General features: G+C 38.8%; 3 protein-coding genes across 4 annotated transcripts; 2 read left to right on the top strand and 1 right to left on the bottom strand.

Moving 5' to 3' along the window:
- Nucleotides 1–36,490: 36,490 nt before the first annotated feature.
- jakmip2.L (janus kinase and microtubule interacting protein 2 L homeolog) lies at nucleotides 36,491–106,621 on the bottom strand. Of its 2 annotated transcripts, XM_018252184.2 has the most exons (23): nucleotides 105,971–106,621; nucleotides 70,617–70,666; nucleotides 69,272–69,519; nucleotides 66,857–67,354; nucleotides 65,876–66,085; nucleotides 64,413–64,511; nucleotides 63,687–63,833; nucleotides 63,103–63,243; nucleotides 62,098–62,154; nucleotides 61,030–61,149; nucleotides 60,129–60,257; nucleotides 59,352–59,435; nucleotides 58,777–58,839; nucleotides 58,332–58,430; nucleotides 50,049–50,147; nucleotides 46,230–46,283; nucleotides 45,242–45,307; nucleotides 41,772–41,840; nucleotides 41,435–41,512; nucleotides 41,092–41,295; nucleotides 39,947–40,012; nucleotides 38,395–38,462; nucleotides 36,491–36,966 (listed from the first exon to the last, which is right to left on the bottom strand). In XM_018252184.2, the coding sequence occupies exons 3-22, from the start codon at nucleotides 69,398–69,400 to the stop codon at nucleotides 38,412–38,414; spliced, it is 2,463 nt and encodes an 820-aa protein (XP_018107673.1). In that variant the 5' UTR covers nucleotides 69,401–69,519; nucleotides 70,617–70,666; nucleotides 105,971–106,621; the 3' UTR covers nucleotides 36,491–36,966; nucleotides 38,395–38,411. The 2 variants fall into 2 exon arrangements, with proteins under 2 accessions (XP_018107673.1, XP_018107674.1); XM_018252185.2 differs by lacking the exon at nucleotides 38,395–38,462.
- Nucleotides 106,622–113,896: 7,275 nt separating this feature from the next.
- rpl26.L (ribosomal protein L26 L homeolog) lies at nucleotides 113,897–121,046 on the top strand. The gene is made up of 4 exons (XM_018252183.2): nucleotides 113,897–114,002; nucleotides 115,553–115,725; nucleotides 116,975–117,115; nucleotides 120,885–121,046. The coding sequence occupies exons 2-4, from the start codon at nucleotides 115,558–115,560 to the stop codon at nucleotides 121,011–121,013; spliced, it is 438 nt and encodes a 145-aa protein (XP_018107672.1). The 5' UTR covers nucleotides 113,897–114,002; nucleotides 115,553–115,557; the 3' UTR covers nucleotides 121,014–121,046.
- A 5,525-nt stretch (nucleotides 121,047–126,571) lies between these two features.
- Nucleotides 126,572–137,016, top strand: atp6v0e1.L (ATPase, H+ transporting, lysosomal 9kDa, V0 subunit e1 L homeolog). The gene is given in 4 exon segments (NM_001093517.1): nucleotides 126,572–126,690; nucleotides 128,816–128,863; nucleotides 134,814–134,942; nucleotides 136,471–137,016. Coding segments are annotated over 3 exon segments (246 nt in total). The 5' UTR covers nucleotides 126,572–126,586; the 3' UTR covers nucleotides 134,908–134,942; nucleotides 136,471–137,016.
- Nucleotides 137,017–141,980: the final 4,964 nt, after the last annotated feature.

Here is a 141,980-nt window from a genome sequence, read left to right as displayed (position 1 = left end):
TGTCATACTTTGCCTACTGGCAGGGGATTTGAGAAAAGCCACTGGTGCAGGTCTCAGGCAGAATTTTGGAATAGGTCAAGCCTTTTGCAGTGAATTAAGAGAAGTATACCCACCTTACAATTGCATATAAGCATAGCACTGCAAATGGAACCTACCAGCAAGATATTGTCCACTTGCATATAATCATTTTACTGCATATGAAATGCACCAGCCAGACACCTTTACATTATTTTTGCTGGTGGAATGCAATGTGGCTTCCCTTGTTTTCACTAGTAAGGTGTCATTAACACAGCTTCTAATTATATGTTCTTTTGTTGAATAGCATTGATGAAAGAAATATACGCTGGGGCAGCTAGTTAGCGAAAGTAAACTTTAATCATACTTGCAAATTACCGAAATGCCATCAACATTTCCATATTAGTGATGTTATTATTAAAGATATAATTTATATTTGAGCACAGAAATTTGGGAAGAACAGTGAGACCAGGAAGCAACAGATTATCAGACTGTCACACAGCAGGAAATGAGCCTGTGGGAATAAATACATATTAGTAGGTAACGTGCATAATAACCGCTTGACTTTCCATTGTATTGTGCTAGTTGTAGACGATATCATGTTTTAATTTCTAAGGCTTATAAAAGGCAATTACATGTAGAGGTCATGGTGTAAAAGTCCATTGTCTCCATTTAGCCTTGTTCCTCCAGTTAACTGCCCAGGCTGTCTGGTAGGCAGGTGGGTTCCACTGGGATGTTACAAGCAATATATATACATAACAGACAATGGTTTGTTGCTCCATGAGCAAGTATTCACACATACACCAGCTTTCCTCAAAATATGCCCAAGACTTATTTGTTAAGGGAGTGCAAGAGATTTAAAGAACAGTCTAGATGTCACATGTTCTCTGTTCATGTGGATAAGAGGTGACAGTTTTGGGTAATAACAGCTAAAATACACCCCACATTCATCAGGCTCGGAGTATACAAAAATGAAGCTTTTGATCAAAGATATAATTTACTAATACTGTCAGGATCTAATACTTTACTAAGTACCGTTATGAGACCTGTTATCCAGAATGCTTGGGACCTGGGGTTTTCTGGAAAAGGGGTCTTCGCATCTCAAGTCTCCTAAGAAATAATTTAAACATTAATTAAATCTAATAGAATTGTTTTGCCTCTAATGAAATGTAATTACATCTTAGCTGGGATCAAATACAAGGTACTGATTTATTATTACAGAGAAGAAGGAAATCATTTTTTAAACTGGAATTATTGGATTAAAATGGAGTCTTTGGGAGATGGCCTTCCTGTAAATTCAAAACTTTATGGATAATCAGTTTCCACTCCAGATAACAGAACCCATACCCATAATATATATTTTTCTTTAGACAAACTATTCTATGCAAGTAAATTAAAATGATGTTGAACTATAAGTCATAATACTGCATCCCTCAACCTGTTGAAAACCAGCATTGCTTAAGTTCATTCAACTACAGAACTATGATTAGAGTCAAACGTTGTTGTTACCGTCCCTACCTTTTTAAAATGCTTTTTGCAAGAATAAAAACCACTTCTCTTATTATGAGGCCTCATTAGGTGGTTAAGCGTTGGATGAATTAAACTGCTACTATGGACTTACTGAAGGCAGGACCTTATGTCCTTGACAAATGCTTAGAAACATGTGCAGACAGCTTTGTTGAAAATGTTTCTTCTGCTCTAAATATTTTTTCGTTTGCCTGATCCATAAGTTTTTTAATAACTGACCTCAGATAACAAGGTTTTTGAATTGTTTTATACAATGTATTTTAAAATATGTTGTTATAGCTGCTTCTGATGATCTTATTACATTGTCTTGAATAATAGGATGACTTGGAGGCAGCTTGGGAGTGGATGCACCCTGAAAAAGTAAGTGGTGTGCTGAAGAAAACATTGTTTTTTGCACTTTATCTAATTATACTGGAACTACATATAAAGCTTTTTTTCCTTTATAGGGGTTGTTCACCTTCAAACAACTAGTTGTTTTCAGATAGATCACCAGAAATAATGACTTTTTCCAATTAATTTCTATATGAAAAGTGTAATTTTTCACCTTCTAAAGCAGCTCTGGGAGGGGGGGGTCGTTGACCCTGTAAACTGTTCTAAATCGATACATTTAGTTGATACATTTCTTGTCTTTGTCCCTGCCGAGCAGAATCCCTGAGTTTCAAAAAAGGCAGCTGTTAGAATTGATACAATAGTTGCTAATACTCCAGAGATGCTGCTGAGAAATGTATCAACTACATGTGGCAAAACTAGAACAATTTAGAATCTGCACCTGAATTACTGAGCTGCCAGACTGAAACAACAGAGGCAGGAACATTCAACTTTAAACTTAGATTTTTGGAAAAACAATAAAAAATAAATAATGGAAAGTAATCGAAGGAAGTCTTTATTTCTGGGGAACAATCTGAAAACAGCTGAACTGAAAAAAAGTGTTTGGAAGGCGAACAACCCCATTAAAAGGATCAATTTCCCATTTAATATTTCATTTATAGGTGTGTTTTATGACTATATAACTATCCTTGTGATATAGTTTAAGAGATTGCTTTACACTGGGTAATGTTATTATATTTATTATACTTATACTTTATCATACTGCTGTCCCAAGTACTTTCTTTATGTTCTGGCTATGTTAGTGTCACTAATCTTTCATTAGATTCTGTGCAAAGGCCCAAAACTGATATTCATTTAGTTCTACCAAACAAAATGAAGTAATTCCAAAACTTGTTTCTTATACCCCCTTCTTCTTTAGATTATAATCTTTATGAGCAGGTCTTATTTCCATTTAATTTGTATGTTTTAGGCATACATCCTTCTGTAGTTGGTGATTTATCATATATGTGAATAATAATTTGTCCTCATTTTTTTAGATATAATGGGATTAAACACATTGCTTCTGGAAGTTATTGAGACAACTCTCTTGTCCTGGTATCTCTTTAAAACTATCATATAACTTCACCAAATTATCTCTCCCCCTATCTTAAAATAAAAATAATCAGTATTTTAGCTGAAACAGATTATAATTATCATTTGGTCAAACAGACATATTAATTACATTATAACTGCTCTGAACCTGATCTGTTTCCTAAATAATGGATTGAATTTAGAACAAGGGGACAAGTGCTAATAAATGTCAGTGCAGAGAGATGGCCGCTGATCCATTGGATTAGAAGGGAATGGACAGAAAAATAAGACTCAAGCCTGAATAACATTAAATAACAGACATACCACTGAACACAGAGTACATTGCCATTTGTGACTATTGGAAAATGGCTTTAAATTTTGATTACCTAACAGTATTACTTTCATGGCACGCAGGGGAAACAGAATCTGACATTTTGATAGGTATAGCTAGCTCAAATTAGGTGTCCTATTTGGCCTACTGTAAATAAATATTTAGCTTGTTTGAACTCCTACGGCTGATCCCACTCTTATGAAGAAACACCAAATTGACAGATAATGAATTTGAAACAGATTTGTTTTTAATAATGTAACTTTTTGTTCAGCAGCTCTCTAGTTTGGAATTTTCAGCCGCTCTCTGGGTGCTTGGGGTCCACTTTACCCTAGTTACTAGGAATTGCAGACTGGATGATGAATAGGAGAGGGGTTTAATAGTTAATTTATATCATAATATTTGACCTATTAAGGAATATTACCAAATTGGCATATACATATGCGTAACCATTGCCCATTTATGTGTTTTATCTTGAGTCACCATTATGTGATCTTTTGTATGTTGATCATGTAAATAATGCATATTTATTTCTGTTACAGTAAAAAACACAGTTCTATCCATTCATTAGCTAATTTAATTTAGCAAGTGTGTATGCCCTTGGTTTGTGTGTGAGCATATGAGAGTTGGACTAGCAGTCTTTTGTATGGGATTATTGAATGGCACATTCTACTATTAAAGTATATTTCCAAGAAAATACTTTATTTATATGAAACAGTGTTTTACATATGTGATGTATTTTTATATAAAAACGGTGTATGTGGATTGCCCATGGGGATAAAGCCCTGACATTTAGGGCTGTACTATTCTGTTGCATAGTGAGAAATCTTGGTCAAACAGTGCATTGCAGTATTAAATCACCCTTGTTTTACACCAAGGAAACACAGAAAGAGGGGCTTTTGCCAGAAGCATTTCCCCCAACCTTTCAATTAAATTTTAGGATGTGGCCACAAGACCCCATGAACACAAGTCAGATCTTTAACAAAGGGACCTATTGCCCTTTAAAGGGGTTGTTCACTTTCCAACACTTTTTTTCAGTTCAGTTGGTTTCAGATATTTTACCAAAAATAAAGACTTCTTCCAATTACTTTCTATTTTCTATGTGTGACTGTTTTTCTAATATTAAAGTGTAAAGTTTCCTTTTTCCCCTTCTAAAGCTGCTCTGGGAAGGGGGGGGGGTCGCCAACCCTATAAACTGTTCTAAATGGATACATTTAGTTGATATATTTCTTATCTTTGTCCCTGCTGAGCAAAATCTCTGAGTTTCATTAAAGGCAGCTGTTAGAATTAATACAATAGTTAATAATACTCCAAAGATGCTGCTGAGAAAGCAACTAAAATGTTGCAAAATTTAACATTTTAGAGTCTGCTCCTGAATTACTGAGCTGCCAGACTCAAACACCAGAGACAGGGACATTCGACTTTAAACTTAGATTTTGGAAAACCGGTAAAAAAATAAAAAATGGAAATTAAATTGAAAAATTCTTTATTTCTGGTGAGCTATCTGAAAACAATTGAACTGAAAAAGGTGTTGGAAGATGAACAACTCCTGTAATGAAAACTACTCTAGTAGAAGGTGGGGGTTGTTCAATGAACATTCCTCACTCCCCTGTTTTATTAGTAATTTAGTATTTGTGCAAGTGCAAATATTTTTAAAAACAGACATTTTCAATAACAAAGGTAGGATCATAAAGTTGCCAAGCTCCATACCACATCAAGGTATATGTTCCATAGGCTCCTCCCCGCATGGTTGCATCTCTTTGGAAAAGTGTCTGCTGCCCAAAAGCATTTGTTTAACTAGGATCTGGGGTGAGTAACAGGTAGAGAGAACCTGAATTTGTGTTGGATTCACAGTTTTTCCAGTTCTCATAATACTATGATGAAGCACAAAAGAGCAACAGATCTAACAGTAATTGCAGTGTTTGTTTTGTCATTTTCCTGAATGTTCCCATATAGGAAAGCCTAGTGCATGTTAATAATAGACCTGAGGAAGCTTCATGGTATTGTTCTTTCAGCACCTTGATCCACCTTTGCAGAGAGAATAGTTGATGAATGTAAGCTCATACTGAGGCTGAAAGATGAGCTCTCAGTCAGCACCATCCTATCAAACTCACCTTTATTCAAGAGTTGACTAATCTGTACACAGCCGGTTGGTTTTATATGTGCAAATAACACGAAAATGCTTCATCATGTACCTTTTAAATGTACTGTAAGTTTCTGATCATTTGGTGAGAATTTAGCTTAGGTTTATAAATAAATAAAGGTCATAGCAAGCTTTCTGGTTTAGTGACCAAATGACTCATTAATTAACTAGTAGAATATCAAGTGATACATCTCGTGAAGTAATGAATAGTGAATGTACCATGTACACCAGTGATGTCAAACATCCGACACTAGTTATTGTTACTGCTGCGGTATAATAGGTTGGCATTGCCTTCCAACAGTTGGTGGGACGCAAATTTGACATTATAGGGGCCATTTACAATGCCCCACACAGTGTGCAAAGTGAAAAAAAATAAAAGACCACAATGTACCATCTTTTTGCTCTCTGCACCTACAGACTGCTGGTTAAATCTAGTGCGGCCTGTGTTAGACATCGCTATATTCAAAATGGGGAGAAGAAGGAGGCGCAGCCCACGGCCCTTCATACAGAAAGCAGCAACCCTGGGGATGCAAGTCCTCTTAAAGGAGAACTAAACTCTAAAAATGAATGTGGTTATTAATGCCATATTTTATATACTGAACTTATTGCACCAGCCTAAAGTTTCAGCTTCTCAATAGCAGCAATGATCCAGGACTTCAAACTTGTCACAGGGGGTCACCATCTTGGAAAGTGTCAGTGACACTCACATGCTCAGTGGGCTCTGAGCAGCTGTTGAGAAGCTAAGCTTAGGAGTCTAATTATCTAGCAGAATTAAGCAGAAAATGAGGTTGGTAATATAAGCTGATGCTACAGGGCTGATTATTAAATTCTGATGCTAATTGCTGTTCAGCCTTATACTGTGACATTTATATTCTATGTGTACTTTATATTGGGACTTGGTCCCTAAGTAAGTAAGTGACAGCAGCACAGAGCATGTGCAGTGAATCAGCAGAAAAGATGATGGGGAGCTACTGGGGCATCGTTGAAAGCACAGATCTCCCCTGCTAAAGGGCTGCAGTTGCTGATACACAAGCCCAAAATATAATGTACAACATTTCTAGCCTACTTCTTTAGTTAGGCTTTAGTTCTACTTTAAATGTACACTAAGGGGTGCATTCCTAGGGTCTCAATGGGGTACACAGGGCCTCCAGGCCCCCACCCCTGCCACAAGGGTTTTTCTGGGCCCTCCCCACCTGCAACCCCCCACCAAAACCCCTCCCCCTGCACATGCCTTTTTCTAGCCTCAACCGGGGCTGGAAAGGGAGGTTGGGGACAGTGACGGAAGTGAAGAAAGCAGGTCTGGGCCAGATGGTTTTTTTCCTGGTGAAAGAGCTTACTTGTATTGCAGACTTGTCAACATTACTTTAAGGGAACCTTTGAAATGGTCAATTGCTTGCAGTGGAGCATAACATTTGTATAATTAGTGAGATTAAACAGGATATAACAAAGTGTGGCCTTTGGCTATATCTGGCCATATCCATAATCAGGGCCAACCAGATAGATTTTAGTTGCCAAAAAACATTTTGTTGCAGGAGAGCCAGAATCCTAATGAATGTGTCTGGTTTTCATCATAGCTGATGGAGATCAGGATATACCAGTGTTAGCGTGCTTAATGCATGTTTGATCTATAATGTGATTAGCAAAATTAAAAATGTATTCTTTTATGATGTTTTCCAGATGGACAATGAATGTCATGATGCATGACTTTCTGCTGCATTAATACGATTTATAACTGTCCAGTGGTAAAATACTATCTGTTCTAGGAAACACATCTAAGGTATGATATTACAAAAGAACAATAAAACAAAATATGATGAAATTCCCATATGGACCTATATCTGTAATACACTTTTTAAAAAAAAAAAAAAAAAAATTGGTTTTGATTTTAGGCTACAAATCAAAGGCTAGATGGAGTACAGGTATAGAATCTATTATCCGGAAACCCATTATCCAGAAAGTTCAGAATTAAGGGAAGCCATCGCCCATAGACTTATCTTATTTTTAAATAATAATAATTTAATAATAAAACAGTACCTTGTAGTTGATGGTAACTAAGCTGCATGAATCCGCATTGAAGGCAAAACATTCCTACTGGGGTTTTTTTCATGTTTAAATGGTATTTAGCAGACTTGATAAGGTATGGAGAACCAAATTAGGGAAAGATCCCTTAAAACCACAGGTCCCAAGCATTCCAGATAATAGATCCTATACTGTTTTCAGTGGCATAACTACAGAGGAAGCAGATACCACAGTCGCAGGGGGGCCGGGTTTGTGGGATCGGTTTCCTCTATTGCTAATAAGCCGCTCTCTTACTGGTGAGACAGGGGACGCAAGTCGGGGCGGGATGTGGGCAGAGTCGGGACTGGACGTGGGCAGGAAGTGAGTGGGAGGATGGAGAACAGAATGTTTTGGGAAACTCTGAAGGTTTTTTTGCAAGGGGGCCCGACGCATTTTAGTTACACCACTGATTGTTTTTATTTAACAACATAGCAAAACCACGCCTTTGTGCATGGGAGGGGACTCATTCCTGTCTTAACATGGTTGGTTGTTTAAGTCTTCTTCTTCATCTGATTCACTGTATGGCCCAGTCCAGCAGCAACAAATATTTTTAAATCAGTTTGCAATGGAAATAAAAACAATAGAGGTCACTTACATACCAAAGTACAGTGTGCAATTTAGGATGCTTCACTGTGTCCAGTTGGCAAAATGACACCTGTGCCTGTTTCATTGGGTGTATTATGGTAATTATGATACCAAGGTACTGATCAACTGTTCAAAGACAGTACTAGGTGCTGATTGTTTTTATTTACATGCACCAACTGGAACCCCCACTGCTCTGCACTAGGTTGAGTAGGACGTCCCATGTACTCCTTTTAAGAGCATCGGCAGTTAAATAATTCTTCCCAACATGCAGTCACTAAGGGGCATATTTATTACAGCGGGATAATACACCACACATCGCCAGGCTTCAACTTGTAAATAGCGGTGTAAATTATTTACATGTTTTTTCATAGAGTGACTTCTGACGGAAGCAATGTAAAATAAGGGCAATAAATCTGGCGTTCGCATTGTATAGCTCTTTACACCGTTTTTTTGCCGAAGTTCATTTTACACAGCATAATAAATATGCCCCTAAGTGTTTAAATAAGTGTTTATTTGAATGGGCAATGATATACTGTACCTAGGGCAGGTTTTGGTGTTGGAGGAAAATCACTTGGATATGGTCACTGTCGGGTGAGAAGTGGTGGCAGAAAGAGGGCACTTAGAGCACCATTGTTCTCTGAGAGAAGTCAAAGGTAGCTGGAAAAGGGTGATCAAAGCTCTGCCCTCTCTAGTATCTTTATTTAGTTACATATGTGCTGAGAATCATGGCAGAGATTTCCTTTACCCGATAACTTGCATGTTACTTTTGCTATCATAAATATTTAGCCTTCTAATAAAATGAAATATCTCAAATTCTGTTAATGAATGTAATTAATTGTATATATTTGTCAATTTTAACAGAATCTTGTTTAGGGACTTATGCTTTTGCTGAAGTTCTCCAGTAATTCTACACTGTTGCTTTTTTGTGGTCAGAAGGCTCAGTCTATGGATGGCTGGCTTAAGGTTATGGGTGACAGAGGTCAATAACCCAAACAACAAGGCAAAGGATGAACAGACTAACCTCTGATCCATCCAGCTTGGTGGTTGGTAGCCTCACTTAAGGTGGCTATACATGGATAGATCCGCTCGTTTGGCGATGTCGATCTCCCTCCAATAATGCCCACCTTGAGGTGGGCAATATCGGGCTGATCCGATCGTGGGCCCTAGGGCCCAACGATTGGATCCTAGCGCTTGCAAACGCTCGATCTCGATCAGAGAAGCCCGTCGGGGGCCCCCATACACGGGCTAATAAGCTAATAAGCTGCCGACTCGGTCTGTCGGCAGCTTTTATCGGCCCGTGTATGGCCACCTTTACCATGGCAATCAGATTGGATCACATTGCATTTCTAAATGGGGACTTCCACCAACAGTTATCTTTTGCCTAATGAAAGACAATGTAATTGCAAACATATTTCATATGTCAGTTAATTAAAAACGTACAATGCTTTTAAAGTTATTTTCGATGGAATTACTACTGAATTCATTTTTCGTGTGGTTGTTTATAGTCTTTGCACTCCAGGCTCTGACTAGTGATGGGCGAATTTGCGCCGTTTCGCTTCGCCGAAAAATTCGCGAATTTCGCGCGAAATTCGCGAAACGGCGAAAAATTCGCGAAACGGCGCCGGCGTCTCGTTTTTGACGCCGGCGCCCGTTTTTGACGCCGGCGCCCGTTTTTCCGACGCCGGCGCCCATTTTTGACGCCGGCGACTTTTTCCGAAAAAAATTTTTTTTTGACGCCGGCGAATTTTTACCGCGAATTTTCGCGGGCGTTTCGCGAATTTATTCGCTCGGCGCGAATCGCGCAAATTCGCCGCGAATTCGCGCATGGCGAATAAATTCGCCCATCACTAGCTCTGACTCCTCAAACAATGTAGCAGAAGCAGCTGATCAACAGACCTGGCAGAGGCCTGACTTTACTATATTGTTTCAAGAGCCAGAACCAGAGAGCTGAGAAGGATAAACAAATACTGCTTTTAATTGCAAATTATATTTACAAAAAACATTTTTAAAAAATTAACTGAAAGGTGAATTTAACCTTGAAGAGTTTTCACTGAGAAATATCAACGACACTTTGAGATGGGCACTAAGCCAAAAGTTCACCTAAAGTGTTAAACATCTACAAACAGAGGACTCAAAAACAAGGCACAGCTTATTGTTTACAGGGCTACTACACTTAAAAACACACTTTCCTGCTAGTTTCCCCATAAAGTGCCCAACTTCAAACACCATACCATTTTGCCATCAAATTTATAGTTTCTCTGATGTTTTTTTTTGAGTCTGTATCTCATGCAGCTTCAATCTCTCAGAAACATAAGGCAGCCAGATTATTGGCAGTATAAGAGTTCTCTTTTCAAAAGGAAGTTTTTATTATTCTTAAAGAATTTGTTTGTTTTCTGTACAAAATGCGATGGCACTAAGCAATAGCTGAGCTGTTAAAGACAGAGAGAAAGAGCTTAAAATGGACCAGTACTTGGGGAAACATGCTTTTATTATGGAAACATTAATTAAATGTTCCTGCATTGGGGGCAGGGTAATTAGGTTGCATACTCCAAACCCCCTGCAAGGCATATTTTTGTCTCCCTACACCACCCTATGTACAGCCTGTGATACCACCACTGTTCCCTTACACCCGTGGGCTATATACATGGTATTTCTGGGCCCTGGCCCCAGTGGGCCCTCCTGCAGTTGCCGGCTCTGCCATACTTACAACTCTGTGTTAGGGAAAAGTGTAGTTCCCTGGACTCCCAATGCATAGTTCTTTAGAAAAAAATATACAGTAGCACATTATTCAGTAAAAAAAATACAAAATTCCTATTTTTTCCAAAAACAAAGTGCTGTAGTTCAAGAACATGCCATAGGATTGCACTTGGTAAGCAAGTGTTGCCTAGACAACATTCTAAGGTTTTACTTCCCTAGAGAGAACAGACCTTTCCCAGGGCAGGGGCTGTACTTAAAGGGATACTGTCATGGGAAAAACAATTTTTTTCAAAATGAATCGGTTAATAGTGCTGCTCCAGCAGAATTTTGCACTGAAATCCATTTCTCAAAAGAGCAAACAGATTTTTTTATATTCAATTTTGAAATCTGACATGGGGCTAGACATATTGTCAATTTCCCAGCTGCCCCAAGTCATGTGACAGCACTCATTACTGCTGTACTGCAAGTTAAGGTGGCCATACACGGGCCGATAAAAGCTGCCGACAGACCGAGTTGGCAGCTTATTGGCCCGTGTATGGGGGCCCCCGACGGGCTTCCCCGATCGAGATCTGGCCGAAAGTCGGCCAGATCTCGATCAGATGGGACTAAAAATCCCATCGGATCGTCGCAGCATCTGTCCGTTTGCGTTCGCTAGGATCCGATCGTTGGGCCCTAGGGCCCACGATCGGATCAGCCCGATATTGCCCACCTCAAGGTCAAGGCCAAACGAGCGGATCTCTCCATGTATGGCCACCTTTAGAGTGATATCACCCCCCTCCCTTTCCCCCTCAGCAGCCAACAAAAGAACAATGAGAAGGTAACCAGATAACAGCTCCCTAACACAAGATAACAGCTGCCTGGTAGATCTAAGAACAACACTCATTAGTAAAAACCCATGTCTCACTGAGACACATTCAGTTACATTGAGAAGGAAAAACAGCAGCCTGCCAGAAAGCATTTCTCTCCTAAAGTGCACTGAAATCCATTTCTCAAAAGAGCAAACAGATATTTTTATATTCAATTTTGAAATCTGACATGGGGCTAGACATATTGTCAATTTCCCAGCTGCCCCAAGTCATGTGACTTGTGCTCTGATGAACTTCAATCACTCTTTACTGCTGTACTGCAAGTTGGAGTGATATCACCTTTCCCCCCCAGCAGCCAAACAAAAGAACAATGGGAAGGTAACCAGATAGCAGCTCCCTAACACAAGATAACAGCTGTCTGTAGATCTAAGAATAACACTCAATAGTAAAAACCCATGTCCCACTGAGACACATTCAGTTACATTGAGAAGGAAAAACAGCAGCCTGCCAGAAAGCATTTCTCTCCTAAAGTGCAGGCACAAGTCACATGACCTGGGGCAGCTGGGAAATTGACAAAATGTCTAGCCCCATGTCAGATTTCAAAATTGAATATAAAAAAATCTGTTTGCTCTTTTGAGAAATGGATTTCAGTGCAGAATTCTGCTGGAGTAGCACTATTAACTGATGCGTTTTGAAAAAAACATGTTTTCCGATGACAGGATCCCTTTAATGTCAGCCTTGAGGAGGCAAATATACTGGCCTGCTATGTTGTGTCTGTTTTACAAATAAAGAGCACGAATGTTGACACCCTTGGGCTGCCCATGAGCATTTCCATTACATGATGTGTGCAGGTCGCAACTGCCAACCTTCTATTCACCTTTAATGCCACCCTAGGCAATTCTCGAGATGATGCCCCTCACCACTCACTAGCACAATGACACATGATTTAATTACATTTACTCCAAAACACGTAGCTGCCAGTTCATACATAAAAGCATCACAAATGAAGAATTTATTTTGTTTTCTTTAAAGGGGTATCCTAAAATATTCTCTGTAGTTAAAATACCTAAGGGCCGTGTAGTAGTACAAATTGTTATTGGATGTGCAATGCAATGTATTTTTTTTTTGAGCTTATTAAATATAGCTTTTTGCGAATCATATAAAAGCATTTAGTCAACGGTTCACTTATCAATAAATAAAGGGACTACTACTTGACAAAAATATTCTCCAAAATGGGACTAGTGCCCCAAGGACAGTACTTTATGCCTATGTAGTCATTTCATGCTTTCATGTAAATCGACTGTCAAATGTTTGTAGGTCACAAGTGAAACAGATCATTCAGATGTTCATTAGAAACACTTTAATGCTGTTGCCATGGAATAATCTGCGTATGTAAACACAGCCAGACAATCACTTTAGGAGCCAGTTCTACTTTATAGCATGTGGCAAGTGGCCAGAAAACGTCTGTGATTACATCACTTTGTGGAACAGAGAGATGCAAAAAAGAAGTAAAATTAAAAAGTGCAGGAGACCGGACAGCCGACACGTCTAATTTGTTATCCAAGAACTGGTATACGTCCTTCATATGGCCTATACTACTGAAATATATTGTACTGGGTAACAGCCTGGATTAATTGGCACAGGCTTAGGGGCATAGTTAGGATTGCTGTCTTAAAGGGGACCCGTCACCCAAACAAAATTATCCAAAACTTATTTTATCATGTTGGTCAAGCAAAATTAACTTTAATTACACTGTATAAATTATTTGAATCTTGTTTCCATCAGTCTGGGAATTCATAATTATAACAAGCAGGCAGGAGCCATTTTGTGGACACTGGTATTAAGGCAAGTCTTGTATCATCTCAGAATCTTGTTTGTGCACCAGGGAACAGGGACCTAATGTCTATCCCCATGCCCTGGTTACACAAGTAAATCGTTAAGAGAGCTGGGGGAATGTAGGGAGAGCGGTGACATCTAGGAAGTGCTGAATGGAAAGTGAAAGTAATTGCTTGCCCCACCTCTATGCCTAGGCATAGAGGCGGGGTAGGCAATATTTGATTGACAGCTTATATTTTTAAACGAGTTTACAACAGCTATGAATGCTTTAATAAAAAAAAGAAATTGGATTTCATATTTAATTTAAGAAGGACTTTTATTATACAGATTTTTATGTCTGGGTGACAGGTCCACTTTAATGAGACACAGAAATACATGCAGTATATTGCTTTGTAATTCATTGTAAATCCCTAGGATGCTCTTGAGTTTAAATTACCCCATAAGAAATGACTTTGGTGGATATTTGATAAACATCAAAAATACATTATTGAGCTGTCCTCAATAATTTGTTATGCTATGATAAAAGAAAATATTTTTTTTTTTACATAATAAAAAAATTAATCCTAACGTCTGGCTGAAATGTTTTCATTCTTAAGGGGTTTTCCAAATGTAAAGTTCAGTTGTAGGGCTAAGCCGCACACACAGATAACAGTTGCCCTTTTGTCCTTAGTGTATCTACCAGGGCTAGGATTAAAATAATATTTAGCCCCCATGGCGAAACTGATAAGGGAAACATTTTATCTCAAATTCTTATGTCTCATAACATCCTGATGAGTGAGCACTTCTCAAAACTATGAATGTATTGAAAACAATATACTGTAGAACACTAATTCAGATGATTTATTATAAGTGGGAAGGGGTGGGGTGGCAATGTAGTCATTGTAGAAATTAAACACACAAATGCTTTAGAATGTGCCCAACCCTGAATCAGAATGAATGCATTATAATCTAATAGAAAAAAACGTTACTTTGTACAGGCCCATTTGCAAATGCAAGATCATTAAGGGGTGCAACATTGTGCCATTTAAAGCTCACTTACCCAGAACAAGCCCATGTTCTACTTATGTGCTGCACCCTGCCCATCCCTCATGAATACAGAGGTGCTGAATGCAGGCAATGGTGCTAACTGTGGGGTAGGGTCAGAGCCGTAACTAGAGGGGGGCGGGCCCTGGCGCGGGACGTGCAGCCCCCCTCCGTACGGCCAAAATCGGCCGCATTAGAACAGTGGCGCGAGCTGCCGGGGGGCCCTGAGTGGGTGCGGGCCCTGACCCAATCACACCCCCTGCTCCCCCGGTAGTTACGCCACTGGGTAGGGTGTAAAGGTGCAACCATTGTAGTTTGTGCCTGTTTTTTTACACCTTGCTCCCTACACTTATAGGGCTTCCCTTGTGTGTCGATAGTGAGTCCGTGAGGCAACTTTGGGCGACTATGGAAAACGCATCGACATGTGTGCATTAGTGCAGGCGACTCTTCATTATAGCCTGTGGTAAAACACGCTGAGGCAGTTCGGGGAGATTTTCGCTCAAAGGACGAGTCGATTAGTCGCTAGACGACAAAATCTCCCCGAATCTCCTTGTGTGAACTAACCCATAAAAATGTGAATTTCACCTTAAAAGATAGAGAAAAGATAGAAAGATCTGAAAGATACCTTACCAAAATGTATATCTTTAACCTCTTGTCTAGCACATAGGCATTCATTCAGATGCCAGGATGTGGCATCCTTGCAACATGATCTTGACAAACTGGCAATCTGGGCAGCTAAGTGGCAAATGAGATTCAATGTTGATAAATGTAAAGTCATGCACCTGGGATGTAAAAATATCCAAGCCACTTATACCCTTAATGGGACTGCACTAGGCAAATCCATTATGGAAAAGGACCTTGGAGTCCTTGTAGATGATAAACTTGGCTGTAGCAAGCAATGCCAGTCAGCAGCATCAAGGGCAAATAAGGTTTTGAGCTGTATTAAAAGGGGCATAGAGTCAAGGGAGGAGGGGGTCATTCTTCCACTGTATAGAGCACTTGTAAGGCCCCATCTAGAATATGCCGTACAGTTTTGTTCTCCATCACTCAAACAGGATATTATTGTATTAGAGAGGGTACAGAGAAGGGCAACTAAGCTGGGAAAATGTGGAATTCTCTCCCTGAATCAATTGTACAGGCTGATACATTAGATAGCTTTAAGAAGGGGTTGGATGGCTTTTTAGCAAGTAAGGGAATACAGGGTTATGGGAAATAGCTCATAGTCCAAGTTGATCCAGGGACTAGTCCGATTGCCATTTTGGAGTCAGGAAGGAATTTTTCCCCCTCTAAGGCAAATTGGAGAGGCTTCAGATGGGTTTTTTGCCTTCCTCTGGATCAACTGGCAGATAGGTAGTTAATTAAAAAAAAAAAAAAAAGGTTGTACTCGATGGACATGTGTCATTTTTCAACCTTACTTACTATGTTACTATGTAGATTGAAATTGGGCTCATGTTTATGCAGCAAATGAGCAACAGAGAGAGATGGATGAGTGAGTTCCTAGTCTGAAGAAGCTATCAGAGATTCAGATCAGAATGTCCAACCAGAATGACTGCCTACATTTTTTGTGTCAGTACCCCACATGCAAATTGACTAAATTGTGGACCTCTGGTTATTAAACTTCTGGCCCCTTAATCCATGAGAAGAGATTGGCTACAGTGTTCATCAGTATAGATAAACTGGAAGGCAGTGCAACTAAATGAATGCACCCAGAGCTCTTTCTGTTTGTAAGACACAAACAGTTGGATCAGTGTCTGAAATAAAAATACAGATCAAATGTTATTAAATGAAAAGATATTAGAAATTCCATGGCCTTCTATAGACATATAACTCCAAGGTAGCTTTTAATTTTTTGGAGGCAAGCATTTTTACTTTTTTCAATTTTCTACTGTATGGGTTCAAGGGCAGTTCTATAAAGAATTGGTGGAGAAGAACTAGGGGCCTGCTCTGTCCAGTAAATATAGCTGAGCTAATCTCCATATATGAAAACAAAACGGACTCCTATGAAGTAGTTTGTGATCTATATATATATGTGTATGCATATTTCTGTTCACTGACCGCTGTTTAGGTTTAATGAAAAACCGGAGGCATACACTTTTGAACATTTCCTGCTGGATGCACTGTCTTTTATTTGGGGATAAAGAATAAGTCACAAAAATGTGTGTCCAATGAAAAACACATGAGGAGGATCTCTACACACACCAGTATGTCTGCAAGCCAGAAACAACAGAACAAATAATACACGTCTGTACTTGTAGATGACCTCCATAAAGAGCAATGTGCCCCATTTTTCTTGAAATACAGTGAGTTAGAATGATGCTAGTGTGCAAATCAGTCCCATGCTACCTAGCCATCAAATATGAACAGTTCCTCAGCCGACAACAAATGCAGCCATGGAACAGTAAAGGGATAATGATGCTTTTGGGATCAATGGGGCCTGAGCTTGGTTGGACTTTAGCTGGGAAGTGTCCAAAGTAGCTTCTTTAGATTTACTGTAGCAAAAGAGCAAATACTGAAGGACCTAATATACTATAGGTGCTAATTTTGCACAAGTGCAGTTGGGAATAGCAACAAATCAGGCTACTACAAGTTTAAAAGTGAAAGCAATGCTCCTGTTGGTTGCTACTGCACCGTTCTTTGTAATTCACCCCCAGAGTAATGCGGCGTATTAATCACACAAGCAAAATGTTGTACTGAACATAAAATTCTATTCTACAGGACACGACTGCAATGAATCTGCTGTGGAAAAATGTATTTTGATAAGCATGACTCCTACACAATGGCTGGAGGGGCCTATCTGTCTGTCCCACTCACAGGAATGTCTGGCAGACCCTAGGGCCTGAGGTGAGTCAAAAGAAAGATTTCACAGTACGAGAACTTTCCAATATGTCTATAACATCTTGCTCCAGTTAACTTCAAACATTTATCACTAATAGATAAAGGAATCCAAAACACAAACCCTTGACTTTTTTCGTTCATGTAATCATTCCCTTTGGCACATGATAGTTTTCATAGCAACCAGCAGTGCAATCTCAGCACATAGACCAGGACAGGCAGAATCATATGCAAGTGCTTCATTGTATACACAGTTGGATAAGGTTTCAGGCATCTGAATATCTCCTTATAGAGAGAGTTTCTGTCAAAGAAGATGGATTGTTCCACAGTAACAGAGACCACAGTAGCATTTGACTCAATTGTCTTAGGGTGAAGACAACACACAATCATTTTACTATAAGTTATGCTTTTATCAGCATTTTGATTGTAAAGTAAGCATTCTATAAAGGTCACACCTACAGTATCTATAGATTGAACGCTCCAATGAATAGAGTAAATATCTAAAAAACCACAAAGATGTTGTCTTCTTTCATAAGCATGAAGCTTGTCAAGTGAAATGGGAGAGATACAACTGGTACCACTGAGACCTGGTAGGATGAACATGGGCTGTGAATTTAGATGGTTATACCCTTTTTAGTAGGGATAGGGGCATTAAAAAGGTGGAGTAGGGTGCATTTATGTAAAACCAAAATTAAAGCCATGCACTTAAGATATTACTAAGGATAGCCCTGATTGGGTGGTGTGGGGGGATGGGTAGGGTTGCCACCTGGCCGGTATTTTACCTGCCTGGCCGGTAAAAATGATGGTTGATCCCAATGTTATTAATAGGGGAAAAAAGATAAATATATAGGAAGGCCGGTATTTTTTTCCAGAAAAGGTGGCAATCCTAGAGGTGGAAAATATGGGTAGACAATTTAGATGGTTACTAAGAAATGTATCATTGGTGTATGCTACAAACAACCCACTACAAATCTGGCCATACCCCTGAACATTGCCAAACTAGTGGATCTCTTCCCTACATGGCAACCTATGTGTTGGGCCATATTGAGTTCACAGGTCAATACAGGCCCTTTGGGAAAGGACTGCATTGACCAAAGTGGTGGGAAAGTCAGACAGGCCAATTACATGGGCCAATTAGCCGCCAACATGGTCCAGCCACCTTAAGTGAGGAGAATGAAGCTCAGCTACAGAAAATGCTTCATTGCATTTGGTCAAGTTATTATTATGGGTGACATCAGTAATCCAGCCATTGATTGCAGTTACAGGGTAGCAAGTCAGAAAGAGCTAATAGGTTTGTAAATATGCTAAACAACTTCTTTATTTCAGGAACTAACTAGGAAAGATGCTCTTTTGGATATGGTAATAATTAATCATAATAATAATAATATTTCTACAGGCATGGGATCCATTATCCGGAAACCCATTATCAGGGTCGGATTTACATAGCAGCCGCCCCTAGGCTAGCTGCCATTCATCAGCCCTGTCCCCTCATCTTCCTTTGTGCACATGCACAAATTTTCAGCATAGGGTTCGGAGTACTGGGGATTGGTGCACAGGGAATTTTAAAAACTATTGTGAAAAACCTGCAAATCCCCTGTGCTTCTGAACCAATGCGGGTGTGTTGGGAGGCATGCCACCCCCCAAAAATTCTGGCCCGGGGCCTTTGTGGCCTTTCCACAAATCCGGGCCTGCCCGTTATCCAGAAAGTGCCAAATTAAGGTAAGGCCCTCTCTCATAGGCTCCATTTTATCCAAAATAATCCAAATATTTAAAAATTATTTCCCTTTTCTCTGTAATAAGAGCAGTACCTTGTACTTGATCCAAACTGAGATATAATTAATCCTTATTGGAGGCAACCCCAGCCTACTTGGTTTATTTAATGTTTACATGATTTTCTAGCAGACTTAAGCTTAAGGGAAAGGGCATGGCACACGCGGCGCTTTGTATTCCGAAGACGCCCAAAGTGCAACTTCAGGCGACTTTGGAATACAAGTGCTACATGTGCCATGCTGCAGGCGACTTTTCATTAAAGCCGGCGCAAGACAGAGGGAAGGCGTTCGGGGAGATTAGTCGCCCTAAAGAAGAGGCATTTAGTCGCCAGGCGACTAAATCTCCCAGAATCGCCAGTTGTTTCCTTACCCTAAGGAATAAAGAAAGATATATTATCCGGAAAGCCCCAGGTCCTGAGCATTCTGCATAGCAGGTTCCATACCTGTATTTAGAAAGATAACTGGCTGAAGGTCAAATTACAAAGAGTGGGTTTTTCTAATTGAGTAGCATACGGCTGGGGTCTGTCCTTGGTCCTTTGCTTTTTTTATTTGTTTATTAATGGCCTTGAAGAGGGCAAGTACTGTCTCTGTGTTTGCTGATAATACTAAATTGTGATTTAAAAATCTTCAGAATCTTGCGTGGTTTCTTCAATACTGTATGTAAAAGGAAGTCTACGATGCTATTGAGTGGGGGGGGGCATATAAATCCCTTGGATATGTACTGCATTTAGATCTAATATATATATGTGTATATTCTACTGTATGCTATTGTTCCATATACATATACAGTATATACAGTATAGGGTGTAAAAACACATCTAGATAATACAGATAATATTGATGTAAAGTTATAGTATGTGGTAGTTTTTATCTGGCATATTTTAAGCAGTCATTTCATGTTTTCAAGCCCTTTTTTGTTTTTATATCCTAATGAAATAGTTCTCTTACAATCATGATTTAGGAGACTGTAATGGGTTAAACATAAAATCTCAGATTATATCTGATGGATACGTGGGCACAAAGGAGCACACCTGCAGTTTAGATACCTACAGAAAACATCTCCCACAGCATGTGTAACCAGGTATCACATTAACATTCGGTCCATTATCTGATGCTGTTGATTTACTTTGGGATTCACTGGCCTGATATCCACAACACACTTTCCCTACGTGTAAACCAATCCTATCTTTCCAGCTTAGCTCTGTGTATTCCTCTTTGCAGACATAATAATATCTTGGATTATTGTTATCAGACTAGAAGCAATTGAGAAATCTGTTTCTGCTGAGCGTAGAGAATTACATCTTTGCATTGCAATGTAGTTTGGTGCACTTCCTGCCTTTAATCTCGTTAGGTTAATTTGGGCTTCATATCCTGAGAGGTCATGAAATATGGAGCAGGTTTCCAGCAGCTAATATACTGTAGCCCATCCTGACAGATCAACGTTTTACACACACTACAGCCCACTGCATTCAAATCGTTTCTATGGGAATAATGTCAATACTTAGAACATACTCAGAAATAATGGTAATTTAGTTCATTTTTGAAAGTGCCACTAAAGAAGGATCTGTAGTTGAGGTTTGGCATAATGTCATCTTGTTATCATTTTTACAATCCCATGTACCATTTTTTTACAGCTATTGAAAGGCCAATTATGGCAAAACAAAAATCCTTATGTATGGCTTTTCTTGCAGCCATCATGGTGCATCCATGTACAAAGGATAGGTTTATCCGGGGATATTGTTCAATAAATGCAAGCAAGTGCCCTAGCTTTTTTATTACTATTTTACCTTTAAAAGATTTTGTTCTATCGGAGTGTATAGATTTGTGATTTTAATGTTAGATCTTTTGTATAACAATCAGACAGATCAGTAGTTATTTTAAGATGAACAATAGATAACCACCAGCACTGTAAATATGGTCTCATATTTGTCTAATTGGATTTCATTTAATTAAAGAGATTTGGCATTTATCTGGAAACCGAGAAGGCCTTTCGCATCCATATTTTTTTTACAATTCTTTCCTTTTTCTCTGTAATAATAAAACAGTATCTAGTACTTGATGTTAACTAAGCTGAATGAATCCGTATTGGTGGCAAAGCAATTCTGTTGGGTTTTTTTAATGTTTAAATAATTTTTTTAGCAGACTTAAGGTGGCCATACACTATTAGATCTGCGATTTGGCGAGGTCACCAAACGAGTGGATCTTAACCCAATATGCCAACTAACGGCTGGGCGATATCGGGTGAATCCAAAATCAAACTTGACCGATTTTTGGCCTGGGATTGATTGGGAGGACCAGTCAGGAGCCCCCTCATATGGGCTAATAAGCTGCCAAATCTCTCTAAAGAACCAATTTAATTTTAATAATTTAGTAGTGCTGCACCTGCCACTGAGACCTGTCTCTTCTGATATTTTCATATAGATTAATCACAATGGGGAATGCCACTGTGCCATGGAGACATGGTTATATGATTAGCGTATCACAAGTTTATGGATGGTGAAGTGATGGACAGCTTTCCTAGGAAACCAAAGGAAAACTCGTTGCTCTGTTGCTATATAATAAAAGCAAATCTAATAGAAATGACCCTAGCAACCTGTCACGCTACTTACCTGGGTCCTCGGCGGGCTGTGCGGCGCAGGCGTCAGGAGGTGCGCGACGCGCGGCTTCACGCCGGGCGGGCGCGCACGTCTTGTCGCACGGGGTTGCGCGCGTTGTGACGCAGGCGCGTTCGCGCGTGCGTTTTTGACGTGCGACAGCCTTGGCGCATGCGCAATGCCTATTTATGGACGCCAGCGTTTATCCTCCTTGCTAATTGTTCTTGTTAGCTTCTGGACTTAGCATTTCTACTGATCCTGAATTCCTGGTTTCTGATCCCTGCTTGTTCCTGGACCTCGCTGTTTTCTGCCTGCCTCTGACCTCGGACCTGTTTCCTTGTTTTGAACCTTATTCTGGCTTCCTTGACCTCGGCCTGTCTGACCATTCTTCCGGATTTTCCTCGGCACTCCTGCCTATTTGCACATCACCTCTCCTGTTCCCATTCCAGGGGTAGGCGCTGTGAAATCTGAAGGTGCTGTCAAAATCGTCTGATCGATCCTACTGACGAGATCCTTAAAGTAACAATTAGCCACAATGGATTCCGGTCAGGATGATGCACCTATTACCTCGCTGTCGCAGCAAATTTCCGCCTTAACCCAAGCGGTCCAAGAATTGCAAAGTGGTTACCAGCAGCTCCAAGCCAGTGTTCTGAATCCGCCTGTGGAAGATCCTGCTGCCTCTTCATCCGCTGCTGCTTCGGGGTCCGTTCTTTCTACTTCCTCTGCCGCACTGGAACCCAAAGTCTGCATGCCTGATTTTTTCTCTGGAGACAGATCCATGTTTCGCTCCTTTATGAACTCTTGCCAGTTATTGTTCACTCTGAAGCCTCGTACTTATTCCTCTGACCAAATGAAAGTAGGGGTGGTGATTTCGTTATTACGCGGCGAACCTCAAGCTTGGGCCCATCGTCTGATGGAAAGACAAAATCCAATTTTACACAACCTGTCTATGTTCTTTCAAGCAATGGCCTCCTTATACGATGATCCTAGACGTGCCTGCACTGCTGAAGCTGCTATTACTGCTCTACGCCAAGGTCGTCGCCCAGTGGAAGATTACGTTGCCGAGTTTAGGCATTGGGCTATGGAGACAGAATGGAATGATAAAGCTCTCCGATACCAATTTCGTTTGGGGTTATCTGAGGCCCTTAGAGACGAACTGGCTCGGGTAGGGGTTCCTGAGTCTTTACAAGAACTGTTCACACTCGTGATTCAGATGGATCGCAGATTACGTGAACGACGCTCTGAGAAATCGGCATCTCCATATTGGGCTACACCTAAAGCATCCCTGCTTCCAGAATCCCCTGTGTCAGTAGGCTCCTCTGAACCCATGCAGATTGGGGTTCTCCGTCCTTCTATTTCCCCTGAAGAAAGAGCAAGAAGAAGACAATTGAATTTGTGCCTGTATTGTGGCAATTCTGGTCATCTCCTCAGATCGTGTCCAATACGTCCTGAGGGTAGGTCCCGTGATTTTGTGGTGTTGGGCCCTTACTCCCAAAAATTTGACTCTCATTTTTCTATTCCTCTGTCCCTTCAGTTCCACGAAAGAAGGATTGAGGTTTCCGCTATCATTGACTCCGGAGCTGGTGGGTGTTTCGTGGATAGGGAATTCTCAAGAGTTCAAGGTCTTCCAATCAGGGACAAGGACACTCCCTTGGGGCTTCGATTAGCGGATGGAATGTCTCCGGCTTCAGGACCTATCACTTCTGAGACTCTGCCTTTAAAGATGTCCTGTTTTGATGTTCATGAAGAAATTATGATTTTTGATGTTGTCCCTTCACCTATGTTCCCTGTTATTTTGGGTATGCCCTGGTTAATTAAACACAACCCATCCATCAATTGGGTGACTAAAGAAATTTTGTTTCCTTCCACCTTTTGTCTCAAACAATGTCTAAAGGACTCTGCTTCTACCAGGTTGGTTATTCCTTTTGTCTTAATAAAGGAGAATTCCTTGCTTCCATCCGTCTATCAGGAATTTTCCGATGTTTTCGATGAAAAAGGCATTGATGTCCTACCTCCTCACAGGACTTACGACTGTCCCATTGAACTCTTTCCAGGGGCCCCGATTCCTTTTGGTAGAATTTATCCGCTCTCTCAACCTGAGTTAAAGGTTTTGAAGGATTATTTGGATGAAAACCTTGAGAAAGGATTTATCCGTCATTCTACCTCTCCTGCTGGCGCAGGAATATTCTTTGTGGAAAAGAAAGATAAGACTTTAAGACCCTGCATTGATTATAGAGACTTAAACAAAGTCACAATTAAGAATCGGTATCCTCTGCCGTTAATCCCGGAACTCTTCCAAAATCTCCGCTCTGCTGTAGTTTTTTCGAAATTGGACCTGAGAGGAGCATACAACTTAATTCGGATTCGTAAGGGAGACGAGTGGAAAACTGCATTCAGGACAAGATATGGACATTTCGAATACCTTGTTATGCCGTTCGGCCTTTGTAATGCTCCCGCTACATTTCAGCACTTTCTCAATGACATCTTTCGGGATTTTCTTGACGTTTTTGTTATTGTTTATTTGGATGACATTTTAGTCTTCTCTGAATCCCTTGCGGAACATCGCATTCATATGGAGAAAGTGCTGTCTCGTCTACGTTTGCACAAACTTTTTGCTAAACTGGAAAAGTGTGAATTTGAGAAAGAAGAGATTGAATTTTTGGGATTCCGAATATCCGGCGGGGGAATTTTGATGGACTCTAAGAAAGTGGAGGTTATCAAGAATTGGCCTGTTCCTTCCACTCGTAAGGAGGTCCAGCGATTTGTGGGATTTGCTAACTTCTACCGGAAATTTATTAAGAACTTTTCTGCTGTTGTCCGTCCCATTACCGATTTGACGTCTGTTAAAAAGGAGTTTGAATGGTCCTCAGAAGCTCAAATTGCTTTTGAACATTTGAAGAATCTTTTTACTTCTGCACCAATCCTTCTTCACCCGGATCCATCTCTGCCTTTTATCCTAGAGGTTGATGCTTCTGATTTTGCTGTGGGTGCGGTGTTATCCCAAAGACCATGCTTCAAGGAGAGTCTTCATCCTATTGCCTATTTTTCTAAAAAACTTTCCGTTTCTGAAAGAAATTACTCAGTTGGGGATAAGGAATTATTTGCAATTAAGCTTGCACTCGAAGAGTGGAGACATTTTCTGGAAGGGACTCTTCATCCAATACTGATATTTACGGACCACAAAAACCTTGAATATCTGCGTTCAGCCAAGAGACTCAATCCAAGACAAGCCCGGTGGGCTCTTTTCTTTTCCCGTTTTGATTTTTTAATTTCTTTTCGTCCTGGATCCAAGAATGGTAAAGCCGACGCTTTATCCCGTTTATGCTCCACTGAGTTGGCTCCACTTCCCAGTCCTGAAGACACCATTCTTCCCTCTAAGAACTTTTTGCTCCTCCAGACGGATTTTGTGAGTCAACTTAAAGTATGTAAAGAACAAGTTATCAGCGAACTCCCCCGCAACGTAGTGTTTTCCTGTAAAGACGATTTCGTTTTAACTAATGGAAGAATTTGTGTCCCTAAGAATCTTCAATATGAAGCCTTAAGACTAGTACATGATTCTCCCCTGGCTGGTCACTTGGGAATTTCGAAAACCTTACGTTTGGCGCAAAGACTCTTCTATTGGTCAGGTATCTCCAAAGACTGCAAGGCATATGTATTGTCATGTGAGGTGTGTGCTCGTGCCAAAAACCCTCGTTTACGCCCTCTAGGGTTGCTCCATCCTCTATCCATTCCCAGCGGTCCTTGGCGTTCTATCTCTTTGGATTTCATTGTGGAACTTCCGCTATCTTCTGGCTGTAATACTATTTTTGTAGTAGTGGACAGACTAACCAAAATGGCTCACTTCATTGCTCTTCCCTGCCTTCCTTCTGCTGCTCAAACTGCTGATGTGTTTATTAAAGAAATTGTTAGGCTACACGGTCTTCCCCAGGAGATTGTGTCAGATCGGGGAACCCAGTTTACATCCAAATTCTGGAGAACTCTGTGCGCCAGCCTGAATATCAAAACGTCTTTCACCTCTGCTTTTCATCCGCAGTCCAACGGACAGACGGAACGCACCAATCAAACTCTGGAACAATACCTCAGATGTTTTTCCACTTTCCTTCAAGATAATTGGGTTTCATTACTTCCACTGGCTGAATTTTCATACAATAATTCTCATCATACCTCCTCAGATCAAACTCCGTTTTTTGCTAACTTTGGTTTTCATCCCACTCTTCTGCCCGATTTTCCTTCTGATCTGCTATTACCTTCAGTTGAAGACCGGCTGAAGTTTTTGAAGGATAATATTCCGATTCTCCAACAGTCCATAAGCAAGGCCCAGAAAAACTTCAAGTTTTATGCTGATAAGCATCGTAGACCTGATCCTGAGTTTAAAGTGGGGGATTTTGTCTGGCTTTCGACTAAGCATCTTAAGTTGCAGTGTCCTACCAAGAAGCTGGGAGCCCGCTTTTTAGGTCCGTTTCCTGTGGTCCAGAAAGTCAATGACGTGGCTTTTAAACTGAAGTTGCCGGCCACTTTCAAGGTGTATCCTGTGTTTCATTCCGCATTGTTGAAGCCTGTCCACCGTAATCCGTTCCCTGAACGTAGATCTACCCCTCCTGATCCCGTTCTGGTTGATGGGGAGTCGGAATTTGAGGTCGAGGATATTCTGGATTCTCGCGTTCGACGTTCTTCACTTCAGTATTTGGTTCGTTGGAAAGGCTATGGTCCCGAAGAGGATTCCTGGGAACCTGCTTCTCATCTTCATGCTCCTAGGATTGTTCGACGTTTCCATTTACGTCATCCGGAGAAGCCTGCTGCAGGTGTCGTCCAGAGGCCGACCATGGGGAGGGGGCAATGTCACGCTACTTACCTGGGTCCTCGGCGGGCTGTGCGGCGCAGGCGTCAGGAGGTGCGCGACGCGCGGTTTCACGCCGGGCGGGCGCGCACGTCTTGTCGCACGGGGTTGCGCGCGTTGTGACGCAGGCGCGTTCGCGCGTGCGTTTTTGACGTGCGACAGCCTTGGCGCATGCGCAATGCCTATTTATGGACGCCAGCGTTTATCCTCCTTGCTAATTGTTCTTGTTAGCTTCTGGACTTAGCATTTCTACTGATCCTGAATTCCTGGTTTCTGATCCCTGCTTGTTCCTGGACCTCGCTGTTTTCTGCCTGCCTCTGACCTCGGACCTGTTTCCTCGTTTTGAACCTTATTCTGGCTTCCTTGACCTCGGCCTGTCTGACCATTCTTCCGGATTTTCCTCGGCACTCCTGCCTATTTGCACATCACCTCTCCTGTTCCCATTCCAGGGGTAGGCGCTGTGAAATCTGAAGGTGCTGTCAAAATCGTCTGATCGATCCTACTGACGAGATCCTTAAACAACCATGCACTGATTGGAATAAGAAACGGATACTGTATATGGATAGGAGAGGCCTCGATAGAAAGACGGGTAATAAAAACTAGCAATAAAAATACATTTGTAGCCTTATGGCATTTGTTTTAAGGTGAGGTCAATGAAAGTCATTTGAAACATGGAAAGGGTCAGAAAAAGGAAAAAAATTAAAAAAACTATAAAAAAAGAAAAAATTAAGACACATTGAAAAGTTGCTTAGTATTAACCATTCTATAACATAATAAAATGTAACTTAAAGGTGAACCACCTACTGTCTGTCTGTTGTGTGATATTTTGGGGCTTTCACACCTGTTTTTGGGTCGGTATTTGCTATAGAGAATACAGATGGGAGAGAACAATTGTAACAAATATCTCTTGTTTCTGTGCTGTCCATTATATTGCCATATCAGTGCACAGGCCTGTACAGTATCAAAAGCAGAAATGCTTGAATAGAACGTCATGATTCTGCTCACAACCTGGAGCTGCTCTATCAGGCATCAGCCCAATAAACATGGTGCAGCTTTTGTTTAGCACAATCTTCAATTGTGTGTCCTGTTTCCCACAATAAATGGTTTTCCTGTATGAAGGCCAATCAAATGAATTATGCTCTAATTATTACGTCACCTAGAAGCCTAGGCCTCGGCCATTTGGTTGTGTAAGTTAGCAAAGGGACAGGACACTTTTCAGCAAACTCTCTGGTGTTCAACCCAACTGGCTAGCTAGTTATAAATTGGCAGTTCACCATACAATGAACTTTTAATATCATGAAGATTTCAAAGATAGTTTGCATCTTTCCTTCATATCTTTATTTTGCTGCATTATACAAAAATTACAGAAAGGCCGTCTCCTATAGACTTCATTTTATCCAAATAATCCAAATCTTTAAAAATGGTTTCCTTTTTTCTCTGTAATAATAAAACAGTACCTTGTACTTGATCCCAAAATGAATCCTTATTGGAAGCAAAACCAGCCTATTGGGTTTATTTAATGTTTACATGATTTTCTAGTAGACTTAAGGCATGAAGGTCCAAATCATGGAAAGATTCATTATCCGGGAAACACCAGGGGGCAAATTCACTAAGTGCTGAAGCGCCTAACGCTAGCGTGAATTCGTTAGCGTTGGGCATTTGCGTTACTTCGCAAATTCACTAACGGACGCTGGCGTAACTTCGCTAGTGTAACTTCGCACCCTTATGCCTGGCGAATTTGCGCAATGGACATAACTACGCAAATTCACTAACGCGCGCATTGTTCTGAACGCTACCTTTTACGCCAGACTTCCTTCGCCACCTCAGTCCAGGCGAAGCGCAATAGAGTAGATAGGGATTGCTTCAAAAAAATTTAAAAAATTTTCTAAGTCCCAAAAAACGCTGGCGTTTTTTCTTTATTATGGGTGGTAGGCTGAAAAAGATCAAAAAATGTTTTGGGGCTCCCCTCCTTCCCCCCTACATTTCCTAACTCATGACAACTTAACTATACAGTGGGCACATGTGTAGGGCAAAATAAAAATTTTATTTGATGTTTTGAAGGTTTCCCAGGCTTGTGTAGGGCTGCTACAAATACTTCCATTGAAATAGAAATTTGGGCCGTATGCAAATTAACCATCGCTAGCGTAACTTCGCTTTGCTTGGCGAATCAACGCTAGCGCAACTTCGCAACCTTACGCTACCCCTGAGCGCAACTTCAGATTTTAGTGAATTTGCGGAGCGCTGGCAAAAATACGCCTGGCGAAGTGCAGCGAAGCGCAACTACGATTCTTAGTGAATGTCCCACCAGGTCCCAAGCATTCTGCATAACAGGTCCCGTACCTGTGCAATGTATGGGGGGGAATGGGCACAACCAATGGTGTAACTAGATATTACTGGGCCCCACAGCACAGCAAATTTTTCAGGCCCCCCAAATGTCTACAGGTTGACTTGTTTTACCAAAGTTATATTACCATATTGAAATTGATTATATTAATTTTTAACTTTTGTTATTTTTTTTTATTTCAAATTATTGAGACATGGCACAACCGCTCTGCTATGCAGCTGTAACCAGTATTTTCCTTATCTCATTTTTCATCTAAATTAGCACAAAGCAGGTAGATTGGATTAGAAGAAGGAAGCCTGCAGACTCATCTACTGGTCGAGACACAAAGATAATTGAATAAATATCATATTAACCGCCATAAGGTTCCATCAGTTGCTATATCTTGGGTACTTGGGTGCTTTATTTAACCCTTTGACATCAGCTCTGCCATATTGGGGAGAGAGCAGATTTTTGGGGGTTTTAATGGTGGTGTTAAAATAAATGCAAACAGGAGGAAGCAGGATAATGAGCTGTTACAGTGAGCGACTATGAGACAGAAGCAAGGTCATATCATGACTATTTTATTCATAAAATCCACTCTTGCGTTATGAATTTAACATGACATACATGCTAGCTTACCCTTGATCCTGTCATATAAAGCATCCATGATGCATTGCCCACCCAAATACACTTCTCTCTCTCTCTCTCTCTCTCTCTCTCTCTCTCTCTCTCTCTCTCTCTCTTCTCTTCGCTCTTGCTCTCATATATATATGTTTTAATAATCTGACTTGTACTATTAGATCTTGTTGAAGAGGGAATAGCACCCTGTAGTTAGAGAGCACATCACATTGGAGGTGTCGGCTGCTGGTCTAAAATATCTTTTTATGAAGCTATAACTGTTTATTGCTGTGAACACCAAAAAGGAATATTTGAGACTGAGATTTTTTCAGAGCTTGGCATTTCCAGAGGGCCCAGCCCTAGAATGTTAACGTTACAATGAGGTTTGATGGCCTCTAGTGGCAGCCAGCTTAAATTGCATTAGCCTTACCATAAAGCCATGAGAAAACAAGTTTTCAAGGATAACAGTTAAAAGGTGATAAGTCTCTGCATATCCGTTTGTAGCCGTTCTACCCTGTTTGTGCCTCTGAGATCCCCAGCCGATTGTCATGGGAACTGTGAATAGGGAAGGGGAGGAAATGTCAGGAATACTAAGTGTACTAATGCTATTAAACTACAGAACTGAATTGTTTGAAAGGCAGTGTAAAGGAAGGATAATAAGGAATACGTATAAATTTGCCTGGATGCAATATCCTAGTTCACAATCAGTCAATCTGGCCAAGCAAAGAGACATATTTAGATCTGAATATTAAACCTCAGCTTTGCCTCGATGGGATCAGGGTGCAGTCCTGCAACCATCAATAACCAGCTCAGATTTCACTTTCACTTTTTTTTTTTACATTGAAAGTTTGTTTATCCAGCTCTTACAAATAAACTATTTCCCAGCAAAATATCTTTTGGTTTATATTAGAGATTATTCACTATACTATTCTGTAGAGAGCCATGAATGACATTGGACCCCTGTTTATCACCAAAAGCTCATATCTTAAAAAAATAGATAATGTATGTGATCAATTTAAATTGCAAAAGCGATTGGAAGTGAACGCTCTGTGGCTTTACATTTGTTTTTGGTGGGTTAAGATCACCTTTAAAGGAAAACTATACCCCTCAAACAATGTCTATAAAAAGATATTGCATAAAACAGCTCATATGTAAAATTCTGCTTCATGCAAATAAACTGTTTTTTATAATAATATACTTTTTTAGTAGTATGTGCCATTGGGTAATCATAAAAAGAAAACTGCCATTTAAAAAAAAAAGGGCCGCCCCCTGGGATCGTAACATTGACAGTGCACACAAACAAACCAAACAAACCATACATGTTAGGTCACATGAGCCAATTAACAGAGTTGTGTCTTTTGCTTCCTCACTTCTTCCTGTTACAGTTAGAGTTGTAGTATTTCTGGTCAGGTGATCTCTGAGGCAGCACACAGACCATCACGAAATGGTGGTTCAAGGCAAGAGATGTAAAAGGAAAATATTTACTTAAAGTGGACCTGTCACCCAGACACAAAAAGCTGTATAATAAAAGTCCTTTTCAAATTAAACATGAAATTAAATTTCTATTTTTTTATTAAAGCACTCATAGCTGTTGTAAGCACATTTAAAAATCTCAGCTGTCAATCAAATATTGTCTGCCCCTCCTCTATGCCATAGGCATAGAGGCAGGGCAGGTAATTTCTTCCACTTTCCAATAAGCACTTCCTACATGCCATCCATATATTGCCCTGTTATTTTCACTGTTTAATTGTATAGCCAGGGCATGGGGATGGACATCGAGTCCCTCAATCTGGTGCACAAACAAGATTCTGAAATGATACAAGGCTTGCCTTAATAAGTGTCCACAAAATGGCTCCTGCCTGCTTGCTAGAATTATGAATTCCCAGACTGAAGGAAACAAGATTCAAATAATTTATATTGTGTAATTAAAGTTCATTTTGTGTGACTAATGTGATAAAATAGGATTTTGAATATTTTTTTTGGGTGACAGGTCCCCTTTAAATATACATTCCAGTTTGATAAGATTCTTTAATAAGCAACTTAAGTATTCATTTTGAGGGTATAGTTTTCCTTTAAGGCTCATGACCCATGGGCCGGATTTTGGTGCATTGATCTAGAATGCTTCCTGGCATATTACAAATGTGTTTTATGTATTTGTTTCCTTTGCAGCCTTGTTATAATGAGTGTCATAATATAGGAACATATGTTGTACATGATAACCTAATAATCTAGTTTAAAAAAATAAAGACACAAAACCTGCCTGACTGCTAGCTGATTCAGAGGAAGGCAAATAACAGTATCTGAAGCCTTCAAAACCCCAGATCTGTTAGGATGGGGTTGAGTGACACTGTGAGCCTATGGGAGTAGGATACTGGTCCCAACAAGTACAGATACATAGGGGTTTATTTATCAAAGAGTGAAGATAGAGATCACCACAGTCTACTAGAGTGAAATTCCGCTACTCTCTGTTCTTTTCTATGGGATATTTATCAATGGGTGAAAGTTCCATAGAAAGGAATGGAGAGTGGCGGAATTTCACTCTAGAGGACTGTGGCTATCTCTAACTTAACTTTTTGATAAATATACGCCATACTATCCTGTGGCATCGGGCATGTCTGCATAAATAAAAAAATGCATTTATATTTCTTTTTGGAAGTTATGATAGTGTTTATGCATCTTTTTACATACAGTAAGCCCAACTGAATGAGCTTGTGTATATTTTCCCTTTAAAAACTCTCTCGTGTTTATCCAGTGGGTATGTGTATATGCATTTATGCAGTGGAAGAGCGGAATAGTTATTACAGCACCCCATAGGATACCAAATTCCCATCAGCTTGTATAAAAATTACAAAAAAACAATTAACATTAGCATTAACCAATAGGTAGAGATTCAAACAGATGTAAATGACTTCTAGCCAGAAACATGGTACAAAATCAAACTGTACAGTTTAATGAGCATTTCAGTCTTATTATCCATAGGAAGTTAACTTTTGTAAGCTGAAACATCCTACTATATACAGTACTAACATCATTTATTTACAGTCTTTGTTCTGTCGCCAGAAGTGTACATTAGCCGGCAGTATTAAATAATGTGGCACCAATGGTGTGCATATTGATATGATATAGATAACAGGTTGGAGGAGTCAAAATGCAGAGACAGACAGACAGATATTTACCCTTGCCCGGGGTTCAGAACAGCATATTGGGAGCATGGCTATTCAGCACCACAGGGTTATATCATCAAAGGAACAGTCTGTTGTATGTATGTGTCATAGCTTTGGATGGTGTAATAATACTGCTTTTGTTTTCCAAGACAAAAATGCACTTTAATGGTTACAGCTTCTTTAGACTCTAATCCTTGTTATGCTTTAAAGGGATAATGATGCCAGAATTCTTCTTTCTATTGCATGGAAGCTCCACTTGTAAGACTTTCTGTTGTACAGCTTGATTGAGAATACCCGATATTTTCTTAGCAATGATTTGCAACATAGGAGAAAGGCATTTTTATTTGCCAATCTCGTGTCCTGGTCAAAACACTGTAGCCATCAAGTACGACACAACGGGATATGGAGAGAGCAACAAAACTGTGACCTCAGCCCCATCTATCAACCTTTAGTGAATCCATTCCTTAGACAGCAAATCAGCTCTGGAGCTATAGTGAATTACAGTATAACAACTACAGGTATGGGATCCGTCATCTGGAAACCTGTTATCCAGAAATCACTAAATTATGGGCAGACCATCTCCCATAGACTCCGTTTTATCCATATAATTCAAATTTCCTTTTTCTCTGTAATAATGAAACAGTGCCAAACTGAGATATCATTAATCCTTATTGGAAGCAACCAGCTTAGTGGGTTTATTCAATGTTTAAATAAATGTTAAGTCGACTTAAGGTATGAGGAACCAAATTAAGCGATTATTTGGAAAACCCCGGAATTCTGGATAACAGTTCCCATACCTGTAAATGCAAATCATAGTGAGAAGTGGGAATAGACAGTTGTAAGTTTGAGACTGGACATTTCTAGTGTATAAGCAAAATCACCCATTAACAGTAAAAAAAGACCATTATATGTTACAGTAAAACAGTAAGCAACATTTATACACTGTACAATCTTTCTCTTTATTGCTTCCATATCATTTTAGGTACGTTCCCTCTGTGAAAGGCACCATCATGCAAAATCCTGAAATCCGCTGTGCCCTCCACACTCATTGGGAACCAAAAAATGAAGGTTTAGAGATATTAATATGTACAAGGGATAAATAGAGAGAGGGTGCATAATAACGTCACAAAGAACACTCTATAGCGTCACATTAATGTTAAGTAAAGGCAGCCTTGTTAAGGGGGTATAAGTGCCGGAATATTTTGTCAGGTTTAGGGATCTGGTGGCAGCCAGAAATGGTATTGTGTTGAGATAAGAAAAATGATGATGAAGAAAAACATGAGTAAGCCTAAATCCCCCAATATAAACTGATGTTGTTTTTTTGTAAAAGGGGTATTCCAATTCCCAACAACTAAAGATTCCCTAAACAATGTCAATTATTTAAAGCATTTAAAAAAAAAATATTATTGATATTTAAAGTAGGATGGTCCCTTCAGGCTAGACTCCAATTTCCACCATGTCTTGAGTGCTTTTTCACAAGTCTCTAAATCACAGAAGGCATTGCGAAAAGAGAAGTCTTGACCGGATTCCTGTGCTTTGTTTCAAGAGCCAGAATCAGCAGTGCAGAGAATAGAAAGGGACAGATACAACAACATTTCAGTTTTAAACTGACCCTTCTGAATTAAAGTCTACTGGAAAGTTGCTTAGAATTAAATAAGCTTTCATTATGAAAAGTTAAAAAAAAAATGTCATTATTTGGGTGGAGCTTACTTACAATAAATAGGTAATTGTCTGTTAAAATAATTCTAACATTTTAAACAAAACAAAGGAGCCAGCCTATAAAAGTTTATTGTTGGAATTGCTTAGTTATGGTTTTCTCGATATCTTGCAGCCCAGGATTTGCTCCTATTCCAGAGGCCAGTACTGAATTAGGGCAGTAGGTGGCACACCCATTCTGCATGCTGCCAGGGAAAACATATTGGTGCAACATGTAGAAGGCATTTACGGCAATCTGAACATTCCTTGGAGCAGGCATTCAATAAAGGCAAGCTTCCACCAGGCCGTGAAACAATCAAAGTGAAACAGTTTATTGTGTCTTTGATTCAACTGCCTGTATTGAGTGCCTGCTCCAGAGAATTTTTGGGTTTGTCTGCTCCCCATGCTGAGGACTCGGTGCACCTGGGCCTCTTCCTTTATGTGGCGAGTAATCACTTACTATTTGGAGACCTTGTGCCACTTCTCACCTACTGTGCCTAATTGTGGCTAATTCTCTGACTAAAAGTGGGTGGTAGCTGCAGGAAATGTAATTACCTCCTTAATTTCTTGTTCATACACTCCCATTCTAAAAGGCTCCACAAAAGAAAAATAGTTTGTTAAAAGAGTGCAATAGTGAGAGGTGGGTCCAAAACTGTCCATCCTTTACCTGACCCTGAACCATTTCTTGCCAACTCACTGACCATCTTCACCTGCAGGGAGAGGGTTGGTGCCAGTCCATAACCATCATGGAGGGGACCTGAATTAAATTTGATCCACATCCTGCCCAAGTGTCTACGATTCTCAGCCTGAAACCTCCGATCACTGGATTACCCACCTATCACTAGTGTGTAAACCTTTAGAAGGAACATTACTAAGGATTCAATGGACTGTCTCCAGAAACTGCGGAACATGATTGGAAGTCAAAGTTATACATGGTGAGCAGAAGAAATCTACTTCCTCAGCATGAGACAAATAAGTGCTAATCAGTGATAAACCTACAGTGCTATATGTCTCCAACCAGGCAACTGATCTTAGCAGCCTAAACCTTTCTCTATAACTCAGCATCAAATAACCACAAACACTGCCCCCCATAGCACAGTCATATTGGGCTCTGTTTTTCTGCATAAGGCACTACAGATACTAAATTGCCATTGTTAGCTGTAGATTTCAAACCCAAACATCTGGTTCATTTAGGGCCACCATATGATACGTGCCCAGTGAGAAATTCATATCATATCACTTTCATGTACTTCACCATGCGGATCCACATGGAGTTATGGTTTCTTCTTAAAATATTAATGCTATTTTCTCAAACACCAAGGGGACACTCACCTAAAACTCTCTGGGGAATGTAATAAGAGACACAAATATTGCCCAAGGCTGTTATCCACAGCAACCAATCAGATGTTTGCTTTTGAATAGATGACAAGTAAAGGATTCCTGCTAACTGGGTACTGTAGGTAACTAAACCTATAGAATAACTTTATACCTATATGTTGCTGCAAGTAATCTAAGTTATTTGTCTACACTCTACAGTAACTGTCTAGCTTCCAATAAGATGCAGCAACTAGACTGGGATGGGACATTAGATAATATAAGATAAAGAAAAACTCATTGGCAAAATTGAATTTACCAGCGGGGTTCCTAACATATTGGCACCCAGTGAATCTGACTTTCCATGTCCTTTAACAGGGGATTGCCTATTAATAACCAGGTTTATTTGTGTCTAATAGCAGAACAATAACATGCAGATGGAGCAAACTCGATCTAGGCTATTGGCTCAGGTGGCTCCCCATGCCTCGTCAAATCATTTCAGTTAAACAGATAATTATGACACATTTTTCATTAGAAATATATAGTGGGGCATGCTGCGCCATGGTTGCTGTGTGACATCAAAACAAAGTTTGCTTCTTCTACAAATTATACAAAAAACTGCAATTCAGTTTACTGTGCCCATAAAAATAACATTCAGTGTAATAACAAAAATCAGTTATTGCAAACTTACAGAGGATAACTAAACTGAACCTCATTGTTTTGCAACCCCAGAAATTCAACAGGTTGAAGTAGAAACTGCACATGAAATATAGAGATAACCGCCGAATAATGCTAAACACTCTTTGAACTTCACCTTAAAGAGCAAAGGGAAAGTTAATGATAAGAATTTTACTGCCACAATACATTGAGACTGTTTCTGTTCCTGAGTTAAAACAAACACCATCCCTGTACTAAGTAAACCAGACGGTACGAATTCAAGATTTTATTGTAAATAACCTCTGTGGGGCTGTGGATCTGTCTCCGGCTTTGTCCATTGAAGATTTTTTGTGTGTTCTTTTTAATGTCATTGGATGTATAAAGTCTTCCACTAAAAGTTTCCCCCTGCACAGCAGGGAATAGATTGTTTCTCTGTAACTTTGGTTCTTTGCCCAAGACGCATATTCCTATTGTCCCACTGGCGTGTTTAGAAGGACTTGATTTACGTTGCCTCCTTTAGAATCAGTGCTTGTGACGTCACTGAATGCAGCATATACTGGAGATTTGCACAGGACCAACACGGCGCTGTCAAGTAGAAGATCAGGAGCAATGGCTTTAAATAAAAGGCCGAGCAGTCAGAGCTTTGTCAGTCAGCACATTCAGCACAAGTGTAAACACGGTTCCCCTCTCTGCAACTATGGAAGCATTTGTCTACTTGCAAGGGGTTCATCCATGTTGTCTAGCACTCTGCAACAGACAAGGCAAGTGTGTTATCATCTGCTCAGTGCTGTACCCATAGTTGTCTTGTATTTCATCGTAGCCCATTAGATATTGTCTGTATGCACACATTTCTCGCTGCAACAATTGCTTTTTCTTACATGGATGATATATTGATCTTCAGGATAAAACAATACAATATATATTTGTTATAGTTCTACAGGAGCAGTGACCAGCTCCATGTTGTAGCTCCCACCCTTCCCAGCTATAGTCAGGTGATCCCACTGGTGTCTAATAAAAGGGCAGCCAAGTTTGGGAGTTTTACTTTGAAAGTAGCTAGTAAGTTGCAGGTAAAACTTAGTCCCTTTGTAAAATATATAATTAAGCAATTGAATTCTTAATGAATCAGATGAAAATTAATCGTAGGACTGGCCAGATATGGGATGACTTTGACGTAGTTGGCCATCTTAAATATATTGCAATATATGGACAAACAATCCCTGTGTTGTTTAAAGGGTAAGGCATTTTTCAGTAGCAGTATGCACATAATCTCTCAATGTCTTAAATATATTGATAATGGGTTGAGTGCAGAGGACCTCTTGTATTTGAATATATATATATACATGCTTTAAAGATTTTCAGTGGTTTTAAAGTTTTGCCTTATCAATAGCAATTACTTTTACAAATAACTTTATTAACCATTGCAAATGTGCAAGTAATCTATATTTTGCTTAGATATGCATTGTTCTTTCATGAGTCAGAATTTTATTTATGAATTTGCATCATTGTATGATTCATAGATATCAAACACAAAAGCAAAATTGTTTGACTGAGGTGGCCAAAGAAAGCCATTACAACCCCTAGCTGAAAAAAAGCATGAGATATTTTTTCTATACTTACAATGGAATCTTATGGGGAAATATGTACTCAATGAGTATAATACTCTATAAATTACACATTATTACTTCTATAAATTATACATTGTATACATTTTCCCCTGGCAAGAAAAACTGAAAATAGTTTTCTTATGTTAGTAAATCAAGCCTCATAGGGCCAGGAACCTGACATCCAGGGCCTAATCTCAATTAAATGAAGACAGTGTCAAACGCTATAAAGGTTATATGTATAAATGTATAAGCTTATGGTGGAAATAAAAAAAGGGGTAATGGGAATTCTCCTAGACTGGATCCACTAGGAGATCCTCTGAGATTGTGTCAAGCCAATCTGCCCCATAATATATATTGTTGCATACGGTTTGTCCGACTGCTCAGTAGCAAGATATTTAAGAGAATATTTAACTTGAAATTAAGGCTTTGTGAGTACGATCTAGTGGAAGGCTTTGTTTTTGTGATGGAACAACTGTTATTGGTGTGTATGAGAAGAGGCAGGACCTGTCCCAGATATTTTACCAACAGGCACAGGATAAATGGTGAGACAGGAGCAAAACACAGCACTTACCTGGTCAAGTGGGAACATCAAGGCCAAAGAATAAAGGCGAGAGAGAAGAACAAGAATAGAAAAAGAAACTGCAGAGGAAAGAGAATAAGATAGATAAGCACTGTGTGCCAACCAATACTCAGAATTACAATAAATTGTCTAACTTTGTGCCAATAACAGGATCTCAGAAATCATCTTTCTAATTAAAAACTACAGTAAAACTAATATCCAATAACTTTAGAATTGTTTCCTGGCAGATTCACATTATACAATTCTTTCGTTTTCCCCTTCCTTCCTTACTTACTTACACAATGTAAAAATCTTTCAAAATTTATTTAACAGGAAAGTCATACTGTATTTCTCTGCTAAACCAGAAATATATATAGATATATATATATAAATATATATATATTTTTTTTTTTGTTAAATATTGTAAGATTGTAAAAGTGTTCAAGGTATAGGCCAGTTATCATTTTCAGCTACAGGTCTGGGAGAACCCAATATCCACTCTTTTTTATATTGTTGGATTACAGCAGTCCATAAATACAGACTCAGCTATCTAAAGTGTGGTTTAGGCAGAAAGGTTGCTGCTAACTACCATAAATAAGAGTAAGCAGCAACCTTTCTAGCCTATTGGAACCTGGGGATTGTATTGCTCAAATATTGACATGGGTGAGTGTTTCTTTAATTCAGCAGAAAGCTAAATATGAGAGAGAGTGTGCAGGTAGAAGCAGAACAGAGAAGGGATGGAACGATAGGAAAAAAGGAAAGGAGGGATAGGCAATAAAATTCAATTACGAGAGAAGTATATGAGGAGGAAAGGCATGGTAGGAGACTGAAAAAAAGAAGAAATATGAGAGGATAAATATGAAAGGAAGAGAAAAAGGAAAAACTGAAGGGGGAAGTAAAAAAGGCAGAAAATCACATAAAATAAGAACATGTGGAAGAAGCAGAACAGACTGTGAAGGGACTGCTGGGCAGTGGAAAAGGAGAAGAAATCCAGAAAAAAGAAAAATACAGAAGAAGCGAACACCGTGCATAGTATATTATAACCCCAAACCCTACTGTAATTCCTGTGCTGACCCTTCTCCAGGTTCTGTTTTATTCTAATCCCAGCTAAAGGCAAAACTGAAAATAATTTTACATGATCCCATGCGTCTGTCCTTGACTTGTTCATGCGTCTGTGCTTGACTTGTGCCAGGGGTATAAAAAATATAAATTCTGCTGCTGGACTTCAAGGGCCCTCGTCTCCACTGGCTGCCCTGCCTGCTGCCACCAATAATATCTGCCTCCCCATCAGTTACATCTGTCCCTATATTGTGCTCCTATACAAAATAAACCTCCACACCCTCACAAGGCAACATTTCTTTGACGTGAAGTGGTTTGGAGGTGGAATTGGTAAATTGGATATATAACGAGAGCAGCCAGGAAATAGTTAAGACTTGCAGCTTATTTTTTATCTTTTTGGGAACAAATGGCAGGTCCCACCGTGAAATCTCTACAGCAAGCATTGAACGCCTATTTAAGACAGATTATCTTGCAGGAATAAAATGCATTCACTTTTACAACAAACCTTTTCCTCTAAATCTTTAATCTGTCTCTTCTGAATATCGGTTTTATCCTCCAGATCCCGTATCCTCTGGAAATGAAAGAAAATATCAGCAATAGTACTTGTAGAACATGCAAAGCTGCACTGTATATCTACTTAAACATAAATCTCTCAGTCAGGCCAAATGAGAAGGGGAAGTAAATGGAAAAACCATGGAAGAGCAAGAGCTGTTTATCTCCAGAATATGAGGGATTGAAACAGGTAAATCTGTTGTACTGCTGTTGTACATTAAATAAGTGGGTCTGAGTACTGTATCATATAGGTAATGAGTGGCTATTTTGCCAGTCAGTCTCCATTCTGTAAATAGGATCCTGTGTTCTGAAAATTGTAGGTGTGTAGGAATGCAGAACACTCTAAATGAGAAAAAATGCCAATGTTTTTGCCATTGATGTGTGTTTGGAGTTATACAAATATATTTTTTGTAGCATGCCAGTGATTCTTTCAATCCCCCTTCATCAGCACATTTCTTGGAACCATAAACCATAAATATCCTGTAAATTATATAAATATAAGCAGTGTTAAGTGATGTAATCAGTTCCATAACCTGTATGAAAGCACCCAACTCTAAGGTGACTTCTAATATCCCCATATTTTACAACATTATTTGCTATAATAACCAAGTTTGTGAGTCATGTGAACAAATGATATCACTGTGTAATATTCCCTGTATGCAAGCAAATCAAAGCTCAGAATAACCTTGCTACCTACTAAAACAGGCCAGTAAGCTGAGGATTGCTTTATACTTGCTTACTACTGCCACATAGTAATACTCAAGACTTTGTTTATGCAGATTCCCACATGAACCCCCCTGACTTGGATGGATTCTGTTCTCAAGCTACCCTTGGTCACTAATACCCTGGCCTTGAGGCAGAGCCACCTGGTTGGCTGTAAAAACAGTTCTTTGTTCATCTTTGCTGTGGAGTGATAACTCTATTCTCTCCCACTGGTAATTGCCTTTTTTACAAGTCTATAAGAACTCTCCGATTCATTTGTTCCATGAGTTCAGAATCCATGGAGCTTGTGTCAAATGAACTATGCCTTTCACCACAAGTGGTCACCAGTTTCTGAAATTTCATGACACAATCCTGTTATGAGGACGTAAGCCTTACCTGGTGCGCTTGGTGGAGTAGCTCCATTCTCTCCTGGAGGATTTGACCGTCAAACTCCCGGCTCTTCCTCAACATTTGCCTCCGCAGTTTCTCTACTGCCATTCTGAGCTCATCCTGTTGCTTGTCATTTAGTAGCTCTCCGAACTTGATCGCTGTGTCTTGCTGCAATGCATTGTACAGGGTGGCCTCCAGCTCTTGGATTCTCTGGGAGCAGTCCAAAAAAGATAAGCAGGACCTCTTATTTATCATTCTTATATGACACATCTATATTATTACCAATTGGAAAAAAACATAGATTAGCTGACATTATTAATACGTTATTCATCTGTACACATGCACATACCATGTAGGCCTGATCCAAGGCTTGCTTTCTGTAATCTAGCTCTTCCTCTAAATAGCCTTTCAACTTGCAGAACTGCTCCTGGGATGATAAACAGACGAAACAATTAGGCACAGTAGGGTGAGTCATACCATAAATAACAACCCCTCGTCATATTCTAGAAAATGGATTTCCCATGTTTTCATCCAGCCCAGGACCTTCTACATTTTAATAATCTGGCTTCTATGCAACATGTATGCACAGAATTGCAGAATTATTCATTGGATGTAGGTTTTTGGTATCCAGTTGGTATCCAGTTTACAGATACAAAACGATAATGGCCATCTGGGACTGTAATTACCATGTCACTCTCTAATTCCATCATCTTCCGATGCAGAGCAGCTTCAGCCCCTTCTATCTGTTGGATCCACTGGGAAGGAGAAAATAAATGATGAAGTAATTGTAATCATAAGTTTGCTGTTCAACATTAATAATAATTTTAAGGCCACTGAGGAATACACGGTATATTAGTAGGTTTAGAACTCAACATTGACCTGCCTACCACTGTTTGTTAAGGGCCCTATGCCTGTCTGATAAATATGATATAGGAAGTCAGTAAAAAGAACACAAACCTATAGCAGAGCACTTTATGAAACTGTTGCAGTGGCTAATTTGGTAAGCATGGTACTATTTCATAGTAGTCCCCTTTGAGTTGACTTTTAGTATGACGTAGAGAGTGATATTCTGAGACAATTTGCAATTGGTTTTCATGTTTTATTATTTCAGCAGCTCTCCAGTTTGCAATTTCAGCAATCTGGTTGCTAGGGCCCAAATTACCCCAGCAATCATATACTGATTTGAATAAGAGACTGGAATATGAATAGGAGAGGGCCTGAATAAAAAGATGAGTAATAAAAAGTAGCGATAATAATACATTTGTAGCCTTACAGAGCATTTGTTTTTAGATGGGGTCAGTGACCCCCATTTAAAAGCTGGAAGGAGTCAGAAGAGGGAGGCAAATAATTTAAAAAAATATAAATAATTAAGACCAAATGAAGTTGCTTACAATTGGCTATCCTAAAACATATGAAAACTTAACGTAAAGGTGGATCAAATGTGCTACCGCAATCACATGAAAACAAGAGACAAAAAGTGAAATACAGCTGCCGTATGAATTTAGTTGGGTTTTTTTGGGATATAGAAAATAATGGCCTGACTTTTTCCTGTTTAAAAGCAAAATTACTCTTTACAGTAGCTGTTTTTCGCTCATGTCCCCAATTTGTTATTGCAGCTGTATCTTTATTCTCTTTAATATAAACACATTTCTAATGCTAGTGCTAGAGAAGGCTCTATATAATATGGCCCATGGAATAAGGAATAACCTGACTAAATGAAACATGTAAAATTATTTTCATAATATAGGAAATATTTATTCATCTGTAGTATTTTCTTAATGGGTCAAGACTGAATTATGTCTATCCAGGCTGCATGTGCTGCGTGAATCCTGTTTAAAGTCTGCATCATGCAGTCAGAGACCAGAGGATGTCCTAGAGGGCCCCAGGCCAAGGGCAGTTTCCAGGAGCCCTTTGTTATGTCTCATGACACCTGTAACACTTGGCACTATATACATCAAGGGATGCCCAAGGTAGCCCAAAGCCAGCCTTTGCCTCTGGACACCACCTGCTGCTGCCAGATACAAAGCCACCCTCATCATGTAGTTCACAGGTATCACCATTCACGCTAGATCCCTCCATTCCTAGTCCTCCATGTAGAAAGGGAGTGGTAGGAACTGGAGAATCCCCTCCTGAATTGCATCCCCTAGGGTTGCCACCTTATTAGAAATAAAATGCTAGCCAGGGTAAGCCAATGATGTGAATGGTATGTCAAAGTAGTGGTGGGGCAGGCCAATAAAGTGATAAGGTGAACCAATGATATAAAGGGGCTTGCCAATAATGTTTATTAATCGGATTCTGAACAATCAAAGAAGGTAAGTTTAACCATAAATTGGGGTGAATCAGGGGCAGAATTAGAGCAGTGATCCCCAACCAGTGGCTCATGAGCTCACCAACCCCTTGAATGTTGCCTCAAAGCAAGTTCTTATTTTTGAATTCCTGGTTTGGAGACAGGTATTGGTTGCATAAAAAAACTAGGTTTACTGCCACACAGAGCCTCCTGAAGGCTACTAGTCTACATAGGTTCTATTATATAGCCAATCAGAGCCCTTATTTGGCTTTCCCAGGAACTTTTTTCATGCTTGTGTTGCTCTACAGCTCTTTTTACATTTAATATGGGGCTCACAAGTAAAAAATAATGGGGACCGCTGAATGAAAGAGTCTTACAAATTTACTGGCAAGTATATTACCAGTAAATTTGTAATAACTGCACTGGCCTTGGCTGGTATTTTACAGAATAGGCTGCTAAAATACTGTCCGGGTGGCAAACATATCCCCCTCAAGTTGCATCCTAGGCAGCTGACCACCCCAGGTCTGGTCCTGCTCACAATCAACCTTCTTTGTGGTCACTTCCCTAATAATAAAAATAATTAAAACTTCAATGAACCCTTCGGCTCATAGTGGCACTCTTGAAAAATAGGAGTCATTTTAAAGTTTTAAAGTTTATCAGTGGTGCATTTACTCCTGGCAAAAAGACAAGAAGGTTCATCAATATAAAGAACCAACTGAGTTAATAGTTGATATTGCAGCAAATCATTTTTTTGTAAAAAGTTTGTAAAATTTAAAATTTTGCCCCAATTGTGCCAAAAATATCACATATGGCATCTTATCAAGGAGCAGCAAAATTAGCAATATTTGTAAAGAATATTATACTGTTTTTCTTTTAGATGTATTTACGTTTTACATATTAACCTACAGAATATTGCTTTAAATCCTCCTTTGCAAAATATAGCCATACTACCTACTTTTATTTGACGCATTTGCGGTTGGGTTGCTATTCACTAAATGTCCACAAGATGGCAAGATATATAATAATTTTCAATAAGAAATAAGAGAAGGCACTTACTTACATACATTAGGGGTCATTTATGTTATAGAACGCTGTGTGCAAAGTGCAAAACAAAAGGCCACAATAGTTTAATTTTAAGTTAAAATGATGCCTCTCGTATATTGATACCCTGCATCTCAAGATGAAAAAAGAATATATATAGAGTAAATTAGGTATATGCCTATTGTTACTAATCACAACTTGTGTATACTTTACAATACTTGTGTCCATCCTCACATTTTCCCCTGGGTTTCACCCTGTTTTTATAAATAATTTTGCCTTTAATTAAACCTTGGTACAGGCATGGGACCTGTTATTCAGAATGCTTGGGACCTGGGGTTTTCCAGATAATCAATCTTTCTGTAATTTGGATCTTCATACATTAAATCTACTAAAAAAATCATGTAACATTAAATAAACCCAATAGTCTGGTTCTGCTTTCAATAAGGGTTGATTATATCTTAGTTTGGATCAAGTACAAAGTACTGTTTTATTATTACAGAGAAAAAGGAAATCATTATAAAAAATCTGGATTATTTGGATAAAATGGAGTCATTTGGAGCTTTCTGGATAACGGGTTTCTAGATAACGGATCCCATACCTGTATTATAGACATTGCAGACGTGTGGGCACACATGCATATGAGTTTATGTATATAAACAGTACATAAAGCCTAAGGCATGTTTCAGGTATACAGTACAAGAGAAGTAAACTGGATGTATAGTGAATGAATTTCTCAGCATGGAGTATCAGATAAAGTGTCAGGCCCAGTGTAACACAGACATATGCAGGAGCAGGTGTCATGTCTTTAGACCAATAGCAAAGTGTTACCTTTTCAGCCAGGGACAACACTGTGCTAGCTTGTATAATGGCAACTTGTTCTTCATTTCTCAGATTCTGCAGGGAAAAGAGAAAGCACATCAATAATATAACTGATTATTGCTCACATTTTTCTCATGGCTATTTTTTAATTTTGCTAACACACGTTAGGCATCATTTACTAACTCAACTTCACTTGAACACCAGGTGCATACGCTTAAAAAAAGCCTTTTTTTTTACCCACAACGCAGACCATATCAATAGCGTGCACCCACACAATAGGCAATTTATTGCCCACGTTCATTGATTGTTGCTGGTTTCTTAGTCATTGTCTATGTGTGAATAGTATCCTGTCTGGTGCACAGATGCATCTCACATTCGAAATATTATCTCAACATTTGAAATCAATGGCAAATCTTCCTTGATGTTATAGCCTTTATGTTAATAGCCTTCATGATGTTCGAGGCTTTTTCGGAAGGCGTTGCCAAAAACTCGATTGATTCAAGTTTTACCCTGCAGAAAACTTGATCCAATAGAGTTTTCGGGTTGTTAACCCCAAACTCGTTCATTTGAGTTTCTTCCCATTCGAGTTTTTTTCATGAAATTTACAACTTTTCGAGTTGTGAGTTCATTCAAGTTCATTCGAGGTATAAAGAACTCTAAGATTTGACCTTTGATAAATAAACCCCTTATAGAAACACATTCTCAAGTCTACTGTTCCGGGTTCCGTTGCATCTCTGTGCTGTGCACTTTACACCTTGTGCACAGCTGCACAAAATACATCAAAGCAGGCTGAACTGCTGCACTGGTGCTAGGTACAATGAGCATGTATAGGCTAAACTGCCTCTGTGAACATTAAGTAACCACAGTTTTTCATTTTGCTCTTGAGCTGCAGTTCTGCATACATTTTTCTTTAGTTCTGTATAATAATCAAAAATGTTTTAATAATGAAATGACTTACTATATGTAAAAACAATATCAAAATCCATATCAGGCTTACCCCATTGTCACCCAGTATGTCCAGCTGTTTGATGAGGTCTGGAATGTTGACATCCTAGAAACACAGAAATACAGCCTGAATCCGCTTTACCCTTAATTGCTTGGTGTACAGCCCATACACATAACCCAAGGTAATGTGAGTTCTACTAGTGTATCTGGAATAAAGGGGTTATTATTATGATAACATATTTATAATGCGCCAATATATTCCTCTGTTCCTCAGAGTGGGATTTTTTTAATTGTGAAGTTCTATAAATGAGAGGTGGAGATAATTACAGCTGGGGGATTGTGGGAGTTGTTGTTGCTAGTAGCTGCAAGGATATGAGATAATTATATTAGTGAGTAGTACCCAGACATCTGAGGAGGAAGTGAATCAGACGGTAGGCATGTGTGCTGCTTTTTTTTTCTATTGTGCATAACTTAGGTAAATATTGATCAGTTTCCATCTAATGTCCCTTTCATGGATCAATAGGAAGCAGTGATGGAGTCACAGGATGGCCATGTTTTTTTTTCTTGCCCTTTATGAAACCCGGAGGTCGTATTGCTTGTTAAATAAATGTACAACAAGATCTCAATGGAGGACACACAAGATGATACACCGAATAATAAGGGTGTTGATCTTTATGCCAAGTGCTCAGCAGCAAATGCAAAGTATAGCTATGCAAAATTCTCACATTTGCTGCATGTTTTATTGGGTAGCAGTGGTGTAACAAGTCGGCGCCTGAGCCCCCCTTGCAGCAAAATAATCTTCAGAGGGGCCCCGCACACAGCAATTCCATCCCACTCACTGACCCCTTCCAGCCCCTTTCTGTACCCCCCACTCCTGCAGATAGGAAAGCGATTGAAGACAGGAGTTTTCAACTATAGAGAAAGCAGACCCTGTTCACCCAGGGCCCCCTCAATCGAAGGGTCTGATTCCTCTATAGTTACACCAGTGTTGGGTAGGGTTCCTGGGAGACTGGGATTTGGCTGAGTAAGGGTTATATTAGGAGATGACTGGCATACATTAGAACTCAGGTAACAATAAGGACTGGAAATGGTAATATCCCAGACAGAATCAATGTTCAAGTAAAGATGCCAGTGAGTACCAAGACGTAAATCAATATTATCAGTATAAGGGGTGGGGTGTGCTGTGTCTCTCTCTCACTCATGGCAACTAACAAATCTGTGCTAACCACAAAGTATTCCAGCAATCCCAGTTATTTTTTTGGGCAAGCTCAGTCTACTTTGAATAATGAGAAAAGTGAAATTTGAAATAATATTACATTTTAGAAGCTACCTTTAGAAGTGACCTGTTATTCAAAATGTGCTAACGAGAAGAACGCAGAAGAAAATTAATTCTTCAAATGCCGAAGGTTTTAAAAGAGATTAAGTAGCAGTGATATTTATGCGCTGGCCCATCAAGGATCTCAGTAAGCAGGAATTAACCAGACCAGCAGTGGATTCATCAGTTGAGAACCACTGAAGCATACGGTGGGATGAATAGGGAATGGGAATTATCATGTTTTTATTAATAATTATGGTGGGATTAATTAATGCTCCTGTATACATTTTGTTTTGGGGTTGTTTATGTGGGTAATGCTCTTGGTTTGGCTGATATATTTATGTTAATTTGTTTTTTTATTGGTATGGGATAATTCATTCACTAACTTTGTGGGTGGGGATTTGGGATCTAATGGTTTAGCTTTATATATAGTCTTTATATATATTGTTGCTTATTTTACACCAATCACATTGTTACAAATTATGCTATCAACGCACGAATTATTTTGCTATTTTGTATTTGTGTATATTTGATTGTTTCTGTTCTGATAGGGAGGGTTGCTGGTTTATTCTAAGTACCATTGCATTTTTTATTCTTTTGGGCTGGATGGGGTTAATGGTTTTTGTGGGTGTGTTTACTTGGAGGGTTTTTAAGGAGTTGAAGGTTGGCTGCCGTCAGCTTCTGATGAAGTGGCAGGACGCCACGAAACGCGTTAAGCGGGCAGCCAGGGTGAACTGCTGCTGTAACCTGTTTTTACATGCTTACTGAATAAAATTTTCCATTTTTAATACTTTTACTGGACTCTCACGGTGCTCCGCTATTTTTTCTTCTTATCCAGACAGCAGAATAGCAAGGTTTACACAGATGATAAAATATACCCTACTGTGCACAGAAATGATACTGCAAATCTGTATTGAAATTTGTAGCCACAGAAGATCAGGCCTCAGGTGCCTTGTAATATCCTCATTAAGAACAGTAGGGGACACATAATCTTACAAATATTTGGTATAAATAGAAGCAAATTCTTAGCCAGCTATAATAATAGAATTTGAAAAGTGAAGTCATTTAGAATAGTTTTTTGCATAAAAAAATACTAATACAAAGTGGATAAAAACACAAGATTTGCATCTTCCAATAACCAGATAGACATCTACAAAGCACGAGTAAAGCAAGCTTGGCCTTTTAGAAGACTATGGAGCACATCATGCTGAAATAACCCGGTGGAGAAATGGCCAATATCCCACCTGTGCCTCTTGTGATTGGTATAAAGGGAGCCCATTTTTGATGAGAAAACTTCAAGGGTAAAACCTGCTTGTCTCAAGCATTAACAGGCAGTTTCCATTCACATGAAGGACAGGAGGTATGGATGAGGGATATCTGGCTTTCACCACTGACCACAAAACCCCATAGGATACATGTTACATGAGCTTTATACAGGGGGCCGGTAAATGCTAACTGCTGATTGGTTGCTATGGGTGACAAGAGATTCTACAAACTTTACACTTTTTATTAAATTACCAGTATGGGTTATGGGGCAAATGCAAACATTGCCCCTGTTTGTACATAGGGTGGTGTCCAAGTCCTGGTTGGGTGTGTAGCCTGTTTTTTGTTATGGCTGTCTGGTCCAAAACTGCAGAAAACCATTCGGGACTCACCACATCATAGCCTGCCTCTAATATGACAAGCCCACTCACTAAACATCATCACTTTGCCCTTAAACATCAGCACCCAACCCACTTACATCACCAAATCTGCCCCTGACATCACTTCCCTGCCTCCAGACTGGACTTTTAGCATGCAAACCCTAGTTGGGTGCTGCATCTTTTAAAGTTAAAACAGACTTTTATTCAACAAAGACTATAAATAGTACAGTGAAAGTTATTATTCAGATGTTCAATTTCAAATGTTCAGATATGAATTTATATCTTAGTACTGAATCCTCTACAATAACCCAATACCAGTACCACTATATACTGGTTCCATATTACTACGAAATTCACTCTACAGTGGGGCCGCTCATTCTAGGCTCTGAAATTACTATAGGCCACACCTATTATATATATCTACGTTCAGTTGGTCACCTGATCCTGTCTGTCGCTTGGTGCAAATCCATACATATTATTTGTGTTTTCCTGAATTTTCAAGTGATCCAGTAACCAGACTAGGTGATCACACTGTCATAGAACAGGAAGTATGTCTCTTGTGAAGTCCTGTTCAATGTTTTTAAATGCAGCCTGGAATAAAGCTTTTTGATCTTAAGGAACCGCTGCTCGAATTATTCCTGAACTTCTTTCCCTGAATATATAACCCTAACAGAAGTCCATCTGCTATCTCTACCCCAAGGAAACATCCATCTTGAAACTAGCTTCGTCATCCTACTATATAGGGTGCTCTAAATATTTGGGGTTTAAATTTTATTCAGGGATGTCATTTAAACACATCCCTATACCTGTACCTTAGAAACAAAGATTCAGACCTACAAACCATAAAGCTTTAATGTCTGTTATCCAGGTACTGTGTAACAATACATTTTTCTATACGGTACATGTTCCATACCTTTACTCCTTCTTTCATACAATAAATCTGCAATGCACTGACTCCATCGGAGAATGGGTGGATCTGGAGATTAAATGGTGGGGATCTTCTTTCTCTCTCCTTAAAGAAGGATACAAGAACATATTAGAACAAAACCCAGAATAAGATCTGCAGGTAGCAAGAAAGGTCTACTGTGAAGAAGTGGAACAAAGGGATACAACTTTTCTGCTATGTACCTTTAATGAATGAATGATGTGCTTAAACTAGACTTCTTGAACTTTAAATCAGTCATACTGCATTGTTACAGATTAGACCAACCACCTATTCTTACAAGGAGCTATCATCGAGACCAATGAATTACCTTCAGCTAGAGTGTATGTAGCCATTCTCCAGTGGAACTAAACTATGATTTCAGAGACGGAAACTCTGCATTTATAATGTATATCTTCCTAAGTCTAAATACTGATTTATAGGAGCCATGCCTGGTCACGTTTGCTGTGGCATTTCCTTAGGGAAAATATGATATGACTTTATGGCAGAAGACCAAAAATGCATGAAGGCATGTGTGATAAATCTGCAAATCATTCGGCAGCAAGTATGAACAAACTGCATACTAAAATACATGTTTAACATTGTACTTCCTTAGATGAATTCATGGCATTTGTTGTTTGATTTGCCATGTAACTTCTGTCATATCCATCAACTATGTTGTGCCTGATTTTCTCTCTTCTGTAAACTTGTCCTCCAAGTCTCACACTATAAGCTTCCCATATCACACCCAGCTGGCATTCCCATAATCTTCCTATCATGCCAACAGGACAGTATGATCCTCCTTTTAACTCTCACACCCACTGCCCTTTTGGCAGATCAACTCCCTCCTCCTGATAAACTCAGATGTCAGTCAGCTGTTTCCTACCAGTCAGATGATATCTGTATCAGACTTCTAATTTACAACTGATTTCCCTATGGCAGCCTTACTGGCATCTAAGTTCCCCTTTCCTCTCTAAGTAACGGATGTTTCTCAGCTTTCTTCATTTCTTACACTCTGGTTTCAAATTAATCTCCTTTGATCTTTTAATATCCACTGTAACCCTATGGAGAAGCCTCCGTTATAATCAAATAATTCACATTTTAAAAAATTATTTATATATGATTTAAAATTATTTATTTTTTCTCTGTAATAAAAAAACAGTACCTTGTACTTCATCCCAACTAAGATATAATTAAGTCTTATTGAAAGCAAAACAAGACTATTGGTTTTAAAATACATTAAAACATTCTTTTAGTAGACTTAAGGTATGGAATTTATGGGAAGATCTCTTATCTGGAAGATCCCAGGTCCCAAGCATTCTGGATAACAGGTCCCACTCTCATCCCTGTAGTATATGGGGTTTGACAGGGCAATGGCAATTTGTGCACTTTATGTTTAGAAAGCTTTTTTACCTTTGCAATTTTTTCTAAGAATATTATGGCAAATAAAAGCAATATGTGGCATTACCCTTAGACTGTGCACCAATGGGTATTTGAATGCTTTAGAATCAGGTAATACATTCTTTCTGCAGCTACTATCCAGCCAGTCTTTTCAGATTCTGTGTACAGGACGTCTATGTATTATGTGCTCAAGTGACTGCTGCACATAGGACCACGCTACAATGGAACATGGGAAAAAATGTCCAATGTCTTAAGGACGTGAGTGTAGGAACTGGCCAGATATGGGATGATTTTGACGTAGTTGGCCAGCTTAAATATATTGCAATATATGGACAAACAATCCCTGTTTTGTTTAAAGGGTAAGGCATTTATAGTAGCTTACGACAAAATGTTTCAATGTCCTTATTATATTGATAATGAGTTGAGTGCAGAGGACTCTTGTATTTGTCTATGTAAATGTTTTGGTAACAGCCCCATTGCAACCCCGCTTAAAAATTAGTGGTGAGCACAACTTTCCCTTGTTTGTTATAATCTAATAACTGGCCAAGTCAAAGCTTGTTACGGTGTGATATTTCCTGTAATGCCATTCGGAAAGCATATTCGGAATGCCATATTTCTCTCCTGAAGCATCTAATCTTTCTTCTAAAGTAGGCCACACAAGCTGATTTTCAGGTTATCCAAACAAATAGCCTGCAGGCTGAATAGTTGGATATAGGCCATACGCTTGGATAGCCATATTGCAAATGTCATTCATATGCAGCCACTGGAAAATATTGGCATTTCGAAGTGATCGCAGTCCATTCTGTCACAACTTTCTCCCTAGTAGTCCATATACATATATTTAGCTGTGGTCAGGCAAATAATACAGGCAGTAGAAATTTGCAACAAAATTGACAAGCTGGAAGTCAAATGCTTGTTTTTTTATTTTTTTATTTGTATTTCTTTTATTAAAGAAAAAGAAAGACATAATGCAATTTACAGGAATGGCAAAGACTGGACATCCCAGTCTGCTTGTGCAAGAAAAAAACATTCACATTTTCCCATATTCCTGAGCAGAAAATACAAACATTATTGTCGTCTTCATAATCTGTATGTAATCTTGATATATGATGCTTATAAAATAAAGCATTAAAAGAAAAATAATTAAAAGAAATTAAAGAAAAGGGGGAGAGGGAGGGGGGGAGAAAGGAAACTTAAAGGGGAAGTAAAGACACTATCGAAAGAAAATGCTGTCAAAACAAAATAGCATTTGTATTGTAGTGAGTAGTGGCGGAGATTGGTAAATTGTATATGTGAATTAGTAGGGGAGGTGAGTGAAGTAATAAGATTATAAATTACTTCTATAAGCCAACGAGGAGTTCCTGACTTTGTCATGGCATTTCTGCTTTCCTGTGCGGAGGCTAGTTAATTTTTCAAGTACTAGCACGTTGTCCAGGTTGGATGTCTAAAGAGGGAGTCTTCCATGCCTTTGCTATTATGTGCTTTGCGGCAGAAAAGATGTGAGTGATTAATGCCCAGGTACTTATTGCCACCGGATATATGTTTGTTGAGGAGAGCCTCCGCTGGATCATTTCTTAGTGAGAGACCAGTGACATTTGTAATCATAGAATACACTCGGATCCAAAATCTCACTCCAAATGTGTAAAAAAGAGCCAATTTGGCCACCGTTTCTGAAACAGAGCAGTGAGGACGATGGGTTCCATTTCGACAATGTAGTGGGGACCAGGTACCATTGGTGAAGAACTTTTTGAGAGGTTTCCTGGATTGGAATATTGATGGAGCAGTGAGTTATTGCTGTTATAATATCTCTCCAGGTATCATTGTCGTAACAAGTTTCCAAGTCACGCTCCCAACGTTTAACAAATTGTAAGTCCTTAATGTCCGTCTGGTGAACTATGTAATCATATAAAGTAGAAATTGACCGTTTTTGTGGGAGAATCTGTAAGAACATCAGCTCAAAAGGAGTCGAGCAGGGAAAACTATTCTCTTTCCATATGGTTTTTATATAATGATGTATTTGTAGATAACGAAAAGTCTCATGTGAAGGCATATTGTAGAGATCCTTTAATTGTTGTACAGAAAGCAGAGATGATTGTTGTGTGAGGGAGTAAATAGATTGTTTTGTTCCCACCATGCAAAGTCTTTTTGGGAAAGTCCTGGAACAAAGCCTGGGTTACCAAAAATACTCAGTGCAGGGTTAGAGGGATATTTCATTTTCTGTTTGGTACCAAATCTCTGCCACAGTTTAAGGGAGTAGGCTATAACTGGGTTGGACTGCTCACCTAATGATGCACTTTTAGACCATAGAACATTCCTAGCAAACTTAGTATGCAGTGCAGACCCGGACTGGAAATCTGTAGGTTCTGGCAAATGCCAGAGTGGATGCTGTAAGATGCCATAGAAAGTGACTACTAAGTGGGCTGGTGGGGGCTTTTTGGGCCTCTGTGTACTAGGAATGCCAGGGCCTGTGTAGAAATCCAGTCCAGTCCTGATGCAGTGTGTCCTGTTTGATTAAAGCCCACAGTGGAGCTTCATCTCCCCCATGCCATGCAGCTAGTTGACTTAATTGTGCAGCCAAATAGTAGTACTGAAGATTAGGAATACCTAGCCTCCCCTTTTGTCTATTTCTAGAAGCTACTGCAAAATTCAAACGGGCTCTCTTACCATCCCATACAAATTTGTTAAAAGCATTTTGCAAATGTTTCATTATACCCATGTTGGGGGCAACTGGGAGAGTTCTGAAAAGGTAGAGCAGAAGAGGAAAGGCAGACATTTTAAGTGCGTTCACCCTACCCAGCCAAGATAGTCATAATTTGGACCAGGAGGAATTCATGCTCAAGACTTTCTGGGAGGTATGTTTATAATTACCAAGAGCTAGTGATCCATAATCCGGGAAGAGATTAACTCCAAGACACTTAATGCTTTTAAATTGCCACTTGAATTGGAAATTTATTTCCATTCATTTTACAATGTTATCGGGTAAATTAAGGTTCAAGGCCTCAGTTTTAGTGGGGTTCATTTTCAAACCTGAGAGTGAGGCAAATTCGCTCAAATAGGTGAGGGAGGGAGGTCATAGGATGAGACAATGTCATCAAAATGTCGTCTGTATATAACATGCAACGGTAATCTGTTTGACCAACCTTAATACCCGAGATCCTTGCATAACTTCAGATAGCTATAGCCAATGGCTCAATGGCTAAGGCAAACAGCAGGGGAGACAATGGGCACCCCTGCCGTTTGCCTCGGCCTATTGAAAATCAAGCTGACGGGAACCACTATGTTGAACCCAGGCTTTCAGGGAATCATATAACACAGCTATAACATTGAGGAATGGAGGTGGAAAGCCATGTTTGTTAAGTATTGTAAATAAAAATTTCCAGGAGATAGTGTCAAAAGCTTTCTCTAAGTCTATAGATAAAAGCATAGCAGGGATATTTTGAGATTTATCTATACTAATTAGGTTAATTGCACTGCGGATATTATCACAAACTAGTCTGCCTGAAATAAACCCTGATTGGTCTTTGTGGATTATAGTATGGAGGAACTTATTCAACCAAGTTGCCAATATCTTCACTAACAATTTAACATCTATATTTAAAACCGAAATTGGGCGAAAGTTCCTACAATCAGTAGTATCTTTACTTGGTTTAGGAATAATTGCTGAAAGGGATTCGGGGTCACACTTAGAGCTCCCTTGCATAATATCGTTGAACAATACATGAAGTTGGGGGATTAATTTAGGGTCCAACATCTTATAATATTTGCTTGTGAGGCCATCAGGACCAGGAGACTTATTTAATTTGAGGTGTTGAATTGCTAGTTTAATCTCGTCTGTATCGATTGGTTCTGACAGTAATGTTATTTGCTGAGACGTGAGATGTGGCAAGTTGAGGGGGCTTAGAAACGTATCCAGGGCCTGCTGGGGAGGATCTGGCTGTTGCTGATAATAAAATTGGGCGAACTCCTGCACTATCTTGGTTGGGTTTGCCATGAGGGAACCCAATTTTGTTCGAATTTGTGTGAATGAATGGTGGAGATATTTATTATTTAAGTGCCTTGCTAGCATAGTGTCAGCCTTGTTAGATTTCTTTTAAATATTTCTGTTTGATCCATTGTAGTTTCTGGATCTCTTTTTTCGTTAGTTGTAAATTTATTTCAGTTCTAAGTGACTCAATTTGTCTCCTCAAGGAAATATTAGAGGGGGAAGCCTTGTGCCGGGCTTCTAAAAGTTGTAATGATTCCATTTGTTGTTTTAATTTCTGTTCTCTCTTTTTTTATATTTTGGACTTCAATTGTATAAAGATTACCCACATGTAGGCTTTGTGGGCTGCCCATAAAGTGGAATTGCTAATGTCTGGATTACTGTTGGTATTATAATAATTTTCCAGTTCTTTAGTGATTGTTTCCATGTCAGCTGGGAAGGATAGTAAGGAATCGTCTAACCTCCATCTAAACTCAGTTGGGACATTAATTAAATTAGCTAATCGGAGGATCACAATCGAATGGTCTGACCATGGGCAGGATTTTATGTCCGAATTCAGGATCAGTGGGATAGCTAGTTTATGTAACAGAAAGGAGTCTATACGGGAATGTGAATTATGGGGAGAGGAGTAGAAAATGTAATCATGAGTATTGATCTAATAGCTTGGCAAAACTATATTTGCCCCCACTTTTGTGACTTGGGGTAAAAGGATGTCTGTCCATGGAAGGATTTACAACTTCATTAAAATCCCCACACAGTATCACCTGACCTCTGCTCCCCTCTTCCAGAAGTTTAAAAAAATCTTTATAAAATGATGACTGATTCTCGTTAGGACCATACACATCTGCTAATGTAATTTGATTATCTTGGAGATGTCAGATTAGTATTAAATATCTCCCCGATTGAAGATTAAAGTGAAGTCGCCTATGAAAGCAAATGGCCACCCCTCTGTGTTTTCTATCCGCTGAGGCTAAATAAAATTGGGGGTAAGAATAATGGAGATATTTTGGTGCAGAAGATTTAGAGAAATGGGTCTCTTGAATAAAAAGAATATCTGACCTCATTCTGGTATACTGTCTCATGTCTAGGGATCTTTTAGAGGGCGAATTAAAACCTTTAACATTGTGGGTAATACAATTTAACGCCATTTTACATGTGAACGATGTTGCTCTCTACCAAATCTAGCCACTTCCTAAACCATGCTTTCTTTAAATAAACACAATGACAGCATTTATCAAAAACATATAAGATTAAGTAATCATCCAAAAACAGAAAACATATCATCCTAACATAGGTGAGAGTGTCACCCAAAATCTAAACAGTTGGGTACTCAACCCTCAACCACAATAAGGTATCGGTTAAGATACCAATGGGGGGGGGGTAAAGTTCCTGGAAGGACCCAAATTGACAAACATTAAGCCCATAAGGCTATAATTATCGCAGGTTCAAACTGTATAGTTACCAACTGGTCAGGTAAGACCCCCATTGTTGCTCCTGGGGCTTTTCTGCCATAGTTATTTTACTCAGGAGATGCCGGACGAGAGGAGGTTTATGATGGCGTTGCTTTTGTGATCCATAGTTCAGTGAGCAAGGTGTTGCCCTCCTGCAGGGTTGCAATAGTGTAGGGCTTGTTCTGATGCGAAAATAGCAGCTTAAATGGGAAACCCAATCTGTATCGAATCCGGAGGGAGATGAGAGCAGCCGTGGTGAGTTTTATCTGTTTGCGCTTTTGAATAGTTAGTGAGGCAAGGTTGGCATATAGAGAAAATTTATGGCCTTTGTAATCCAATGTTGGAGCACCGCGAGACACGCTCATGATGGCTTCCTTCGTCTTGAAATAATGGAGTCTGGCGAAAATATCTTTGGGAGGGCAGCCCTGCTGTTTAGGGCCCAAAGCCCTATGTCCTCTGTCCATCAGCAATTGGTCCAGAGGAAGGTCGGGGACCAGAGCCGCAAGGAGAATAGGAATCTTCGTTTGTAGATCAGATACAGAGTCTGGAAGGCCCCTGGTCCTTATATTGTTGCGACGCGACCTGTTCTCTCCATCCTCCACCCGATCCTGCAGGTCCTGTAGCTGGATCTTCAATTTTGATATTGCTGCCTCTTGTAGGTTGACTTTGGACACCATTTCGTCCACTTTATCCTCCACCGTGACCGTCCGATTACCCAGCTCCTTGAGTTCCTGCATCACATGTTCTGTGATTTTATCAGCTACGGTAGCCAATTCTGCTTGGAGTAGCTGTTTAAATTGGCCTATCAGGGTAGCGTCGCCCGAATATGTCTGCGGGGCCACCTGCTCAGAGTCTGGCTAGTCTGACTCCCATGCAGACTGAGGGGAAGTACGCGGTGAGGAATCTGCCGTGTTGGCCATTTTGGAAGCCAGACGTGGTGGAGAAGGTGAGACAGGCGGCGGTGGTTTTCGCTTCGAGGCCAGGGATTTCTTGGTTTTAAAGCCTTTTGGCATTGTATGGGGGGACACCCGCTAGGCAGTCCCTTTGCAGTGCTAGTATGGGTGCTAAAATTGTAGCTAAAGGGGTCCTTCAGGAGCGGAGAGGTGAAAAACGTGTCTGCTTAGGTCCGCATCTTGGCTTGCAGACTTAATCCAACTATTTAACTGGCCATAAAATCTAGTAGTTCATAAATGAACATGTCTTCTGCCAGATCAAAGTAGCCTGACTACTGATCTCCCCATCGAATCAAGTTCTGCCATATCCTAAAAATACAGCTGTGGGACCCATAGATCTACTGCCACTTTCAAGGTGCAAGGAGCAGCTTTACACACGACTGTGACAAATGTTACAATACCTTAACGGCACTGAATAATGATAATCAATTATAACAATAAATATATTATAACACATGATAAATAATATTTCATTAGGAAATCTTACTTCCAGCTCGAGGTTTCGAAACTCCAGTAACTCATTTTGATCTCTGGAATCCTGCAGTTCCTGCTGCAGTCGGCTGTTCTCTGATTCCAGTCTCTCAATCTAAGATGAATAATTGCAGATAAGATATAAAATAAACAAATGAGCTCAAGTAAATTAGGTCTTTTTTTTTTTTAACAAATTTCAAGAATGTGCTTGGTCCACTCCGTCTTTATTAAATCAGTGGTGTATGTAACATAATAGAATGTGTCTGATCATAGCATTTAACTAACAACAAACTGATTACTACAGCTCTACATAGTGTTCTATATATTCTCATGATCTTTGTGGTAGTAAAACTGCATAGACATATCATTTAAAGACACAGTAATCATGTACAGGAAAATGCTGCTTTCCGTCTATAATATGCATTCAAAATAAAAATGTATTTTATGTTGGGTGAACATACCCTGTCCAAAAGTTCCTGGTTGCGTTTAATGAAGAGCTGCTTCTCGTCTACCCAATGTGAGTCCTGTTAAATAAAAGAATTCTATTCTATAATGCTATAATGTCACAATAGGAAATAGGAAAGCACCATATAGATTTACTTAAAGCCACTCTGGCATGCTTTCCTTAAAGGTAAAGTAACACTTAGAGGACTAAGAAACCTTGTCCAAAGGAAATAGGTAATACAAGCAAAATATATTAAATAGCAATTGATACTCTTTAGTAGATACTAATAGGAAGAACCACCTGTTTCCATGGCTGAAGCCTGAAGTATGATGATAAAAAAAATGTTGTCAGATTTGTCATATGTGAACCTATCGAAGCCAAGTCAATATGAATAAGAAAATGTTCAATTTCTTCTACAGCTTCTGCTTTCTTTTCACCTTTTTACCACTTGCATGGTGATGCATAGATAATGAATTTAGCAAACGTCGTTTCAGCCTTTTAAGCCCATATCATACAAATGTTTTTCTTAAGAGTCCTAATTCTAAGGCGGCTCAGCTTTATAAAATATTTAAGCAGATGCAATTTACCAACCTGTCCTTTCTGTGTCAGTGTTTTCTCCAGGTCTTCAACCTTTGCTTTGTAGCGCAGAACTTCTGTTTGCATCTGCTCCTGTACCTATGACATACATTGCACCCGTTCATTACCCATTCATTTACATACAGCATGTGACACTTGTTATAAAGCAGAGGTCCAAATCTGGAACTTGAGTTGCCTGGTCTAAAATTTGCTCTTTTGAGGAGCAGAAAGATTACATACCAAGATATCTTGGAATTGCTCATTAATTAGAGCCTTACTGGGCCCCCTACCCTCCTGGGCCCCCCTGCCTGCTTCCTCTGTACTTACACCCTGGTGTGAAAGCAATAACCAAGTGAAAGTATCCTAATGAAATATACTCCCTATGATCATAATAGTATGACAGACTGCCATAAGCATCAACAAAAATGTATTTTGGAGTAAATCACATAGCACAGCAAATATTCCTCAGATCTAGTTATCTGTAAACTGAATTATAGCTCAAAAATGCTATAGCTAAATATTGTCTTTCCTGACCCAAAAGAAGCTATATAATACTTGGTTTTCAGCAGTGATAAACATCTTCCTTTTTTTGCATAAAATCTAGATATAAATATTGAAACTGATTTTGAAACCATTGGCTGCAATGGGTGAGAATAATTCTCACTCAGTTTCTCCATTAAGTTTGTGTTTCAAAGAAATGTCAATGGGAATTCCAACCTGGGTGGACATTTAACTTGTAGTTGGGGTTGTACTGGATGGTATAGAGCTAAATCTGAATGAGATGATATTCACCTTGGCTTCTCTCTCAGCATCTGCAAAGCCTCCTGTGTGTTCTTGCAGTAATGCATATGCCCTCTGCAGTGCCTGATACTCCTTTGTTAACTGGCGAAATCGCAACTCTGATTCCTCAGCTGCAAGGTTCTTCGAATTGACAGAGATCAAAAATAATAATTTCTGCATTTTCAATTAAAAGCCAACAAGTGAAAATATCAGTTGCAGGGTGACCTCTATTTATATTTTATATATGTGTATGCTTTCAGTTTTTTTACGGAGCCAAGATATATAAAGTTATATGGATGGGAGATGGAGAAGTCTATAGTATCTGAATAGAGTCATTTTTCTTCTGCTGGAAAATTGGCCTTATACTGTATCTGCTTTCTTCCGGTACATTGGCTCCAAACTATACAGAAAAGAATATGAAAAGAGTCTACCTAACAGCACAGGCCCACTTCAATGATATTCTCCAAAGACATTGTAAATTATGAAATATGCACAGCGTGAAGAAGTTTTTGTGAAAATTATTATATATACTGCATACAGCTTAATGGTGTGTTTATAAGCCAAATATTTTAGAAAATCATCAAAAGCCTCAGTGGTGTAGGTAGACTTTCCATCACCTGAAATATTGTCTGTGTATGGCCAAATGAGGAAATATAGTCTTTAGGTACACTGGTGAGCTCCAATAAGTGGAATCTGATTCAGCAAAATGCTGCTTCTTGACTGTTAATCATGGTATTGATATTTAGGGTGTCAATGCACATAACAATGGCTAAAAATTAAATCTTGAAGTGCCTTTTAATTATCTGTGGGAAAAGCATTTATTTGACGCCATAATGGTAGCTAAATGTGTCCAAAATACAGTACAGAAAATCCATTTAAACCATTAGGTTACATGCAAGGATATCCTTCTTACTTCATCTAAGTCATCATCTGGTGTTGCCGGTGTTCGATCTGTTCGATAAGAAGCGACAGAGGAGGTTTCTGAATCCATAGAATCGTCATCATAGCCAAACACTGTATCAACTAGGTGCCTCTGTAAAAGCAGTAAACCATTCTAGTTGTGTAGGTAGAAATGACTAATTCTGCTGCTGTTCAGCGATAAGCAATGCATACCCGAGATACTACATTGCACATGTAAGCAAGGATTATTGCTGATGTGATGAGTTACACAATAAAATAAGTGCACTCAAGTGCTGGGATAAACCTTTTTGGATTTGAGCTTATTACAGCTTTCATAAATTATCTTAAGGCACGACATATTAACTTACTGATTCACATCACTAAATCTTCCTGAATAGTGCCAATCGCATTTTAATAATCTTGTTTGCTTTAGCAATAGAGTTCCCTATTCCTCCAAAGCTTTTCAGCATCCACCACAGGCAGTCATCAGAGAGATGTCTCTTCATCCCAACATATCCCTTTAATGTCAACTGTCTAAACATATTTAAATGCAGGTCCCAGCAATTACTCCATCATTCAATTCTTCTTTTTATTTCTTTATTCTTTGCTTAACATTATTAACATGTATTTATAGAGCGCAAGGATCTTGTATAGATAGTACAGGTAAGGGATCTGTTATCCAGAATGCTCAGGACCTGGGGTTTTCCGAATAATGCATCATTCTGTAATTTGAATCTTCATATTTAAGTCAAAAAATCACATAAAAAATAAATAACCCCAATAGGCTGTTCCAATAATGATTCATTAAATGTTAGTTTGGATCCAGTACAAAGTACTGTTTTATTATTACAGAGAAAAGGGAAATCATTATTAAAAATTTGGATTATTTGGATAAAACAGAGTCTATTGGAGATGACCTTCCAATATTTGGAGTGTTCTGGATAATGGGTTTCTGGATAACGGATCCCATACATGTATTACACTGCAGACTAACATAATTGTTGAACTGAATGGCAAAGGGCTCAGTAACTTCTTACTCTAACCCTGTAAACACCATTTTTTTAGGTTCCCAAATACTTACCTTTATAGGTTTAGAACTTCTTTTATGCTTCTTCCGTCGGATAAGCTTTTCCCTGTCCTATGATATAGAAATGTGAGAATTCATTTATAAAGAAAGAACACCAAGAAATTGACATAAAAATCACAATAGAGGCAACAATAGAGGCAACTCATTAAACGTATTCTCTAACATAGGTGTTAATTTTAAGTTGCCAGCTGTAACTCATTACCAATTAGTATACATTATTTACTAAAAAAACAATGATCTGATTGGTAGATACAGATGGTACGATTTAGCAGCGAAGTGAATAAAATAGCCCTCTGATAAAAATTAAATAAAATATCAGCAGAATTGAAAGTATAACTTCAGCATTTGGCAACGCAAATAAACCCAGGATCCAAAAATATAACTAGGAGAAATGCAATTGCATACTATTAGACTTAACCTAAGATTTATTGATGTAGAAAATATTTCACAAGTGCATTTATCGGTAATGATCATTTATCAACTGTTGTCACAGTAAGATGATAAATAATTGTCTGCTGTGGCATAACCATGAAGACAGTACAACTAAAGCACCAGAAATGTTGGGGGGCTTAGCAATTGCTGTATATATAGTAAATAAAGTACCCCCTATTGTAAAATATAAAGATATTATAAGTTACATGACCATATAAAAGTTCATGGTACTCCAAAAAAATCCTCATATTTTGCAACAGGGGGTACTTTCTTTATTTTAATACACAAGTTTCAGTGAGTCATGTGAACGAAATTACATCACTAAGCTCCGATTATAACTGATGACATCACTAAGCACCGTTTATAAGGATATCATTGGAAGGGAGCCTTAAAATGATATTACAGATTTCACTCTGGGTCCCACTGACTCCTGTTAATACTAGTGTTTGAACAAGTTGGCTTCTTTTTTTACTTTCTACTTTGCTTTTTTTTTCTACTTATTTGAGAGTCATTGACCTTTCGTCAAGGTGAAGGGAAAGATGAAGCTCAACATGGTGCCAAACTTACACGTGTCAAGTCATCAATCATATTCTGTTGCTCGATCACTTGTAACTTCAAAAACTCAATTTCTTGCTCGTCCTCTGCCTGGTCGAGATCATTCAAAGATTTCAGTTTCTTTAGTGGTGGATGAGATGTGATCTTCTCTCGCTAAACATAAAGGTTAAATAAAACATAAATACATTGAAAGAAACATTTATTTACGTTAACTGAAGGCATTTAGGCAACAAATGTAAGGCTATTAATACTCTCTGTCTTTTAGCTGTTGCTAAGGGACATGGGTGAAATGTACAGAATTGCTGTGGGTGCCAAGTGTTTTGGAGTTTGGCTGGAGGTGACCCAGAATGTTTTCCTATTTATCTCAATAGCAATTGCCAGGACCCATGATGAATGTCATGTGAAAATGCATCAGTAAGCATTTCTGAGCAACAATCAAGTGTCATGGAAATACAAAAATGCTTACAGGCAATGGTAATTCAAAGTGAATGTGGGTGTTCCTAACCATAGAGTGAGTGCATAGTGGGGATTTTATAAGCTTCACTTGCTTTACTGTAGCCTTATAAATGCACCACAAGAATATTTTTGGTCGTTACCATTTCTGCATTTTCTCTTGTGATCGTTTTCAGCTTCTCCTCCATACGCTGTAAAGACTGCATTAACTCATCATTTCGTTTAGTGAGGCACTTGTTCTTCTCCAGAAGAGGTTTGCATTGTTTTTCTGCTTCCCTGACTCTCCTTAGCTGTAAAGTTAGAAACATGGTAGCTTACAGTGCTGCTGAGCAAATAGGGAAGGTTTTGTTCACCACTTAAAACATTATTATAAAGTAGAAACTAGCTAAGGTTGTATATTATTATTACTACTTCCAAAAGCCAATCACTTCATTAATGCAACAGTTTGGTTTATAACAAGATGCTTGAGAAATGATATCCCCATATATGTCACGGTGGGATATTATAGAGAGTTGTGCTCATCTCATTCCATTTTGTGCCTTCATTATAAACAAATGGAGCAGCAAGACTTTCTCGTGTCTGCAAGTGCCCAATAGCCCTATGCCATTATACAAATTAGACAAGCCTATATATCCTATACTTGGTTTATCTGTTCATTAAGAGAGTATACAATAAAAAGAAAAAACAAAACAAAATGTATGCAAATTTGATAAAATGCACAAAAAGTCAAGGCATGGGCATATCACATTCATCTTCCATCAAGTCAAATCCAATTTCAACACTAGAGCAGAACTATTAAAATATATGAAGATCTAGGTGTTGCTTTTCTGATAAACATAATGAACTATTAAAGCTGTTAGGAATATTACCAGCTCATTTCTCTCATCCACCAGTAAAGTATTCCTGTCCTCAAGTTTTCTTATGGTAGCATTCAGTTCAGCCATTCTTTTCTGGTTCCTTCTTAAGTCCTAGGGACAAATATTAATGTATTATTATTTAACCCAACGTGTGCAGCATGATGAAACATCTGATACCTCTGCTGTACTGTACTGACGTTAAAGTACAGATATGTCAAACTCCATCATAAAACAACCCCAAAACAATTAAATAAGTATCGGAAACATCTTAGTTAATTTCCTCTGTTGTGATCAGTGGAAAGGCCTATCTGTAGGAAATATGAAAACTCACAGTATATGTTCTTCTTTGGCAGAACCATTCAAGAGTTTTGCTTCAATAACATGGAGCTAGCGTGTACTATAGAACACTTTATAATTATATTAATAGTGAAGCTGTGCTCTATTTTTCTATACACACAAAATGGCCACTGCACACGGAGTCAAAAGAGCACATTTAACAATGCCCCAGATGTAGGTTCAAGAGCACTAAAGGGCACTAAAATGTACTCCTTAGAGCCAATGCACTTACCTGCCTAAGACAATGGCTCCTGCAATCTGCACCATGTGCCAAATATTGGCACAAGGAAGCCTTATAATTGAGAGTTAGGGGTCCTTAGCATTGAATAAAGCACAAGCTAGGAGACATCCAAGGGGACACCTATACAAAGGCCCGGATTTATAAAAGGCTATCCCTAGGTTGGACTGACAGCCACATTTCAGCTTTTGCTTCTGCAGCTAATTTTTATATTCTCTTGTCCTCCCTGTGTTCTGCTGTGTAAGAGGTAAGGCATACAGGCATTATTTTATTTTTCCATCTCCTTTCCCACTCTGATAACTGTGCATGACAAGGTATAGATTGACTGATGATGCAGGTGGAGGTTTCCCTGAAAGTTGATTCTCCTAGTTAGTGTGTGAACTGTGAATGTAATGATTGGGCAGGATTCAGTCTGAACCTTGTTCCCTAAGGTTACCAAATGAACCTGAAAAATCAGGGACACTTTTAACAGATGAACTAATTATGTAGTGATGGAATTTATATTAAATGCAATCATTGCATCCCTGCTAGATTGAAATAAACCTGACTTTTTCAGATGGTTTGGAGACCTTATTGTACCTTATGGTAATGCTGAGGAAAGTTAGGACCACTACATTTTGCTTTATTAATAAGATTAAGTATGCTACTGTTATGAAAATATATGTTTTACTATTGAAGAATCCCTGGTTCATTTAAAGGGCAACTAATGGCAAGTACTGTTTGCTTGAGTAATGCTGCTGAATCCTAGGGCAAAAAAAGTGCAAGTGGAACTCTCCAGTCTCTTGATGGTAAATATTCATTGTCAAAATGGCCTTCTATATCTATTTCATTTTCATCAACCCTATGCAAACAAATACACAGACAGCATTAAAAGAAAAAGAATTAGATGAAATTCCATTACCGGGCTGCCACAGTGTTCAGAGCCATCCCCTGCTCGCCCTGGGATCTCCCTTTTAGGGCTCCCTACACAGCACTCTGCCTCCTTTACTAAAAACAGCTGCTCATCCAAAGCCTCTTTCTGGAGCTGGAGCTTCTGCACATAGCCGGTCTGGGTTTCTAGTTCTTTTTCTAATGAGAAGATGATCCTGTCTTTTGCTTTTATTTCATCCATCTGCATCACAATATATTTAAAAAAAAAGGTTATTTTAGTTCTGCTTCATAAAGACCTTTTATAGAAACATCATATTGATAGAAGAAATAATACTTTACAAAGGTGTACACGTATTGGATCCATTATTTGGAAACCTGTTATCCAGAAAGCTCCGAATTATGGGAAGGCCCTCTCCCATAGACTCCAATTATATTGAAATAATCCAAATTTTAAAAAAAACATTTCCTTTTTCTCTGTAATAATAAAACAGTCCCAGGTACTTGATCCCAGCTAACATACAATTCAAGCTTATTAGGTTTATTTAATATTATTGGGTTTATTATTATATCTAAAGTAGACTTTAGATATGGAGATCCAAATTACGGAAAGAACCCTTATCCAGAAAACCCCAGGTCCCAAGCATTCTGCATAACAGGTCACATATACAGGTCACATATACATTACATTGTTACTAATGGCACTGAACAGTGCTGCTCTTGCACTACTCTTAACCTGGAGTTATGTGGTATATAATCCTTCCAAAAGGCCCTAGTGGTGCGAAACATTGTTTTTGTCAATCTATTGTGACTTTTGACTTAATTACTTTTTAGGATATGGTTTGAGGGGCATTACAATTGTACGGCATTACTACCTGCCCCAGCCACTTGCATGGGCTTTATTTACATGCAGCCAGGAAGGTGTCTCTTTTTCCCACAGAAAATATTGCAAGTATTTTTGTTTTTTAAGTGGATATTTTTTAACTTTGTGTACAGTAAAAAAGTTGTTTTTTACCAGTCTTCTGATGTCCCTTTCACTTTCCCATTTAAATTTGGCAATGGCCTCTTGGTGGGACTGGTGTTCACTGCGCAGATCCCCAGCTTTAATTTTGTCCGCCTGTATAATGTTATTAAGGGCCTCATCCACTTGCTTCTTGGCTGTCTTCAGCTCAGTGATTTCCTGTAAGAGCTTGAGGCGCTCAGGGTCAAAAACCTTCCTGGCCTCCTCCCGCGCCTCAGTGCTCAGTGCTGTCCTTATTTTATCACTGCTGCCATCCCTCAAGGCATTGACAGTTGACTTGAGACGCAGGATCTCTGCCTCTTTTAGTTTGGTCATTCTTGACATTTCCTGCTCGTGTTGTTTGATTAGGTTTTCCCTCACTGCCTGAAGCTCCTTCATCTTCTCCTCGTGAAGCTTTGACTTCAGTTCAGTAACCGTAACAGTGTGTTTGTGCTGCTCCTGCTCCTTGATGCGTTTGCTTTCCTGGTTCTTCTCCCGTTCAAGTTTACTCACCTGAAGAGAGCATAAGGATTAAAATGAGAGGGAATTACATATCAAACTATCATGAGTATCATGCAAATACATTTTGCATAAAAGAAAACAATTGAGTCTGATTGATACTGTTTAACAGTTGAATAAAAGGTGTCGGTATCACTTCAACCCTAGTCATTTTGTTGATTTGTTGGTGTTGATGAACTCCAGTCCTCCTGCCCTAAGCATACAGCCCTCATTCTGACCTGGGATTGGGTCAGGGATGCTGTTTACATTGGTACTCCTGTACCCACGGGCTCCTAGCACTTTCCCCCATTCCAATACTAAAACTGAACACACCACCAGCAGGAGGGTCACCATTGATACTGTAATTATACTTTGATATTGACCCTTCCATACAAAAATACAAAAGTGTCTGTAATAAACCATTAACTGGATTGCTCTAAAATATATCATGTTCCCAAGGAAATGTCGACTTCTACTTAAAGGGGTTGTTCACCTTCCAAACACTTTTTTCAATTCCGTTGTTTTTAGATTGTTCTCCAGAAATAAAGACTTTTTCAATCACTTTCCATTATTTATTCTTTACTGGTTTTCCAAAATCTAGGTCTAAAGTTGAATGTCCCTGTCTCTGGTGTTTCAGTCTGGCAGCTCAGTAATTCAGGTGCAGACTCTAAACTGTTACAATTTTACATTTCAGCATCTCTGGAATATTAGCAACTATTGTATCAATTGTACAATAGTACTATTGTATTCATCACAGCTGCCTGTAATGAAACCCAGAGATTCTGCTCAGCAGGGACAAACATAAGAAATGTATCAACTAAATGTGTCATTTAAGAAGTTTACAGGGTCGGTGACCCCGCTCCCAGAGCTGCTTCAGAAGGTGAAAAAGACACTTGACACTTCAATATTAGAAAAACGGGTCACACATAGAAAATAAAAAGAATTGGAAAAAGTCATTATTTCTGGTGTTCCATCTGAAAACAACTAGTTGTTTGAAGGTGAACCACCACTTTAAAGTGTTGTCAAGAATTAAATTTCCATTATAAAATGTCAGCACCATGGTGAAATTTATAATACTGGCTCTGGCATTTAATCCCACTAACCCATGTGAAGGACTGTGTGCGCAATTCCTATGAATGCTAACACAAGTTATAGAGAGCACTGTGGCATTTGATTGCGTTGTCGGAGAGCTAGCCTAGGAAAAGTTCATTTTATTTGCCTTCTGTTATAGGTGACATAATGACAGGACATCATTTTAGATGAAGCTTTCAATTCCATAGTAACAACAGATATAACTTAGTTGCACCATGTCTCTACACTCCAAGGCTTTTGGCTGCTCTTTTTTGTGAACATGCATGAATACTAACTACAGCATTTGAATGTGACTACCTACAATAAATAGCAATAGTAAACAGTGTATGACATGCTTGATCTTGGAGCATTGGAATTACTTTGTGTTTTTTGCACATTCAGGTGTGCTTCAGGAACAAGACTGATGAGCAGTTTCAATAAATGTTTATATAAATGTTTTAATTTCAAAGTTTAAGGGACCCTAAAATGATTATACTGTGAAGTTTAATCATTTTAATTATACCACTGGTGTGCAGGTCCAATCAATTATAGATTATAGATAGATTCCAACGATGGAATATCTCTAGATTGTTTTCGGCTCAAGATTCGTAATTCCAGCCTTTTGTTCCTAAAAAAGCATGGAATCTCCATATCAGCAGATTAATAATTGATATCACCCTTCCTATTGCCCCAGCTGGTGTATTTAGGAATCTCTCAGCTCCCATTCCCTTCATGAAATCTTATTTTCATTTGGAAAAGGAAAGTTGTAGGCTGGACATTGTGGTGTGTTTTTGTGCTGTCTGGAATATTTTTGGATGCAGAGTGGACATTGCTGATCTGAAGCTAAATTACTTTTCTTACCTTAGACTTTTCCTGGTGCAGCTCAATTTGAATGTCTGTCAGTTTTGCCCTGAGGTCTTCATTAGCAGCTTGAAGAGCAAGTATAAGAGCTTCCGGCTTTTCAGCCTTGTTTCTGCCTTTTTTAGACATAATTGCTGACTACTTTGCGTTGGTCCAAACGTTACGTTTTCAGTTAGGAGCATCCATGCCCAGTGGATGTTGGGGCACCTCTTAGGTTATGATGAAGGGAAGCAGCACCCTTTGTAGTCCTGGAAGCCCAGAAATAATAACAAAAAACAGTTTTCATTTGTTATCGTGTCATGTAGAGTTTCCTAAATTAATTCTTTATTTAGCCCCTTTCTTGTATGTTTGGTGTAATAAAAGAAGTCATAAGCTTCTAGGTTAAATATATCAGATTTACATTTTATACAATTGTTGCTGTCATACCAATTTGGTTGTATCAACAGGCCATCATGCAGATTCTTGTAACTATACATGCAATTCTATAGATCGGTGAACTGCAACATACAGACAGGACATCACCCCTACATGCATACTATCCTATGTGTATTATTACTTTACTGGATTATGGATAATTACATTTAAAATGATAGAGCCTATTGGCTCTATTTAAAAGATGGAACCAATAGGTGCTATAGACATGGGGACCATAACTTAGTTACATTTTTAATTTGTATGTGTGCTGGAAGTGATGCTACCTCCACTATGAAAATGCTATCCACAACCTGATACATGAAAATAAGTATATACAATAGCATTTGGTTCTAATGTATTGCTAGCAATTGAAATCAAAGCAGCTCTGTTCTAGGCTAGAATAAGTTGGAAATTGTAGGGAAAAAACACTGCATTGTGGAAAAAAAATAATGAAGCACTATGTTTACTGACAGAGACATTTTTTATAGTGGAAATTATTTCCCAACATCTTTTTGTGTACTACGATTTGTTTATATCTACATTAAAGCGCAAGACAAGTTGCTATAGCCAAATGTAAATATTTTCTAGTGATGGTACACAGGATCTATATTGCATAAATATGTTTCTTTCACATTGGTTTCCCCCACAAATAATTGCTGGTGCAGACCTAAGTACTCGAAGTGTGGCTATATGAAAGCAGCAGAATGAGTCTCAGTAGTAACATTACACAGAGCTCACATGTATTCTGAAATATATACAGGTCCATGCAGAGAGTACTTTAGTTGAAGTGACAGTTTATCATGGCTTTTATTGCCCTTAAAATTTGTATATTTTATTAAGGGCGGTCATTATGATTTTCTCCTCCTTATCTGAACATTTAGGAATATCCAGTAAAAGCCAAAGCCCCTTTTAACTGATGAAGTTGATTTACCTGTGAGTTCAACCGTCCACATCCATTGTTTCTAATTTCCCTGTCCATATCTGTTGAAAGAGTAAACATAGCATGTATTAATATCTCAATGATTTCACAGCAGTAACAATTATAGAGCAATTAGGAAACTTCTGAGTTGACCCATTACTCTTCTTTGTTTGTTTTGAGCCTGTTAGTCCATAATCCTGTACCTGTCATCTAATTAAATACCATTGTTATATAATAACGATCAAGTTGATTAAATACTGTATACCCAAGTTAGAATGCTGGAGAACAATTGCTGTATTGATTGTGTGTTAATCAGAAAGGAAACACACACGTAAGAGGCTCCTGTAGGAACTCACGGTCTGCATGGGGTCAGAGACACTGAGATGCTGCTCATTAGATGCTTAGCCATTAGTTCCTAGGTAGGAACTGCATTCAAAGCAACTAATGCTCTACTTGCAAATATTTGTAAGCAGAAGTGTATAGCAAAAGAAACACCAAACCCAGTGGCTGCTAGATGGCCAAGGAGTACAAAAGGTCTGCAGTGGGTCTAATAAAGTCCAATATCAATAATACAGATATTAGTTCTTGCCTCTTTAAGTTATTGTTATGTCCAGTCTTGCCTTGCTAGTTGGTCAAGCACCCTATACCTGTACTTGGTTTAGAAAGATGGATGGTTTCCCATCAAAAACCTTATAATGTCACCCAGAATAGTTCTGGCACAGCCCCTACTCGGGATTAAAGGGTTAATAAAATGCTTCTTTGTGGTGTACTCCAGCTTAACCAGCACCAGGCAGAGTCAAACTGCATTTAAGCTGTGAATGAAGAACAAATGTTAACAACGCTTATTCATTAGACTGAGAGGGATCTTTTTGTTTCCATTGAGGCTGTCACAGAACTGCCAAGGAGCCCCTCCAGTAAATTATGAAATACAGGAAGATTATAGAGAAGCCTCCTTATCTTTATAAAGAGGCAAATTACATACCAGACCCACAAAAAAAGAGCTTTTGTGCTGCTGAGTTAAAGGAAGAATCACAGTTTTCTGTCAGTAATAATGACAATTTCACTTGCTTAACCACCAAGGTGTTATTTCTACTCTATCTCATTGAAATTTTCTCTGTTCGGCCATTTTAAACTATGCACCTTACCAGTAAAAGAAAAAATTAAAGCACTGAAAGGTGTTTTCAGCTGGATAGAAAATCAAATAATTCTTAAAATCAGTATGGAAATAATCAAATGTTAAAAGGCACTGAAAGCAGTATTTGTTGAGAAGGAAATAGAAATGCGCTGAAATTTTGTGTGTGATGAAACATTTTTATCAAATATATAGAACAGTAAAAATTCCCTGAAAAGTGTCTGTCTTCTCCCATTTCAAGCCATCACCTGACATTTTATTTGAAGGGCCAAGTGTGCACCTACCTCACAGGGCAACTGCACAGCTACAGTAGATGTTTACAAAAGAAATGGACCCATAAAGGAAATAACAAATCAGAAAACGTTTATTAAAAAAAGTACTTTAATGCATGTTGATAGATACAATGAGTGCAACATTTCAAAGGAGGGTGGAATTAAATTCCATCTGCCAAGTGTTTCATCTGCCAAAAATCTGTGGTTGTGTCTTCTTTTTCCATAATAAAATGTAAATGTGTCCCTGGGTGAATGACAAGATTTGAACCTGGCTCATATTTGTGGCTGCAGTTTTTCACATAGCAATTAATTTGGGTTGAATACCCCCTTCTGTGGATTCCCCAGTATCACAACCCACAAAAAAAGGGGAAAAACCTTTTTATTAACATATATACTGTACATATTTGAACAAGCACACGTGTATATAAATACGTGCACACATGCAAACACGCAAATGTATACCAAATACATTCATTTACATTCTAACTTTATATTTTTGTAGCCCTGGGGTGGCCACACATGTATGTACATGTAGGCTTCCCCGAACAATATCTGGAAAACGTCAGTTTTAGGCTCGTTGATGTGGTACTCGCCCTAACAGCCTGTATCACATCATAGTGATCCGATCATTTAAACTGGATATCGCCAACCTATACAATCCTATACAAAGGGTCCAACTTTCTCCTTTATTTCTTTTCTATTAATATTTTTTTCTTACCAACCTCCATGATAACCTTTCCAATAACCCACCGATATTTTAATTTACATCATATATCCTGGTGTTATACATATACTGTATATATATATTCTTTTAAAACCATTCCATTTGCCTTCTTTGTACAACCCTGTGAAAATACAGTCCCATTCATTATGCTATAATTATCCTCAGAAAGTTTCACATCTAATGTAGAGCATTACATGAGATATAATCACAAAAGGGTCCATGCTATGATGTCTGAATTCTTCTCCACTCTAGAATTAATGATAAATCCAGAATTATTAGTAATTAGTGATAAAGATCCAAAAGTGTATCTTTTTCATGAGTACAAGATGAGTACAAGAAATGTGGCTATAGTGAAGCAGAGGAATGAGTGAGTCTCAGTAGTAACATTACAAAGAGTTACAGTTAGGGATGCACCGAATCCACTTTTTTGGATTCGGCCGAACCCCCAAATCTTTCGCCAAATACCGAACCGAATCCGAATCCTAATTAGCATATGCAAATTAGGGGTTGGACGGGGAAAACATTTTTACTTCCTTGTTTTTTTACAAAAAGTCACGCGATTTTCCTCCATGCCCCTAATTTGCATATGCAAATTTGGATTTGGATTCAGTTCGGCCGGGGCAGAAGGATTCTGGATTCAGTGCATCCCTAGTTACAGTATCTACAATAATCTTTAAATCCTTGTCAATAAAGGCAACCCCCAACACAATTGGTGTATAAGTAGCAGTTCTGTTATTTGTCCCTGTGCATAACCTTGCTTTTGTCAATGGTGAACCTCATTTTCCAATTTGCTGCCCAATTCCCTAATTTATTCAGAATGCTCTGCAAGAGCATGGGACGTGGAACCTAATACATACAGTGCCAACCTCAAGCTCATCAAATGAGTTGAAATGTGCCTGTTTTCGCCACCCAATTATTAAGATAGTAGAAATAGTGTATCTGTCACAGGTGGTGATTAAAGTAGATAAGAGTGTGGCTTTTTCCATGTGAGCCTTTACATATACCGGTTGACTTGTAACATACACAAAACACAAACACTGGTGAAACTGGCGTGAGTGTGGTTGCACCCAGGCCTGCACCCAGTTAGGGCCTGCTGGAGACGCAAGGGCATCTCATCACAGGTAATCCAGCAGTGTTTTTGTCTGGAGGAGACCCAGGCTCAGTCAGTGGTAGTTACACTACTGTGCACAAATTATAATTTTCTTAGCAATCTTAGGTCCAAATAAATCTCTACCTATAAGGCCTCCACAAGGTCCAACGCAAAATCCTTAATAATAATCTTTAGTGGATGCTAGAGAGAAAAGCCTTGAGGGAAATGTTTGGTCTAATAGCTACCTGGATCATTACAGAGCATCACAAATGGACCTCTCCCCTTTCAGCCATCTTTGTATCCATTATATCCATTGTATCCAGAAAACCACATGTCCCAAGCACGTGACATAGCAGATCCTATATCTGTTCTAACAACACAGATTGAAAAAAAACAGATTCCTACCAAAATTAACTCTTCTAATGGACAGTCTTCTATTTCTGTTCACAGTTTCACTTCTAGAATTATGTTTCTGAAAAAAGGAAGTTGGTTCCATAATTAGCCATAACCTTTTAAATGGATGTATATTAAATCTTGCTCCTGCATCTCTGTCTTCCATAGATCAGTTCTACACTCCCCTCGTTAACAAATCAATGAATACTCTGGGTTTTTAGTTCCTCCGGGAGCAGTGTGGAATGATTTGAAAGCCTCTTACAGCCCCGAAAAAGTCAGATCGCTACTAATTTGCCTACTGGCTAGCCTTTGTAGCTTATGCAGAAAGACCACATTTTTAAGCATATTGACAAACTGCTATATATAGTAGAAAGAAAAACAAACACGGTCTTGATTTTTTATCAGCTCCTACTCTCTGAATTGAATGATACCGTTAATCATTGTTATTTTTATTAGTCTGTATTGAAAAAAAGCCAGAATGTTCTGCTGTCAAACCTACAAGAATACATACAAAAACAACCAACTGTGGTGTAACTTTAGAGGAAGCAGACTTCTATAGCATAAAAATCCCCCAGTGCAATACAAGCACAAATAGTGCTACTGTAGATGGGCCATTTTTCCTATAATGCAGAGATTTTAATTAATCATGGTGACATCGCTAAGCACTCTTTCCTCATATACTGTTCACTGTACTGTTCACTGATATTATTAAACATTCCCCAAACCATCAATATTAAATAAATAAGAGCAATATAAACATCACAGAGATGTATTAAATGAATATTTACATCCAACGTGAGTGCAGAGAAATCAAAGTACCTCTTTTTTAAAACGAATTCCTGCTATCTGAGCATTTCAGATTCCCCTATGTCAGCTCCATTTCTCAATATGTGGCACTTAGAGTAGATTGTGTGTAAATGTCTTTTGGTTTAATTAGTAAAATGGTTCTCTCCCGATCTATTTTGCCAATAGATCACGAATAAATGCAAGCCATTCACATTGATAAACAGCTTGTTATCTGCCCAGATACCTTGCACCAATATAATTTATTATACATGTAAATTGATAGTACAATAATCACCTATAGCGTTTGTGATATACAGTAATAAAAGGTCCAATAAAGTAGAACCTTAGTCTAGACTAGGGTGAATTTTGGCATCAGGCTGCGATAGACATCTTCTGCTCAAGATGAATTGGTTAACTACAGAACAGATAGTCCTGTAATGCATCGGCAGACAATGAAGCAGGCTCATATCTAAATTCTATTGGCTGTGGGGTGTCACATGCTTCCCTTTGATTGTTCAGAATCTGATACCACTGCAGTAGACGTGTCTTGCTATCTGCAATCACAGACAAGCTTTTTCTTATTCTTGTACATAACCTGACTTTTTATAGTATAACACATTATAATCGGGGAAGCACGATGTGCATTTGTGGCACTATACACATAACATAAAGACATCCTTACATTTCCTTAAATTTGAAAATGTAATTTTATCTGGAAAATGACAAAAAAAAGCTACAATACAAAACAACAAATAGGAACACAGGAATCAGCTAAAGCACTCACCATATAGATCAGGTGGTTCAGGTGCCCCGGCCCAGACCCTCAGCTTGGGGAGCATATAAACCAATAGCAGAAAATAGGGGGCATAAAGGCATTTAAAAAAACTCCACAAGGGCCACCAAAAAATAGTATAAAAATATATTCTTTAATTTCAAAGGCCCACATTTCCATTGGTCCAAAAAAAAAGTCTCACCACAGGGTGAAAGATAAGGATAAAAAGGTAATTTTGGTACAACACCTGTTGTTATGTTATGGATGTGTGTTTGGATTATACTGTATTTCTTATATAGGTACAATATTATTTTCTATCTATTCTTTATAAGCACTAACACTATGGGAGATATTGGCTTGGATGGGGTGGGTAATGTTTTGACATAAAGGATCTGGTGTCAAATGGGGTAATATAATAATTAGGGATGCAATGACATAAAGGATCTGGTGTTAAATGGGGTAATATAATAATTAGGGTTGCCCCGAATCCAGGATTCAGTTCAGGATTCGGCCAGGATTCTGCCTTTTCAGCAGGATTTGGATTCGGCCAAATCCAAGTGCCTGGCCAAACCAAATCCAAAAAAAACGCATAACTTTTCATCACACAAACAAGAAAGTCAAACAGTTTTTACCAGTGTGCTGTTTGCGTCGTTTTCTCCCCCCCCCCATTACCTTAAATTACATATACTGTATAAATTAGGGTTCAGTATTCGGATCCTAAATTAGTGGATACAGCGCATCCCTATAATAAGTACAAAGTTTCATACTGGTTACCAGTTTGGAAACAGGCAGGTGGCTGCTATTGGTTACTAGACCTGATAGTACTTTTGTAGTCTTTAGAAACTGCTTCACATAGTCTTTGTATTTTAAAATCCTAGTACTAAATGAACAGCTCTGTGGTTAAATAGGTAGGTTATCTTTAACTTGAAGGGGGTTACTTATCAAAATCCAAATTTATTTGATTTTTTATAGTAAAAAAGTCCAACCAAACTAGAATCCACTATTTTACCTTATTTATTATTAAAAAAGCACAATTTAATTGGATCAGGGAAAAATCGAGCGAGAGATTTTTTCTGATTGTTTTTCCCGAATCGCTCAATTTTTTCTGGCTTTTTCCCTAAAAGCCAGAATTCTTCAGATTTTTGCCCGAAATAGTTGGATTTTCGGGTTAATTCCAGCACAGACCACAGAAACTTCCAAATAGGATAGGGACCTCTCCCATTGACGTATATACAACATCGGTAGGTCTGAGATACTGGATTTTTGGATTCAGGCTTTTTCCATCCTCGGGATATAATAAATCTCAAAAAATGTAAGGTTCTTTCCACAAAAAAATCGGATTTTCTAGTAATAAACCTTGAATAGTTTCAAATTTTTAGCATTCATACTTTAATAAATAACCCCCTTAGTTTAGTATGATGTAGACAGTGATATCCTGAGACAATTTGCTATCGATCTTCATTTTTCATGGTTTTTGAATTGTTTAACTTTTTGCTCAGTGGCTCTGCTAGGGTTTCACATACAAAAGGCAATATGAATACAATTGTAGCCTCACAGAGCAATAGATATTTGACTCATTTAAGAGCCAAAAAGAAGCAGAAAAAGGGAAACAAATAATTTAGAAACTATAAATAATAAAGTCTAATTGAAAAGTTACTAAAAAAGGGCCATTCTATAAGATACTTAAAATTAAGGGACAGGGGCACACCGGGGATAGTTAATGAAGGGGATGTAGCTTACAATGCCACTATACATTTGCAGCAGATACTTCAAAGCGATAGGAACAGCAACCCATGGACTACTAGGTACCCTGTGGTGGCCAGATAAGGAGCTTCATTAGCATTCTGCCCTTTATGGTCACATAAAAAAGCAGGGTCTTTCTTATCTAACTAACTAATTTTTACTACTAAAACAAGATGTTTGGGTATCATAACATGATCCTATATTTCCAATGTTAAAAACTGGAACCACCCTGATCCCATGGGCCATGGCATTTCAAGTTGTTTATGCCCTTTCATGCCTTCAAAGTGCAGTAGCAGGATAATTGAGAGAGGGCTAAATAAAAAATGAACCCTCCTTTAAGGAACTGAGACAAAGTACCAGATTTTGGTATTTTAGGAACACGGGCTACATGCCCTTGAGCCCCTGCAGTATGCCATGCCTCTGTTGAAGTTTCTATTATATACATATTTAATGGTTTATATATTACACTCAAACACGTGTCAAATACTTTCCAAGTCAGAGTTATCGGTGCGAAGAAGAAAAGTAGCAACTGGCATGTGTGTGTAAAAGGAGGAAACAGTAGGAAATGTATCCATTAATCTGAGCAGTTCATTTCTTATGCTGACACTCTACTTTGGTATGTTACACGGCTGCTCATCCAGCAGGTGTTTAACTAAACCCATCTAGAAAGCAATAACAATCTGTTATAGGCATTATTCCAAGGAGCCTAATGTGTTATGTATTATTAAGAACCTTAATTAGTCTCTATTTTTTACTACCAAACGGGTTTATTACCACTGCACCTGAACTTTATCTCACTGGCCTAGTCAGCAAACATGGGCTAATAACCCCAATCCAACCCAATCGACAAGGTCATACCCCAAAGCTTAGTCCCTTCCTTAGGGCTTAAAAAGGAAAACATGTACCAAACATGTACCAAATCCAGGATTCGCTTCGAAATTAAGTTCAGGATTCAGCCTTTTTAGGGTAGGGACACACTGGGCGATTTGGGGAGTTTTAGTCGCCTGGCGACTAATCGCCGCGACTTTTCTCCCCGAATGCCTCCCCTCGCTCTGAAAAATCGCCTGCGCTAATCACACGCGGCGATTCGTTTTCCGAAGTCGCCCGAAGTTTCCTCGTGAGGCAACTTCGGGCGATTTCGGAAAACGAATCGCCGCGTGTGATTAGCGCAGGCGATTTTTCATTCTAGCCAGGCGCAGAGCGAGGGGAGGCATTCGGGGAGAAAAGTCGCGGCGATTAGTCGCCAGGCGACTAAAACTCTCCAAATCGCCCAGTGTGTCCCTACCCTAAAAAGGCTGAATCCTGAACTTAATTTCGAAGCGGAAAACGAATCGCCGCGTGTGATTAGCGCAGGCGATTTTTCATTTTAGCCAGGCGCAGAGCGAGGGGAGGCATTCGGGGAGAAAAGTCGCGGCGATTAGTCGCCAGGCGACTAAAACTCCCCAAATCGCCCAGTGTGTCCCTACCCTTAAGCAAGATTCGGATTTAGCAGAATCCAAGGGCCTGGCCAAACCAAATCCAAATCCAAAAAATCAGTCAGATATTTTTTTAACCGAACGTGGTTCTCTTTCCTGCTTTTTTCCCTACTTTACATATGCAAATTAGGATTCGGATTTGGTTCGGGATTCAGCCGAATCTTTCACAAAGGATTCTGAGCCCCACCAATTGCAAACTGTCTCATCCTAACTTTTCCAAGCTTTCCAATGTGCAAATAAACCATTCAAGAATCTGAAGCGGATACAAGTGGAATAAGATTAGGTAGTATTCATGCTTAGTATTGTTTCTAAGGCCTATGAAGCACTCTGTCATCTCTTTAGGGCTGCACTTCCCTTACACTTTTTTGAGAGGAAGGCAGAAACTTCACAATTGCTGGTAATGGGCAGGCTCAGTTGCTTACTACATTCTACCCTAACCAAGCCTCTCTGTCTATTCAAGTAAAGAACCTCATGTAAATAATGTTAGGTTTTTAAAGGTTTGTTTACCTTTAAAGTAGCTTTTAGTATGATGTAGACAGCAATATTTTGAGACAATTTGCAAATGGTTTTCATTACTTGTTTGAGTTATTTACCTTTTTATTCAGCAGCTCTTCAGTTTGTGATTTCAGAAATCTGGTTGCTAGAGTCCAAACGTCCCTAGCAACCATGCATTGATTTGAATAAGAGACTGGAATGTGAATAAGAGAGGGCCTGAATTAAAAGTTCAATAAAAAGTAGTAACAATACAATTTTGCTGTGTGGAGCATACGTTTTTAAATTGGGTCAGTGACCCCTATTTAAACTCTAGAAAGTGTGAGCAGAAGAAGGAAATAATTCAAAAACTATAAAAAATAAAGGCCAATTGAAAAGTTGCTTAGAATTAGTCATTCAATAATATTCTAAAAGTGAATTTAAAGTTGAACCAACTTTAAAGGGCTGGTATTTAAATGGAGGTACATTTTACCAGTCCTTTACATTTTAGTCATTTATTTTTCATGTTGGAACAAATTATTCCAGCGCAGAAAATAAACTTCAAAATTACGGTCACCTGTATACAAGGTTCATAGCCACATTCTAAGTAAAGGACTAGTCACCATAATAAAGTACTGAAATATAACAAGTAGGGATGCACCGAATCCACTATTTCGGATATGGCCGAACCCCCAAATCCTTCGCGAAGGATTCGGCCTAATACTGAGCCGAATCCGAGGGGTGGAAAGGGGAAAACATTGTTTACTTCTTTGTTTTGTGACAAAAAGTCACGTTATTTCCTTCCTGAGTCCCCACCCCTAATTTGCATATGCCGGGCAGAAGGATTCGGCCGATTCCGAACCGAATCCTGGATTCAGTGCATCCCTGCTAACAAGGTCACATATATTTGTTAAATAATGGTTATACCAGAAATGAGTGCACAGAAGAAGATGTTTAGAAAGAATAATGGTGCTTTTCACCACAGGACTTAAATAGTGGCTGGTAGTTGATGTTGCATGCCTCTGAAAGCACATATAGCCAGTAATAATGACTAGATGAATGGCTGGAATAACAGGCTAATTATATAAAGATGATTATGAAGACCTTCTGGATGTGTACGTGCGAAGGGGTGGAGAGGCTTTGGCTGGTTGCACTGCAGCACTTTGCCAGGTCCTCTTTGTGTAGCAGCTTCTTAGTGTAACTGCGGAGCAGAATGTAAATGAGAAAGTGAACATGGCTGGGAGGAAAATGTAATAAAGCTGCCTCTGCAGATGTCAGGCAAATGACTGCTCTGAATACCCAGAATGTAGCACTACAGCAGGCATATCTGATCTGCATATAGAATTTATGGAACATCTACAATTATTGCTCTCTTTGTGCTACTTTTACACTTCATCTGCAACACATGACATTTGCGTGCAGCAATGTCAAGGCTAACCTGAGCCAGGCAAATACATGTATTAAGCACAAAATCTCTCATTGACTTGCAAACCTATATCTTATAATATCATCTTCCACCCAAAACAGTTTTATAGTATAGTAGAATAGTAGAATGGAAAAAAATAAGCTACTTTCCAATACACATTAGTTATACATTTCCAAATGTTTAGGTTTGAAAATGTAATAACAAATGAAATCTGTATTTGTTTTATATTTAGAAATAAAGAGTATAACATAGTCAGGAACAGTAAATACAAACAGATGAACTTATAAACATTCCAAATACAAACACAATGATATCTGTATCTGTTTTTTCCTTCTTGTTCTGACTCTAAAAATAATGTAATGGCATTTACTGGTCACCTAAAACTTAGTACCTTTTATTATCTATGGGGAAAGAGGTGTGTTTTCATCTCATATAAGGGTGTCTATACCTATGGTCACCTCCCTTGAACCAACACGCTATACTGATACAATTTGCAGTTTTCAATTTTTGGAATTATAGAACTTTTTGTTCCGCGTCTGTCTAGTGACTATGGTCCAATATACCACAGGCAGTGGTTGAAACAAAAAAAAAAAAAAAAAGAAAAACAAATGGTTCAAAAACTATAAAGAATAAAATATAAAGGCCAATTAAAAAGTTGCTTTGAACAGAACATTCTACAACATACTAAAAGTGATTGAAACCTTTGACAAAATATTAGGTTGCGAAGCTGACTACTAAACTAACGTTTGGTAATATCTAAAAAAATATTAAAGGAAAACTATACCCCCAAAATGAATACTTAAGCAACAGATAGTTTATATCAAATTGAATGACATATTAAAGAATCTTACCAAACTGGAATATATATTTACATAAATATTGCCCTTTTACATCTCTTGCCTTGAACCACCATTTCGTGACTCTATCTGTGCTGCCTCAGAGATCACCTGACCAGAAATACTGCAACTCTAACTGTAACAGGAAGAAGAGAGGAAGCAAAAGGCAGAACTCTGTCTGTTAATTGGCTCATGTGACCTAACATGTGGTTTGTATGTGTGCACAGTGAATCTTACGATCTCAGGGGGCGGCCCTTATTTTTTAAAATGGCAATTTTCTATTTATGATTACCCAATGGCACATACTACTAGAAAAGTATATTATTATGATAATGGTTCATTTACATGAAGCAGGGTTTTACACATGAGCTGTTTTACTCAGTATCTTTTAATAGAGACCTACATTGTTTGGGGGGTATAGTTTTCCTTTAATAAACCTTTTATCTTTCAATGCAAGAAAAACATTGCTTGTAAGAACAAGCATTTCCTTTTATGACTTACTTATAACACACAAATACAATGCTTCACCATGCGCAACATTTACTTGTAACAGTAGAAAATATTCTGTGTATTATATTCTGGAAAAATATGTGGGCATGGCATGGGGGGTTTTCATGACCAAATAGCTCAAAGCATTTGAGTTTTGTACAGAATGCTGCACCAGAACTAAAGCTCACATTCATCTTCTTTTTAAGAAGAAGAGCAGGCAACTGTGTATTTAAGTGTAGAAACCATTTGTTTATTTATTGTAAGACCCCTATTTATTATCTAATAGTGGCAAGAGTACTCAACTCAAATCCAGTGGCTTTGGACTTAAAGTACCACAACTAAAGAATATATATTATGATCTGGAAGGATGAATAAATACTTTCACAGACACCCTTCCTTAATTAATGCACAGCAATTTGTAACTTGCAAGATGAATATAACTTTTCTTATCCTTGTTATTCAGAAGACCTAATGAATATTTTCTTGACTGTATAAAAATGTAATATCTTGTGAATGTCTGTTTACTGCACAAGTGCGCCCTTCTGTCCTTACGTTTTCTACCACTGGGACCCAGTCGCACAGGAGATAAAGAAGTGCTGTCAAAATCTTCAGCACCCAGTTGGCAGAGCTCCAGTCCAGAGGCGTATGTGACTGGGCGGCATGCCACCCTTAATTTTCTGTCACCCTAGGCCTGGGCCTTTGTGACCTTCCCACAAATCCGGACCTGCAAAAGTAGCTTTTCCTAGAAGTCACCATCCCCAGTCAGTGTAAACTTCTAAACCATGGAATTCACCAAAAAATTCCAGATTCCAGATTATCCAGTAATCAAGAACCAGTCTTGTTCTTCAACAAGGATGTGGATCCACATATAACCAGGTCATAGACCTTCCCATAATTTGTGTCTGGTTATGTAGAGTACTGATGAGGAGGTAAAAAGGGTGCCTGAACTCCCTTCAAAGATACAGTTTTAATCTGTATAATATTCCAGTGATCGCATGAATGTGTACAACACAGTTTGCCTTTCCTTTTAGAAGAACAGTTGAGATTCAGGTAGGGTTGCCACCTTTTCTGGAAAAAAATACCGGCCTTCCTATATTCTTGCTATTTTTTCCTATCAATAACATTGGCATTAAGCATCAGTTTTACCGGCCAGGCCGGTAAAATATCGGCCAGGTGGCATCCCTAGATTCAGGGTCCCATGTAACAGGGACCTGCAGGAGGTTAGCTTGGATATTGGGTCCAGTGTGGAATTGTTTGGATAGCAGGGTTATGCAGAATCACAATTCCACAGACACATACAGAACAGTACAATTATAATCTGGAATTTCAATAAATCTGCCCTTAAGAGTTTACATTGGAAAGGAAATGTGACTCTCACAGCTAAACAAATATACTTTGCATTGTGAATCAGAGTATTCTGTTTATCATACAAAAATGCTGAAATTAAATTCCTGGCTTTACAATGAATAGTTCTATCTGTTTCCAGTGTATGCTGTGTGGGATTGCTGACCTTTTTTCCCAACAGTGGTTTACCATATGGAACTCGAACAACACTGACAGTATCCAATATATTTCTGTGCGCTTGGGATATTTGTTAAATTCATTTCTAGGCTCACTGTGATAGGGGAGAAAATGTGATGATAGTTTGATCAAGTGAACAGGAGCATGTATGGATTCACCCAAAGCACCTGGACCTCCAGCAGAAATAACATTCTTGTATATTGTATAGCATCTTGTATGCCTGAATAAGTAAAGGATACTTTAAATAAAACACATACACAACTCACAGGGAGAAAGTATTTACAGTATGACACTTAAAACAGATGAAAAATTATTGGAGTTTGCATCTTTCTGTGGTGGGGGTAGGCAAGCCATTTGACTGAATCCTGGTTAGGTTTTAGTCTGGGTTTTAAAAACTTTACAAAAAGTGACATCATAGGTCCCGATGACAAGAACGGTACAACACGACCTAACGCACTGTTACTGGGGCCCACGGAGATTTCTGTTAAGTTCCCCCCAAACATCGGTATGTTGACCAATTCTACCAAGATATATGGAAATTGCTCATTAACTAGGGCCTTATTGGGCTCTTTACACTCCCAACCCTCTCCTCCAACCACAGGGTCTACTTTCTCTGTAGTTACGACCCTGTACGATGAACATACAAAAGTATGTAATAAGTAATTTAGCAGAACAACACTGTACGCTTCTATCAGCATGCTGTGTAACCATGACAATGTTGCTTTTGCATTCATAGGAGCACACAACCAACCAACAACAACCCCAGCACCAAAACAAGCAGTACTGTTAACCATTGTAGACGAATATCCTTCTCTTCTATCAGCACAGCCCTAGGAACCGGACATCCCACAACAAGTAGAGCTGCCTGGCATATCCTGAAAGCACAGACAGCTTTAATACTAGAGGACCATGCTGGTACTAATAAGAAATGTTAGGTTTTCCCAGTGCCGATTGTTTATTGTTAAATAATAATGCCCAGCACGCATAGGTGACTTTTGGTCACTAGCAAAAGTAAATAGCAATTGTTTGGGGGCCTTGAGATTATGGCTATGCAGTATAAATGTTTATCTTACATCTCTACTGGCAGAACAAGCTGAGATTTTGAATGTGTAACAGAAACTACTAATACATGGGCATTGTTATGTGGAAGTGCCAGTTGAAGGAAAGACAGCTGTGACAGTTTTCCTTTGTCAGAGGGGATTTTCCTTTGTCAGCATTTTTTAATGGCAAAAGAATTACCCTACACCACCCATGCTGCCATCTCACACTGATAGTACAGCGGTGTTTGGCCTAATAACATGCTAATGTGCATTTATGAACCAACCACTGCCTGTACCAGAGGTGTCAGGCAGTTTTCACTGAAGTCAAGGGTATGTGACAGGAGTAGTGTTGAGACATCTTGCCTCATATGCTCTAAATGTAAATAAACTTTCTAGTCACTTTTTGGTAGCTGGTTGCCAAAGTTCAAATCTGGCTGTGTTGCCTGTCACAGACTATAATGGAAATCTTCGTGACTGTTGGTAAAATTTCAGCCCCAAGATGCTCGAGGCTGATTATATGAGATTTGGGGGCAATGCTTATTTACTTTTCAAAATACACCAGCAAGCCCAGCTTTCATGTCAACTAAGGTGAGAAACTGGAAAAACACTTATTCTATCCTAGGATTTACTGACCCTTTTATCCTGTCGTGCATTGAAGAAAGAGAGAGAGAGAGTAGGTTAATGAAAAGTTTACATAGTGTATATACTTGGAAATACTGGATTTCTCTCTCTTTGTATAAAACCATTTTTTCATAGAGTTGCTGTATGTTTTCTTAAAGGGGAGGATCACCATTAAAGGGGACCCGTCACCCAAAAAAATTATTCAAAATCCTATTTTATCACATAAGTCAAGCAAAATAAACCTTAATTACACTATATAAATTAGTTTAATCTTGTTTCCTTCAGTCTGGGAATTCATAATTATAGCAAGCAGGCAGGAGCCATTTTGTGGACACTGTTATTACAGCAAGCCTTCCATCATCTCAGAAACTTGTTTGTGCACCAGAATGGGGGACCCGATGTCCATCCCATGCCCTGGCTACACAATTAAACGGTGAAGAGAACGAGGGAATGTGTGGAGAGCAGTGACATCTAGGAAATGCTGAATGGAAAGTGAAAGTCTGAATGCAATGTGAAAGTAATTGTCTGCCCTGCCTCTATGCCTAAGGCATAAAGGAGAGGCAGACAATATTTGATTGACAGCTGAGATTGACAGCTTACAACAGCTATGAATGCTTTAATAAAAAATAGAAATTGGATTTCATGTTTAATTTGAAATGTACTTTTATTATACAGCTTTTTGTGTCTGGGCCCACTTTAAGTAAACTTTTAGTATGTTATAGAATGGCTAAGCAACTTTTCGATTGGCCTTCATTTTTTATTTTATTTGTATAGTTTTTGAATTATTTGCCTTCTTCTTCTGACTTTTTACAGCTTTCAAATGGGGATCACTGACCCCATCAAAAAAAATAAATGCTCTCTAAGGCTACATATTTATTGCTATTGCAGTCCCTTATTCAAATAAATGCATGGTTCTAGAACAATGTGAACCTTAGCAACCAGATAGCTGCAATTGCAAACTGGAGGGCTGCTAAATAAAAGCTAAATAACTCAAAAACCACAAATATTAAAAAATGAAAAACCCATTTTGCAAATTGTCTCAGAATATCACTCTCTGTCTACATACTAAAAAGTTAGTTTAAAGGTGAACAATCCCTTTAAGGGAATCCAGAGTAAGTAGACAAGCTCCATAGCTGTAAGCTCTGCATGAAGCTACATTTGGATGTAATTGCTACTGCTTGATATACAGTGGTGAAAGGCTCAGGCATTTTATACTAGATCAATCTATACAATGCAGCATAATAATATAGGACAGATTTATTTTTCTCATTGCCTCTAGCATTTTTAATGCATGAAAGTGCAGACATACGGTTGAGTAGAAGACGGTATCCAAACATCTCTGTAATGCACTTCAGTCTACTTTTTCAATATAGAGTTCCCTGGTTCAGTGCAGTACATTATTCCATTTAGAGACTGGCTGCTGTGTGTAACAAAGCTTCTAACAAAGGGTTGAGTTAGGTGAAATGTTCTTCTAAGCCAGGGATCCCCAACCTTTTGAACCTGTGAGCAACATTCAGAAGTAAAAGTAGTTGGGGAGCAACACTAGCATGAAAAATGTTCTTGGGGTGCCAAATAAGTATGTGTGATTGGCCATTTGGTCTCCCCTATGTGGATTGTCAACCTACATTGAGACTCTGTTTGGCAGTACACCTGGTTTTCATACGACCAAAAGTTGCCTCCAAGCCTGGAATTCAAAAATAATCACCTGCTTTGAGGCCACTGGGAGCAACATCCAAGGGGTTGGAGAGCAACATGTTGCTCACGAGCTACTGGTTGGGGATCACTGTTCTAAGCTAATGGATATTATCTATTTCGAGAAATATTTGTTATTCTTTTTTTACGTTGTTAAGCAATAAATAGGTTATAGTGACTCTGCACCATAGGACACTTTATCTTAATTTACAGCCGTTCTTATATTCATTTTTTTCTTCCCCAAAAAGGTGAGCATACTATGTTTGGCTTATAAAGGGGACAGAGCCTTCTTTCGATGATTACTTGCCTTTTTTATGTGCACAAGCCATTATGTTCTTAGACAAAGCATTTTCCATAGATAACATTTGCAAATGTGACCTCAAGATGTACTCAGAACATATAGTACTCTACAGGTACAAACTAAAGCACCAGGTCATTTATTTCTGTCAGGGCCAGAACTAGGGGTAGGCACAAGAGGCATGTGCCTAGGGCGCCAAATTGGAGGGGCGCCAGCCGCCAGGCATTGTACCTCTTCTGCAGCTTTCCCCTAGTTCTGACCCTTGTACCCCTGCCAGCGGCAGCAATTCTGGTGTGCTGGCTTCTGGTATTCTGGCGGCGCGCTCCTCCATGCATGCTCGTCTTCCCCTCGCATGCGCCCGTATGCACGAGCAGATACGCATCTCCAGCCAGTGCACTGGTTCTTGCATGCACTTATTCCCGCGGGCCATTGAGGAGGAGGCGACATAGTCGGCTGGGTTGCATAGGGCGCCAGCACTGATTTCTGTATGGGATCCGTTATCATACCTCCCTACTGTCCCGTTTTTCGTTGGGACAGTCCCGATTTTGACAGCCCAACCCGCAGTTCTGGATTGTTACTGATATGTCCCGACTTTCGATTTGATCTCTTGCACTGAACAGCCAGAAAAAGATATAAAGTTTCTAAAATTTAATTGGATTTTGGCAGAGAGCCCAGAATACGTGGCAGGTGCACTTCAATATATGTGTAACAATTAAAGAAAAGCAAAAAAACAATTGTAACAATTTAAGATAAGCAGGTTTCTTAGGGAAACTGTAACTTGCAGCTTAAAGGGCAATTCACCTTCTTTAGCAAAATTGTAATAACCCATAAATACCACAGAAATGTGTTCAAACTTTCCTAGTAATATGTGTTCCTACCGCACACTCGCCTTTCCTCTCACTGCGTTGGTGGTGCTGGTTCTCCGTCGACCCCGGCCAGGTCCCTTAGCAACAGCAAACAAGAAACGGATCCGCACACACGCTATGATCAGCAGTTGGGGGGACACCCCTCTTTATTATATCACCTCGTGATCAACGTTTCGGGGGGATAAACCTCCCTTCATCAGGATAAAAATACAAATGTGAACAGTCCCTATATTGGTGAAACCCCTCCCCTTCCTAGGGTGGGTTAATTAATCAATTAACAAACAACTGTGAAACTTTCAATATAGCCAGTTACAATACTGTGCAAATATATACTTAATTTATCCAGTTTTACCTTATACAATCAGGTTAAAAAAAAAAAGGCAAAGAAAAATATAAAAAAGAAACTTTATTAGCAAAGCACTTTTTTGAAACCAAACATAATGTGTCCCAGTTGAGATGGCAGGTTCTGGAAGTAGTGGAAAGGCAACAAGGTAATGACATTAAGAAATCTTTATTAAAACGTGAGGCCTTTTGGATTTGGAAACTAGCAACACTGAATCCAAGGGGCCTCAATGAAAATTACAGTTTAACATGTTTTTTATAATGTTTTTATGGATGTTTTTAAAGATGGTGGTTCTTTCTCATTTTCAGTTTTCTCTTTCCTTTGTTCTTACCCCTTTTCTTGTTTTACCTTTATAGATGAGGCACATGGAGAATAAACAGAGTATCAATACATAATAGAACATTATTTATACAGTGAGTAATTGATCCTGTAATATTTAGTAAGCACATATGCATTTTTCACGTTTTACTATTTGTATGGAGAATTGTTTAAATATTTATCACTGTTTTTAAAAAAAAAACTTTCCTGTTTCAAACTTTCCTAACCTGACAGATTTTGTAAAATGAACATGGTAATTAGGGGTGTGGCCACAAAATGGGCATGGTCAAAAATGTTGCCGTGCTCCCTGCGGCAAATCTTTTTGTTCCTCTTTCTATTTCCGAAATGGGAGGTATGTGTTATGCAGAAACCTGTTATCCAGAAAGCTCAGTATTGCAGAAAAGCCAGCTCCCATAGACTGCATTTTCTATCAAATAATTCACATTTTGAAAAAAATATAATTTTTTCTCAGTTATACAGGTCTGTTATCTGGAAACCTGTTATCCAGAAAGCTCTGAATTATGTGAAGGCCGTCTCCCATAGACTCAGTTTTATACAAATAATCCAAATATTTAAATTTGATTTCCTTTTTCTCTGTAATAAAAAAACTTTACCTTGTACTTGATCCAAATTAAGATATAATTAATCCTTATTGGAAACAAAACCAGACTATTTGGTTTATCCAAGTTACAGAAGGGTTATCCAGAAAACCCCAGGTCCCAAACACTCTGTATTACAGGTCCCATCCCTGTATTATGGCACATAGCTGTTGTACCAGTTCCCAGAGTGCTATGTCCACCAAACAACCTCCGATTTTCCCCCTCATTTAATTTGTGGATCTGGCCTCTGGGTACTCCCCTCATCCCCTGCACCTTGGGTAGATCACTTGTGGAGGGTGCGGCCATGTGATACAGGTCACATGATCCCCCGTAGCGTGCCAATCTGGGAATTTACATGATCCCACTTTAAGGCAGATGACCATATGGCATAGCAGCCAGGAAATTTGAGTATTTGTACATGTCGACCTATTAAATGGAATGCCAAGGAGCTGGCATTTTTATGGAAAAGGTACAGCTTTATTATTGTAATTATTAAAGGGCCATTGGAGCCCACTGGTCTGGATAATGGGCTTCCAGAAAACAGATAAACTCCATACCTTTACCTTTGCCAAATAACTGGCAATATAAACCATTATCCCAGGGCCTCAGCTGTCCTTTTTAATACACATACATAGTAAAGCTCCACATAGACGCGATGATTCTTCTTGCCGAACAACCGATTTTAGGGAAGCCCGACCAATCCTTCTAAATTATCGTGCGGTTAGTGGTATTCGAACGATCGTACATCTTACGATTTTTCGGCAGACATCTGTCGGGAAATTGATCGGCCAGGTCAAAAAATCTTTGTCGGCCCCAGTGCAATCTATCTATGTTTGCAGGGCCAAACAGGCAGCTTCCCTTTGTTTTCCTGGCAAATTGGTCTTTTTAGTTGATGGTAAATTCGTACGATCGTACGATAGTTCTGAGAAGATCGTGGTCTCACGATCAGGATCTGATCTTTTAAAAATCTCAGCATCTATGGCCATCTTAAGAAGGGCATTTACAGCATTAGTATTAGCTGAGAAGGATCCTAAAGGTGGCCATACATGGGCCGATAAAAGCTGCCGACAGACCGTGTCGGCAGCTTATTGGCCCGTGTATGGGGGCCCCCGACGGGCTTCCCCGATCGAGATCTGGCCGAAAGTCGGCCAGATCTCGATCGGATGGGATTAAAAATCCCGTCGGATCGCGGCCGCATCTGTTAGTTGATGCGGTCCCGCGATCCGACCGCCCGTTTGGCGAACGCTAGGATCCGATCGTTGGGCCCTAGGGCCCACGATCGGATCAGCCCGATATTGCCCACCTCAAGGTGGGCATTTCGGAGGGAGATCCGCTCGTTTGGCGCCAAACGAGCGGATCTATCCGTGTATGGCCACCTTTAGGGTAAGGTTACACTGTGAGATTCGGGGAGATTTAGTCGCCCGGCGACTAATCGCCTCTTCTTTGGGACGACTAATCTCCCTGAACTGCTTCCCCCTGTCTTCCACCTGCTACAATGAAAAAACGCGTGCAGCATGACACTCGCGGTGATTCGTTTTCCAAAGTTGCCTTAAGAGGAAACTTCGGGGACTTCGGAAAACGAAGCGCCGCGAGTGCCATGCCACAGGCGTTTTTCATTGTAGCAGGCGGAAGACAGGGGGGCACACTTAAAAGATAGGGACTCTTTTGTATAAACATATATAGAATTAGCATAAAATGTATCTGTGTTTTGTTTTTGTTAGTCTAAGCATTGGTTGAAGATTTGTATATTTTATTTATGTTAGAAGTGTACAATGAAATAAATCCAGTCTTATATTGGTATATAATACATAAAAGCCATGAATATCTTGTAAATGATATCCTTATAAACGGTGAGTTCTGATGTCATTTCTGTCACACGACTCACTGAAACTTGTGTATTATAATAAATAAAGTACCCCCAGTTGTAAAATATGAGGATATCAGAAGTTACCTCGGAGTTCCATGACCTGTATAAAAACACTCGGCCTTCGGCCTCGTGTTTTTATATGGTCATGAAACTCCTCGGTAACTTATAATATCCTTATATTTTACAAGAGGGGGTACTTTATTCACTATATAATAAACAAGAGCCATGAATATCCTGTAAATTATATAGTGAATAATGTACCCCCTCTTGTGAATTATAAGGATATTATAAGTTACCGAAGAGTTTCATGATCATATAAAAACACCTGTTTTTATACAAGTTATGGAACTCAGAGGAAACTGCTAATATCCTCATATTTTGCAACAGGGGGGTACTTTATTTATTATAATACACAAGTTTCAGTGAGTCATGAGACAGAAATGACATCACTACTTACCGTTTATAACTGATGACATCAGTACTCACCATTTATAAGGATATAATTTACATGATATTTATGTATTTTGTGTAGTATATAGTGAATAAAGTACCCCCTCTTGTAAAATATAAGGATATTATAAGTTACTGAGGAGTTTCATGACCATATAAAAGCATGAGGCAGAAGGCTGAGTGTTTTTATAGAGGTCATGGAACTCTGAGGTAACTTCTAATATCCTCATATTTTGCAACTGGGGGTACTTTATTTATTATAATACACAAATTTCAGTGAGTCATGTGACATCAGAACTCACCGTTTATATCAGATGACATCAGAACTCACCGTTTATAAGGATATAATTTACAAGATATTCATAGCTTTTGTGTATTATATCCGTATAAATGGTGCTTAGAGCTTAGTGATGTCATTTCTGTCACATGACTCACGGAAACTTGTGTATTATAATAAATAAAGTACCCCTGTTGCAAAATATGAGGATAGGAGCATATTTATCAAAGAGAAATTAGAGATCACCACAGTCCACTAGAGTGAAATTTTGCCACCCTCCATTCATTTCTATGGGATTTTTAAAAGAGTATTTATCAATGGGTGAAAGTTCATCCTTTGATAAATATGCCTTGAAAAATCCCATAGAAATTAATGGAGAGTGGCAGAATTTCAGTCTAGTGGACTGTGGTGATCTCTAACTTCACTCTTTGATAAATATACCCCCAAGTCTTTATTATAGAATGAGTGGCCTTGCCAGCTTTTGCTATTATCCACCCATGAATCACATATGTTCTGCCCAACTTGCTGTCATATACGTATATACAGTATTTCTGGATTTGCCTGGCTTAGGCTTCACAAGGGAAGTGCTGGATGGATGTGATAATTCGGATGTGTAACTGAATCAGGAATTTGAATGGGAAGCATTTACATTGGTGGTTTGGGATTTCAGGCCAGTTGCTCTGCTTGGTTCTGATTTTACTACTCAGCAGCTGACGTGCCAAATGCAAACACTGACGTTGTTCCCAGCACAGCGCGAAGTGGGGTGGCTGAATCAAAGACATTGTAATGTAATTAATACTCTATAACATGAAAAACTCAAATTTGCCTTTAGAGCCTGCAAATTCTATGGATATTTCTCCCGGGCCACTACATAGAGGCACATTTATCAAGGGTCGAATTTTAAATTCATGTGAGTTTTTTAAAACTCCCATAAACTCCCATATATTCAACCAATCAAAATTTATCGAATCGAATTTTCTCAGCTTGGACTAATTGAATTGACCCAAAAACTCGAATCAAATTAGATTCAAATTGAGAAAAACTCGATTCTAATTAAAAAAACTCTATTCAAGTTTTTTTCTCTGAAAAAAACTTGAATGTCAGGAAAGCTGCAAAGATCACCAAATTGATCCGTAGACCTCTTCCATTGACTTATACAGTAATTAGGCAGGTTTTAGGTGGCGAATAGTCGCATTCAAGTTCTTAAAGGGCCAGAGCATGATAAATCTCTCAAATTAAAACACGAATAGCGGTTGGATAATTCATAATTAGAATTTGAGCATTTTGACCAAATAAATCTGCCCTCTAGTGTTATTTGCTTGGCTAAGTCACTAATGAATATCAGAGAAGATTCTGAAATGCTGTAGTGCTGGTAATGTTTGTGCTTTTGGATCTATCCAGAGACAAATTAAATTGCATTATTCTTCCTTAAAACTATAACCCAGCCGTACTAATATGGATCTCTTATCCTTTCCTTAAGGAATATGAATTAGCATTAAAGGGATCCTGTCATCGGAAAACATGTTTTTTTCAAAACAAAACAGTTAATAGTGCTACTCCAGCAGAATTCTGCACTGAAATCCATTTCTCAAAAGAGCAAACAGATTTTTTTATATTCTATTTTGAAATCTGACATGGGGCTAGACCAGGGATCCCCAACCTTTTGAACCCGTGAGCAACATTCAGAAGAAAAAGGAGTTGGGGAGCAACACAAACATGAAAAATGTTCATGGGGTTCCAAATAAGTGCTGTGATTGGCTATTTAGTAGCCCCTATGTGGATTATCAACCTACATTGAGGATCTGTTTGGCAGTACACCTGGTTTTTATACAACCAAAACTTGCCTCCAAGCCTGGAATTCAAAAATAAGCTCCTGCTTTGAGGCCACTGGGAGCAACATCCAAGAGGTTGGAGAGCAACATGTTGCTCACGAGCTACTGGTTGGGGACCACTGGGCTAGACATTTTGTCAATTTCCCAGCTGCCCCAAGTCATGTGACTTGTGCCTGCACTTTAGGAGAGAAATGCTTTCTGGCAGGCTGCTGTTTTTACTTCTCAATGTAACTATATGTGTCTCAGTGGGACATGGGTTTTTACTATTGAGTGTTGTTCTTAGATCTACCAGCCAGCTGTTATCTTGTGTTAGGGAGCTGTTATCTGGTTACCTTCCCATTGTTCTTTTGTTTGGCTGCTGGGGGGGGGAAGGGAGGGGGGTGATATCACTCCAACTTGCAGTACAGCAGTAAAGAGTGATTGAAGTGTATCAGAGCACAAGTCACATGACTTGGGGCAGCTGGAAAATTGACAATATGTCTAGCCCCATGTCAGATTTCAAAATTGAATATAAAAAAAATCTGTTTGCTCTTTTGAGAAATGGATTTCAGTGGAGAAGTCTGTTGGAGCAGCACTATTAACTGATTCATTTTTTTCCCATGACAGTATCCCTTTAAGAATACTTAGCATTTTTAGACCTATTTAGTGGCAAACCTACTCCAAGAGTGACCTTTAAATAAAGAAAATAACTTGCCCTTTAATTTCCTTGCCAAACGAGTGACCTCAAAGTCCTGATTTACATTAATTACAGCCTCCCACACATAATCCTGCATAATAAAACTGAAAACATTTACAGGAATTGGAAGCAGATCCCATTCCCAAATAATTCATCTCTTTAATACAATTACACAAGCAGCCTCAGGGAATGAATTGTAATGGGTATGTTTCTCTGCAGTTACGAATGATGGTGCTCAGAGTTTTGTTCTATTATAAATGGTCAAAGAGACTTCAGATGTGACATCCTAGCTATTAATTCATGGTTGTATAATCCATCTAATTAGGCACAGTTTGCTGCACTTTCAATACTGTTCTGCAAATTGTACTTTGTGTGGTTGTGCCATCTGGTACATTTACTACAAAGTCAGAATTATTACAAATTATTTTATGTAACAAAAGTAAATGCTCACTGAAAAGATAATAGTTATGAAGCTGTGCTAGTGAAAGTCAAACCTGCTAACTTAGATGGCCCACACATTCAATAAAAATGATTATAATGGGACCAACCTGCATTAATTGAAGTGTTTTTTTTATAACCAGTAGCTGAGAGCAAATTTCTGGGTACTTCTGCCAGCTGATGAAATTAAGAGGTTAAAGTGTTTGGAGCAAAATGAGTTGTACACCAGGGTGCAACATGAAAGTTAGATCAGGCTTTGCTCCCTGTTTTCTGCACTTTATCCCATTTTTGGTAAATGGGCCCAAATATCTTGGGACGACAAACTGATTTAATCTTAACTGTTGGGCTATAAGACAGAACCTGAAGAAATGCTAACAATAGGGAAGTCCCCCACATTCCCAAATGATAGGACACACTGTGTAAACTCCATTATTAGTTAATGGAAGCCAGCAAGTTTCTATAATGTAAAAAGGACACATTCTTTCCAGCATAAAATAGCTGGTGCCATCTGCACACAGTGATAGCAGAGATATAAGAATTAGACAGTTAAGGTGTCCGACCCACATAGTATCCATCTGATCGGCCCATGGAGTGAATGGATAGATACCTTACAAGCGGCTATACATGTACAAGGTCCCCTTTCTATTGTTCAGATCATTTGGAACAGCAATCATGTGGCTCCTCTTCTCTTCCTCTTCTCTTCCTTCCACCCAATGGAACTTTTGGATCTTATCAGCCGCATAACTGGCCATACATTATCAAATAGCCAGGAAATAGGGTGTAATCAGCCAAACTGCCCAACCCAATCTAGGTATGTATGGCCAGTGGTGGGCTGAGTTACACCAATCCTTATGGATCAAGGATTATCGGCTCTGACATGAAGAATAATTTGTTGGTTGGATTTATGCCTTGTGTCACCTCACTATGTAACTATATAAAGTTGAAAGTTAGCTGGTACAGCTGAACACATTAGAGTATTCCTATGCAGTGCACAGTACTCCTATTTGTAAGAGGCATATTATCCTTTGTAATATACATGCTGCTGTTTTATAAAACATATGATGGCTAATGAACTAACATAGGTATTGAAAGCACAGCAGTGATTTTGCAAATAACAACCAATTAGCATTTAACTTTGAACAAGCTATTGCAAGTTAGAAAAAGAATCAACAACCTGTTTGGTCACTATGGATAACTTGCACTGGAGCAATTAACATATGTTAATAAATCAGTCCCATACACCTAGGGGCCCATTTACTTAGCTCGAGTGAAGGAATAGAGGAAAAATAGTTTGAATTTCGAATGGTCGAATATGGCTACTTCGACCTTTGACTACGACCCTCGACTTCGAAACGAACGATTCGAACTAAAAATCGTTCGACTATTCGACCATTCCATAGTCGAAGTACTGTCTCTTTAAAAAATTCTTCGACCCCCTAGTTCGCCACCTAAAACCTACCGAGGCCAATGTTAGCCTATTGGGAAGGTCCCCATAGGCTTCCTAACAATTTTCTGATCAAAGGAATATCCTTCGATCGATGGATTAAAATCCTCGATCGAACGATTATTCCTTCGATCGTTCGATCGTAGGAATAGCGGTAAATCCTTCGACTTCGATATTCGAAGTCGAAGGATTTTACTTCGACCCTAGGTAAATGTGCCCCCTAAATTCACCCAAATTTCTCCATTGTGCAAGCATACTGCTACATAACTACTACCCCCTACTATTATCATGATAAGATTCTGCCATTACATTAACCAACATGTACTACTCCAAGATGAGAATCTTTCAGCACTGTATGTCCCATAATGTATTGGGAGGACTTCACTTGCATGAAGGCAGCAGTTTCAAGGAGCACTTACTGGAAATCCATATTGGTGTCTTCATATCATATATACTGTACACACTTACACACTAACATGTAGATAGGATTGAACTTCCTATATTTTCATTTTTATTCGCTATTAATACATTTTTATTAGCTATTACAGGTATTATCCAGAATGCTCAGGACCAGGGTTTTTACAGATAATTGAGCTTTCTGGAATTTAAATTTTCATTTACGTCAACTAGAAAATCATGTAAAAATTAAATATACCCAATAGGCTGGTTTTGCTTCCAATAAGGATTAATTATATTTTAGTTTGGCTCAAGGACAAGGTATTGTTTTATTATTAGAGAGAAAAAGGAGACGTCTACGGGAGACGGCTTTTTCGTCATTTGGAGCATTTTTAAAATTTGATTATTTGGATGAAATGAAGTCTATAGCAGATGGCCTTTCTGGTATTCAGAGCTTTCTGGACAACAAGTTTCCAACAGTAACGGATTCCATACCTGTAATGACATTGGCATCAAGTATCATTTTTATTGGCCAGGCTAGTACAATATAGATAGACACCCTGCATGCAAAAAGCTTACATTTCCCCTAATAAACATACAGGAAGGAAGCATACAAGAGCTTGGTATTTCTAATTGGTGCCAATTTGTTATTAAAATTCTGTGCTCCCATATTGATCTTACCTACTGAAAAGATTAGAAGGCCCCTTAAGCTGGCCATACATCACAACGATGTCACCAAGCGAGTGGCTGTCTCTCCCATATGTCCTGGGCGATATCGGGCCGATCCAATCGTGGACCCTAGAGCCCAATGATCGTATCACAATGAGAAGAATACAGGTGGTCAGATCGAGAACCGCATTAATGAACCAATACTGACTTCGATCCAACGGGATTTCTAAACCTGCCCGACTTCTGGCCAACTTTTGCCCAGAAATTGATCGAGGAAGCTCGTCAGAGGGACCTATACAATGCCCAATTGTTTTTTTTTTGCTGTGATTATGTTTGAATGAATAAACAAGTGCATCTTCTTCTACATTCAGCCTATAATGGCAGCAACTGCCCTATCATCATCCTTAGCCATGTACTGTAACTGACAGCTTGTCAACTCCACTTGTAAACGCCAGTGAGATATAGATTTCCAGACACAGAATTATATCCTGAGGCCTGGTGTTTTGCTATTTTTCCATAATAATCATCATCATAATATGTACCACAAATATATACTTTCATGACTGGCATCCACAGTTTAAGGATACACTTCAGTGATTTCGATAGCAATGTAAAAATGTCCCCAGTCAGAGATTAGGGTACATTTAGGAGTGTTCATTCCTGAGGATCATACAGTATAGATACTCAAGCATAATTTTTGATTATCAGTGGCATGCCAAATGCACAGTGCTACCCCCTCCTCTGAAATCCTCCAGAGAGCCCCACTCCCCTTTAGTTTCAATTACCATGGTAACAATTAGGCTGCTATCTAAGCAAGCCCCCAAGCATTCATAGTAATCCTCATTTCCCTGGGGTTTAAATGGATCATGTAACACTGACCTTATTCTGAAGGTTTAGCTTTGTACAGAAGCAGTCAGCAGGAGGAATATTGATAGACAGACAGACAGACAGACAGATAGATACAGTATATATATTATAGATAGATGATAGATAGATGATAGATAGATAGATAGATAATAGATAGATAATAGATAGATAGATAGATAGATAGATGATAGATGATAGAAATAGACAGAGATAGATAGATAGATAGATGATAGATGATCGAATGGTATTTTCGAATTCGAATTTTGAGTTGGTTTTTTGGTCAAAACTCAAATTTTTTGAGTTGAATAAAACAAACAAACTTGAATTAGAATGTGAACTTTATCAACCCCCTACCCTGGAAATAACTTGAAAACCTGCAGAGGTCCATTGACCCATTTGAAGATGTTATTAGCCTTCCTGAAATTCAAGTTTTTTTCAGAGGAAAAACTCGATTGGAATTGCATTTGAATTTGATTTGTTTTTGGGTCGGTAACATTAATTTTTTTAGACGTTCACATTTTTTCTACAAGTACAGTAAGCTTCCATACAAGTTGTCAGTACATTTGAGTTTATTAGAGTAAACAAAAACTCATAAACTCTAAAATTCGACCTTTGATAAATAACCCCATTAATGATGTTCAGTATAAGTTCTATACTTTTGGGCACACTCAGGGGCAGATTTATCAAGGGTCGAAGTGAATTCGAGGGAATTTTCAAAGTAAAAAAATTCGAAATTCAAAGTAATTTTTTGGATACTTCAACCATCGAATAGGATAGTACGACTTCGAATTTACTTCGAATATTCGACCATTTGATAATCGAAGTACTGTCTCTTTAAAAAAAACTTCGACTTCAATACTGCGCCAAATTAAACCTGCCGAAGTGCTATGTTAGCTTATGGCAGGGGTCCCCAACCTTTTTAACCCGTGAGCCACATTCAAATGTAAAACAAGTTGGGGAGCAGCACAAGCATGAAAAAGTCCCCTGGGGTGCCAAATAAGTGCTGTGATTGGCTATTTGGTAGCCCCTATGTGGACTGGCAGCCTACAAGAGGCTCTCCCTGGCACTATACTTAGTTTTTATGCAATTAAAATTAGCTTTCAAGCTTAAAATTCAAAAATAAGCACCTGCTTTGAGGACACCAAGAGCAACATCCAAGGGGTTGGAGAGCAACATGTTGCTCACGAGCTACTAGTTGGGGATCACTGGCCTATGGGGACCTTCTACAACATTTTCTAAGTCTTTACACATCGAATAAAAGTCCTTCGATCGTACGCTAAAATCGTTCGAACCGTTTGATTCGAACGATTTAATCATTCAATCATATGATTTTTATTCAACCGCAGGATTGCCAAATTTGCTGAAAAATCTTCGAATTCGATATTCGAATTCAGTGATTCATTATTGCTTAAGCAGTGCTGCAGAATATGTTGGTGCTTTATAAATAAATATACAGGTATGGGATCGGTTAACTGGAAAACCCATTATCCAGAAAGCTCTGAGTTATGGGAAGGCCGTCTCCCATAGACTCCATTTTATCTAAATAATTCAAATTTTTTTCAAATGTTTTCTTTTTTCGCTGTAATAATAAAACAGTGCCTTGTACTTGATACAAACTAATATATAATTAATCCTTGTTGGAAGCAAAACCATCCTATTGGGTTCATTGAATGTTTACATGATTTTCTAGTAAATGTAAGGTATGAAGATCCAAATTATGGAAAGATCTGTTATCTGGAATACCCCAGGTCCTGAGCATTCTGGATAATGGTTCCATACCTGTAATAATAATTCCTGACATATTATAGCTTATCAGTGCCATTCCCTTTCCTTTGCCGTGTTATTTGTAAAAATTGCTCTGTCTGTTTATGCACACGAATATTTTAAAATATAGAGGGGTTGGCTAAAAAAGTAAAAGAAGACAAAGCTCAATAAAGGCAGATGGTAACTGGTATGGGTATGTTTGTTGTTATTATATACATTTTTGTGTATGTATGCACAAAAAGCAATGGAACAGACATATCAGATGGCCTGATATTGCCATTCATTGTCATAGCCATTTCTAAATCCTACTGGTTGAACAATCATAGCTGCCCGTGTAAGTGACCAGAGTGAATGTGGTGACAATGCCTAATAGATTATTATCTCCATATGCTGGAACTGGCATACTTTTAATAAATGAATGCAGGTCTTTGCCAGTCACCTAAGACTGACCATTCTTTATTCCCATTAGCACTCCCATAACCCCTAATCACTCCTAATTAGTTCTCCAGCATAGAAGATGCTTTCTGGTGATGGAAATCTTTTGTAACTACTATCAAGGTAATATACTCAAAATCTGGGGGGTATCATTTTGAGTGTACTATAACAAATGTTAGTTTATTTATACTGATTTATTTGCATAGAAGAATTAACTGTATATAAGCAATACATATAAACATTGTAGAATATAATATAGAACAGAGTTTGGACATGGTTAATTTCTTGATATTTTTCACCATAAACTCCTCAATTTGGGGGTTTTATTACTATTATTAATTCCTACAAGCTTAATGCATATATGTAAATACAGTAGTTTGCTTATTTGAACCACATAAGGCAAATGAGTGTTAAAGTCCCAGATAAACAAACTCATTTTAATAGCTGTTCAGATAAAAAAAAGTAATTTTTAGTATTGCACATTAATAATGCATTCTTTAAAAGGACATCTACAAGGTGATACCAGAAAAATCTGCAACTTTACAGTACAATAAGAGCTGCAAGGCCTGCGTGCCTGCATATGTACCCATAAAGACACATATATAATCATAGGCATTGCTTTATATTATATTTATACGTGTACTTATATAAGTACACGTATCCCAATAATTCAATATATAACATGCTTGTGCTGCAGGTCATTTACAAAGTTAGATGCCTGGGGTCTGGTTGGGTTTCTTAATGCACCCAGCAAACATCTGTCAAAATATAATGTATGTTCCCAAGCATACAAGTTAATGAATCAGCAAATGGGAGCTAGTGTGATAGTTGTACAGGCAGGTTTACAGTTGCATCAGCTGCATCAAATGAAAAACTAGATACAATAAGAGTACAGAGGCCCTGTATATACCAGCAGCTGTAGGATGGTACAAACTACACACTACTTCCACTGTTAAGATGCAGAAAGGCTATTGATTTTTTATTATACATACAAAATGGCTAATTTATCAGGGGTACAGGCACAAATGCTTTGGGCAAAATTGTGTCATTTTGGCCCATACACAAAGCACCTACACCAGTGTCAGTGACAAGCTTAACCTAGTGTTTTTTGAGTGTAAGTCCACTTGCCACTGCTCCTATTGCTTCACACATGGCAGCTCTGATAGGGCACAACAGCTGTGGTCTAAATGTGCTGTATGCCAAGTCTGTTTTACAAGATGGCTTATAAAAACATTAGAGAGAAGTCTAGTGGAGTATGGAAAGGAATTGCAAAAGACAGTAAAACACTAGGGAAATTTTGAGTTGTGCATTTGAAAAGGGAATCAAAGAAGTGTTGTATGGTAGCTTATGAGTAGAGTAAGGATGCTAAAGGTGGTGAGGTGAGTTGTCAGGCTGTTTCTCAGCCTACGGATAAATGGCCTGGCTTGATCATAGCCTTAGGCTGCTGATGTGCTAGTGGGAGAGCTGTATTCACTATTCAGTGGGGTGGTCTGAGAAATAACTAAGACAAAAGACAGGGGAATAAATATTAAAGGTATTATTAATATCCAGGAAAACTATGCCTCCCACACAGATAACCACAACCACATGCTGCTGGTGAAGTTTGTTAAGGCTTTTCCTTTTAAAGGTTATATTTTTGAAACTCATTGTAGGTTACTAAGCCATTTGGAGCTGACTTTACTCTAACTTAAGAAGGCCACAACATGAAATCGCCAAAAGTAAATGTAAGCTGATGACCTGTGCTGCTGTCTAATGCAAAGTTTCAGAATCAAGTCAATTCAAAATATCCTCCTGTTATTTTATAGTGGCATATTAGCACTTTATATAAAGAATAAATGCTTGCCACTCAAATAATACTCACATACCAGGCACAGATAACATATCTTGGAATCAGAAGATTAGATGGTAATTAACACATGCTTACCTCTCTGACAGGGCGAGGGACTAATGATCACTTTATCAGATAATATTTCACATCATTCTTCATTTCTACCAACAAAAATTCCACTATTTGCAGTCTAGTTGCATATCTTAAGGGTGACAAATGGGCAGACATGAAAATAAGTCAATAATTCCAAACTTTAGCCCCATTATTAAACTACTTCTTAAATGGACTACTAATTCTAGTCCATTTAAGGCCTGTGATACCCTTTAGGCATTTTATACAATGTGCAGTGCAAGGCACAAAGTGAAAAAACAGATGTAAACATGTTTTGCCTTTTTATCTGTATTTTTTATATTTGTACTTTTGATCTATTTTTCCCATGATGAAGACCACTTTTGTGGTCGAAACGTGTAGGGCCAATTATTGATTGATGTGAGTTTGATAAAATACATTTTGACTTGTTTCTGATAATAGTGTGCAATCCTCATCCTTGTTTTGTGATGAACTGCCAAGTTTTGGACTTTTTCACCCTTCCCTTCATCCTGAGCACAGGTGTTTGCTTTCCAGAATGGAGTACTTATAGGTGTGGGGGACCTCAGCAGTTAAATTACCCTACTTCTCAGGAAGTGTAAGCAATAACATGATAACATGAAAGCAACTAGGGGTAAACTTACTAAATCCTTCCATGAATGTAACTATACTGTATATTAATGGGAATATTCCCATCTTTGTAACGTAAGGCTTAATGCATCTCTTAATGGAGACTAGTGATGGGCAAATAAATTCTCCTGGCACAAATTAGTGGCGAATTCCCGAGTTTCGCCACTGACTAATAAATTCACAAACATCCCGCAAAAATTCACGAGTTTCAAGAGTTTTCGTGAATTTTTCGGTTTCGCGATTTTGCAGGAAATCCGCAGATTTTTTGGCGAAAAGGTAGAGATTCGCCCATCACTATTGGAGACTACAAACACCAATACCACCACTATGCTGATGACACACAAATCTATCTCTCCTCTCCTTATCTCATCCCTAAGCTAAAGTTGTTGTTCACCTTCCATTTCCAACACTTTTTCCAGTTCAGTTGGTTTCAGATAGTTCATCAGAAAATTTCTATTTTTCAAATTACTTTCTATTTTCTGTGTAGCTGTTTTTCTAATATTAAAGAACAAAATCTAATTTTTCACCTTTCTAAAGCTGCTGAGAGGGGAGGTCAATGACTCTTAAACTGTTCTAAATTGATACATTTAGTTGATAGATTTGTTATCTTTGGCCCTGCTGAGCAGAATGCTAACAGTTGCTAATACAGAGATGTTGCTGAAAAATGTATTAACTAATGTAGCATATTTGTAACAGTTCGGAAAATCTGCAGCTTGATTACTGAGCTGCCAGACTGAAACACCAGAGACAGGAACCTTAAATTTTAAACTCAGATTTTGGAAAACCAGTAAAAAAATAAAAAATGGGAAGCAATTGAAAAAAGTATTTATTTCTGGAGAACAATTTGAACTTAACTGAAAAAATGTTTGGAAGGTGAACAACCCCTTTAACTCATGTCTACTCTTGCGTGTCCACTATTTATACCTGGATGTCCCAACCCTACCTTAAATTAAATCTCTTAAAAACAGAATGGATTATTTTACTATGGGTAATATTATGGGTATGGAATTAAAAATTTGGTATGCAGTGTATATTAAATAGCAGTTATAGAGATATAGTGTAACTGGAATGTCTACTTGCTATGTACCAGTTTTGGACATTTGATTAGAAACAAAGAAGTGCATTATCTATGTTAACCTGGAGAGACAATCTGACAATTGTTGATGAGATACATTTAACTGGATAAAAAAGGTTAAGGGCACACTGGGCGATTTGGGGAGATTTAGTCGCCTGGCGACTAATCGCTGCGACATTGCGGCGACCAATCTCCCCAAACGTTTTCATTTTAGCCAGCGCAGAGTGAGGGAAGGCGTTCGGGGAGATTGGTCGCCGCAAAGTCGCGGCGATTAGTCACCAGGCGACTAAATCTTCCCAAATCGCCCAGTGTGCCCTTACAAAGGGCATTATGTGTAACAGATAAATCTTCTCAGTAGAGCTGACAATTTTAATGTTGAGTGACAGACCCCAGTTGCTTCATCAGGAATCAAATCTGTCTGCTGATTTCATTCAAATGAGCTCTCCAATGTAATGTCCATATCTGGCAAAGATGGTGGCAACACAAGAAGCCATACTTGTACAGTCTGACACAAGCAGTCTTCCCAGAACAAAGAATAATAATTAAAAAAAAAAGCAATATCCAGTCTGGGTTTTACAGCATTAGCTCCCGGAAATATATGGTTATAGTAGAATAATAAATTGATTTTTGAAAACTGGTTTGGCAAGCACTAACGCTGTTGGAATGGTACATATTTCACTGCACAAAGCACAAACATTGAATTGCATGGGCCTCTAGCTCATCCACTATACATTGTAGTAGCAAAGGTAATCTAGGGGGTAAAATGGTGCAAAGCAGATATCCATGTGTTTCTCACCAAGATACATGGGAGAAAGAGATACCAACCAGGATACAACCCAGGCTCTATTTTCAGTAATGCTAAAATGTATAACTATATCAATTCACAAGTGATATACATATTATATATCTCCTAATGGCTAATCAAGGACACACCAAAGACAATGGGCATATACAAAACAGGGTATATTATTGTTAGAGAGTTCAAGGCAGTGCTGCATCTGGGACATGCCTGCTGCACAGCATTAAACAGTTTACTACACAGACACACAAATCTCTATACAAAACACTTCAATACCACATTATCACCATTTTATCATGTTATTAGCTGTATCATGGCTATGCAACATAACATAATATTGGGTAAAGCCATAATCATTCTCACAAAGGTTACAAATAGCATAAGGTATCTTTTTATACCATAATATCACCTTTTTGCAATAGCAAATAATAATGTTTTTTCAAGGCAGACATGTACAGAGGTATTCCCTTATAAAATATTTATACACACCATTAGTCCTTGCAGCCATTTTCAGAAGAAATGTTTGAATAGACATCCTGTCTCATTCTTTTAAAGAATAAAGGTAAAACACTGCACATACATTCTAACAGATTCATCTCCCGTTGAATAAATGAATTTAAGCATCTCAAAGAAAAGACACATTCAAGCAGATAAGCAGGAGCTAAAGGCCCATCCCAAATGGAAGAATCAGAATATTTGTTGCTTAGCTGTATAATATCATTCTCGGTGAATATTGCCTTAAATATACAGCAGTTATTTTTAAATATGCCAATTAAACATATTATCCAATTAAATGAAACTGTTCATTTGCACCTGGTAATGTACCCACACCTTTAGCTATAACAATCCTTGATTATCACAGTATATAGAATAATCTACAACCTTCCATAGAAAGGGCAAAGGGAATTGGATATTGCATTCTTACCATGTTGAGGTCTGGCAGGGATATAAGCTGAGCAATGTGAATCCTGTGTCCATCTTGCTGCTCACTGTATAAGCCACACATCAGCAGCTGGGCTTGTGAAGATGCTGAGGATGGCTAGATAGCAGGCAGCAGGGAGGAAAGCAGCTGCCCCTCCCTCCTCCTTCAGTACTGGCAGACACAGAATGAGCTCATGGAGCCTGGAACTGCAGTCTCCCTCCCTCAATGGTTCCCTTGGAAACTGGGCTGCCATCAACATGTAGGATTGCTCTGTAGGGGATCCACAAGGGAGCCTGCCTTAAAGGAACATAAAAAAGGCATTTAAATCACAGCTATTCCCTTTCTATGCAGAAATAATTGAAAATATATATCTTTATAATTATACCAGTGCCTCCCTAGGTATTTCTGCTTATATATAATAATAATATTTGCGTTCTATTTGTGCATAAGCTGCTTTTCCAGATGAATAGATCAGCGATTTTTCAAGCAGCTGGATTCTGGGACTTGTAGTTTGTAACATCTGGAGGCCTGGTGTCCTGACTACTTGAATCTTGGCCTACGGTTTCCTGAACAGGAAGTGAGCAATTCACCAGACAACTGCTGCCACCTTGCTCCAACAAAGCACAACAATAGCATTTATCTCAGACCTGGTAATGTATCATAAACACATGGAAATGTTACAGTTAGAAATGGAGACAGGTTCATTTATGAAAGGAAAATTGTCAATCAATTTTGCTAATACCTCTTAAATATAATTAATTGTATCTATGCTAGGGCTGCCACCTGGTCAGTATTTTAACAGCCTGGCCATTTAAAATGTTGCTCCGTGCTAAAGTTCGGGATATAAAAAATCTCAAAACATTTGCGTTTTTTTTCTCCATGAAAATTTCAGGTTTATGCCCCAAAATGCCCAACCAGGTAAATTCTAGGTTTGGTAAAAAAACCCCTAAGTGTACCCAGGGGCGCTCCACCAATGAGGCGAGTTGAGACACTCGCCTCAGACGGCAGCGCCCCACCTGGCAAAAATGCAGATCCTGGTAACTAAGAGCTGAATTTCTAGTTTTTCAACTTGGAAATTCGGCTCTAATAGTGCAGAGAACGCAATTGCGTTCTCTGCACTAGGGACGTGGACCGCCCCCGACCCCCTCCAGTGCTGAAAAGGTGACTGCAGTGGGTGGGGTGGGGGGAGGCAAAAGGAAGGCCGCCTCGGGCGGTAAAATGGCCAGGATCGCCCCTGAGTGTACCTTTTTATTTTTGTATTTCTTCAGACTTTTTTCTTTGACTTTTTTCCCACCTCCTTTTACATCTCACCACATACACCCTTCGATTTCCTCACAACAGGAATGGATGGGGCAGGGTGCTAGATGGGACCCTAGAGAGTAGGGAAAGGGCAATTGGCAATTGGAATGTGGCTGAATTTTTGTGCTGATTTTTGCTGATGTTTTTATAAGTCAAAAGTATTAAATTGTGTGATTTTATTAACAGAAATTAACAGAATTTTTTTTCAATTGCTCTTTTTTTGATCATTTTTCTAGATTTTGCTCCCTCTGCTGCCTGCTACATTACTTGTTACATTTCTCAGCAGCAAGAGAGGAATATAACAAGAGATTAAAAGATGAAGCTACATCCTCAGCATTATTATGTCAGTGACATCATATCCTATTTTCAAAAAAAGACATAAAAAAAGACAAAACACTGGCATTTTAATGTGTGATTATGTTTATAAGTTGTAACTTAAATATATTTAAAGTTTACACTTTTTTTAGCCATTTGAAGCTAATGCCACTTTTGAGGATATTTTTTAAGAAACATTTGTTCTGACGAATTTTTGCTGGTGAAAGTATGCCAGTGTTCATTTCCCGAGATGAAGTTTCATATTTTGATAAATGTGCGTAGTCACTACAGAATAACATCTGATGTAGCACAAAGTAACATGCGAAACATGCGAAAATTTCAGACGTAAGTAAATTTGCCCCTATGAGTGGCAGCTTTGGGTACTTTAGAGCCTTGATAGGGGCCTCTGGGGCATGGTCTGGTACTCTCACAGACCCTTCCAACTTTAGGTTGTAGTCTCCTTTTCAGCGATTTTAAACCCCAGGTTCCAGTGAATGCAAACCTTAACACTATAGCTTACAATACTGTGCTTCCTTCTCTGCTGCAACAGTTTTGGAAAGGCCTTCCTCTTCCAGAATTATAACAGCCACATGAAGAATGCAAGCAGAATTAGCTTAATAAGACGGGGATTGGACATTTGATTAGTTTGCACAGAGTTTTGACTTGGAATGAACTGGATTGCTGACTGCAAGCCAAGCCTGATTGGCCAACATCAGTTCTCCTGTGGCTGAATGTATCTCCTCTAAAGCCTAAAGTTGAGTATGTTATACCAGTAAAGGATCAACTTCATATTAATAACCTCGGTTTTGAAATAACAGATTCGACAGGTAGGTGTCCAGATACCTTTTTTTAATATAATGCATTGCATATTTACTGTGTGATGACCTGTGAGTCAAACTGGACTGTACACATAGCTCTTCTAATCTTTTGTATACATTTTGACCTAATTCAACTGTAAAGAAAAGTGTGATTCTTTGTTGTTCTTTCTTAATGATATAGTGGGTGCTGTATTTTATTATCCATGCTGGACTATGAGCACTGTCATTCAGCTGCACAACCACAGTCTGGAATTTAAACTGTGCATGTTTTTGAAATGTAAGGTATACTGTAGGTATATTTAGTTTAATATCATTATCGCTTTAGTACTGAAAGGAATTGTAAAGAACTGTAAAAAATATTGCTGGAAAGGATTTATACACAGATGATTTCCCAGTGTGGACCTTTCATTGTGTGTTCCTTAATGATCTATGACTTAGCTTCTTGTGCAGTAACCAGATTTATGTTGCTTTACATGCAACTAGGTATAAATCTAGTCACTGCAATCATTTGATATTGATCAATCTTTGTAGACCTTTTAATAAATTGAATACAGTCTAAATAAGAGCTATTGCACTGTTGTCTGTATAAGCAAAACAAAATCAGTTAGAAGGAATGTATTTATTGATGTACACTGGAAAGGATACAAATTGGAGGTAAGACTGGCAGTAACACAAATCATGTTAGTCTCACCTTGAAGGTCTCCTAGTTTGCTGTTCTTTGATACAGCCTGTTCAATATTTAATTTCATTTACATTATTTCATAATGCTATTTAATGGCATATTACTATAGGTGCTCTAAACTCTTCTCTTTTAGCCCTTTATTTGTCCACAGCTTTTGGCCATGTCTTTTTTGCAGCTTCAATATGCTTTGCTCAATGTATGAATTTGAAGAACTTAGGGGGCTATTTACTAAACCTCAAAACTCGGATTTTTTATACCTCAATGCTTCAAAAAGCCTGAATCTGAAAATCCACCATCTCAGACCTATCAAGGTCATGTATAAGTCAATAGGAGATGTTCTATCCCATTTGGAAGTTATTGTGATTTGCGCTTGGTTAACCCGTTAATTTGATATTTTCGGGGGGTTCGGCAAAAAACAAAAAAAATCGAGCGATTTGGGAAAAAATGCTGAAAAAATTATATGATTAGGGTTTTCGCTCAATTTTATCAGTTTTTTTCCTGATTTGATTTATTCGAGTTATGTTATTAATGAATAAGGCAAAATCGGGGATGGGAGTTTTTATTAATTGAAACAATGAGATAAATTCAAGTTGCAGGCGGTTGAAGTGGATTACTGACTAGCCCCAACTCTGCAAGTGCCTGCAGGCTCTATGTTGTGTACAGACCCAAAGTGGATATGAATGGACAGAAAATGGTGCTGAGGAACATTCTGCGCTGCTGTGCTTCTTACTCTCAGGATTCCCAGTAGGAGTGCTAATATAGATAACACACTGTTCGGGGAGGGAGAGGTAAAGGGGGCAGATGTAGGGCAGTTGAGGGGGCTTAGTTCTCCTTTAATGTAACAAGGACTAACTAGCGAAGTAACTTAAAAATTAATTACAAATGGGTTCATTTATCAATTTTGTGTATGGACAATAGCTTTGTGTACTTTTTGGACAGCACAGTTTTACACCCAGGAGTATCCAGATATACCTGTCTCATCCACTGACATAGTCTGACCCATTGAATGAATGCTACTTTTGCTACTGTTTAGATTGCACTGCCCAAAATGATTAGGTAGAGGCGAGCTATGAATTCTCCATACACTGCTGTGTCACAAGAAAAGCACGGAATGCTGAGAAAACTGCATTATAACACCAAGCTGGTTTCAGCTCTTTGCTAGGAGAAAACATGAGCTGCTGCTGCAGCAGATTTGGACCACAGAACATTTCCCTCCTAATGCTTTTTTTGAGCCTTGCCATTTTTAATGCAAAATCCAATCCATCTGTGTGGTTATTATTACAGTGAAAAAAACAGCACAACCTGCAGGTCAGTTCTGCAGTTAAAGGTTTAGCTATTTTTTAACTGCTAAATTAAATGGGGTTCCATTCATCATTGGGCTGGACTCATTGCAAAGTCCTGCTGTGTCCTTTCAACTTCACTATTATACATTTGAAGAGCAGTGGTACACCTCTTAAATAGACTTTCTTACATAAGAGAAATCACAGCAAACAAATTACAGTTCCCATGTTTTCTTTAAAACAACCTTTATTAAATATATTTCATGCAACCAAATGGTTTGGTTTGTTTGATCAAATAATATAGTCTGCGAATAGTTAAAATAAATTAAATTTCAGATCCACGTTTAAAGAAAGCGTCACACTGTCACCTAGTGGTTAATGCCCTTGATTTCAGCACTGCCTTAAAGAGACATATAGGTTAAATGAAACCCCTCCCTAATCTTGTAGGCAATAATGTATACTATATGGTGCTGGTTTTACTTTTGGGGGCAAATTAATATTGATTAATTTATTGAAGCTCCCGATAGATGTTCTCTGGTCCCTGTCTGTGCTTCAATTGAGGGGTGGGTGTGCCCTAACAGTCCCTGGGACAGCAAATCACAGCCCTGAATTCACACAAGAAAAGATGGCCTTCAGTTCCCTATCAGGTCAGCCTAGCTGCTGATTGGTTCCTATCTTGCAGTGCAATGTGCTGAATGCCGCCGGCTCCCCTATACAGCCAGAAATTTCAGTGAGAAGGAAGTGGGCGTATGTGTATAATAAATAGAAGAATAAACATAAACCAATGAGGAGAAGATGCATTTCCAATTAGTACATGAACAGTTAAGAAAAGAAGATCCCTATCTAATTTAGCTGTGTTTAATTCCATAGGGAATTGACACACAATGGCTCATGTGTGCATTAACTGATATGAACAGCATCCACCTATTACTACACAAAGGGTAGATTCTGCTATTTTCTGGCCAGAATCGACCCCATGTGTGGATGGAGAGGCAAAAAATGCCACCTAGTTGAGACACCAACCCTGTACATTTATATTTCAGGTGTGTCTTGGCCACATTGGTTACACCCTTTGCCACGTTTCCAGCTCTGCTCAAAGTTGCCTGTTTTCAGAGGTAATTTTTCATCTTCTCATGTCTCCCTGGAGCAGCTTGGGGGGGGGGGGGTCACTGACCCGTGATTGTAACTGGTAGTATGGGCCTATGTTACTAAGATGCTAACCTGAAACAAAAGAGAGAGGAACATATAGCATAGCTAAAAACCCATCCTAATATTGTAGGCAATATTGAATAATATTTGGTCCCTCAGGGCTCTGTATTGGGTCCACTTTTATTTAAGTTGTTCATTAATGACTTAGGGGAGGGTATTGTAAGTAATTTATCAGTATTTGCAGATGACCAGCCCAATTAATTTCATCCAGGATGCAAAATACTTGCAACAGGATCTTGACAAACTGGCAATCTGGGTGGCATATGAGATTCAATGTTGATAAATGTAAAGTCATACACCTGGGATGTAAAAATATCCAAGCCACTACCATTAGTATCCCTAAAGACAAAGATAATTACATAGTTACATAGTTAAATCAAGTTCAACCCCTCCAAATCCAGCATCCATACACACACCCCTCCATACTTTCACATTAATTATATATACTCATATCTATACTAACTATAGAGTTTAGTATCACAATAGCCTTTGATATTATGTCTGTCAAAGAAATTATCCAAGCCATTCTTAAAGGCATTAACAGAATCAGCCATCACAACATCACCCGGCAGTGCATTCCACAACCTCACTGTCCTGACTGTGAAGAACCTCCTACGTTGCTTCAAATGAAAGTTCTTTTCTTCTAGTCTCAAGGGGAGGCCTCTGGTACGGTGATCCACTTTATGGGTAAAAAGGTTCACTGCTATCCTATATAATAAAGTTGAAGTGTCTCTGCGTCCAGTCCCTGTGTCCGTGGGATTGCGCTACTGCGCATGTGCCCCACGGACCTCTAGCACCCGTTAATTTAACGGGCTTAATGTCTAGTTTGTCTATAATGTCCTCTAATGTACTTGTAAAGTGTAATCATGTCCCCTCGCAAGCGCCTTTTTTCCAGAGAAAACAACCCCAACCGTGACAGTCTACCCTCATAATTTAAGTCTTCCATCCCTCTAACCAATTTAGTTGCACGTCTCTGCACTCTCTCCAGCTCATTTCTATCCCTCTTAAGAACTGGAGTCCAAAACTGCTCCGCATAATTGGCATAGCCACCAATGAAAAGCTTACATATACATCGAACAACGATATGGCAGCCTATGACAAAATATGGGTTCCTTGGTTAGCCTGTGAAAATTACTCTTAACTTTATCTGGCCCTACACTCGTAACGAGGGGACATATTCAGGAAAAAGTCAGTATTCAAATATTCTAAAAAGTAAAAACAATAATACCCCACTGCCATATAGCTACCATTATTTTAAACATATGCTAATTGTATGTACTCTTTTTTTCTTCTCATTTTCCTTTTTTTTTCTTTACTCGTTCTTTTTTTTATTTTTTATTTGTTCATTAATAAGTAACCATTGATGAAAGGGTACCGCAATCAGCGGACAACCCATTTCATGTGTAATGAAAGTTAATAAAACATGTCAGTTATAAAAAAAAATATCCGCATCCAGTATGTTTTGAAAAATGACTTCTTCCCAAACTTTAGCAGGGCTGTAAAATGACCTAACACCTTCTCTCTGAAACTCTGTGAACATGTCTGAGATGTTCACCTTTCAGTTAACTTTTAGGATGTTATAGAACGGCTAATTTTAAGCAACTTTTCAATTAGTCTTCATTGTTTATTTTGTTTTTTTTTAATTATTTCCCTTCTTCTTCTGACTCTTTCCAGTTTTCAAATGGAGGTCACTGACCCCATCTAAAAAAACAAATGCTCTGTAAGGCTATGGACGTATTGTTACTGTTAACCTTTATTACTCATCATTCTCTTCAGACCCTCTCCAATCAATATTCGTCTTACTCTATTCAGACCCTCTCCAATCAATATTCATCTTATTCTATTCAGACCCTCTCCTATCAATATTCGTCTTATTCTATTCAGACCCTCTCCTATCAATATTTGTCTTATTTGAATCAGTGCATGGTTGCTAGGGTAATATGGACCATAGAAACTAGATTGTTTAAATAGCAATCTGGAGAGCCATTGAATAAAAAAGCTAAATAACTCCAACACCACAAATAAAACATGAAAACCAATTGCAAATGGTCTCGGACCATCACTCTACATCATACTAAAAGCTCATTTAAAAGCAAGCCCTTTAAAAACTATAGTTACACAGATTATCAGATGCCTGTGACATTATTCTTTTTTTTTTTTTTTTTTACAAAGACTTGGGCTTTGGGAAGAGGTCAGGAAGCTCAATATTTGTCCATTATCTCCAGCACGTTCCATTTTTCAAAACATTCCTATTCCACAACAATGTTGTGCCCTCCCCGCCGCCAGGACCTATTACGTCACGCCGTAAACGCATCTCCTGACGTAATCTCGTAGATGCACATGCCTCTCGCGATACCTCTCTGCTCGACTAATGCGAGCGGAAGTTACTAGTATTTCTCTTTTCCGGCGGCCATAGTAGACCGAGCGGCTGGGTAAGGAATTACCGGGGTTTTGGAAACCTAAAATCCGCTGCCATCTGCCCTCTGGGAGCTTGATGGGTTCTTGTTCAGTGCACCAGCATCCTACATGCAGTCCTGACTAGCCTCACATGCGTTTATGGCTGGGATTTAATGATCTTTAACTGGAGAATTTGAACTGACATCTGAGCCTCCTTCTCCCGTGTGAATATGCCGGGCCTGTCGTGGCACCAGCAATGCTCATTATTTTGTACTCGGTGCTGCAGTAGTTATGTCGCGTCTGGAACACACTTCCCTTTAAGTACATCTCGTGTGGCTTTTACTGTTCTGAAGCTGTATGTGCAATGATAGTCAGGGGACACCTCACAGGTTTCATCTTGTCAGACTTCCGGGCTCTACATTGATATTCTCATTTTTTTCTAAATTAAAATAAAATTATTAGAAATCATGAGTCTTGTTTACAGGGTAGCTTGTTGTCTCTTCGGCTTAGTGCACCAGGAGGGCAGCCAGGGCTTTAGTTATGGTTTGACACCTAAGGCTTTGGAAATGTACTGCTGTGATGTTTCTGTTATCTGCAAAGTAACACATCTATGTATATAAGAAATGCACATAGACACGCATTTGGGCTGGCCTCTGGCAGACTTGATTGGTTAAACAATTGATATTTGACCACAAGTTACTTGGCCATTGAAAGCCTAGATCCAGATCTGTTTGGGAGCTCATAGATTCTATTGGGTTAATCAAAAACTAACTTAGCTGGCCATAGACGCAAAGATCTGATCGTACGAATTGAGGATTCGTACGATCTTTGGACCGTGCGTGGAGAGTCCCGACATTTTTCGTCCGGCGGCGTTTGGCTGCCGATAATATCCCTGCGTGTATTGCCGATCGTACGATTTTCAGTGGGAGACTGTCACCAGCTTTGTCGGACATAGATATCATACGATTGCTGTCAGGGGCAGAACATTGTCTGACTACGTTATTTGATCTGACTGGTAAGACTTTGATCGGAATGGTTAGTGGCAGGTCGGGAGATGGGGAAGTCCGATCGTACGATCGGATCTTTGCATCTATGACCAGCTTTGTCAGTAGATGTTGGGTTAGTAGGGATACACTTGTCTGTATTGGTAGTCTTTATATTGTCTTGTGTGTGCCCAGGTTGGCTAGTAGTAGGTATGTATAGGTAAGTCCGGATTTTAACTTACGATCAGTAGTGGGAGCTGAATATGGCGTATAATCAATGTTTTAGGTCTGGTGGCATTATGGTATACACTAGGGCACTTGGCTATATATATGTGCTGCATAATAGTTATGGGTCACAAAGTTAATGATCTAGAGTACTACAGATATTTAATGCTGCTTTTTTTTTTAATCAGTGATGTGTTAGAAGTAATTTTATGCAACTGCTGGTGACTTGCTAGGATTCCTGATACCACTTCAGCTGCCAGTGATTTTAAATTTGCTGTGCATTTTTATTCTGTTACAATATCAGTATTAATATTCATAAGTTGTAGAAAAAAATCTGTATAGTCCATTAATGACTTACACTTTTTCCCCTCTCTTAGTAACCATGAAGTTCAGCCCGTTTGTCACCTCAGACCGCAGCAAGAACCGCAAGAGGCACTTCAATGCCCCCTCTCATGTCCGCAGAAAGATCATGTCCTCTCCCCTCTCTAAGGAGCTCAGGCAGAAATACAGTGTCCGCTCCATGCCCATCCGCAAAGATGATGAAGTGCAGGTAAGAGCCTGTGGATTTAGTTTAGGGTTGTTTGATTTGTTGTAAGCTTTTTTTTTTGGTGCCTGGGAAGAGATAAATTATACTTCAGCATAAGGGTAAGGGCACATGCTAAGATTCAAGGATATTGTCATCTGGCGACAATCTTCTTCGGGCGACTAATCTCAAAAAACCTTCCAGCTGGCTAGAATTTAAATCGTCGGCGGGATGGCACTCGGAACGCTTCGTTTTTCGAAGTTGCCTCACAAGGAAACTTCGGAAAACGAATCGCTCCTAGTGCCATCCCGCTGCTGATTTAGATTTTAGCCAGCAGGAAGGCTTTTTAGAGAAATCAGTCGCCCCAAGAAGAGGAGATTTGTTGCCAGGGCGACTAAATCTCCCCGAATCTTAGCATGTGCCCTTACCCTAAATGTGTACTGTGCGTAATTAAAGCAATGCAGTGGCTGTCAGTTATGTATGAGCATAGTTTGTACTTTTTTTACTCTGTATTAAAATAATTTTACAATAGTAGAGCATGAACAGCTTTCTGTTCTAAGTAAAGTCTTATTTTTTAACACTTTTATTGACCACCCACATATTCTGCATTGCTGTACAATAAATTGATTTAGACACTGAATAAACAACTTGCCAATAATCTAATGTAGAGGTTGAAAGGGCCCAGCAAAAAAGAGCTTACAATCTAAAGTGTTTGTGCTAGAAGAGGAAATCCCCTTTTCTATCCGTTTCAGCTGTCTTAAATTGTAAACCTCTAACTAATATAAATTGTGCAGAGTGTGAGAAAATTATAGTAAGTAATGTTCTGCTAAAATGCTGAGCAGAGCAACGTCATACTTTTCATACTGATGTCAGGCCAGTTGGAATTGAACAGCAGTTTAAATTGTTAAAACTGCTAATATCTTGACAACTAGAAAAATGTAAATTGCAAATTACAGGTTTACATTTCCTTAGTCCTCATTTGTTTATGTCTTGCATTGTTTGGGCATTGTATAGTAGACCCTTTTGTCTAAATTCTTGATTTGTAGACAACGGTCTTCAGTTCTTAGTCGTTCCACCTCCCTTCTGAGACTTTCCCTTTATACCGGTGTATGGAGGGCTGTTAACTGGGAGGTAGATTAATTCTTCTGGACTGGAGCGGTGTTTTGTCCAGTGACTCTGCACCTCATGAGCAGAAGAAATAAGTAGGATTTTGTTACCTTTCTTTGTTTTAATGCATCAAAACTCTGAATACATAATAACCTATCCATGCTTCTAGGTGGTTCGTGGACATTATAAAGGCCAGCAGATTGGCAAAGTAGTACAAGTGTACAGAAAGAAATACGTCATCTACATTGAGCGCGTGCAGCGTGAGAAGGCTAATGGCACTACTGTTCATGTCGGAATCCACCCCAGCAAGGTATGTGCTCTTATAGTGCGACATTAAGATGTCAACACTTTATTGAACACAGGCTTCAAAGGGGAAAACTAGTGGATGAGTGGTTCACCATTACTGATTATTATGTTCTAGATGGAATTATTCTTTTCAGCTAGTGTTAATTTTTTTTTATATATTGGCCTCTCTCAGCATGACTTAAGTGTCACTAACCCTTGGAAAACTAACACAGCTTAAATTTTGAGGTCTGAACAGCAGAAGAAATTCATGAATTAAGATACATTGTTAATTTTATTTTGTCAAATCCATGCTGAGTTTAGGGTATGGCATTTTAAACAAAGGAAAATTGCCTTCTACTTCTTGAAGTTGGTGCAAAAACTGCATGTTCTTGTATATTAATTCACCTTACAAATGTGGGCAGTGTGCATGTTCTCTATTTAGCTGGTATTGTCTGTCTTAATGAAACTATACTTCGAGGGTACAGTGTTGCACTCTTTTATGGCTTAGGTGCATTAGTCTTAACATAAGGATCAGTTTGTGTATCCAGGTGCATAATATACCTGCCAAGTAGTGCTAGACATAGCTCTTCCTTTAGTTGTTGTGATAATGTTGAACTAAAGAGAGAATTTTGCTGGTAGAAAGTTGTTGTAATGGATAAACACTTCTATTCTCTTTTTAGATGGCATAAGACTTGTGTGTTAACGGAATCCTTGGCTACTATTAGTGAATTTAGTCGCTATATATTTTCCCCCATCTTATCTTATCCAGCGTTGTAAATCTCATACACATGCAGTAGAGTACAAATACATTTTATTCTACTTGCACAAGCTGGATATTTGGTAAGATGTCTGTTCATTGCTTAGCTTTTCTTCCCTGGGTCAATACATTTTTCCTAAATAGATCACTGGCCAGGACAAAAAACGGAGATTTAATTCACTTAATTATAAAACAAGGGAGTTTTTTTTTTCTGAACTCCTAATACATCCCCTCCCTGGATGCACATGCTAGCGCTGCGAATATTTGTTTGAGTTCTGTATAAACAATCAACTTCTATAAGCTGCAGTGTTAGGCTTTGCATTAAGGAGCAGATCATCATAAAGAGGCTATTTTGTTTTACTACTTAATACACCGCAAACGGTGACCTGCAGAACGGAAGGGAGAGTAGGATGTTTGAAGCCACTTTTACTTTCTATTACTTTAGTGTTAGAAATAATTATTTCTTTAAAACAATAGGCAAAGTATATGTTCAGCACCATCACTAATTATTGACTTCATCTTAAGGGGACGTACTGCCTCTGACTCCTGTTTTGTGTTGTAAAACAGTTGTTTTAAATGATCCTTAATATGTTTCGTAATATGGAGCTAATGTCTTCTATAAGTTTCCCTCTTGGGTAGACGTTGTGTGTTCCAGTGTTGCGTAGAGGGACTGCTTGCCTATTTGCTTTGAGATCAAGAGCCGTGTCACACCAGATGGTTCATGTGTCAACTACCTATGACGGGGGGAAATGTCAATCTGCTTCTTTCTGCCCCAACATCACCCCATCACTGGCACTAATTCTTCCATTTTATATTAATTGGCTCTGGCAGATTGTATTTTGTAAAAACAAAACAAAAAAAAGCTCTGCCCTTTCAATATACCTACCAACTCCTCCAAAACAGGCTGCCATTTTCACATTTGTCTGCTCTCTCGACCCACAAATCACTGATCAGATACTGATTTTGGTTCTGACCTTAGTGCTAACAGGCTACATACCCAGCAGCAATATATGAGATGCTCCTGGGATTCTTCATGCAGTTTCCAGTCAAGTACCACTAGAGGGCAAGTCAGAAGAAAAAAGTCAGGCTGACTAGTCAGGAGTAGAGATGGTTGTAATAAGAGAGAAAAGATGGGAAAAAGAGAGCATTAGAAATATTTATCTAATGACTGCATAAAGTGACTTGACACTGATGCGGAACTAGTAGCTGCAACGGTGTCTGGAACTAAGAACAGAAATGTTGATGTTCATATGGTCTTATGCCGTTGTGTTTTGCTTGCTGTAGAACTTTTCCTTACAATTCTGGCTACTTAACTGGGTGTGCCCAATGTTGTTTGAACACAAACTACATACTCTGTCTAGGGTAAATTAAAGGCCAAAAGCTTTCCTTTATATATTTTATCTCTTAAAGGAATTGTTAGTATAAAAATAAAAACTGGGTAAATAGATATATGCTGTGCAAAATTAAAAATGATTTCGAAGTTTTCATAGTTGGCAAAAATGTATAAAGTATGGTGTGACTGGATGTCTTGCAAAAAAGAAAAACTTACACTCGCACACCCTGGCCGTCCAGAATCAAACGAATCCCAGGTGCTCGATGATAGAGGACTTGGACAACCTCAAAAACAGCGTAGACACAGAACACACCGGCACAACATGGGTATTACTAGCAGGTTTAACCTTGCTCGTTTATTGCATCCACAATTTAGTCGCCCAGCAATAAATCACCTCCTCTTTGGGGCGACTTATCTCCTTGAGCTGCCTCCTGCCAGCTAGAATCTAAATCGCCGGTGGGATGGCACTTGGATCGCTTTGTTTTCCGAAGTCGCCCGAAGTTTCCTTGTGAGGTGACTTTGGAAAACTAAGTGCATAGATTGCCATCCTGCCGGCGATTCGCATTCTAGCTGGCGGGAGGCAGTTTGGGGAGATAAGTTGCCCCGAAGAAGAAAGAAGAGGAGACTTGTCGTTGGGCGACTAATCTCTCCAAATCTGAGCGTGTGTCTCTGCCCTTAGTCGCTGACTAACCCAGAGAGCTGAAAATCAGGAAGTAGTGTTCTGGCTATTATGTTAAGACATCCAGTCATTCCAGTCTTTATACATTACATTTTTGGCTATTTTATTTTACATTTTATTTTATTTTGGACAACCTATCTATTTACCCAGTTTTTATTTTTACACAACTGTTCCTTCAAGAACATGGACTACATGATTAATCGTGGTAGCTCTGGATACACAGCTCTGTTGCAGTTTCTATTACCTTTAAAGGAGAACTAAACCCTAAAGTTAAAACCCTACCCCCTTACCCTAGACCCTCCTCACCCCAGGCTAAGTGTTACCCCAGGCAAATGCCCCTAATGGTTTACTTGCCTCTCTGTGCAGATTCAGGCATCGGAGTTCACGGATGCCATTTTCGGCTGCTTTGGTTATCTTAGGAATGAGACTGGCGCTTTGGCAATTTTCGTGAGTTTCATGCGCATTTGTCACGATACAGAAAATTGCACATGTGCCGATACGCCGGTCTCATTCAGAAGAGGAGAAGATGGTGCCCGTGAACTTTGATGTCTGAATCTGCACTGAGGGGGTAAGTAAAACGTTGGATTCATTTGCCTGGGGTAATACTTAGGATGGGGATGGGGGGGTAGGGTTTTTTTAATGTTAGTGTTGAATTCTTCTTTAAGGCCAGTTTGACTTGTGGGCTTAATTTCCAATTCTGTCATGTAAATTGACGGGATACATTTTTTAATTTGGAATGACCCCCACTCTGGTTGCCTTTTGATGTAAGAGAGGTTTATTGTTTATAAGCACATACCACATTTAACTTTAACAATACTGAAAAATCTACTCACCAGTGGTCTGGTTGCCTTACACATGTATATGTCATATATAATAAATCTGTGGATCCAATGCAACCTTCATATGTTCAACATTTGGGTGTAACACTAATGGGGATAAAATGTGCCTGTATGACTGCTATACTACTTTTTGTGTACCCCCTGTTTCTGCCTGAAACATTACCTCTGTTGTGTTCTTTCCCAAAGGTGGTGATCACAAGACTAAAGCTCGACAAAGATCGCAAGAAGATCTTGGAACGCAAGGCCAAGTCTCGCCAAGTTGGCAAAGAGAAGGGCAAATACAAGGAAGAAACCATAGAAAAGATGCAAGAGTAATATGTCAATAAATATACTGTGTGGTTTCTACAACACGTTGTGACTGTTTATTAATGGAATGTATGTTTCACCAAGGTTTATGTCGTCTATTAATTTGAGGGTACCCTGCCAAAGGTAAACGGTACACATTTACAAACTTAAAGGGAAACTATACCCCTAAAATTAATACTTGAGCGTATTAAAGGAATATAGATATCGATAAAGCCGATTTACCCTGAGCCACATTTTGATATCCTCTGTGCTGCCTCAGAGATCACGTGACCAGAAATACTGCAACAGGAAGTGTGACAGAAAATGACAGAACTTTGTCTGTTAATTGGCTCATGTGACCTAATGTGTTGTTGTGTGAATTGCAGAATCCCAGGGGTCGGCCTTAGCTTTTAAAATGGCAGTTTTCTATTTATGATTACCCAACAGCACATACTACTAAAAAGTATATTATGAAAATGATTTATTTACATATGAGCTCTTTTGTGCAATATATTTTAGAGGCCTACATTGTTCAGGGTATAGTTTCCTTTAAAGGAACAGTTCAGTGTTGAAAAAAACTGGTTAAATAGGCTGTGCAAAATAAATGTTTCAAATGTAGTTAGCCAAAAATGTATGAAGGCTGGAATGACTGGATGTGTAACATAATAGCCAGAACACTACTTCCTGCATTTCAGCTCAATAACTCTTGAGCTAGTCAGCAACTTGAAGGGGGGCCACATGGTACATATGTGTTCAGTGAGTTTGTAATTGATATTCAGCTCAGGTTCAAAATCAACAGATATGATCCATGTCCTCCCCCCCCCCTCAAGTCTGTGGTTACTGCCTGGTAACCAGTCAGTTTAAACCAAGAGAGCTGAAAATCAGGAAGTAGTGTTCTGGCTATTATGTTATGTGACGTCCAGTCACTCCAGCCTTTATACATTTCATTTTTGCCTAACTAACTATATTAGAAACATTTTTATTTTGCACAGCCTGTATACCCAGTTTTTATTTTTACACTGAACTCCTTTAAGCTTTCAAAGGGATTTTCCACCAATTTATTGCATGGAGCTGGTAGATCTAAGAACAGCACTCAATAGTAAAAATCCAAATCCCACTCAGACATCATCAGTTACATTGAGTAGGAGAAACAACAGCCTGCCAGAAAGCGGCTCCCGAAAGTGCTGGCTTATTCTGAAAGCACATGACCAGGCAAAATGACCTGAGATGGCTGCCTGCACACAAATATTACAACTGAAAAATACACCTGTTGGTTCAGGAATGACATTTTATGTTGTGTAAACAGTGTAATTTAGAAATAAAAACTACACCATAAAAGTCATGACAGAATCCCTTTAAGCAGATATAAAGGTTTGGGCAGTGTGTCACATGGACAATTTCTGTACCTAAATAGATGTTTCCATGGATATTACTTAGCACTGCATTGTCTGAAGTTGTTGCCTTGAAATAGGCAGCAACATTACCTTACACCACTTGCTTTCCTTGAGTGGGTAAAGATCTCTGTTCTAGATTTCCACTGCTGTAAAACAGGCCCGGACTGGCAATCTGTGGGTTCTGGCAAATGCCAAAGGGGCTGCTATAAGGTCCCATAGAAAGTCACTATTTAGTGGGCTGGTGGAGGCTGTTTGGGCATCTGTGTACCTGAAATGCCAGGGCCTATTTTAATTCTCAGTCCGGACCTGCTGTAAACTTAAGTGTGACAATATTTGTGACTTAGGATTTCTTTCCAAATTGAGATATGAATGTACAGTCATCATGCTTCATGCATAAAGCTGGCCATAGACGCAGACCATCTTTCATGCGATTTTCGGACCATGTATGGATTGTCTCGACATTTTTGTACCATGTCGATCAGTAGTTGTTCAGTTGATCAGACAGTTTAAAAGATCTATATTGGCTAACGATTAGTTCTCTGCCTTTATTGCCTATCTGACGACATCAGACTCACTACTACTTATTGGACATAACTTTCGTACGATTACTGTCTGTCATTTCATGGCCCGAGCATTGTTTTTACTACTTTATTTTAATCTGAATGGTTAGTTACAGGTCAGAAGATGTTTGCTTGTCCAACAGTCTGCACGTCTATGGCCAGCTTAACCCACTATCAGTATAAATCCCTTGTGAAATAGCCTTGGGTGGCATATCAGCATTTGTTTAAGGGTCAGGCCACACTGGGCGTTTTGGGGAGATTGTCGCCTGGCGACTAATCGCCCTGTTTTTGCCGCGACCAATCTCCCCAAACGCCTTCCCTCACTATGCGCCGGCTAACATCAAAAAAACGCCGGCGCTAATCACATGCGGCGATTCGTTTTCCGAAGTCGCTTGAAGTTTCCCCGTGAGGCAACTTCGTGCGACTTCGGAAAACGAACTGTGATTAGCGCCAGCGTTTTTTCATTTTAGCCGGCGCAGAGTGAGGGAAGGCATTTGGGGAGATTGGTCGCAAGGCGACCAAATCTCCCCAAAACGCCTAGTGTGGACTTGCCCTGAAAGTGGTTGTTCACCTTTGAGATAACTTTTAGTATGATGTAGAGAGTGATATTTGCAGACAATTTGCAATTTGTTTTAATTTTTTATTATTGACCGTTTTTGAATTATTTAGCTTTTTATTCATCAGCTCTTCAATTTGCATCTTAAGCAATCTGGTAACTAGGGTCCAAATGACCCTAGCAACCAAGCATTGATTTGAAAAAGAGACTGGAATATGAATAGGAGAGGGCCTGAATAGAAGGATTAGTAATACAAAGTAACAATACATTTGTAGCCTTACAAAGCATTTGTTATTTAGAAGGGAGTCGGCGACGTCCATTTGAAAGCTGCAAATAACTATAAAAAAAATGAAGACCAATTGAAAAGTTGCTTAGAATTGGCCAGTCTATAACATACTTAAGGTTACCTTAGAGATGAACCACCCCTTTAACCAGGTTTTTTTTTTTTTTTTGGAGGTGGAGGTAAGTTTCAACCCATTTTACTACGACTGTTTAAAGGAGCTGTATCACCAAGATTTTTTTTAAAATAAATTAGAATACAATGTAATGTTGCCCTGCGCTGGCAAAACTGTTCTGTTTGCTTCAGAAACACTACTACGGTTTATATAAACAAGCTGCTGTGTAGCACAGGGTTATAACAGAAAAGTTCTGTATAATACTATTAAATTCCACAGAACTTATCTGCTTTGTAAACATGTGCCTTTTCTCCTTTTTATGCTTTGAATGGCTGTCCATTAAGTAAACTATAATAGTGTTTCTGAAGCAAACATGCCAGTTCTACCAGTGCAGAAACAGTATATTATATTCTTATTACTTTTAAACGTGTATTTGTTGGTGTTACTGTTGCTTTAAATTCTCTGAAATAGCATGAACTGAAGATTGTAGACAACATACACAGCCTATCACGGAAGCCATTTAATGGTACGGTATTCTCTGCTATTCTGTTCTGAGCTAACAGACAAATTCCTGACTGGGTGATTTCCAATTAGCACCCAGACATTAATGGTCCGTTCTAAGAACATCTTGTGGCCAAAATTCCTGGCTCTGTTGTTTCTGCAATGTGTCACAAGCAAACTTCCCTTAGTGATAGCTTGACATTGGTGTCTGGTCACTAGAACTGTGTTCCAGAATGTGTGAGGACTCCCAATTTACCATTTTCAAGGGACAAGAAAAAAATAATGTAAAATCATTTAAATGTGTTAATGAAACTTGTCCTTTAAGCAATCAAAGAATAAACACATTACACTTTATGATAGGAAACAATCAGCAGCTAGGCTGACCTGACAGGGAACTGAAACCTGTCTTTGCTTGTGTGACTGCATGGCTGTGATTGGCTATTCCTCTCCTGTGCTTTTGGCCGAGAACCGTTAGGACACACCCACACCTCATTTGAGACTAGGATCGTAGCAGAAGTAGAAGTGAAATTAGCTCCATATATTAATCATTATTGTCTACAAGATAAGGAAGGTTTTAGTTATGCTATGTCTCCTTTAAAATGCATTATAAATTAGGGGGACCACAAATGATGTAACATGCAGGAAATCTTAAAATCAGGGGATCTTAAATTGAGGTTTCACGGTATTTGTTTTGACAGTCAGAACCCTGAGCCATAACTACTGCTTTTGTGTTGTCATTAGAAGTCAAACTAATATAAATGTTGGAAACAGACAAAATACCCTGCCTGCATTTCTCTTAATAAAGGACTGCCTTTCATTACCCACCTCTCCCTCCCTGCACTGTTTATTAGTAGAGATGGGCGAATTTTTTCACCTTGTTTCGCCAAAAAAATGACGGCCATAGACTTGTATGGCATTGTGCGTCAAAATAAAAAGACACACGTCAAAAAAAAAATTTCTGACGCCCATAGACTTTAATGGGCTTCGGCTACTTTTCGCCGGTGGCGAATTTTTGACGAAACGGGTCAAATTCGCCCATCCCTATTTATTAGTCAGAAAGGTGCCCCTGAAAAAAAAACATCCGCCAGTTGACATTCTTTCGGGTCTCTTCGCTGACACTAAGCCTGTGGGAGCATCCACAGTTATCCCACTGCTACTATAGGCACTATCTCACCTACTATACCTGCATTCTCAGCCACAGTCCGTTCCCAGAGACTATTATCCCCACTGCTACTATAGGCACCGTCTCTCCCTACTATACCTGCTATCCCACAGTCACACTCCCTTCCCAGAGACTATTATCCCACTGCTACTATAGGCACCATCTCCCCCTAGAGAGCAATTCACTAGGCATCAGGAGGAGTGTTTAAAAATGTATAAATTTTAATGGTCCGTATTAAAAGGTTTTTTTCCAGCATGTCAGCATACAAATTATTGGATTATACACTTTACGCGTTTCGTGGCGTCTTGCCACTTCTTCAGAGGCGATCCCACTACACACCTTCGATTAAATACCTATCTGTCCCACCCATAAAAAACATTAACCATTGCACAACACCATTGATTAGATCCCTTGTTACATTCCGAAAGGCATGTACTTGATAGAAAACAAACTGTCCTAGTTACAAGTTGACAGAATAAATTAAGTTCATAGATCATTCAGAAAATACATAGTTCCATAAATGATCATCATAGACAGAAAGATTCAAAAGAATCATAAATATATCAATTCATAAATTAACAAAATAGTTCCCACTGCCACAAGCACTTTTCTAACCAGCTATACTTGTTTTCAATTACTGTAGATCTGGTTACACAGCTACAACTGGAATTCTGATGTGTGGGATAGTACTTACAGGTTCCTGTTAAAACTGGACAATCAGAAGCTTAACCCCAGGCAGATGGCAGTTCTAGCTATGGATCAGTGATGTTCATCCTACAATTTCCAATAATTATGTAAAACTACATCTCCCATCACCCAGAGCTACCCATCAATTGCTTATCAGTTCTACAGCCCGTAGAGTCAGAAACTTCTGCGAGTCACGTGATGAGCTGCAGGCTTCATTACGTCACGGAACTGGGCGAGGTTTGGCTTCCCGTCACCTGATGGCTGAACGGTCACATGACTTGCGGGCAGAAGTTTAGTTGGGACGGAGTTTCGGGGACACTAGTAGGAGTGCTGCTTGTGTGAGCAATCATGGCGTACTCCGGTCTGACTGTGCCCATCATCGTCATGACCGTATTTTGGGGCTTTATCGGCGCTGTGCTGCCGTGGTTTATCCCGAAGGGACCCAACAGGGGGTGAGTGTTGCTTAATACTTATGTCGTAACTAAAGACTACAGATAATAACTTTAGCACTCGTCTGCTTCTCAATGTGGCATTATTCCATGTGTCGCTCTCATATATCGTAGAGTTTTAGTCATTACAAATGACATTTGTTTTAAGCAGGGCTAGTGGGCCTCAGCCTGTGCGTTACTAACAAAACTGATTTGCTGAAGATCCTCTACTTCCTTAAATGCCGTAATACTACAGTTTTACAGCAGTGCAGTCGCGTAAATCCACTGTATAAAACTGCTAAATAATAGGGGGGAAAGAAAAAAAATGTACTCTGTATGCAATGCTGCTTTTGCTCCATTAAATCTCATTCTTTATTCTAGTTTATTAGCCTGACTAATTCACTACAAATTTGCTCCATTGTATGTCCAAAATGACCTGCTTCCATGATGACGCAAATGTGTGTTTTAATATCTACACCTAAGTAACAATATTATATCTTTCTTTTAACTGCAATCAAGTCCCTCTGACTTGCATTATTCTTCAGTCTTTTTTCCAAAGCAGTCATTTTCCCTGGAATCTGGAGTTTATAAATCTAAATACAAAAGGAGTTGTATCAGTAGTGCAATTGTGTTTTGAGGGTCATTTAAATAAAGGGCATACTCTATTGTGTCTCTAATGGAAGCCATCACAGCATCTCAGCCAGATAGGAAGATAGATCATATGGTGTCTCTTTTGTGCCATACAACTCCTTCTGTTATGTTTCTGGATAAGCTTAACAGTTAAAAATAAAAGATGTTAAAGTTGGACACACACTCTACAATTACGATCTTTTTCGCCGGTCATAGGAAAGATCTGTCGTCCACTCTACTAAAGATAGCCATACACTGAGAGATCCGCTCGATTGGTGATGTCGTCAAATGAGCGGATCTCTCCCCAATATGCCCACCTTGAGGGGGGCAGTATCGGGCTGATCATAACGAAGGGTAAACGAGTGGTCGGATTGCGGGACTGCATCTGTTCGTTGATGTCAGCGTGTTCGTCAACGAACAGATCTGGCCGCGATCCGACGTATCAGATATGTGTGGGTAAAAACAAAAAGAATATTCTACTACTTAGCAGCACAGTTGTTCTATGTTCAATAGTGGTTCTCCCTTGATCCCACCAAACCTAACATCCCACTACAGACAACCTTGGCCAGCTCAATGGAGTCACTGAAATACATACCGTTCCGTAAGACAACCGATATTCTAACGGATCATCCTGTTATTGTCACACCCTACAAAGCATGGCAGAAGATACTGCAATTGTACAAATTGTAACCACCAGTTTTTTCCCTATGGGGAAATTCCTATCTACCCCATTTCCAACAAATTGTACAATATCGTATGTGGCCCCATTGGGACATACACACACTAGGAAAGGTAAATGCCAGGGCACTGCTGCCCAGAGACCAAATCAAGCATACTAGAACTGGAGAAATCCTTCCTGGTTCTCATATCTACAACTTCAGCAGACCTTTCAGCAGCATTTCCAAAGGAATATAGTGCCCTTTACACTCACTAACATTAAAACCCCTCTTCTAAAAAACTGGTCACCACACTGTATTCTATGCTTCTTTCCACACTCCAGTCCCCCTTTTCCACAGCTCAGACAATTTGGCAACGTAACCTGCCGGAGCTGGATGACGAGGACTGGGAGGAAGCAACGAGTAGAGCTTATGATTACTTGATCTCTACAAGAGACAAACTAATCCAATTCAAAATCATCCATAGGCTCTACCTGACCCCCCTACGACTATATTGTATGGGAATCCGGGACTCTTCCCGCTGCCCTAAATGCGGTGCCTCTAAGGCTGACTACTTCCATCTAATATGGTTGTGCCCACAAATCTACCACTTTTGGGAATGAGTCCTAAATTTTATCCAGAATACAACGTCCCTACCGAAAATTATCTCTATTAACTTAGATGTATCGGAGATATATTGGAAATAAGAATGCAATAAGTTGTTGAACCAATGTTGTATTGTTTAATGTTGTTTTTATGTTATAAATGTTCTAAATAAAAACAGGCAAGACGAGTAAATGGCATTATAGTGACTGCTGGCTATAGAAGTCCAATGTTTCTAAAAGTTCTCTCTTCTCTTTCAGGGTCATCAATACCATGTTGGTTACGTGCTCAGTGTGCTGCTATCTGTTGTGAGTATAAACAAGCTTTTTGTCAGTCAGCCTACTCTGACTCCCCACCCCCGTCTTGTTGAAACAATAGAATTCTACCTGTATCTGACGATTCAGCACTAACTGGCCTATGTTCAGGGTGCCTTCAAAGACACCCGTTCAAAATTTTCTGGCCAGCCCGAACGATGAGCCAACCGATATCCAAGTCTTCTGCTGATATCCGTCCACTCCTTTCCCACCATATATGCACTGAATATCGTACGAAAATTAGTTTTGTGTGATATTGGTGCGTCTTTGGCCACCTTTAGTAAGATGCTGTTTGTCTGGCCATATTAACATAAGACTTTCAGGCAGACTTGCTGTCTTGAATGTGACCTGGAACATCGACCTGCGCCTTAAACTGAAAGAAAATAGAGCCACATTTACTGCAGTGTACACAAAGAAAAAAAAATCCTTTGTACTATATTAAAAAAATCTGTGTTTGAATAATGGAAAAAATTTTAAAAATTCAAATAATAGAATATATTTATCATAACCTTTTATATCCATATTGAAAAAAAGGCTATTTATAGATGAATACTGCTCTTTCAAAGGCAAATATTAATTCCAGAGGACTGTACTTTCCTGAAAGGGGGATCTAAACCCGAAAAATGAATTAAAGTAATCTGATTCAAAGTGGTCCTCTGAGAACCTTTTTTTTATATATATTTTTAGTGATTTCTGAAATATTAGCAGTTTTTACTGCTAAACGGGGTTTCAGCTCAGCGCCCAGAAGCACTTTTTTGAAGGCGACCCTAACTGCCTATGCATTCCCTGAGCTCAGTTCAGGTTGCTGATGCAGCTAAGACCAAAGCTTGGCATTAGCAGTCTAAAACTGCAAATTCCTCAGTAAGTTTACAATGAATTTTTTTTTTTATCAGTTAGCTGCAGGTTGAACAATGAAAACAAAATTCTAATTGGTTGCCATAGGTTAATGCCTAGGCGCACATTTGCCCAGTGTTTATTGCCCAGTATCTGTTCCTGTCTGCACTGCAGGCTCTGACTATAAAACAGTGTAGCAGAAGTCGGCTCTCTTCCTTCCAGGCAAGACTTAGTTTCTTGCTTTGCATGCTTCTTCACTATGTCTGTCATTTGGTTTCTGCAACATTGTTTCCATAGTCAGAACCCAAGGGTTTACTGAATACAGGAAGGGCATAGACAGAGTTGCTGACACTGACCTTTGAAAAGAGCTGTTGGCTGAAAGCCTGGTATCATCAGTCTAACACAAATGTCTTAATATCTCAGAAACCACTACAAACAAGTTTACATTCGTTTTTGAAGGGCTTAGAAATTCTTTAAAGGACACAGCCTAATTTACTTGGGAGTGGGTCCAAAATTTTAGACAACCTAGTGATTGAAATTGCTAACTTTTAAATATCTGGACAGATATATAAGAAAGAAGCACCATATTTCACCTCTTCCTCCAAGGTGTTGTAAAATTAGAAAACATTACTGTTTAGCACATGTACGTGTGGAGAAACTCACCTGAAACAGGTAAGATGGTGGAACGGCACTACTTTAGCCATTTCCGTGGTCAGAGCATTTTATTCCGAAAAAAAGCCCTGGGTGGGGGTTAAAAACTTAGTAACTGAATTCACCTCAGAGAATTGAGGTTTTGGAGCCCTTTAATGAAGGGGCTCCTGACGTAGTGTAGAAAGCAAAGGAATCTAAAACCAAGAACATCTGATTATCTACTACATGTTGTAAAAAATGGCATTGACTCGACAAACTCATTTTTGCTATATAAGGCATAGAACCAAAGCGTGTAGGTGAGGTCAACAAAGTAGTATTTCAATGCTGTGCACTATTTCCATTTGGCTTAACCTAACTGCAATGTTCAGGAAATGCCTGGCCCTTTCCAGCTGTCTCTCACAAGGCCCTCTGTTTATGAGTAAACACTGTTGTCCTTTATTCAACACAGGCTATTTAATGTGTATTTTGTGTACACATACTTACTTGTGTTGTACATAGAACAGCGCCTCAGCTCTCAGTGATGAAACCAGAAAGCCTGGCAAGCAGATTTGTATACATAATACAGCCTTTTTATTTAGAAAATACAGTTATACCATGAGCTTTGGAGACTTTGTGATAATAATACTTTCTTACTTCTGGTACTATAGTGCAGCCCTAACAAGTGCCCTCACCTCTCTTGTGTTCTTTACACGCTGCTGTGTTTTGTAACTTCTGCAACAATAAGTTAACCACGGGGGGGAACCTGCTTGGCATGAGTGACTTTCCAACAAGATTATAGGGAGATGCCATTGTCTAAAAATGCATGTGCACTTCAAGCGATAATCGTTGGTACAGGGCAAGCTAAAGCCAATGATGAGGGATTGTTCGCAATGACCTTTTAAAGGTAAACTGCAGTTATACAATATTTTATGCCTAGTTGAAGGAAAACTATACCCCCTGAACAATGTAGGTCTCTATAAAAATATATTGCATAAAACAGTTCATATGTAAAACCCTGCGTCATGTAAATGAACCATTTTCATAATAATATACTTTTTTTTAGTAGCATGTGCCATTGGGTAATCACAAATAGCCATTTTAAAAAAATAAGGGCCATCCCCTGGGATTGTGCAATTCACGGTGCACACAAACATAAATGTTAGGTCACATGAGCCAATTAACAGACAGGGTTCTGTCTTTTGCTTCTACACTTCTTCCTGTTACAGTTAGAGTTGTAGTATTTCTGGTCAGGTTATCTCTGACGCAGCACACAGACCATCACGAAATGGTGGATCAAGGCAACAGATGTAATAGAGCAATATTTACTTAAATATATGTACCAGTTTGATAAGATTCTTTAATATTATATAAACTGTATATGATATAATCTGTTGCTTAAATATTCATTATGGGGGTAAAGTTTTCCTTTAGTATATTTTAATACCTAGGGTCCAGGCAATATGTTTCCCTGTAGGCTTTCATGGGACTTGGCTTGCTTGGGTTTTTGTATACTTGAAATACCTAGACCTATTTTGCCCAATTACACAAATAAACTGTTTTGTTTTATCGGTGGCGATTTCAATTAACTTAGTTACAAAGGTATTTTCAGACTTTTTCATGCCTGTGCTAGAGATGCTTTTTGTGCATGGGGACCAAAAACGTCCCGCACATCACTACTGTGGAATATTAGCAACTATTGTATCAATTCTAACAGCTGGCTGTAATAAACCCAAAGATTCTGCTAAGCAGGGACAAAGATAAGAAATGTAGCAACTAAATGTATCCATATAGAACAGTTTACAGGGACGGCGACCCCCCCCTTCCAGGGCTGCATCAGAAGGTGAAAAAATTACACTTGACACTTAGAAAAACAATCACAAATAGAAAATAGATCACCAGAAATAATGACTTTTTCCAATGACTTTCTATCCGAAAACTAGATGTTTGAAGGTGAACCACCCCTTTAAAGTCACATTGGAATATTGCCATAATGCCTTTGTAATTTAAAATCCTGTTTTGCAATGCTTATTCTATTTCTGCTTATGACAGAATTCTCTCCTTTTCTCGACACAAAATGCCCCGGTGCTGTTTGCTGCCTCTCTTACCTTATCATAACAGGCTAATGCCAGAGAAACAAAGGCCTGAGTTTTCCCGTACCTTGAGAATGGGGTTTTTTCTTTTATGCACAGACTTGCCTGGGAAGCCTTCCCACTGGGCTGCATTATGCATCCAGCTACCCCCCCCCCCCTTTTATTAAAGGCTTGTTACTCCTCGTTCTTGATGACCCCTGTGTTTTTCCATTCATTTTGTTTTAATTATTATTTCGATGTAATCCCTTACCCCAGAGCTGCTGCTGCTGCTGCTTATTATTATTCTTCCACACATTCTTTTGTAAATGGAGACGCTTCCTCAATTCAGTTCCGCAGGCAGTGCAGTCAAATAACCAGTCTAAGGGCGACTGTAAATCCTGACTGTAACTCTTGTGACACAGAGTGATTCTGCTTATATTACAAGGGCTGAAAAGATCACATTTGGAGGCAGTGTGTGACAATCTCTCAGACAGACAGCCTGCTCCTGCCTTCATGTATTTACACACATCCTTGTCTGCTTGTTCACCTCTAGTAAATTAATTTTTTTTTTTCAGATTTTTTGGGTCCTTAGCCCAGCAGCTCCTTACTGTTGTGTTACACTGGAGGGGCCTGTTATAAGTAATTGCTGAGGTTTCTGGGGCAGTATTATATAACCTTATTCGTGCCAGCAGTTCTGCAGTCTTCAGCTTGGTTTTTTTTTCCTTTGAAACTCTGCAATGCTACAAATAAGAGGGTGGGAAAAAGTGATGTGTGCAAACCTCCTGGGAAATCTCTTATTTTTGTTAGTCTTCCACCCCCCTCCCCGTCGTCTTGTTTATGCACGTATATGTCTGTCTATATACACGTATTTGTTTTGTGCCAACAGTCTCGGCAGCAGTTTACAGCTGACCGTTTCATGTAAGAGAAATGCATGATATATTCGCTTAATATTTAATTTTAGGGAACTGTGGTACCTGCGTATTTGGAAGTATATATGGTACAGGTTGGGGGGGGATAGAGAGACTGGTAGGGGACAGCTTTGTTCATAGCAGAGATGACTCCAGGAGTATAGAATCCAGCTGACTCTCATGGACTGTGGTGTTGCATTTGTAATGTTTTCAAATGGATTTTAAACAGAACTAATAAGTAGCACTGACTGAGCCGTGCCATGCAATATGCACCAACTAGAGCTAATGTGCACACCTCTTTATAAACCAGCCTTGTACAGTCCTGCATCAACAGACACGAGCCATCCAGAGTTCTCTGGGCACATGAGCAGACAAAAAAATAACATTTGCCACTCTGGACGTGTGTGACTTAAAGCTCTGATCTAGGAAAGAGCAAGTCAAGACTTTGAAGGGCCTTCATTTATATTGCATAAAGCTGTTGTACTGCAGCTCTGGACGTACCACACATGGCTCAGATCCTTGCTCTTGACATTTTGTTCAGGTCTGGAAATTTCCACTGTTCAGAAGCTGGGAACACTTTCGATTCACAAAGTCAAACAGAGGCATAGAGTTATATAGGGGTATATAGGGTATTGCATCTCTTATCTGGAAGCCCAGTATCCAGAAAGCTCTGAATTACAGAAAAGCCATCCCCCATAGAGTTCATTTTGAGCCAATTTAAATTTTTTTTAATTATTTCCCTTTCCTCTGTGATATTGTAACTGTACCGTGTGCTTGATTCTGACTTAAGCTGCATCAGTCCATATTGGTGGCTAAACATTCCCATTGGGTTTATTTCATTTATTTATTTTTTAAGTAGACTTTAGTCAATGTGATCCTAATTACACAATTACCCCAATATCTGGAAAACCCCAGGTCCCAAGCCTTCTGTATAATCAACATTGGGGATATTGAGTAAACTTTTACTAGCATGTATAGCAATTTTTCTTCTCATTTCACATTTGATTTAATATTTATAAGGGGGAGTTGCTATGCTGCTTGCATCAAAGGAGATAAATAGGAAAATGCTCTAAACTGAGCAAAAGCTTTAGCAGTGTATCAATACTACGGACTGCCAACAGCCAGTTCTCGCTCATGTATAAACGTGAATATGAAGAAAAAGTAATATAATATATAGTTGAACTGAAAAAGCTGCGCGGATGAGTAGTGAAACGTCTTCAATGGTTACTCGGCAAGTCCAGTTGTTTTAGATTTACCTATACTAGATATACCATGACCTGGATGAATGAAAATCTTCATAGTCAAGTAATCTAATACACACCTAAACTATGCCATTGTGCTATGGTGTCTAATGAAAAAAGGATAATTGTAAGAGGAATTTCAATGATGTTTAGGCTTTCTTGTGCTGCCCATTTATACATGTGTATATAACGATAATGCTAAATTGCCTGATAATATTGGTTGATCTGTACTATACTGTTGGCTTGTCTTTTTGCCTTGCAGTTGGCTAATTGCTATCCTGGCCCAGCTTAATCCCCTGTTTGGACCACAGTTGAGTTCTGACACTATTTACTACCTGAAAAATCACTGGCCTTGATTTATTAAAGCATTCTTCTGCATGGAGTCTTCCAGGTAAACTTGCCCATTACATTAAATTACATTAAATAATAAGATACATCAGTGCTTTGTTTTTTATGCATTACAGATCAGAAAGGGTGGATTTTGTTATGCTTACAAATAAAACAAACAAAAAGCTGAGAAAAATTAACTGATATGCCTTTACAAAGGAAATCTAGATATTTTAATTTACTGCTCCCTTAAAGGTGAACATTGCAATAAAATTGTATCAACACGAACATGTAAGCAACGCTGGTGCAAAAAGTGTTATTTACACGCTTGGAGAAAATATAATCACATGAAATCTAGCCAAGGACAGTTAATGTGTTTCTATGGAAGCCGCATATTGACACTTGAAGCATCACCCTAAACAAATTTTGGGAATCTAACAACCATTCCTTATACAATGGTGCTGGGGATTACAGAAAAGCATGTACCTCTGAGTGGTTTACCTGACATCTGTATATAACATAAAGGGGTCTGTTTACTAAAACTCAAATTTATGTCATATTTTTATTAAACCAAGCTCGACCAAACTCACATCCACGATTTTATCTCATTTATCAATAAAATAACTCAAAATAGTCAGGTCAGGAAATGTGAAAAGATGTAATCAAACATGTTTTTCGGATTTGATACCCAAATCGCTCGATTTCGGGTTATCGTCCGAAAAACCCTGTATTTTTCAGATTATTGGATGAAACCCTGCACAAATCATGATATCTTCAGATTGTAAAAGGGACAATTGCCATTGGCTTCTACATGACATTGGCAGGTTTTAGATGGCGGATTTTCAGATGTGTACTTCACATCTGAAAATGTATAATAAATCTCTATAAATTAGTATTTTTGCCAAAAAGGTTTAGTAAATAACCCCTTAAGTATGCACATATGTATATAGAAGGTTGGACAGCACCAATACAAATATATATATATATATATATATATATATATAATATATATATATATATATATATATATATATATATATATTCTGTGTGAAACGACCGGACTTAGTGTAATTCCTGTGGGTGCAGGGTCCAAAAATTCATATATAGATTTGCTCATAAGGATCCGCACACCAAAATTCTTTCATCAAAATTCAGTGCTTTATTCAGTACATAGATCCGACGTTTCGGCCCACATTAGGGCCTTTTTCAAGGATGAAAAAGGCCCTAATGTGGGCCGAAACGTTGGATCTATGTACTGAATAAAGCACTGAATTTTGATGAAAGAATTTTGGTGTGCGGATCCTTATGAGTATGAGTATGTATATATATGTATATATGTATATATGTATATATATATATGTATATGTATATGTATATGTATATATATATATATATATATATATATATATATATATATATATATATATATATATATATATATATATATATATATATATATATATTTATTAGATATGGATATATACACTCAGATGTCTGAATCACATATGTATGCTTGTATATTAATATTTAATAGGATCACTTAGGATTCTGACTCCGATTTATTTATTTATTTTTTTTGTTTTGTATTTCAGGGCAGTGTTCGAAATTTGCCTTAAATCTACTGGCTGAATACCAAACTTTCTCACAAATGCCTTAATCTTTGTATAATGGGAAGTTTTCCTGGCATTGTAAATTCCATCCGTAAAGATGCAGTATTGTTCCTCCTTGTACAGAACTCTGTTTAATATCTACATATTCTCTGATGAGGAGGTCAACGACTTTAACAATTGCCTCATAAAATTATTTTAGCTTGCAAAGATGTTCCCCTTATCTCATGGTTTATTTGTTTGAACTTCAGGAAGCTCTGTAGTTTAATATATGATAATTAAATCATATTGTGCTAAAGGTCTACAATTTCCTTCCCTCTGGCACTGAAAGGGTCTCTGAAAACAGAACATCTTATTTATTTATCTTGAATTTTCATTCTAGTTTTTTTTTTTTTTTTGTTCCACACAATTTTCTGTTAAGTACATTCCGTTCTGACTGCTCTTTATTGCCATTTCAGTTCTCAGCCTGCCTTTGATGCCATGGATGAAAATTTTTTGTTTTTATGAGAATAAAAGTGGTTCAGTGTTAAACAAAACACTCTCTTTTCTGCAGATTGATGGCATCAAATGTAGAAAATAATAATTGTAATTGTATTTCATATTTGCTGTCCCACATTTGATCAGCCACCCTTAACAAAGATATATATATATATATATATATATATATAAGTTTGGGAGTTTTACTTTGAAAGCAGCTAGTAAGTTGCAGGTAAAACGTATTCGTCCCTTTTATAAAATGTATAATGAAGCAATAGAATTCTTAATGAATCAGATAAAATTGAGCATAGGACTGGTCAGATATGGGATGACTTTGACGTAGTTGGGCAGCTTAAATATATTGCAATATATGGACAATCCCTGTTTTGTTTAAAGGGTAAGACATTTTTTAGTAGCAGTATGCACAAAATGTCGCTGTCTTAAATATATTGATAATGGGTTGAGTGCAGAGGAATCTTGTATTTGTCATATATATATATATATATATATATATATATATATATATATTATATATATATATATATATATATATATATATATATATATATATATATATATATATATATATATATATATATATATATATATATATTATCATAACCCTCACCCTGCTTTAGCATTCTTAGTGTATTCAGAACAGCAAATAAACCTAATTTTATGCTGAAAACCTCCCAGGCTAGCCACTCTGCTAGGAGGCTAATCCAACTGGAAACATCTGACCTATGCTAATAGTTTCCTGATATCTGCAAGTCAAAAGAAAAATATTATCGGTTTACTAGATCACATAAAAATTCAGGGGCACATCTGGAAAATCCTGATATACGAGTTGCACAATTTAAATGCAATCCATACAGCCCGGTGGGCCCAGCATCTTTTGGGCCCCGTCAGCCCAGACCCTCTCCTGTGCTCCCTCTTCTGCACTAAAAACTAGCAAACGTGCTTGCGCGCGCATGCGGTGGAAATCCAAGAGGTACTCAGTTTGCGGCTGGGGGCCCCTGCACTCCCTCTTCTGCTGAAAAAAAACTCACCAGCATGCGTGCGCATGCAGAGGTATCGGCACCACTCAATAGTTTGTGGCTGGGGGCCCTGGACCCGCTCCTGCACTGCCTCCCTCTTCTGCTTACCAGCACGCGTGCGCATCCGCGTAGGGGGTGGAAGAGGTATTGTTTGTGGCTGGGGGGCCCAGGGGACAGTGTGGAGGGCCCTTGAGGCCCCGGGTCCCCCAGTCCGACACTGTGCTTAAAGCACTACTCTCTCACTAACGCTACCTACCTGATACCAGTCTCTGCATTTACATACAGTCATATGAAAAGTTTGGGAACCCCTCTTAATTCTTTGGAGTTTTGTTTATCATTGGCTGAGCTTTCAAAGTAGCAACTTCCTTTTAATATATAACATGCCTGGAAACAGTAGTATTTCAGCAGTTTATTGGAATAACAGAAATTAACAAAAATTAGACCGGTGCATACATTTGGGCACCCCAACAGAGATATTACATCAATACTTAGTTGAGCTTCCTTTTGCAAATGAAACCGCGTCTAGACGCCTCCTATAGCCTTTAATGATTCTGGATGGTGATATTTTTGACCATTCGTCCATACAAAATTTCTCCAGTTCAGTTGAATTTGATGGCTGCAGAGCATGGACAGCCTGCTTCAGATCATGATAGTCAACAGTAGCTTCACTAGAGGGGGGTGGGCCCTGGTGCGTGACGCGCAGCCGGGCCCCGCCCCCCTCCGTACGGCCGCATTTGTCAGTGGCGTGTGACCTGCCGGGGGGCCCTGAGGGGGTGCGGGCCCTGGCCTGCTCGCACCCCCTGCTCCCCCGGTAGTTCCGCCACTGATAGTCAAGTTGGGGGACTGTGACGGCCATTCCAGAATATTGTACTTCTCCCTCTGCATAAATGCCTTTGTAGATTTCGAAGTGTGTTTAGGGTCATTGTCTTGTTGGAATATCCAACCCCTGCGTAACTTCAACTTTGTGACTGATGCTTGAACATTATCCTGAAGAATTTGGTATTCTTGAAATGTGGTGTTCTTCTTCCGCCATGCAAAGCGCTTTTTGTTATTCCCAAATCACCCAATTTTTGCCTCATCTTTCTCGTCACCCTGCCATACAGATGTTCTTTGTGCAAATTGCACTGAATTGTAGAACGATGTACAGATACACCATCTGCAGCAAGACGTTCTTGCAGGTCTTTGGAGGTGATTGGGTTGTCTGTAACCATTCTCACAATCCTCTGCATATGCCGCTCCTGTATTTTTCTTGACCTGCCATACCTGGATTTTACAGCAACTGTGCCTCTGTGGCCTTCCATTTCCTGATTACATTCCTTACAGTTGAAACTGACAGTTTAAACCTCTGAGATAGCTTTTTTTTTTTTTACCCTTCCCCTAAACCATGATACTGAACAATCTTTGTTTTCAGATATTTTGAGAGTTGCTTTGAGGATCCCATGCTGTCACTCTTCAGAGGAGAGTCAAACAGAAGCACAACCTGCAATTGGCCACCTTAAATACATTTTCTCATGATTGGACACACCTGCCTATTGAGCAGTAAGTGTATTCAATGAGCAAAATTACAAGGGTACCCAAATTTCTGCACAGCCAGTTTTTCACATTTGATGTTGTCATACAACTGAATACTGCTTCACTAAAAATCTTTGTTCAGAAAACACCCCAGTACTCCGATGTTCCTGGGAAATGAAACATGACATTCCACTGTTATCTTTTTTTGTTGAAAGTGGAGTAAATTATTATGCAGGCTGAGAGGGGTTCCCAAACTTTTTCATGACTGAAGTAAAGGAGAAGGTCACAGACCCCATTATAGAGGGGATGTCCAAAACTGTTTATTTGGTAACTGGCTACTTTAACTCTAAATCAGATGTAAACTATAATTGCTAAACTATTGTATATGGAAAGGTGTGTTTTTTTTTTTTTTTTTTTTTGCAAAAGATAAACATGCCCTTTAGGATGGGAAATTCTCTCATCCATGCCATTTTACCCCATACTGATCTATTTATACAGTGTCTTACTTTAAAGGAACCGTAACACCCAAAAATGAAGTAATTGTGGGAAATTGGTATGATTGTTTCTTAGAACAAGGGCTGACTTTAATACTAAAGGAACAGTAACACCAAAAGCTAATAGTGGATTAAAGTTGTTAAAATGTACTGTTACCTGCACTGGTAAAACTGGTGTGCTTGCTTCAGAAAAACTACTGTAGTTTATATAAATAAGCTGCTGTGTATCCAGGGGGCAGCCATTCAAGCTGGAAAAAAAGAGAAAAGGCACAGGTTACACAGCACATAACAGATAAGCTCAGTCCAATACAGTGGTCTTTTATCTATTTGCTATTTAACCTATGCCTCCATGGCTACACAGCAGCTTGTTTATATAAAATATAGTAGTCTTTCTGAAGCAAACACTTCAGTGGTACCAGTGCAAAGCAACCGTACATTATATTTTAATTACTTTGATACACTTTCAGCTTTTGGTGTTACTGTTCCCTTAATATACAAGTCAGCCCTTTTGTAAAGAAACAATTATCCTTAAAACGAAAACTTCACATGAATAATTAGATTGGGGTATTTTTTGTTGTCTCTAAACTTTCAGCAATGAGCAATCTGCATTCTTTTGCACTTGTTTAATTTTATTTCACTCATCTAGAGGAAAAGCACTTTTAAGAAAAACATACCAGAGTTGTGCAACCCTTCTTACAGCATTTGAATGCTTGAAAAGGTCAAACTGGTATGTTGCCAGGATTCTGCTGGCTTTAATTACAGACCATCTAGAGAGCAAAGTTTATACAGTAAGAAGTAGAAATAATCCATTTGCTCTTAAGGCTACAGTAGGACTTTTCAGCCTGTATCACGCTAGTTATCATTGAACTGCAATTCATTGATAGTCTTATACTGAAGGAATCTACAGTGATTGTGCATTGTGCTGCTATTATTTCATGGCCCTGGGAAATACCATATGTTTGCTCTGCACATATGACAAACAGGTAGCAGAGTGCAAGACTAACTGCAAGCATGCAGCCTTTTGGACTGACCTTTCCTAAAGCATCCTGGGTGATTGCTGGCCTATGCCGATATATGAACATTTATTACGGTTATCATTGATTTTGTAATTAACAAGCATTTAAAAGTCACCACCAGATTCTCAGAGCTGTGCAGTAGAATGGAGCAATAGAAATACAGACAGATATAAGAGGTCTCTGTTCATTAGTGTTTGAAATTTAAATGAGGTGTTGTGATACACAAAGTGCTGTTCTTTGAGGCTTACAATTTAAAGTAATACCAGGTGCTTCCAAATTTTTTGGGTAACTATACAGTTTTTCCATAGCTGAGCTGTAAACGAGTCTGTAAAATAAATGTAAGTGTACAGGCAATATATTTTTTGTTGTTGGGTAGCTATTATTAGCAACAATGTTTTGGTTTTTTTTTGGTTATTGAAATAGCAGAAATTTTAATAAATTTAAAAGTTCTTCAGGCAGACATCCCTAATATAAAGTACCCTTTCTATTATCAGCTGTGCAGATGTGTGTATTGTAGAGCAGGGGCGTCCAAAAGGTAGATCGGATCTACCAGTAGACCTTTGGTTGGTGATCATTAGATCACCAACCAAAGGACTACTGGTAGATCCGAATACACTGTCAACAAACAGCTTGACTAAATTACTCTTCTGTTTTATTATTTTTGTTGAATATTTATTCTGTAAAGGTTACCTAAGAAATAGTTAATACTTGTAAAAACTATTATAAAATGTAAGTAATATTTTCCATGGAACGGTATGCTAACTGATATTATGGATGTAGATCATTAAAAGTAGATCCCGCATTGGTAAAGTATGGGCACGCTTGTTGTAGAGTGAGCTGACAGGGTTCACTAATTAGGTTTTTGCCTTAGGTTTGCCTGGCTTGAGGTACTGTAAAAGGCATTGTCTCCATCCGTTAAGACTCATTCATTTTACTGACTGTGTTCCTGATGTTTTGGC

This window comes from Xenopus laevis, chromosome 3L (genome assembly GCF_017654675.1).
Source record: "Xenopus laevis strain J_2021 chromosome 3L, Xenopus_laevis_v10.1, whole genome shotgun sequence".
Taxonomy (NCBI): Eukaryota; Metazoa; Chordata; class Amphibia; order Anura; family Pipidae; genus Xenopus; species Xenopus laevis.
This window is presented reverse-complemented; position numbering and strand designations above follow the sequence as displayed.

What these genes read in the sequence shown, in the direction of transcription:
- jakmip2.L (XM_018252184.2), bottom strand. Translation starts at nt 69,400, where the DNA reads ATGTCTAAAAAAGGCAGAAACAAGGCTGAAAAGCCGGAAGCTCTTATA. An exon ending in TGGAATTAGAGAGTGACATG is followed by an intron (nt 41,513 to 41,771) that starts GTAATTACAGTC and finishes TTATCATCCCAG; the next exon opens with GAGCAGTTCTGCAAGTTGAA. An exon ending in TACTCCACCAAGCGCACCAG is followed by an intron (nt 40,013 to 41,091) that starts GTAAGGCTTACG and finishes TTTCATTTCCAG; the next exon opens with AGGATACGGGATCTGGAGGA.
- rpl26.L (XM_018252183.2), top strand. Translation starts at nt 115,558, where the DNA reads ATGAAGTTCAGCCCGTTTGTCACCTCAGACCGCAGCAAGAACCGCAAG. An exon ending in GCAAAGATGATGAAGTGCAG is followed by an intron (nt 115,726 to 116,974) that starts GTAAGAGCCTGT and finishes CCATGCTTCTAG; the next exon opens with GTGGTTCGTGGACATTATAA. An exon ending in TCGGAATCCACCCCAGCAAG is followed by an intron (nt 117,116 to 120,884) that starts GTATGTGCTCTT and finishes TCTTTCCCAAAG; the next exon opens with GTGGTGATCACAAGACTAAA.